The following is a 144,179-nucleotide window of genomic DNA, read 5'->3' as shown; positions in this document are numbered from 1 at the left end:
GACTATTATGAGGTTTGAACACAGCAAAAATACATAACAGCTTGTATCCCCCTTTCTACATGAACTCCACGTAATAATCTCATGGGTCTTATGTTTATTGGATTCTGTTGGAAAACAGTGTTAACCACATTATGAAAACGTTGCTTCCTTCCTGGCTGAGACGTCTAGGCAGCCTGCAGCCTGTCTTTCCTCTTGGGCAAGAACAGCAGCAGCCAGAGACTTTTCTGTCTTTGAGTGAAGTGTCAGGTGACAACCTTCAGTGTTTTCCCCCTTCAGGGTGCTCGAACCTGAGCTGCCATTGATGCCCTCATACTTGAGCCTTGGCATCTTGTCCTGCACTTGCATTGCATGCACTGTTCTCAGCACAGAACTTTAAATCCATCCAGCCTTTCCCACATGTATCAGGGCATCAGCTCTGCAAATCAGATGTAATTTCCCAGTTGGAGCAAGAAGAGTAGGTGTGGAGGGAAGAGGAGGGTTTCCCCAGGCTGGGGTGCAAGTCAGCTCCAGACACATGTGCTCAGTGTGGGGAGGGAGCAGGACACTTGGAATGTCAACTGGAGGTTTGCTCGACTAAAGGATATTTTTAGAAATGTATGTGAAGCCATTGAGTCAAATTATCCAGATTCTGTCATTACGCATCACACACCAATTTCTCTTCACGTTTTCCCCTCTACTTTTCACCTCAGAGAAGCAAAATTCCTGTCCTCGTGGGACTTAAAATTTCATGTTTTTGTCTTTGCCATGGTCTCTTTAATAATGTTTCCTCTCATATTCCCTGTAGCATCTGATTTTATTTTATTTTTCTTTTACTTAAATACTGAATATCTTATTAACATTTTTCTAAACCATGTTTCTATTCACTGCTGTATTCCTCAAATTCATGTTCTTTCCCCATGTAATGTACTTTTCAACAATTTAATCCCCTTAACATCACATGTGTCATTTCTTATTTATTTAATTTAATTATTATTTTTATTTTATTTCAAGCAAAACTTGTGACCATTAAAAGCAAGAAATGATATCCAGGCAAGTTTTCTTTTTCCTGGTGGACCAATGTAGCTGTAAGAAAATAGTAAATTTCTTCAGCTGTGAACCCTGGTCATCCACATGTGAAACCTAGGAATGAGGTAAGTTAGGAATTCAGCAGACTCATATAACTCAGTTACAGTGTAGTGTAAACAGCCCAGCATAAAGTGTTCACTTTATGGACTAAATTAGACTGAATTTTGATGATAGCTAGTAGAAATGCTACAAAGGGGGGATATCCATGCAGAAGATTTACATACTATGTGTATGTAACTCACATGGAGATAATTTTAACTGGAGACTATCATTGAATAGACTTACATACACATGAGTTTTCACAGCATAGAAAACACTTCTACTGTAATCAATGAAGGAAAGCCCTCAGGGATTTTTAATTCCTTAGTCAACTTTGAATTCTCACACTGGATCTATCAATGCTAAAATCACACTGAAAAGCCAGAGTTCATATCAAAATTCTCAGACATGGAAAAACTCTTATCAAGAATGTTTTACCACACATTTCAGCTATGAATTCATAATTTTGGCTAATAACCTATTATTTTATAAATAAGTAGAATAAAAATATAGATTTGTTAAGTAATCTTGGAATGATAAATACAAAATTTTGTAACAATAAGTACTTTTTTAATAGGTTAGTGTTAATAAATATATATAAACAAAGTTATATGTGACAATTATTATGATCCACTTAATTGTGATCGTCAGTAAGGTTATCAGTTGCTTTTTCTCATCAGAAATTTTGCAGGCCAGAAGAGAGTGAAACGATATGTTTAAAGTACTGGGGGAAACTACCTAACAACAATTCTATATCTTACAGTATTATTCTTCAAAAATGAGGAAAATGAAAGACAGTCTCAGACAAAAGCTGAAGGAGTTCAGTACCATAATACCTACCTTTCAAGAAATGCTAAAGGGAGTACTTCAAGTTCAAACGGAAGGACACCAGTAACTTGAGGCCATATGAAAATATAAATTTATCTGATAAAGGTAAATAAATGGACAAATAGAAAAAAAAAGGTATAATTTTGACTTGTAACTACACTTTTTATTATTCTAGGATATTTTCTAAAACCAAAATATTAAAATAATTATAAATGTATTGGTATTGTGTGATTGTTTCCTCTAAAATTCATGTTAAAAATATAACCTCCAAATGTGGTGATAGTGCGATGTAGGGCCTTTGGGGTGTGCTTAGGTTATGACGGCAGAGCCACCATGAATAGGATTTCTGTGCTTTTATTTATTTTAAAATATGTATTTATTTACTTACTTATTTGGCTGCATTGGCTCTTAGTTGTAGCACGTGGGATATTTGTTGTGATGCCCAGGCTTCATATCTAGCTGTGGCATGGGGACTCGGTAGTTGCAGCACACAGCCTCTCTAGTTGTGGCCGATAGGCTCAGTAGTTGCAGCACATGTGCTTAGTTGTCCCGTGGCATGTGGGATCTTAGTTCTCTGACCTGGGATTGAACCCGTGTCCCCTGCATTGGAAGGCGGATTCTTAACCACTGGCCTACTAGGGAAGTCTCTTCTGTGCTTTTAAAAGAGATCCCAGAGAGCTTTCTAAACACTTCCTCCTGGTGATGATATAATGAAAAGTCTATGACTCAGAAACAGACCTTTACCTAACCCCCTTGATCTCACACTTCAGCCTCCAGAACTATGAGAAAGAAACTTCTGTTTATAAGCTACCCAAGCTGTGACACTTTGTTATAGCATCCCCAAATAACTAATTCATACATCTACATTAACAGAAAACAATGTATAAATATGTGATTTGTGACATTAATAACATGTAATGAATGTGTAATGTAATAGGAGATGTAATAGAGATTTTGCATGTGATTAAAATTATGTTGATATCAGTTGAAGCTAGTTTGATAGGATTTTATATGTAACCTCCATGGTATCCACAAATTTAATATCTATAGAATATACACAGAAGGAAATTAAAAGTAAGTCAGTCAGGGGACTTCCCTGGTGGTCCAGTGGCGAAGACTCCATGCTCCCAATGCAGGGGGTCTGGGTTCAATCCCTGGTCAGGGAACTAGATCCCACATGCCACAACTAAGTGTTCGCATGCCACAAAGAAGATCAAAAGTCCCCCATGCCACAACTAAGACCTGGCACAGCCAAATAAATAAATTTTTAAAATGAGTACAAAAAGTAAGCACAAAGGACGTCAGTATGGGAGAAAATGTGGGACAGAAAAGCTATATGACATTACAGAAAAATTGGCAATTAAAAGTCATTGCATATCAGTAATTTATATATATATATATATATATATATATATATATATATATATATATATATATATATATATATATAGCTTAAACTCATCAGTTAAAAAACAAAGATGGACAAGCTAGACATGAAAAGGGTCCAACTTATGTTGTCTACAAGAGACTCACTTAGAAGTAAGGACACTCATATGCTGAAAGTGAAAATATGGGGAAAGATATTCCATGAGAACAGTAAGCAAAAGAGGAGAGGAGTGCCTCTGCTGCTGAGGCTGTGGCCCCTACTTTGCAGGGAGTAACTGAGGGCGGGTGCAGGGGCTGGGGCGCCCCTCCCACCCTCTGCACCGTGAGCCAGGGAAGTCAGAGGGACTTGGTCGCCCTCCCGAGTTCCATTCTTCCTCCAATGAGAATGGTGCTAATCAATAAAGACCAGGGTATAGCTGATTCACTTTGTTATAAAGCAGAAACTAACACACCAGTGTAAAGCAATTATACTCCAATAAAGATGTTAAAAATAAATAAGTAAATAAAGACCTGGGGAAAAGAGATGGCCCCCGTGGAGAATGCCTATGTCGTAAGTTTATTTGCTGTCAGGTTGGCTTGAGAGAGAGCAGGAGCTACATGGTGTGTTCTCTCCCTTCAAATCGATTACTTTTTCTTTCTTGATGTGCACACACACCCACAGACACAAAACCATTATAAAGCCCATACATATAGAATGCTAATGGGTTGGTCTATGAGCTTGAAAAGAGGGAAATAGAACACTTGAGGTCGGTGCAGCAATGTGTTTGTGTCTGTGCATGTGCATTACTAGGTGGAGGGGACACAGTATCCATCAGATACTTAAAGGAAAACATATCTCCCAAGTGTTCTGGATTTCATAGATAAATTACCATAGGACAACAGTCTTCAATAAAAATCAGGTAGCTCTCTCACACACCACTCATTAAAGTAACAAATATTCATTGAGAGTCTCCAGGATTCCAGCATGTGAAATTTTCTGCAGACTAAGAGGTGAAATGTATAACATTACCACCTTCACCAAGTTTATAGCTCAGTGGAGGCCATAAAATTTAATATCTCACATTTTTTCTATTTAAGTATGACTCTGGGTTTAAGGTAATTTTTCTGCATGTGTCCACAGTGTCCCAGGACTGACTCCCTCCTCAAGCTCAGCACCTAGAACACAGATCTGATTGAGCTAAACTGGTGATGCAGCTGCTTCCCAGCGAGGCTGTGGCCTCTAATGGCTGTCTCCTGCTCCTGTGTCTGTGGCGTGCTCAGCATATGGGAGACACTTAGGCTGCTTCCTCAGTGCGTTGTCTACCTTCCAAGGCCAAGAACTTGCTGAGCAAAACATAACTTCTTTACTTTTGTGAACACCTGGCCTCCAAAAGGCTGAAATATTTAGTGACAATGTACTGAGGACATAATTTCTTATTCATTCCCTGACCTACACTCTCAGTCACAGAGACATGTGGTAAAACAACAGGAATCAGGCTTATGGTCATGACTTGGCTGGGTCAAGAAGTTCTAGGCCATGTGGGGAGACTCCTGTCTCCTCTGAGATTTCTGCTTCAACCAACGGGGAGCAGCTGCCCTTAAGGTCTGAACTGGAACCCTATAAATTCATATGTTGAAGTCCAGACCCTTGTACCTCATAATGTGACTGTATTTGGGAATAGGGCCTTAGGAGAGGTGATTAAGTGAAAATGGGTCCTATGGGTGAGCCCTAATCCAGAGCTGTGCCCCTATAGGAAGAGAAGATTAGGACACAGCCTCGCACACTCAGCTCATAGAGGTAAGTCCATGTGAGGGCGAAGCAAGAATGCGGCCATCTGAAGCAAGGGAGAGAGGCCTCAAAAAAACTGAACCTGTGGACACCTTGATCTTGGACTCCCAGAGCTGTGAGAAAATTAAGTCTCCCAGTCTGCAGTATCTTGTTCTGGCAACCCTAGCAAAACCCAAATACAACTTTATTTATCCTATATTCCTCTTTCTTGCAAATAAAAATTATGAAAATAGCACCAAAAACACACAGTGTATAAAGTATTTGAAAGGACAAAAAAGCAGTGGAACCACCGGGGGTACTAACGAACTAACTACACAGCAGTGATTCCCCTGGTTTTCTTTGTCTCCTACCACAGTAACGGAAAATAGTCAAAATCACCATGGAAGGCTTGAGTAGACATTTTAGAGAAGGCAAATCTCCATGGTAAAACAAACTTGAAATGTACTCACAGTTGGTAGAAATAGTAAATGCATTTTAATCTTTGGAGGTTTAAGAAATTCAATTTCGTGAATTTCTAGAGAGGTTATAATACATATGTACAGGATTGAAGGTCCTGAAAATATAAATACTTTTGTATTACATTGTGCCCCCCACCACCTGCCCCCCTCTTTGCCCAGGAGCCCCTGCCCTCCACAGATAACCATGTATCTGGTTTCCCACGCATACTTCCAGAGTGTCTTTATGTGCATACAAGAAATATGAATATATATTTCTCCTTGGCACCCTAATTAAAATCACAAATAGAATACTAAGCACGGTGTTCTGTTATATCTTGCTTTTATTCATTTGACAATATCTTGCAAATTATCCTCTATCAAGACATAGTTTCCTGCACGACAGTGCACTGAATGGATGATGTACTATAATGCACTTTGCCAATCCACGTTGGGATGAACGCTGATATTCAATAATCTATATTACAAACAATGCAGCAATGCATAACCTTGGCGTGCATTATTCTGCTGCTAGCAAATGTGTAGGATATATGTTTCTAAAGGATTTATAACCTGGAGTGTTTTTAACTGAGAGAGCATTTGGTAAAATGTTAAAGGTACTCTGTTGCTGAATCCTTCTGCAGAGACTAGCAATGAGCCTTTCTTTCTTTAAACTGCAACCTATCAGATCTATCCCCCACATGTGTTTAAAAATGCTTTCCAACCTCTTCTACCTTCAGAAACCCTCCATAATCTTTCTTCTCAGCACTGCCCTTTATTCTCACACCCATCACAGCCTTACCTGGCACATACCTGCTGTCTCCACCTTGCTCTCTGCCCATTTAGGAGGATTTAGAAATACTGAAACCCCTCTTTGATCATCTTCAATTAATCAGCTACTGCGTGAATCAACTTCAGTTTTATTGCTAATTACAAACAGTGGTAATAATTACAATAATGTTGAGAAACGCCGACAGTAGTAATTTACAGTTCTGTAGGTCTCAGAACTTCTCATTTCACCAGTGTGTACACTACTTGATCTCAAAACAAATTCTCAAGTCACTGAAATTTTTTCTTGCCACGACACCGCTGTATGGCCATCTAGTCGGCCTTGTAGCAGCGGACGCCAGATAACAACCAAATGGAGGGAAAACCACCAGGATAGATCTGGATGGCACGACAGAGAAGGTGCGCCTCCACCCCTCTGCACTCATTCCCTCTGGGTCCACCACAGGTCCCATTTCTCTCTCCGGGTTGTCTCCCCGTCCACACTCGCGTTCAGAGGCCATTCCGGGACGAGATTCTCTCGTGGAAACTCTGACAACCGCGCCCGGCCTCGTGCCTCCTACGACCATCACCAGACGCCCCAGGCAGCTCCCCATTTCCCCATTTCTTAGGCTTCTCCGACCACCAAGCCCCAGGCGTGACCGTGGACGCGCCTGGAGCTCCCCCCCGCTCGCCCCTTTCTGTCCGTGTCAACTGCGGTGAGGAGACCTGTGTGTGGTCGACACACAAGCGCTTCGCCGACGAGGCCAACAGAAGAGGGCACGCCGGGCGCTCCCCCTTAGACGCACCTCGGCCTGAGGGGGAATACCGTCTGCGCAGCCCCTTGACCGCTTCACGCGGATCTCGGAGTAAGTGACCGCCGGGGAGGAGCTACGGCGACAGGAAAGAGACGCACCGGATCCCCAAGGCGTGCGGGACGCAGCACCGGGCGCCCTATTGGCCGGGGCGTCGCGGTCCCGTGGGAAGGAGGACGGGGAGGCCGGAGTCGCCCTCACTGTGCCTCCTCGTTTCGCCATCCGGCCGTACCCACTGCGGAGAGAATCAAATTTGGGAATTAGGGCGAACGGTATCCAGAGGGAAGGCCGGCGGAAACTTGGCGCCGTGCACGCCCGCAAGAGACTTTCAGTCATCCGCAGGCGGACTTGGAAAACGAAAGTACGACCACCTGGACACACGGAGGACGACGCCGGGCACAGATACCCTCTCCTGACCACGCGCAGCAACTTGGGCGTTCCCCGCGTGCAGAGGTCACCAGGGAGTGCCGGTCGAACCGTCCAGACCACCACTCAACGACTTCTAGGGAGAGCAGCGGGGGCCTCACAGTACACAGATCTGCCCGTCCAAAACGCTAGAGCAGGAAGCCCCCATGCACCGGAGACCGGGACCCAAGCGCGCCAGCCAAAAAGCACGTCGCGCCCTCCACCGGCCTCAATGCCCGGGCCCAGTCCGTTCCCCACCTCCGGAGTGGGGCGAAGGGGAACCGAGGTGGTAGAAAATGAACGCTCCTAAAGTGACTCAGAAGAACAGTCCATCAATCCTCAGGCGCTCCCGAGGGCTCGGAAGACCCTCTCCCTTCACAACGCGGCGGCGGGCCCATGTCGGATCGAGTCCGGTCGGTCCCCGCGGCTGGAGGGGCACGGGCGGATGCTGGTCGACCAAGCCAGGCAACCACCAAACTGCACTCGGAGCGCGGCAATGGTAACACCCTAAAGAACCTGCACGCCCAATCTCCAGCGACAACAGGAGGCGTCCACGCCTCGGAGCCACCGGGACAGTCGCCACCAGCGTCGACGGCCTCCCGGAACTCTGCCTCGCGCCCGGCGGCCGAATATCAGCCCTCGCGAAGATCGCCGAAGCTCCGGAGACAAGGGACGATATAAAAGCGACCGCCAGGTGGCGCCCGACAACCGGCTCGAACGTCCACGGGCCGGATCCCGATCGCCGACCGGCAAGGGTGCAGCGCGGGCCGCCCAAACGCCCGAGCTCGTCTCGGGGCGTCCGCCTCGGAGCTAGCTCGCGGCTCGGCACGACATGGCGCGACCCCGGCAGCAGACGGGGGACGAGGAGCTGGGAGGATGATGCCGGGAGGCTGCCGCGAGGGAGACGCGCTCTTTACGCTATTCCTGGGCCACAGGCCGCTGTAAACAAGGAAAATTCTGCAGGGGGATGGACTGCGTGAACTTTAAGCTGAAACCATGAAAGTACCAATAGCAAACACGGATGACATTTTATTCTGTAATTGCAGAGTGGAGATGTTACTAAAACATAAAAACCAGGGCCCAGAAGCCATAAAGGAAACGACTGATAACTTGACCACCTAATTGATCTTTACATATTCCACAAGCAAAGTCAAATGGCAAGAAGTGGGTGGGTGGGAACATTTGTGCAAATACATGTGTAAGAAGAATATTGATGTCAGTATTACTTAAGAACAGAACATTTAGAAAACAGCCATTAAGAGGGAGCAGGTAAGTAAATTTCAAGTACATTCAGACAATACAGTACTATCACTTTGTGCTTTGGTTTACTGATATATTTTTAAATGAGCTAGATCTATAGGTACTGACTTGGAAAAAATGTTGATGACAAACTGTTTAATGAAAATAGCAAGTTTATATATATCTTTTGAAAAAAGTAAATGGAAAAGTAAAGAATTGGAATAGGTAAAGCAACTTTGAAAAACAAGAATAAATTCCTCCTTATAGCCTGGGGTCACGAGCCAGAAAGATGAGTGTGTCAGAAACAAACATGAGCCACACTTCCTGCTTTTCTGACCCTTCCTTTTGCAGTCCTGGGACAGGCAGCTGGCATCTCAGCTCCTCAATGTCTCTCCTCCACCCACAACCAGAGCCACCTACAGGCAAGTAGAACTTTCACTCTGCAGGCCTGTGCTCCCTATGTCCTCAGCCTGTTTCCTCATATCAGGAGCCCATAGCAATTCACTTGGTTTGCCCAATCGTCCATGCCGAGGGTTGCTGGCCCAACCTACACCTGTGCAGCCTTTCTTTCCAAAAGCTTTGAGCTGATATCCCAAGGGAAGAACATTCCCCTTTTATAGCAGGTATGAGCCAAGGGGACAACTGGAAGTTCGCGTCTGGATCCATCCTACAAACTTTGTGTGCACTCAACTCCCAAAGACACAAGAGCGACAGAGGGTCCACTGTATTGTTAGTGCAACATGGCCATTGCTTTCTTAAAACACGCAGGCTCAATCAGCAAGTCCAGCTGTGGCATGAAGAAAAAAGAAACACACACACACACACATATCGGCAGGAAATCCGTACTCCTGCCAGGTCTGAGAGTGGTGGGAGCAGAAAAGAGATCATTGTTGCCACTTCTTGGGTCCCCTGTGCTGACAAATCTTGGCTGCTGTATTGATGTCACTGGCGGGGAGTGAGGGCTTGGAGCTCCCTAATCTGTCATTTGCTGTCCAGTGCCCTACATTTCATTCTGTCTATCATACACTTTCTCCTCAATACACAGTTACAATTAAGAAAATAATAATCTGCATATGTTACATTCAATTTTCAAGTTTGAACAAAGGTGAAGAACACATAGGGAGGGACTTCCCTGGTGGTGCAGTGGTTCAGAGTCCGCATGCCAATGCAGGAAACACGGGTTTGATCCCTGGTCTGGGAGAATCCCATGTGCCGTGGAGCGGCCAATCCCATGAGCCACAACTACTGAGCCTGCGCACCTGGAGCCCGTGCTCAGCAATAAGAGAAGACACCACAATGAGAAGTCCGCGCAACTCAACGAAGAGTAGCCCACGCTAGCCGCAAGTAGAGAAAGCCCGTGCTCAGCAGCAAAGACCCAACACAGCCAAAAATAAATAAATAATAAATAAATAAATTGGAAACTCTTTAAAAAGAAAAGTACACATAGGATAACTGAGTTATTGTGAAGAAGTTTAGTAAGGAAATTTTATTTATCTTCTTTTGTAGATATAACAATGTTCAAATATACTCTATAAAAAGTTTAATATTTTAAAAATTAGAAATAGTAAATAATTCCTCATTACTCTTTTTTGCCCAGCACCCACCTCCACCCCAGCACCTTTCACACTAGACTCACCTGATGTCACATCTGCTCCCCCCCGTCTGGAAAATTGTTTCTCTCATCACTATCACCTGTGTTCACCACACACCTAAGGCCGTTGTAGTCATTCACATGGTAGTTAGGGAATTTTTCTCTCCTGAGCCTAAGGGCTGTATTTATTGTTTTTAGTGAAAATCTCTCCCATCTGTTCTGTGAAGTCACAGCCTTAATGGAGTCTGGAACAATTGGGTGTGAATGACGGAAGGAGATTATTTCCACATCAGTCTCCCTAACAGGGTGGTGAACATAACTGGCATTAGTATTTCATGGGTGCACTTAGAAGATCCAGGCCAAAAGGAGAAACCTGACCATTTGGCAAAAGATGGACCAATTCAAGAATAAAAATAAGTCTCTTCTCACCTGTTGTTTCATTGTCAGGAACTCAGCCACCACTTCTCCTCTGCATCCTCATGCAGGGTCAGATGAGAAACTAAGCAGATAAAGATGAGGAAAGAGAAAGCAACCAAGAGAATCCAGGCATTTAAAGCATTGTCAGCTACGCCAGGCATGAATGCCCAACCACTCACCTGGGAATGAGCCCTACCACCTAACCCACAGGCATGTGTAGAGATGGTGAACCCCCCTCTCTCCAGGGTCAACAATAAGGCAGTGTAGGCTGCTGCACATAATCAAGACAGTAATATTTTCATTTACACGTAAAAAATGAAAATCCTTGGGTTTTGTACTTTTTTTAAAAAATAAATTTATTTCTTTATTTAATTTAGCTGTGTTGGGTCTTCGTTTCTGTGCGAGGGCTTTCGCTAGTTGCGGCGAGCGGGGACCACTCCTCACCGCGGTGCCCGGGCTTCTCACTATCGCGGCGTCTCTTGTTGCGGAGCACAAGCTCCAGACGCGCAGGCTCAGTAGTTGTGGCTCACGGACCCAGTTGCTCTGCGGCATGTAGGATCTTCCCAGATCACGCTCGAACCCGTGTCCCCTGCACGGGCAGGCAGATTCTCAACCACTGTGCCACCAGGGAAGCCCCCGGGTGTTGTACTTTTATTAGAGCTACTTTTTCAGAGTTATTTCATTAATGTTCAATTCCTAGAATTTACACCAGACTCAAGGAAACCCGCACACTGATCAGTTGGAGAATGTTGACTCCACAGAAAGAACACCACTCTGAAATGTTTCCTGAAATAATTCTTGAACAAATGCACCAGGAATTTTTCTCCAACACCCGCCCCAGTGCTTCAGAGCCCCCACCTTCCCTGCTGTGCCCTTCCCCCACCCCCGGATGCCCTTGCCCTCAGTCACCTTGGTTCCTCCCCATGTGGGAATCAGGCAACATGAGAGCCTCAACCCTACTGCTGACCTCCATGGTCTTGGACATGTGCCCAGGCCACTATGGATCTATTTAATGGTGGGGAAAACAATCCAGGGACTCATGTCTTGTTGGAAGGTCTTGTCACACAAATCAGGACTAAAAACCACTTGCACAGGAAAGCAGCAAGGGTACGTACATCATAAGCCCACTGTTGGGTACCACAATCCACACAGGGCAGACACACTCATCAAATATAGAGTGAAGTTTAATTTGGGGTGAAATTTAGTCGACACCTTCAGATTCATTAGTGAAATAGTAGGTGGAGTTTTGTCCTACTAAATGTCATGGGGAGAAACATTCTTCATTTCATAATTTTTCTATAGGAAAGTATGTGTAAACTGTCAAGTGCTACCTAAGTCAATGTTAATCATTAACTACTATGTAAACAAATACTGATAATGTGTCAGGAACAGGGGTGGATCACAACCCTTTGATCCTGAGAAGTTGAAAAGAGAAAACATTCCTTTTGAGACCCTGTGATTGAGATTTACCTACGTTTGCTCATTTATCTTTAGTACAACCCTGTTACTTATAGATTAGTTAGCTTTTAACAAGTAACATAAGCTAGGTTCCGAAATTTTGCTTATGTGAGAAAATCATGCAGCTAGAAAATGACAGAGCTAGAATTCAAACGTAGCTCAGGGTGTTTCTGAATCTCAAATTCCTAAATATGCTGGTGTTGAGGCGTGGATCCCAGATTCAAGTTTGGCCTGGATATGTCACCTACCAAATCAGTGGTTGGAATCCTCCCTGTTATCACAACACTTCCCCTCCAGTCTGTTCACACAATGACTACCATGCTTAGGTTCTCCCTACACAGGAATCCTCCAGTGCACTGACCCAGCCTCCCGATCAGTCCCATGTCTCCTGAGTTTTATGGAACAATTCTCAGATCCCTCTGACCTCTCAGCACCGCTGATGATCAAGACCCCAATCAGAGATGACAAAAAATCTCCCCTTCCTATGGCTGCATCTATCATACGTATCACCCAATGAGTTTTATAAATATCTGGCATCCTACCAGGACGTGATCATAAATCATTCTCCCATGCTTTGCACACACTTCGAATGTTCCCCTTGTTTTTTTGAATCCCTGAAATTCTAACCTTCCCTCACTTTCAACAGTGTGCTCACCTCCTCCCATGCAGATGAAGTAGATAATTTGAAGAAATGTTTCAGCTCACTGTCATGAAGTCAACACCTATTCCTGCATCTTCACCCATTGGCGATGCCGCTCCTGTTTAAACTGAAAGTCATTTCTACGCCTGGATAAGCCCATTTTTCTCAAATGTATCCCCTTCTCTCCTGCTCTCTGGAGAATGTTTTATTATTAATTGTAAACTGAAGCTCTTCTACCAACAAACACCCATCACTTCCCAGTCCATTCCCTTTCATCTTTTTCAGTTTCTTCATTCTTGAAACAAAATCTCTGAGCCAATTTTTCTCTAGTTCCTGCCCAGTGTATTTCCTCCTTCCAAAGTAAACTGAGAGAGCAGTGCAGGATTAGTGACAATCTATGGGCGCCCCTCCCACACTTACTAGGGGTGATCTCCCTGTTACTCTTGACCTACGTATACATAAACCTTTATAACATTATAGTTATCTCTCCATAATTAAATCCAATGAATGTTTCTCAGTATTTTACTTGGACCCAAGCAGAATTGGACTATGACCTCCATCAGGAATTTTATATTTCCAAGGTCCTCTGACATCGCAAACTCCCCACTGCCTTTAAACTAGTCAGTTCCTCCCAGTGTACTGTGTGCGGTTCTCCTCAAACAATACTATTTCAACATCTCAAGACTCCATTGTAACCCTCTTCTCTCTTTTTACTATATACACCATCTTCGAAAACTGTTATAATTATTCAGTCTTCGACTGTTACCACTATGATAATAATGCGTAAAAACGAATGGTAGATTTCATTTCTGAGGTGTCATCCATACTTGCATGGGAAGCAGGCACCTACAATGAAATGTATACCAGACCGAAGCCAGGAACTTCCTCCCCAAATAAAAACTACTTCTCCTCTCGTCTGCAGTCTCAGATAGCGGCTCCACTAATTATTTGGGGCTCAGTCGTTGACATAACGTCCCAGAACCACACAAACAGAACAAAGCATCGACTTTATTCCTACAATGAGCGCTCTCGTCTCTGTTCATCACCTCCCTGATATCCACATACATAGTTCCAGCTACACTTACACTGCTTCACTTTCAGGTTAAATGTCAGTGCCTCAGAGATTCCTTCTTTAAATTACTAGCTAAGTAACTCTTCTTTCCCTGTTGTCTTGAATAGAACCTACAGGCAACACATCTAACATTTCACGATATCTCTACTCGTCTGTTTTTTTTTCTTTTCTTTTTTTCCTGTTTTCCTTCTGGACTAATTGCAGAAAAGTCAACTGTAGAGTCATAAAGCAAGTTACTCTTGAATATTACTTATGAATTGTAAATCCACAGAAATTACATTTACACAGTAACCTAATCTACTCTCAGATGGCCTGTGACCAAAGGTCTTTAATCAAATTAAATAACCATCTGTAGATTAAAAATTCCTTGAATAATAAATGACTTTGTTTCCTCCTGGGGAAATTTTTCTTTAGTAATCACCAGAAACAAAATGTGTGGGAAAACTGTGTTTGTGTCTTTACTTAAGTATGCAGCTACCACACTCCTGAGTTCAAAGTTTTAGTCTCTTTCTATAGAATCAGGCATAGAATTGTCTGTGGGCTCCTGTTAATAGATCTGATAACCTCATATATTTTATAATCATGAAGAAAGAACTCCTTTAATCTGGATGCCAATCAGGATAAATCTAATGCAGGAATAACTTCCCTAACACAAGCTTTTCCTTCTCAACAGGTTAACCACTTAGATACATGTAAGGAAAGTATAAGTGATTCCTTTAATTTGTTAATATTCTAAAAGCCTCCAGAAGCAATCTTGATGCCTTGGGCCAGATGTCTCAGTGTTTTGTGAATTGTGGCCAGTTCTGGGAAGAGAATTTGCAGCAACAGGATCAGTCTTTATATAAATGGGTTTAACCTACAAACAGTCCATCAGGCTGTGGGTTTTGTGTGGCTTTACATAAAGACTGGTGTTTTTTGATGATATCAAACATTCAATGAAGATATTTTTAGTGTTTTAAAGCATTTGTATTTTAATACCAAGGTAAATAATACTTAAATTATAATCAATTACATGAAGTTTGCAAGGATGCAGGAGAGAAAAGAATACAATTGGAGAAATGGGGTTTGGCCAAGGAAGAGTTGATTCTTCAATTCTTCCTATGGGCTTGGGAGTCAACAATGAGGAATATTTGCAGATTTTGTGACAGTGAGCTGAAGAATTTCCTCATATTATCTGATTAATCTGTCTAGTAGAAGGTTATTCCCCTTGTGGAAAGTGAGGGAAGTACTGAGAATGATTAAAAATCAAAAGAAAAGGAGAAAGTCTGAAATATTTGTGAGGCATAGAATAACACTTAATTATCTAGATATAGTACAATGGCCAGAGATATTTGAAAGATGTTGGGCGATTTCTGAACCCCACCAGATTTAATATCCTAGTTAGATTCAGTCATGGAAGAAGCAGGTAGTTGGAGCCCTCCACGATTGGAATCTTGATCAGCAGATGTGATGAATTTGGAAGGAATATGAAAAGAGGAACATGGAAATTGTTGGTCTTCATAACTATATGTTGAAATTACTTAGATTAATTTGGAATAAACATGAAGACAGGTTGGCACAGATGTTAGGAGAGTGGGGTCAGTGCACTGGAGGTTCTCCTAGCGTTTGGGGTCAGGGCGGAAACTGAATAATAACTTGGAATATCATGGGTTAATTACCTTTAAAAACGCTTTGATTTTTATTTCCTAATAAGTAAATTTGGGATAATAATATTTCCCTTATGAGAAGCAGTAGCCAAAGCCTTCCTAGTTTGACCCTGGGAAACAAGATTACTCCCCTTTTCTCACTGACCACTTCACCTTTGCAGGTGGGGTGGTTGTTCACTCCCAGGTAAAGGTTTATGGATTCATGAGTGTACGTTTGAAAACTCTAGATAGGATTCAAGTGTCATGGCTTTCTTCTCTTTCCTTCGATTTGCCTGCTTAGAATAAACAGTGTCTCTGAGAGAGAATACTAGCAGCTGAGTTCTTGGCAACGTGTCCCCAAGTGAGTGGGGACTTGCTCTTTCTCCTGAAATGGTAACTGTTTCCAGTGGATAGAAAGGTGTCACCACTTGGACTGAGTGCTCTACGTGTATCCAGGAGGGAGTCAAGGCTCTGAGCACTAGTCCTGTCATCTGGCATCTCTGTGAGGATCGTGGAGTAGGGCAAGTGCTAATACAGCAACCGTCTCCTTTCCAACATTTACACCGACGTTTTCCAGACTCCATGAAGGCAGTGATGGTAAAGAGGGCACATGAGAGGTTATATTTCTCTCCCCTCAGTCATGGTCTTGACAGGGGTGTGACTCACTCCACAAACGAGTCTGCGATGCAGTGAGCTCTGTCATGTGATGGACACAAGTGGAGGGATGAGCAAGAGCAGAAGTTCAAGGCCTGGTAGGGGAGGAGGTGTGTGGACGGGTGAGTTCATTACGTCCAGGATCAGAGGTTCTGGCTAGAGGGCTGTGCAGGGCTGAGGGGGTAGGAGAAAGAGAAGCCCTTCAGCAGGACTGGTCCAGAGGGCAGAATGGAACCAATTTTGCTTTTTTTCCCAATTTTTAATCTGTTTTCTCAGAATACAATTGACTGTTTGGAAAACTCTAAAGAGTCAAAACTAAATACTCCCTTTCGTTCTTGTTCCAAACCAGCCATTTTCCCCCTGTTTAGGTATCCTTTGTTCAGAAACTGGAAGCACTTTACAGAAAGCGTTTTTTCCTTAATTGGTGCATTGTGGAGGATATAATAGGTAGAGGAAAACTTAGAAAACTGTGGCCATATTTCAAGCCCTGGAGAGGCCTGAACCATCGAGAGTCTCCTATTAGTGTGTGAGCAGGAAAGACAGGAAGAAGATACAGGAGAGTCAATGAGAGTCAAAGCGGTGAGGTCCCAGGAAACGAGGATTGAAAGAGGGACCTCAACCCACAGGAAAGTTCAGTGGGGGATCATCTTACAGTTTGGCAGCCTCGAGACCACTGGCTTGTGAAGTTGAGCCCGTCTGTCCTCATATCTAGTGATGAATGCATGGTATGTGTCGAGGTTAGGTAGACAGCAACTGCGGACCCCAAGTTGTATATACAGTCTGTTCACTCACACAAAATGGTGGACATTGCATCAAGGCTCTCTGACTTTTTAATGACTAATTCACCTGTAGCTTTTATTTATTGGGTTTTGTTATGTTCAGACATGTCATGTCAGCTCATTTAATCACTCAACTCTCTTGAGAGGTTATTAAAGTATTTTCCACATGAGAACAGTGAGGTTTTTATTGGGGAATACTTTGCCTGTAGTCACTGCTGATAAGTGGCAGAACATATATATTGCCTGCCTTGTGCTAAGTCTGTAGATTTAACTGAAAGTAGTGGGGAGCAGGGATATTTATGAATTCCCAAGTACACATTTTTTAATTGCCAGTCAGCTCAGAATTAACATTCTGTTGTGGACTGTGCAGGTTATTTCACACCACCCCACATGTGATGCTCCTTTACCATGAAAGTCACTCTGTATCCAGAGTGTGCCCATCTCTGTGATGCATCTGAAAGGCATAGGCCAAGTCAGTCCAGAGGAACGTTGGACTTGACGTCAAACAAGGTTTGAGCTTTCGATACACACAGCTGCCTTTTCTCAGCACTGTCACCCTCGACCATCACCTCTGGACATTTGGGGAGATGGGGCAGCCTGAACCAGAATGTCCAGCATGTTTTTAGGAATCAGTGACTTTCAAGACATGTGACTGTGAACTTCATCCAGAACTGGGGTAATGTCAATTGCAGGTTTCTTTGAGTGAAATATCTCTGGAATCTTGTCGAAGTCAATGTAGAAAAATCTCTCCTATAGTGTCACAATTCTGTGAACGTATCAATCTTATTAATCTAACCTTCTGCATATTCCTTGGCCTTAGAGGAAAGGATGGCTCTGTTGTTACTGGTGCTAAACTTCAACGCAGCGCCCATTGTTTCAGTCCCTCCCTTTCGGCGCTTTTCCTCATCTTGATCTCGCCAACATCCCACCCATTTTATTTTTCGTTTGTTTTACCCTTAAAGATATATTCTAATTGTCAATATCCTACAATATGTTTCCAATTACTGGTATATTCCTCCATTTCATACCTTTTCTCTGTGTTAAAGATCAATATTTTAAACATGTTCACAGACGGTAGCTTCAGGAAGAACCCATTTATCTGAAGGTCAATAGTAAGTTTATGGGGATGAACCCTGCTGTCCACATTAGAGACATGATCTTAGGGTAAGAGGAATTCAGCACAACCACCTGACTGAAAGTGGACTTAACCGCTGGCCCAGCAGAGGTTTTTGAATAGTTTGCATTTGGAACCATATTGCCCCAAAGACAAACTGTACCTTGAGTTTCAAAAGGGCAGTTGCTTAAATGTAGCTCATGTATATAGTGTTTGAAAAATAAAGAAGACCTAAAACTTAATCAGAAAACGATGACAGTGAGAGGCTACGAAATAGAAAAATCTATGTGAATTCAGCAAAGTGAGACTCTATGTGAATATAAATACCATGGTGGGGGGGTAGTTAGTGGAGACCATCACTGAGGGAGCAGCCTAGAATTCATGTGTAGAGAACTAAAGAAATGAATTTTATGTGAGCAAGCTTTTAACAGTCTTTCCTTTCCTTATCAATAGCAGAGACTTCACACTGGAGAAGAGCCCACTGAATGTATCAAATATGAGGAGATTTCACATAGAACTCAACTTTCACACCACATGAGTGGCCTCTCACAGGACAGAAACCCTATGCTGGCAATCAATTTGGAAGAGCCTTCAGCCTTTATTCATCATTGAATTAACATAAGCCAATTTATACTGGAGTGAAACCATGTAGGTCTCATCAATGTGGGAACGCTTTCAGGCAATGCTGTAACCTTAGATGACATGAGAAAACTCACCCTGAAGTGGACCCCTATATATGTTATAAATGTGGAAGATAGTTAACTGGAGCCTCACATTTAAATACACCAGAAACTCACACTGGAGAGAAACCTTAATGTGATAAATGTGGGACACACTTCAGCAGAGCCTTAACTTTTATTCACACTGATGAACTCACAAGGTCAGAAACCCTCTCTCTTGAAACACTGTAAAACCTGGTGCTTCAATTATTTTATTCCTTTTATGTTTTCACTTAATGTGCCCCTTATAACTTAAAATTGAATTACAAATAAATTTAATTTTTCACAAGAGTCCTAGTCCTGGAGAATTTGTGGACCCGGCCTTGAAAATCCAAAGAATTCAGTCAGGCAGGGATTTATTCCTATATCAGAATTTTTTATCCAAACGGTTTTTTTCCCCACCAAGAACAGATAGATATGTCAAAACCGAGAAGTTGGAAGATCATTCCAAAAACACAACAATGTAAAGCAACTATACCCCAATAAATAAAATAAGGTAAGATAAAATAAAATGAATCATTGCAGACATGGAGAGTTCCATTTTCAGATTTGGAGATGGTAAGGGTTGCATGAAGGTCTGGCTCCTGAAGGTCTGGCTCCTCTTCAGATAAATTGCTTTTACTTTGTTGGTCTAAAAACATTCATTATAACCCTAAAGTCCACTGACGTCTAATGGGTGAAAGCATGGTATTGTAGGGGTCTATAAAGCATGGGATGATGCCTGCAACCTTGTGTGTCTGTGCTCCTGTCTGTGTACATGCACACGCACACACACAAACATGCAAGCAAGGGAGAGAGCATATAACATCCATCTGATTCTAAAGAGAAAACGTGAGTCTGGAATCAATGGCATAAATGTGTCATCAGGAGAAAGAGCATCTAAGTTACCTTATTCATTAATGTATCAAATTTTCAATTATTAACAAATATTTACTGAAAGCTTCCAGGATTTCAGAACTTGGTTTGTTATGAGGACTAAATTGTAAATAATACAATGTTCCTATCTTCATAGAGCTCTACATTCTAGCGCAGTCAATTCAAATACACTGCAAAATAAAATTTCTGATATTAAAAATCAAACATACATAAGGGTTTACAATTCGTGTAAGTACAAAATGTTTGCTACTAATTTACAAGGAAACGTTGCCACTTTATAAAATAAAATTGAGATTTATAACAGTGTCATTATAGAACTTTGGAAGGCCAAAAATTGTCAAAAAGACTGGGTTATTAAAAAATGTTTTACAAAATTCTGAACCTTTCAAAAGATAGTCTGCAAGATTTGGGATGTATAAAGATAGATTTCCATTTCTAACAGCCAAGATAATTGTTCAAAATATTATGAAATAAGTATTTTTAAATTAATTGTTCAATTACAAAATACACTTTTGAAAATCAATAATGGTTTTTATTAGAATACAAAAACTGCTGAACATGCCCATTAAAATTCCATTTAGCATCCATTTTATTCGAGATTCAATGGAGCACCATTTTATTTATTCATTTATCTTCTTCCAGTTTTACTGAGCTATAACTGACATAGAGCACAGTGTAACTTTACAGTGTATAATGATTTAACTTACATATGTTATGAAATGATTATCACACTAAATTTAGTGAACATTCAGCATCTCATATAGACACAAGATTAGAGAAATAGAAAAATGTGTTTTTCTTGTGATGGGAACCCTTAGAATTTATTCTCTTAACCACTTTTATGTATAGGAGACAGCAGTGTTAATTATCTTTATCGTGTGCTACCTTGCATCCCTGGTACTTCATCTCTCTTATGGCTGGACGCTTGCAGTTTGGGCCACCTTCATTCAGTCCCACGCCCTGACTCTGGCGACCACAAATCAGACTCTTATTGGATGAGTTTGCTTGTTGGTTGGCTGTTGAAATATAACTGATCTACAACACTATGTTACTTCTTGTTACACAACAGAGTAACTTGGAATTTCTATACATTTCAAAATGAGCACCGGGTCCTCTGCTTGGGGTGGGGCCAGGGCACCGGCGCGTCTGAGGCCCTGGGCCCCGCCGCCAAGCTCAGGGACAGACCCCTGTCTGCGGAGGACGAGGCAGCCTCCAGGGGCCAGAGGAGATGCTGGGATCGCGCCCCTTCCTTCCGTCCTCCGACCCCAAGTTCCCGCGGCGGCGGCAGCGACCCCGGGCAGGGGTGTGCGCCGAGGGAGGGAAGCGGGTGCGGTTCCGGCCCCGCGGGGCTGAGCCCGGCCGGCGGGAAGCCCTCTGCCGGGCCGAGGAGCCGCTGTACCCCCCGTGGTGCTCCCATGACTGCCGCTTCCCCTGAGCGCGGACGAGCGGGACCGTCTCCTCGGCCTGTAGGCGGCCCCGCTCCTCTCCTCGCCACCTCCAGGGCTCCCGCCACGCATCCAGCACCTGCGACGTCAGCGAGGGGGACAGGAATTCGTGCCGGGATGGGCCCAGCCGCGGTCGCCGCCCCAGCCCGGAGCCCTGCCGTGTGCTCCGCCCGCCCTGCGGTCGCTCCTTCCTAGACCTGCCGGCCGAGCTGCAGGCGGAGCCGGGGAGACACGGAAGCCAGAGGCGCCGTCGGGGTTCTCCTGGCGGGTCCGGGGATACCGGGCCGCTTCCACTTCTGGCTCCAGCGGCTTCCCGGTCTGTAGCCTAAGAGCCGGAGGACGCAGCGCTGGGCCGCTTTGCTGTCTGCACGCTGCGCGCAGGGCCGGCACTGGAGCAACAACGCGGGGGTCAACTACACACTGCACCCCGCGTGCTACTTCTTTGATCCTTGTCTCTGGTGTGAAAGGGCCCAGATTTCCCATCCTGGGCGAAAGAAATGTTCTTTATAAATGTTTTGTAGAAGGTGTTCTGTCCCCTGCCAAAGTAAGATGTTTGGTGACTTGAATGGTCAGAGTCATCCGCTGGTGTTGGCCGTGAGGCTGAAGAACAGGTCACGGCCCCAACCTCCTTTGGGTGCACAGAAGCCACAACAGCTGCCAGACTCCGCTGGCCATTCGCCCTCAGAGAAGGTGGACCCTTAGCGGCTGGACCCCATGCCAGGGGTGGAGCTGGAAAGGCGGCTTTCTGTCCTTCCGGGAGCCACAGAACTTAGTGGTGAATTGATGGATGAGGAACTGTGCCCAGCAAGTAACTATTGCTCAGAACTCTTTGGGCCCCTGCACGTGGCCGGACAGGGAGCACAGGGGCAGGACAGTCTCACTCACTGCTGGTGGCTGGGGACGCCAACATGAAGGGACCATACATGAGCAGAGGCGGGCACCCTGGGGGAGGAATTTATCCCCTCACATCTTGGGCAGATTTTCGTAATTTGCTTTTTGTTTTGATTTTAGTTTTCATATTTTCTGGCGCAGGGCTAGTACAATCAATTCGTTTTGGAATGCTTGTCTCTAAGGAGGGATGTTTGCACTGTAACTCGAGAGAACAGGCCATTGCCTCCTACATCCCATCGGCCAAATTCCAAACCCAGCTTGTGCTGGTAGGAACTGCAAGCTAAGAATGGTTTTTATATTTTTAAATGGTTGAAAATCATTCATAAAAAGACTATTTGCAACACACGAAAATTATATAGCATTCAAATTTCCTTGTCTCTAAATAATGTTTTACTGAAACACAGTTATACTCCTTTATTTACATTTTACTGCAGCTGCTTTTTGGCTACAATGACTGAGCTGAGTAGAAACAACAGACATCATATGGCGAATCTAAAATATTTACTCTCTGGTCCTTTACACAAGTTTGCCAACCCCTGTTCTAGAAAAGCGGGAAAATAAAAATTTTTGAAACACGTATGCTGGGATTTATACTTTTAAAACAGTTAAACTTTTAGCGAATTTTGTCCCTGGAAACAAAATTTAGGTAGAAGTAAATATGTTGCATTACTCTCAGTAATCTCAGTTAGAATAAACACTAATTCACAATTATTCCTTCACTGAGGAAGGGAATCCACCTGCAGATTTTTTTTATTTTCATCTAAGAAAAAATCACAAATTAGTGTAACTAAAAGCTAGCACCCATCTGAATTAGCATCAACTGCAAAAACTGCTATATATTTCTGAGCCTCAAAATAGGACATTGTAAGCCATAAAAGTATTTACTGTAAATTTTGGTTTGGCGACATCTCTTGACTGTGGCAGTGTTGTTTACCAAAGTTAATTGATCATGGAGAATTTCATCAAGAATCATTTTCTGAGAGAAAACTATCAAGAGTTAATGTGCTATAATTCACACTAGAGTAAAATAAGCTAGAAAACAATCACATTGATGAAGCAATGAATATGTAATTTACATAAGAATATAAAAATATATAACAACAAAAAATCACTTATTACCTTATTTTCTGTTATTAAATATAAAAACATATTATGCAACTTCCAGATATTCTTGCATCTGGTAAGCCATTTCCTTCCTAAAAGGGCATTATTGCATAATGAAATACATAGGTTAATGCATTCTTAGATTTTTATTCTGTATTTAGGAATACATTTAAGTTCAAATTTACCAATAGTCTATATAATCGCATTGGGACTATATACACTACAGAACACACTGGGAAATTCTGGATTTTATGATAATAATGTGTTATTTTGGATTGTTTTGGATTATCAAAAAAAAATTAGAAAGAAATTGAGTCCAATATAAAGAGCAAGATAAAAATCCTCTTGTCTGTTATCCTTTAAAATGGTAACCGGTTGAATTTTGAATAAAATCTATGATGAAAGGAATGTTAAGAGGACTATACGGCAGAATTTTTATCCTTATAAAAATCGTTACTGATATTCAAACATATAGTTTTGAACTCTAACAATCTTAAAAGTACTTATTTTGGAATATAGAGAACAGCAAACCTGGATCTTAAGACAGGAAGTCTAGCTTTGCTCTCCCCAATTCATGCAGACTAGCTTTTCCAAAATTGAGAATTTTGTAAAATATTTTTACTAACCAGTCTTTCTAAAAATATATAACCTTTTAAAGTTCCAGAATGGAGACTGTTTTAAATGTCAATTTTATTTTATGAAGTGCCAAATTTTTATTGTAGACTAGTAGTGATATTTTGTAACTATACAATGTATGAGCATGTCTTTTTTTAAAGTCAGAAATTTTATTTTGCAATTTATTATTATTATTATCTGCCTTAGAATACAGAGTTCTATGAAGAGAAAGGCGTTGTGTTATTTACAGTTTAATCATCATAACAATCCAAGTTCTGAAATGTTGGAAGTTCTCATTAAATATTTAATAATTGAAAAGTTGATAAATGAATGAACAAGGTGATTTAGCTTATTTCTCTCCTGCATGAATCCTTTATGCCAATAATTCCTTAGTCACATTTTCCCTTTATGATCAGATAGTTGTTACAGTGTCCCTCCCTGGCATGGGTGTGTGTGTGTGCACTCAGATGCATGTACACACAGTAATGTTGCAGCTAACACCTTAGGCTTTTTTTAAAAAATTTTTTTAAAGATTTTTTTTTTGATGTGGACCATTTTTAAAGTCTTTTATTGAATTTGTTACAATATTGTTACTGTTTCATATTTTGGTTTTTTGGCTGCGAGCCATGTGAGATCTTATCTCCCCAAGCAGGGATCGAACCCACTCCCTGCATTGGAAGGTGAAGTCTTAACCTCTGGAATGCTAGGAAAGTCCCCGTGATGGGCTTTATAGGCCCTAGAATACCATTTCTCAACCCATTAGACTTCAATGGACCTCAGGGCTATAACGAATGTTTTGGCCAACAAAGAAAAAGAAATTGAACTGAAAAAGGGCCAGAACTCATCATGCAGCCTGTATGCTCTCCCTAGCTAGCCTTCTTGAAGGTTTAATTGACAAAATAGACATTGTCTCTATGCTGATCTTTCTCCTGGAACTTTTTTTAGTACCATTTTTTCTAGATCAAAGAGTAAAGCTTTAAAGGTAGACTTACCAATGGCTCTCTGAGGGATCTCCTTTGTGTTTACATGATTTAGTATGTGCACCCCTTATTGTTCTAATATATTCTTAAAGTAGAACTCTTTTTATGTCTGCAAAGATCGTTCACCTTCTCAGTCCTGAAGATATCTATCTGTTCTTCTTGGACAAAACAAACAAAGAAACCCTTGGCTACAAAATGCTAAGTAGGGATTAAACCACCGTCTCTGAATTCTTGAGTTCTTCCTGTCCATGTACCCACAATTATTCACCTTTCTTTAAATATAATTAGCATATAATTCTTTTTTAAAGTCATGTGGGAAATAGAAAATGAAAGTTAAGTAATAGAATTAATTGAAGCAGCAGAAGTTAATCACAAAGTATGTGTATATTTATCCTTGAAGCCATTCATCCTGAACGTGTATACACATATTTGGATGCTAATGTAAGAGTTAACACACATCATACTATGTTTTACATTTTCAGTTAACATTCAACGTTGTTTCCTGATTGATCCCAGTCTTTGTAATTATGATTATAATTTTATAAAGACAGAAAGTGTCTAACTGATCAACAGTGACAGAGTATTACCAGAAAACGGGCCCATTCTTACTCATCCCAAAATTTCATGATTTTGAATGACACATACCCACTCAGTAGTGCTTACATATTTGCAAATACTGATCTACTGAAGCAGGTTTGCTTCGTTTCTTCTTACTTGATACTGAATATTGCTTTCAGCGCTTCTCAAAAGCCTTCACCATCTACATCTTTATATTGTATATTTAATAAAAAGACAATTGCTGAAGGACTTAATTATTGTCTCAATTGCATGCTAACACATTCTTTATAGACTATTTCCCCAGTATGAGTTTTCTGATGTGAATAGCAAGTGAAAGATTTTCCACATTGTCTTTAGAATTGGCATCTCCTCAGTGTGAGCACTTTCTTGTTCACTCAGGAATAAGGAATCCCTGAAGAATGTCCTTCCTTCATTACACTGAGATTATTTTTTCAGTGTGAACTCTCTCATGTCCAATGACTCTCCATGACTAATGGAACTCTAGCATTCATTTCATTGGATTTCTTCTACAGCAGTGATTAGATGATGTACCCCAAGAGGGCTCTCCTCGTAGTCAACCTTGGGCTGTCTTCTCTACTGTGTCAGGGATGCAGCCCACTCTGAGTTCTCTGTGTATTCTGAGTCTGGAAGTCCAACTGAAGGCTCTTCCACCACGATTACAGGGTCAGGGTTTCTCTCCACATGACTTTCCTGGTGTTTTAAAAGGGATAATTTCTGGCTGAAGGCTCCATATCATTGATTACAGACACAGGGTTTCTATTCTGTATGAATTCTCTGGTGTTTATAAAAGTGGGAGCTCTGGGTAAAGGCTGCACCACATGGATTCCAGACATAGAGTGTCTCTCCTGTCAGTTTTCTAGTGCATATAAGCGTGAGAGCTGCGTTTAAAGGCTCTTCCACATTCATCGCATTTGTAGGGTTTCTCATTAGTGTGAATTCTCCCAGATGACTAAGGTTATGGCTTTGACTAAATGCTTTCTCACATAAACGATATTCATTGTGGTTTCTCTCCTGTGTGAATGTGCTCATGACATCGAAGTGTTGGATGGTCACTGAAAGCTCTTTCACAGTCATTCCAAACATAGGGCTTCTCTCCCGTGTGAGTTTATTGGTGTGAATAAAAGTCAGCTCTCTGGCTGCATTACCTTTATAAGGTTCGTCTTCTCCAAAGAAGACATACAGATGGCCAAGAGGCACATGAAAAGATGTTCAACATCACTAATTATTAGAGAAATGCAAATCAAATCTACAATGAGGTTTCACCTCATGCCAATCAGAATGGCCATTATCAAAAAACCTAGAAACAATAAATTCTGGAAAGGGTGTGGTGAAAAGGGAACCCTCCCTCACTGTTGGCGGGACTATAAATTGATACAACCACTATGGAAAACAGTATGAAGGTTCCTTAAAAAAATATAAAGAGAACTACCATATGTCCCAGCAATCCCACTACTGGGCATATACCCTGAGAAAACCATAATTCAAAAAGAGACATGCACCACAATGTTCATTGCAGCGCTATTTACAATAGCCAGGACATGGAAGCAACCTAAATGTCCATCGACAGATGAATGGATAAGGAAGATGTGGCACATATATACAATGGAATATTACTCAGCCATAAAAAGAAATGAAATTGAGTTATTTGTAGTGAGGTGGAAGGACATAGAGTCTGTCATACCGAGTGAAGTAAGTCAGAAAGAGAAAAAAAATACCATATACTAACGCATATATACGGAATCTAAAAAAACAAAAAAGGTACTGATGAACCTAGTTGCAGGGCAGGAATAAAGACGTAGACATAGAGAATGGACTTGATGACACGGGGTGGGAGGGCGAAGCTGGGGCGACGTGAGCGTAGCAACGACGTATTTACACTACCGAATGTAAAACAGTTGGCCGGTGGGAAGCAACAGCATAGCACACAGAGATCAGCTCGATGCTTTGTGTGAGGGGTGGGATAGGGAGGATGGGAGGGAGACTCAACAGGGAGTGGTAATGGGGACATGTGTATGCATATGGCTGATTTGCTTTGTTGTGCAACAGAAACTAACACAGTAATATGAAGCAAATATACTCTAATAAAGATGTATTTTAAAAAAAGATATGACTTTATGAGTGATCACAGATATAATTTTCCAGGTATACTGAGAAAAACCAGAGTAGTGAAATTGCACTAAGGATGACGATAGCAACCAACTTCATTTTTATTTATCTGCACATTGCACAAGAACTCTTATCCCTGTGCATCACTGCTTTTTAAAAGAGAAGTCTCTTTCATTATAGGATCCTTTTTTTTAAATAAATAAATTTATTTATTTTATTTATTTTAAAAACAAGAAAAATTTATTGATAGAAAACTGTCAGGAGTTAATGAGTTCTAATTTACACTTGCGAGTAATGCAAACTCTAAAACTGGTCACATTGATGAAATAATGAATACATAATTTAATATGCTTCTGAAAACTTAACAACAATAACCAACGTCTAAAACTACATAATTTTTGGTTATTAAATACAAAAGCATTTTCATGCAACTTCCAGAGATTCTTGCATCTGATATAACATTTCTTTCTTAAAAGTGCATTCTTGCATAATAATAACACAAACAAAATATGTTTTGTTTTTTTCTTATGTATGTATAAATACATTTCATTTCAAATTTATCAATAATGTATATAGCTTATAGCACATTTCAGGAAATGTCTATATGCAATATTGTTTTATTTGGGGTGTTTTGGATTATCTAAAATTAAGTTAAGAGAAAATTAGGAGCCCAAAATAATGATTAAAATAGAGATCCTCTTGTACAGTATTCTTGAAAATGGTGCCCCATGGATGTTCAAATAAAATGGCAGATAAATGTAATTTTAAGGGGCATGTGCAGCAGATTTTCTATTCTAATAAACACCATTATTGATTTTCAGAAGTTTATTTTTGAATGCAAACAATGAATTTTAAAAATACTTATTTCATGATACAGTAAACAGGAAACTTGGCTCTTAGGAAAAGAAATCTACTTTTACTCTTCCTAAATCTTGCAGAGCAACTTTACAAAAGTATGTAATTTTAGACAGTATTTTTAATAACCCAGGCTTTTTGAAAATATACAGCCTAATCAAGGATCCAGAATTGACAATGTTTGAAATGTCAACTTTATTTTATAAAGTGCCAACTTTTCTTTGTAAACTAGTAGCAAAATTTTGGAATTATACAATGTGTAAACCCTTATTTACATTTAATTTTTAATATCAGAAGTTTTATTTTGCAGGGTAATTTAATTTACTTATTAAGAAGTAGAAGTCTATGAAGGTAAGGACATAGTATTATTTACCTTTCAATCCTCATAACAGTTCAAATTCTGAAATATTGTAGATTCTCAGAAAATAGTTGTTAAAAAATGGAAATTTGATTAAGGAGTGAATAAGGTGATTTAGATGATCTTTTTCCTGAATGCCACGTTTATGTGGTTGATTCCAGAGTCACATTTTCCCGTAAGATCAGATGGATGCTATAGTCTCTCCTGTGTGTTTGTGTGTGTATGTTTTAATTTTTATTTTTAGCACCAGTCGAAGTCCTACAACTTGCTATTTCCATTGAACAGTCCATCATCAACAGCTTTCCAAGTCAACATCTTTCCACCTATAGATATACCTCATTTAAAAATATCAATAACTAAAACACAAATTGATAATATTGCATTGTGTAGACATACTAAACTTTCCTTACCTGGTCCCTCTTAACGGCTATGCTTTCTGAATGTTCTGTTTTCATATTTAGTAATTCAGATATCAGTAATCTTATTACACATGTATTTGCACAAATGTTCCTCACACACCGGTTTCTTATCATTGGACTTTGCTTGCGGAATATGTAAAGATGAATTTGTGGTCAAGTTTATCATTCATTTCTTTGATGGTTTCTGGATTTTTTTAAAAAATGCTTGACAAGGACTCCATTTTGAAAGCACAGAATAAAAATCATTCATACATGTTTTCTACGAGTACTTTCATGGTTTCAGTTTTACAGTCCACGCAGCCCAAGTCCCCGCAAAATCCCAAAGTGCTCCCAGGAGCAGGGACCCGCCCGAGCGCTCTGGGCCGCTAGTGCGCCCGCCCCTCCGTGAATCGCGTGGGGAGCGCTTCTCCGCGGCAGCCTCCCGGCGACCTCTTCCCAGTCCACCGCCCTCTTCTTCTGTTGCCGGGGTCGCTTCCCGCGGTGCCGATCTAGGAGCTAGCATTGAGGTGGGCGTCCCGTGACGAGCCTGGGCGTTTGGGCGGCCCGCGCTGCAACCTCGCCGGCGTGCAATTGGGATCCGTCCCTCGGACTTTCCCGCCGCTTGTCGGGGGCCAAGTGGCGGCCGCTTTGAGACCGTCCCTTCCATACGGAGCTTCAGTGACATTCGCGAGGGCTGAGACTCAGCCGCCGAGCACGAGGTAGAGTTCCGGGAAGCCGACGACGCTAGCGGCGACGGTCCCTGTGGAGCCGAGGCGTGGGCGCTTCATGCTGTCGCCGGAGATTGGCCGAGCAGGTCTATAGCTTCTGAGGCTAGAGCTGAGCACTGTAGGTGGTTGGGTATGCTGACCGGGTCGACCAGCACGCCGTGGTGCCCCTCTGGCCGCGGGGCCCGCTCGGGGTGCTGTGTGTGACCAGGAGAGGGTGTCCGTGCCCGCCGTCGTCCTCCGTGTATCCCGTTGGTCATACTTTCTGAAATTTTCCAACTCGCCTGGAGGTTGGGAACAACACGGATGTATGCAGACATCGCCGTTTTCAACGGCCTCCACCGTGGATCCCGATCGCCCTAACACCCAAATGTTTACATTTCTCCCTGTAGTGGGGATCGACCCGGGTGGCCGAAACGAGGAGGGCCTTGGAGGACGACCCCGGGCCTCCCCGTCCTCCTTTCACGGAGCCGCGACCCCACGGCCCAGAGGCCGCCCGGCGGTGCGTCCTCGCCGCCTTGAGGCCCGTGTCGGTCCTAGTGCCGTCGCGGCGGTGGGGCTGCTCCCCGGCGGCCACTTTCATTTCTTCAGGTTCCACGCGAAGCGGCCACGGGGCTCCGCACACCAGATCTCCCGCAGGTCTGGTTGTGCCTACTCGGGGAGCGCCCAGCGTCCCCTCTTCTATTTGCCCCGGGTCGAGAAATGGGACGGATGGTGAACTGGGTCGAGCCGGGGTGTCAAGGTGGCGGCGGATCGCTTTAGTTAGTGTGCGACACGGACCCGTCTGGGTGAGGTTCGCACTAGTGAATCTTCACCAGGTGGCTGATGAGGCGAGGTCGACCAGATGGCCCAATGGCGATATGGGAAGAAAAAAAAAAAACAGTAATGCTTTTTTTTCTTTTACAAGTTAGATTCACTATAATGTGGGCATTAGTTAAATGAGAAATCCTGAGATTTATATTAATGAATATTACCATTGTTGATGTTACTCAAAATTACAGTAATTATTACCATTGTTTGCAGTTAATTTTGAAAACAGTGATTCAAGTTTCTGTATGCACAGAGTACGTGATTGAAGATGATGAAAGAGGGGTTTTGGAATGCAGAATTTTCTAAATCTTCCTGGAAGTCGGGGATCCTCTCCCTCAAACCATAAGGCCCTGCACCACACCCTGCAGCAACCAACTTGGAAAACCAGACCTCAACCTCGGCAGCAATAGGCCTCAAGTGTCAGTGTTTGGTCAGTGACTCACAGCTTCCTCATTTTTCATCCTTTCCATTTAGAACCAAATGGGGGAAAGTTGTACCGATATCAATATGTTCCCCTAAGCAATCACGTGGGATGCCCATCCTCCTGTCAGCCCCTCTCCAGCTTCCCCACTTCACAAGCTGTGAGCAGGACATGGCTCCCTTGTTTTCCACCAGAAGGCTTCCCCACCCCTATGCCTGCCCTGAGTCTCAGCAGAATGTGAATGGTGGTGGCTGACTCCTGTGCTCTATAGACAAGTTCTGAGTAAATAGAGCTTGCTCTCATTTTGTGGGTGGGGGGTCTTTGTTTATGTCTACAGTGCTTAGAGTGGGAACCAAATCAAGCAATGAGGATAATATGTTTCCAATTATTTTTCAAAAACCTTTTATCTATTAATCACCTGTTTTTAAGTTGAGATAGAAATCGTATATCATAAAATTCTCTTTGAACACTCTACAGTTTAGTGATTTATTGTCTATTTACAAAGTTGTGCAACCATCATCACTATCTGATCCAGAATATTTTATCTCCCTACAAAGACACCTACTGCCCCTTAACCAGTCACTTCCTGTTCCCCTTCCCCATAGCTGTAGGCACCTAAATGTGTGCTTTTCATCCCTGTGGATTTGCTTTTTCTGTATATTTCAAGAACATGGATTTGTACAACTTTGGCCTTTATGTCTGGTTTCTTATACAGTGTCATGTTTTTGAGGCTCATCCATGTTTTATTATGCGATTAATTCGTCTCTTTGGCCTCAGAACTTTCCTTTGTAAGTCCTTAAGATACACACAAAGGGATTTCCCTGGTGGTCCAGTGGTTAGGATTCCACCACCTCTCTCTGTCAAGGGCCCGGGTTCGATCCCTGGTGGGGGAACTAAAATCCTACAAACTGTGCAATACGGCAAAAAGAAAAAAAATACACACACACACACACACACACACACGTGCTACCATTGTTTTCAATGTGGAAAATAGAGTACCAAAATTGCTATTATAACCATTTTATGCAGACATTTCCAGGGCCCCAAATTGCCCCACCAACCCAGAGCTGCCGGCAAGCACAGAGGACACCAGCCCAGCCATGCTGCCCTTTCTCAGAAGTCTCCACACCACCCACCCTTTCCAAGACTCCACCAATTTGTGCCACCACCCAGTGGCCAAAGAGGTGACCACCAGTGCAAAGGGAGGGTGGCAGCAGTGGCAAAGGGAGACAGGGATGAAAGGAGAGACAAGTGGCAAAGCCTACAGCACCGGGTATCCCAGTCGGTCTCACCACCAAGTACTAACCAGGCTCAACCCTTCTCAGTTTTTGAGCTCAGAAGCTGGCAGGTGACTTCATGGTGATGTGGACCAGGATGATGGCAGCCCAGACCAGGCACCCAATACCCCATGCTGTGTAGACCTGCCATGCCAGCTCCACTCCTCAGCTCATGTCAGAGCACTGGGGCCCCAGCCTCCTGTGGGCAAACTGCTCCTGACACACCCTCAGCCATCTGGGGGCCAGGCCACCAGGCTGTGACTCTGACTTCCCAGGAGATTGTTTTCAGACAGGGTATGTGGCCAGTGGCAGCAGGGCTGAGCAGCTGGAAGGGACTGGAGGAAAGCCGAGTCTTCTGTAGTTCAATGCTGCCCGGACACAGAGTGACACTGTCTCTCTGGTGCCTTCATGGCTCCATCTGGATATTCCACACACACAGCCGTGTTCCAGGCTGGGACTCCAGGGGCAGCACTAACAGGGCAGCAGCATCTCCCAGTGACCAACGCCAGGCACCCAGCCTCCACCACCTCTGGACGCTCATGTACGCAGCCTTGCTATCACATTCCTTAAGATTACAAACAGGGGATCCAAGGCACCGAAGACTTGTCCTAGGTCAGGCAGAGGTCTTCGAACTGAAGTCTAGTGACTTCTAATGCTATCCCCTAAGGCCACGCCATCTGCCAGGAGACACGTCCACCTGCAGGTAATCACAATCAGGATAGCTCAGTACAAAGAGGGACAGGTGTGTCACGGTGGGTACGGGGTGGAAACTTCCTCCCTCTGCTTCTGTTTCCCTACTTGCTGCTGCCCGGGGGGCCCAAGCCAATTCCTCCTCAATATCCTTTGTTCTTATATCGTCCTGTTTTGGCTCGGACACCACTAGAGGATGTCTGCCCTTCAAGGTATAATTTTCTCAATTTTGATTAGTACAGCCATGGAATGTTTTCAAAGTGTGAAAGTACACAAAAGGTAAAAATCATCCTGGTCGTTGAAGTTCTACATGAGGTGAGGGTGAAAGAAGAACCGTTGGGCTCCTAGTCCTGGAAGGAAGGAAGGAGGAGGAAGAAAGAATAAAACTTTGGTGAACTTACTCTACACATGTCCTGTGTTTAAACCTTTTATGTATTCAGTTATTTAGTCATCACAGTTTTTCAAGATCCTTTCTCTCTCTGGACCATTGTCTTCACAAAGCTCACAGGCAGGAGAGTTACTCAAAGCATGATCACACCACTGAGGGCGATGGTGTCCCAGATGAGGCCAGAGGCAGCCAGGAGAAGGGGTGTTGTTCAAGAAGGGCTTCGTGGAGAAGGTGATATATGAAGAGGCTCTTCAAGGATGAGTTATCATCTAGCCAAAGACTGTCACTGAGCAGGACCCAAGTACAAGATCAATGAATGAGTGGATAGATACACTAATGTATGCCATCCCCCTAACACAGACAAGGAGGCCTGGCCCACTGAGGGTTTGCAAACTTGGAAACAGGGCACAATGGGGGATCAGTGGGGAGGGGCTACAGCGTGATGCCTGCCTCACTCCCTTTATGGCTGTCTTGACACCACGATGCCCTGTGTTCTGCCTTCTCAGGGAGGCCTCGTCTGTCCTCTGCTCTGGGATACTGCCTGACATTCCCAGCAACACCTGCCTGTGTGGTCTCAGTGATCCCATGTGTAATTGTGCTCATCTCAAGGGGACCTATTGACGAGGGAGAGGGTGGTGGGCAGCTCAAGATAGAAAGGTGGAAGGAGAGAATGACAGGGAGTGCTGCAACAATGGGATCATGGGGTGGGATGCAAGGGGGGAGGATGGGGCAGAGGTCGTGTCTTAGAGCTTGAGGGTGGGGCCATCAAGGGGTTCCCTCACTGATAGGGATTCAACAAGAAGAGACAAGGGATGAACTCAGTTTGGGATCTAGGACTTTGAGAAACCTGGGAGAATTTCGGGCAGAGATGACAGATGAGCTACGCCCAGGAAATGAAGGTGTGACAGAGGGGCAGGATCAGAGCTTTGACCCAGATGAGATGGGGAGGAAGTGGAGCAGAGGGGGCCTGAGGACACTGAGGAAGTTTACTAACTACAGTCATCATGGGGGTTCAGTGAACAGCCTGCTAGTTGCTAACAGAGTGCTGCGCCCAAATTCACGTTTCCACTTTGAATCTCTGGAGTAGAATTTGCTGAAATAAGTCACTGGAATTGAATTTACCAGATTCTTTTGATCCACCTCAAGCTAATGAGCTAGGAAAATGAAATCAAGGCTTCGAAATAAAAGCAAAACAGACTGAGCACAAGACAACGATTCCAGCTAAAAACTAAGACTCTCAAACATGCAGTCCATGGTGACTTCAGGACCTCTGCACTTGCTATTCTCTCAGCCTAGAACACTTTGTCTTCTACATGTTAGCTCCCTAAACTTCTTCAGGAATTTTCAAAAGTTTACTTTACTTTTCTCTATGGTACATATCGCCTCCTGATATTGTGTATCTCTGTTTTTTAATCTGTTTTCTCCATAAGTCTGTCACCTGCATGTGAATTGGGATCTCCCTCCATCTGTTTCACCCACTGCTGTCCTCTGGTGTCTGGACCAGGTCAGACACACAGTAAGGCCTCAGTGAATGTGTGCCATGTGCTGGGTGAGTGAGCACTGAATGTATGGGGGGACAGGTGGGGGTCATAGAGCATTGCCCTAGATCGAGAAAGAAGGGGTCAGAAGGACAATCTCCTGAAGGTCTTTGTATCTTGCTCTTCTGGAAATTTCTCACTGTAATTATAAACATGCAAAATTAGACCCAAGGAAAGCAGCTGCTTTCCTGATTTGGGGACAACCGTAAATATGCTATGCTGCTACTTCCCAGAGCTGAGGTCACATGGGTGGGTGTCAGGTCCAAGTGTCTCAGGGGCATTTCACATCCTCCCAATCAATCTCTCCTCCCACTGATGTAAGGAACTCCATGTTCAGGACACCTCTGACAACTACCTTCCACTTGATGGAGGCTGGGCGGAAGTAGCAGCATTTGTAGCCCGGAAAGACCTCATTCCCATCTCTAGAACTTAAAAAACTCTTTCCTCCACCCTCAGTCTATCCAAGCCGCACCCATTCCTCACATCCTCCATCTCCAAGAGAGTTTCTGCATCTTCATTCAGCAAATGAGCGCACACTAGGTGTTCGGGGCTGGGGCTCATCCAGGGACCCAAACCTCATGTGACGAGTCCATGGTCCTCGTGTGTGGATAGAGACCCCTACTGTGGGCGTCTTCTGGGACCACTGGGAGCCGCCTATCTTTCTGTGGTCTCAGATTATGAACCCTGCAAAGCTGAGCCCTGTTTGTGCTAACTCCTACCCACCCGTCCCCTCACTCTGAACATCACAGAGTTGCTCTTGTGTATTAGACAAAGCTCAGATCCTGCGTAGACTTGCAAGGTCCTTAGGAACACAACGCCAAGGAAGCAGCAATATTGTCCCTGGATGGTCCCTACCAGCCCCATTCTCCTCTGCTTCCTATTGTCCAATGACCGTAAAAATTGTTTTAAATGTTTTGCCCAGTTTCTCAGTGTTTATAGTGAGGACAAGTCCCACAACATTTCCTCCTTCATGGAAGGTTCTGGAATTGTTTTTTTTCATGTGCTTCACCTGCTGGACTCCAAGAGCTCAAGTAGACTGTATTGGACCCTGGCATCTGTTGCCCAGTTGTAGCATTCATCACAGAATCTTCGTGGTGGTTTATCTGAAAAGGGCAGCCACCTTCAATTCCTTCCTTCCTTATACAAAACAAGGCACCCCACCCCGAGGAGACAAGTGGTCTGTTTCTCCAAACTCCACATCAGGCCTGGCCTGTGACTGCTTTGACCCGTAGAGAATTGTAGAGGAGACTTTGGGTCAGTCCCGAAACGGCCTTATAAGAGATCAGGTCACTGCCCCTTTCTTTACTCAGACTGCTGCTGATACACAGTGGTCCCTGGAAACACAGGCTCTGCTGTGAAGAAACCAAGCCACGTGCGGAGGTCACGTGCACACTCTGGCCCACAGCACAGGTGACCCCCAGCCAGCCCTGTGAGTGGCCTGCTGGAGCCTCTCGGTGACGGTGCCCCAGCTGCCTTCCAACTGCAGCAGCACCAGGAGTTCTAAGCAAGAAGCACGCAATTAAGCACAGACAGCCCACAGAACTAGCAGAAATAATAATAAATTATACGTCAAACCACAAAGTTTTGTAATAGTTTCTTACATAGCAGTAATAAACCCGACTGTTTCTAGGACAATCTCTTAAAGCAAAATATAACCTTAGAATAAACTATAAGCTTCATTAAAAGAAAAAAGGAAAATAAAATTCGACTGAGTAAAATTTTACAATCACTGGCTTTATTTGAAGATTTATGAATCACGCAGCATTCAATTTAGGAGATAGAAAGAGCTCTGAGGAGTTGCACAAAATGAAAGACGCTTATAGGCAGAAGGGAGCTGAAACAAGGAAGCTGTACTGGGCAAAGAATCCTGTGGGGTTTTGCAAGGTTTCTTTGCATTAGGGGATGGCAGGGGTCTCCCAGGCAGATGACTTAGCTAGTGCTGATGAGAGGATTCCTGATCCACTGGATTAAAATTCCGTTTCTGGAGGAGCCAAAAGTGCATTTAAGTCGCAGTTTGATGACATGGTTCTTACTAATCCACTCCTTTGGGGCTGTTGTCTTGATTTTAACTGTCCCCTGAGGGCAGCAACAAGGTTCATCATTGTTGGGTCCTTGTGTTAAGCACAGTGAGTGGCATATTCATTCCTCAAAATGCTTATCCAGCATCTGCTGTGTGCCAGGCCTGTGCTGGGGGAAGGGATTCCCAGTCCCGAGGAGACAGAGACTCACCCAACAAGGAAATCACAAAAAGGCGCGTTCCAGGCTGTGATAGGAGCTGCTCATTCAGTGTTTATGGAGTCTCTACCTCGGGCTCCACACTGACCTGGGCTGTAGCCAGCGCAGAGAATAAAACATACAAAAACAAGAACAATTTTGAAAGAAACACCCCTGCTGCTCCCATGGAGCTGACGCTGCGGAAGGTGACAGCGTGTAAGCCAAACAGCGTGTAGAAGGGTCGGCGCTGTGCAGGGAAGGGCAGGCCTCAGGGGAAGCAGGAGAGCAGGGCGGGGGAGGGGTTGGGGTGGCAGAGAGAGGGGACGGAGGTGGCAGAGGAGCTCGCAGTTCTGGACCCCGTGAAGACAGTTCCTCCGGGTGGGGCAGCCACACTGGGTGCTGACAGAGCCGGCCCTGGGTGCTGCGCAGGAATGAGGTGGGTGATGGTTGGGACACGTGGGTGGGAGTGGCTGTCACTGCAGATGCACAGGCAGGGGACGTGTCTCTGAGGAGGTGACGTTTAAGCTGCGCCCTCGTGTGGACCAAGTTCCTAGGTTCTGTAAACCTGACGCTTTAACATCTCCTCACTTGCACAGGCTGGGCTCGCCTTGTTCTACACAATCTTTTGCCAGGCCTGGGTCCCCTTGCCTCAGCCTCTGGGTCCCTCCTCTCCTGCCTCCCTGAATTCAGACTAATCCAAGGCCTGCTTTTCAAATGCAAAGCAATCCATCCAGAGTTCTCACCATCCACTTCCTCTGTGGCTCTCACACTCAGGGCCACTGTCTCCCTTCCCTCATCACCCAGACACCAGGGACAGCCCCTGACATCCTACAGGATAGTCAGTCCTGAATCTGCTCACCCTCCTCACTGTTCCTTCCTGGGGAATCACAGAAAAAGCACTTGTCCCAAATTCCCCTCGCTCCCTCTGCCTGCTGACCAATGTGTGGCCTGTCGCCTCCTCTTGGGAGCTGCAAGTAACCAACCATCTTTTCAGTGACAGTCGTCTAGTGATCCGTTAGCCTTACTTTACCTCATATTCCCTATTAATAAACTATATTTTAAACCAGTCCCGAAAGAAAAGACACTCTGTAGATAATTAAGCATGAACAAATAAAGAACAAATGAACTATGAAACATTTTATAATGTTCTCAATCACTTTAATATTTTATTATATATTAGGTTGTCTTTTCAACATAAAATTTTGGGGTCTGTAAGGCTGGAGAGTATATGAGAAGTTACATGGACAAGACCAGAGACCTGGGAAGTCCCATACACCTGCACTTGTATGGGGAGCTCAGGCCAAGGCTTGAGTTGAGTCCTACTTTGTTGATGGATAACGCAATTGGAATTTTTTGGTTTTCCAAATTAAGCTCTTAAATGTATTGGTTTAGCACAGGACTTAGTTCTAAACTCATCTTTCCAGCAACATTCAAGTTACAACAGACGTAAGATGGACTGTGCCCTGAGTTATTTATTTAGAATCTGCACGTATCAGCAGGGAAACAGCACAGCACGTTTCAAAACAAGCTATGTGTTTAGGAGAGCGCCAGGGTGCACGCTCTGGGGGAAAGAACAAGACCGTATCCCCGGAAAATATTAGCTCCAGATTCCTTGTGTTCAGAGCATCCATCTTCACCCAGTAGATTTCCGGAAAAGCACCTGGAGAGGATATTGCATTGTTGCTGAGCTTGGCTGACCCCCACCACCCATGAAAGGGAGAGCTGAAAGTATCACACAGCTGTGGTCCTTGGAGCAGCCTGACCCATGGGAAGTGCAGAGAGGACCCCCTTCCAGGATTCCTGTGTTGGTTAGAGTTCAGTTGCTGCAACACACAGCCCCATCCCCCCGCCCCCCACGTAATTATGCCAAACAGAAGTTTACATCTCTCTCACATTCTGTTCTGGATGCAGGCAGTCCGGGGCTGCTCTCGCAAGCCTACTTCAGGAAGCTTCTCTGTCATCCCTGATGCTCTGTCATCCTAGGGGAGTTGGCCTCCTCCGGGGTGGACATGGAGCAGGATGGAGCTACAGTTTCAGTGTTTACATTTGTGAAATAGGAGAGAGGGAGAAGGAGAAAGTAAGGCCTGCCTCTCCCATGTAGGAAATATCCTACAAGTTGCACAAATTTCTTTCCTTCCATCTTGGAGGGAGAGCTTAGTCACACAAGTAACCCAGCTGCACAGGAGGCCGGGAACGTCTGTAGTCTCGGGCAGCCCCGCGCTCAGTTAAATATCGAGTGTTCAGTTGCTCTAGGAGAGAAGTGGGCCAGGCTGTTGGGAGCCAAATGGATGTCTCTGCCCCCCACACACAGTTTTCACTGTTTTCTCTCATCACCCACCCACACCCTAACAGAGTTCATGTTTTATGAGAGTTTTTCCAGACAAATCACATTAATTCATATTTCAGGACCCAGATGAAAATCATCAGCCTGTGGGTGCTTTTCATTACACTCGCTGGCAAATTGCTGGTGGAACTCCGTTACTAACAGTGTCTCTGGCTAGGGGAGGCGACAGGGCAGGGTAGTGGGAGAACAATAGTAAAGTACAAAGTCGGAGCAACAGTGTGACAGGCAGAGGCTTCAATCCCCAGGAAGAAAATATAGAAAAGCACGCTCCTGTATTCAACCCCCAAAATAATTTTGTAGGGAAGAAACAGCTACAATTAACTAAAATCATATCTAAACACTTAAAATTATCCTCCTTAGAATTTCCCATTAGTCAGAATCTCCATAAGCAGTTCATCCAGATGTGAAAGTAACTTTATTTATTTATTTATTTATTTTTGAATATCTGACTAGCAAGGTGTCAGTAAAAAATGCAAAGGTAAAGGTGGTGAGGATGCAGTGAAACCAGCACTCTTAGATGTTGGATTGGAAAAATATATATGGTACCATTTTTTTCTGGAGCATCATTTGGTAATATGCGTTTAAAATTGTAAAATACTTACGGTATTTGAGCTAGTAATTCTACTTCTGAGAATACATATAAAGAGAGAGTGGCATAGACATATATACACTACCAAATGTAAAATAGATAGCTAGTGGGAAGCAACTGCATAGCACAGGGAGATCAGCTCGGTGCTTTGTGACCACCTAGAGGGGTGGGATAGGGAGGTTGGGAGGGAGGGAGATGCAAGAGGGAAGAGATATGGGAACATATGTATATGTATAACTGATTCATTTTGTTATAAAGCAGAAACTAACACACCATTGTAAAGCAATTATACTCCAATAAAGATGTTTAAAAAAAAGAAAAGAAAAGAAAATAATCAGAAATGCTGGCAAAGATTTAGGTACATGTGTTTACAAAATAAATGGAAAGATATTCCATGTTCATAGATTGGCAGAATTAATGTTGGCAACATTTCCCTTCTCCCCAAGGCAATCTGCATACAGATTTAATGTAATTAAAATAATTAATGTAATGTATCAAATTTCCAATGGTATTACTCACGAAAATAGAAAAAACAATCTTAAGATTTCTGTGGAACCACAGAAGACTCTGAATAGCTAAAGCAATCCCAAGAAAGAAGAACAAAGTTGGAGGAATCACACTTCTTGCTTTCAAATTACAATGCAAAGCTATAGTCAAGAAAACAGTATAATACTTGCATCAACATGGACACAAAGACCAATGGAACAGAATGGAGAAATCTAAAATAAACCCCTGCATGTACAGTCAACTAATGTCTGACAACAGGGTCAAGAATACTCAATGGAGAAAGGATAGTCTCTTCAATAAATTTTGCTTGAAAAACTGGCAGCCACATGTAAATGTATAAAACTGGATCTGTATTTTATACCCCTCATAAAAATCAACTGAAAGTGAAGTGAAGAAAAATGTAAGATCTGGAACCATAAAACTCCTACAAGAAAGTATAGGGGACTGGCTCCTTCACACCGGTCTTGGCAATGTTTTTTTTTTTTTTTTTTTTTTTTTTTTTGGATTTGACACCAGAAACAAAGACAGCAAAAGCCAAAAGAAACAGGTGGGAGTACATAAAATTAAAAGGTTTCTACACTGTAAAGGAAACCATCAACAAAGTGAAAAGGCACACTATGTAATGGGAGAAAGTATTTGCAAATATCTAATAAGGGGTTAATATGCCGATTGTATAAAAACCTACACAAGTCAATAGCAAAACAATAATAACAAAAAGAAAAAAAAATTTAGTTAAAAAATGAGCAGAAGAACTGGATAGATATTTTTCCAAAGAAGACATGCAAATGGGCAACAATACATGAAAAGATGTTCAACATCAGTAATCATCAGGGAAATAAAAATCAAAGGCACAGTGAGATATCACCTCACACCCATTAGGCTGGCTGCCCTCAAAAGCACAAAAGAATGAGTGTTAGTTAAGATGTGGAGAAAAGGAAATCCTTGTGCACTTGTAGGTGGGAATGTAAATTGGTGCAGCCACTATGGAAAACAGTATGAAGGTTTCATGATTATACCACAATAAAACTGAAAAAAAATCTATTTTAAAATGAAAAGCAGGAACAAAAAAACCAAAACCACAGGGCTTGTAGGGAAATGGGTTTAGGGCCCAATACTCAAAAACTGTCATTGGTACATTAAAAAATAAGACCCTGCTAGGGACTGAATGTTTCTGTCCACTGAAAATTAATATTTTGAAGACCAATTCCCAATGTGATGTTATTTGGAAGTTATGTGATGTTACTTCAGGAAGTAATTAAGTCAGGAGGGTGGAGCGCTCATCAATGGGATTAGTGCCCATATAAAAAGACAACCAAGAGCTTGCTTTGTCTGCTCTTCACCCAGAGAATACCTCTCCAGGAAACAGCTCTCACCAGACAAGTGCTGCCACCTTGATCTTGGACTCCCCAGCCTCCAGAACTGTGAGAAATAAATGTTTGTTGTCAAAACCACCCAGTCTATGGTATATTCGTTACAGCAGCCCAAACTAAGACAAACCCTATTAAAAATAGTAGTGTAATTATATGTGCTAAATTGTTAAATATTTACCCACAACAAATATGGCACTTTATCTTGAAAAGGGCCTGCAGTTTGCTGGTTAATCTGGGTGGCAGAAGGGTTGCAGCTTGTGGATGAATGTGAAGCAGTGAGAGAAGGATGATTTGAAATCCCATAAAAAGCTGTAACATCTGATGTGAGTGGGGTAGCTGTTTGAGGTGTGTGCAAGTGTGTGTTTTGTGTTTTTCCACCTGGCTAGGTTCCTCTGGGTGCAGCTGTGCATCCATTCACCAACTGTTTCTCTGGACAAAATTACATGTGAACACAAGTGAGATTCAGAATATGTTCAAATTGTTCCCTGTATGTCACACATGTTAGAGCAATACCTTATTGCAACTCTGACAATGTATTAATATCTTTCTACAAGATGGCTATGAAAGAGCATATATGGCCTTAAATCTGGAGATCCCTAAGGATCACGAACTGCAGTTGGAGGAATTGAAGCAAAGGGTCTTTAACAATTATTTGTAAATAATTAATATAACACATTATGGAAAAAAGGAGTACTAAGGTGTAAAGCCTACCTTGGCTTCCATGTTCCGTTGAGTCATTTTCTCTTAATGAATTCAGTTCTCAGATTATGCAATCAAAAAAACTGTAGGCTTTTGTATGGTTAAATATAGAATATTATAATATAATGCTAAGGTAGTATGAGCTTCAATAGGTGTGGAGAACAACATTTTGAAATATGAAAATCCATAAAGGAGGGTTAGTAGTTCCAGAGGCACTATAGTCCCTGCTCTCTAACTTTAGATTTTAAAAAGTAATGACCCTGACTATCTGAGATGGTTAAAGCCAGTGTTTGAACATTTCTTGTTCTGGAGCCCCACACTGTCTTAACAACATCTTCAACTTACTTTGATTAAACAACTCTAAAATAAATGCACTCCAAGAAATATCAATAAATTTTTACCTAATTAAAAATAATATCCCAGAAATTTTCATCTATATTTTGGATGCTTCATCGTTTTTAAATGGGTTTTTACCCTGATTATGTGAGTAATGTGTTGTCAAAATTTATAAAGTACCAAGAAAATAAGAATCATGCACATCTCTATCGCAAAGAAAGAGCTAGTAACATTTTTATATATTTACACTCCTAATAAACTCACATGTAAATATTGTTGATTTCTCTCTCTCTCCATGTATATATAATGTAATGTAATATATAATTTTGGGAGCAATGCATTGAAAGAATGCGGGTTTGGGCATCTGATTTGCAGATGACACAACCCACCTTCCAGGTCTGCTCTAAGGATTTAAATTAGATTCCCAAAGTTAAGGGTTCAACGTATGCAACATGTAATGTAAATAGTAGCTGCTATGATGCATTTATTGACCTGTATTTAATATCTTCATAGACATTATGATAATGCCTGAATAATGTTATGTCAGGAACATGTGCAATATAGTTTAACCATTTCCTTGCTATTTAGATTGTAGATTTAGGGCTCTTCACAATTTTTCCATCTTAAAAGTAAAGTATTTGAATACCTTGTCTATGGAAAAACACGTCCCCATATCATTTTCCCCCCTGTTAGTAGTAAAATTCTAAAGATGGAGTTACAAGAGGTTTATTAACACACCTTTAAAAACTGCTTTCTAGAAATGTACCAATTTATGTATGTGGCAGTTCACCATTTTGATTTAATTGTACCATGTTTTGAGAGTTTTCCTAAAGGTAGAAAGGATTGTATTATTTTTCACTTGTGAGATCAATGCTTTATGTTTGTATTTTTGTTGAATCAAAGGAATTTTCTGTGCACATCATTCGTGTGTGTGTTTCACATCTGTTTTATTCTTTGTGTTTAAATCAATTTGTGTTAATGTTTTAATGTTAAAAATATTAACTTATATAAATATTAACCTCTTGAAGTTTCCCATTTTTATGTAATTTTTCTTCTATCCTTTCTATGTATCAGATTTTCCCATCTAGAAATCTCATATATATATATATATATTTAAATAAAACCCTGTTTAAATTTATATCAAATTTATTTTTATGTATGGTTTTGAGTGAAGATGTAAATACTTTTTAAAGAAAACTAACTACCCAGTTTTTCATCACCACTTATTGTATGGTCCATAATGGCTTCTATTGATTGTAATACATTTATCATATAGGCTCTCATCCTAGAATCTACATTTAGGGTAATGCTAGTCTCAGCTACAAATTGGCACTTGTCATCTACCTCGACAAGGATTAAATCATGTGCTGGTGCAGCTGCTTCAGCCACTGACCTTCAACACCCCCTGAAAAGAGTTCAGGGTGGAGAGCAGAAATGAGGCCGTCTGTGCTCTGGGGAAACTGGCAGGAAAGCTCTTCAGAGAGTTAGATACTTTCAGGAGAAGATTTTAGGAGCCCAATTCTTGTATCCCCTCATATCTAGAAAAACACTAAGATCTTTCATGGTGAGGTCTGCTCCTCGAGACTAGCAGTAACCTTCACGAGACTAACAGAAACATTCTGCAAAACATATATGTGCTCGATTGCATGTACTCCCCCTTCACCGAAATCACATATATACGGACCTTCCCCCTGCGTCTTTGGAGCAGTTTCTCAGAGCTCTCTGAAATGCTGTCTCCTGGGCTATAGGCCTCATTTTGCCCCAAATAAAGCTTAACTTGCAGCTCTCACGTTGTGCATTTTTTTTAAGTCGACACTAGTTTATCTTTTTCTGTATTGGAACCACACTCTTAATTTAGCTTTATATATATAATTAGTAAGGCACGTTTCACTCATTGTTTTCAAAAAATTTTCTAGCTTGACTTTCAGCTAAATCTTTATCTCTTTCTTAACAACACACTAGGATTTTGATTGGAAGTTTATGAGAATTAAAATCGAGAAAGGTAGATATCTCTATAATATTTGGTGTTGTACAGAATCATGACATTTTCTCTCTTTTTTTTTTTTTTGGTCTTTTTAAATGGTATTTTGTAAATTTGATTTTTTTCTACTTATTCATTCTCTATATTCCTTTAAAATATATTTATTTTAAATTTTATTTGCTTTTTTATGGGTGAGATTTATACATATACTTTCTATATCTTAAAAGTAGAAAGTCAGTTGCTTTGTGCATTTTTTTTATGATTCTTGTCCTTTGAACTGTTATATTTTTAAGGATTTTCAGCGTCTTTTCATTAACTATTGAGAAATCTCATAATCTGAAATCGTCCGTTAGCATTCAACAATTCATATATTATTAATTAGTATTTTAATAAAATAGGATTTTTAAAATTGGGGTATAGTTGCTTTACAATGTTGTGTTAGTTTCTGCTGTACCGCGAAGTGAATCAGCTATATGTATGCATATATCCCCTCTTGTTTGGATTTCCTTTCCATTTAGGTCCCAAAGAGCATTGAGTAGACTTCCCTGTACTATACAGCAGGTTCTCATTAGTTATCTATTTAATACACAGTACTGTATGTATGTCAATCCCAATCTCCCAATACATCCCACCTCCCTTTTCCCCCCTTGGTGTCCATACATCTGTGCTCTATGTCTGTGTCTCTACTTCTGCTTTGGAAATAGGTTCATCTGTACCATTTTTCTAGATTCCACATATATGCGTTAATATACGATATTTGTTTTTCTCTTTCTGACTTACTTCACTCTGTATGACAGTCTCTAGGTACATCCACGTCTCTACAAATGACCCAATTTCATTCCTTTCACTGGCTGAGTAATATTCCATTTATATATGTACTACATATTTTTTATCCATTCATCTGTTGATGGAGACTTAGGTTGCATCCATGCCCTGGCTATTGTAAATAGTGCTGCGATGAACATTGGGGTGCATGTGTCGTTTTGAATTATGGTTTTCTCAGGGTATATGCCCAGTAGTGGGATTGCTGGGTCATATGGTAGTTCTATTTTTAGATTTTTAAGGAACGGCCATATTGTTCTCCATAGTGGCTGTATCAATGTCCAATCCCACCAACAGGTACAATTGGTGTGTGGTTTTGTTTCGTATCATTTATGTCTGATATCAGGGTTAAATTATTTTCATAAAACACAGATTTCCTCTATTCTTGATTCTCTGAAACTATTTGTTAATTTTGTAGTCAGCTGTTTTTTTTTTTTTTTTTACTTGCATAGCCCATACGTGATTTTCAGATGTAATTGTTGAAAATTTTTACTTTATATCCTTCCTTGATTATTTTTCTTTTGCTTTAGTTGTTTTAAATATTGGTCTTGAGAATTCATATTTTTCCAGAAAGTAGTCAATTTCTTGAATATTCTAATGTATATATAAAAATATATATCTATCTGACCTGGGGTCTCACACAAGGTCCCTAAATCTCTTGGAGTTTCCTGGGTTATAGAAGTGCGGTTTTTTCCTATGTTTTTTAAAGTGTTAATTTAAAAATTTTTTTTCTGGTAGGAAACGATTACTTGCATATCACTTAGACTCTTTCAAGTCTTATTTTTAACGTTTGTTAGTACAGTTCTAGAGTATCCTTTAGTACAGTCCTAGGGTATCCTTTATTCTAGGGCTTGTGATCAGTTCCACTTCTAATATGCACAATTTCTTGTGTCTTAATTGAATGCTCCATGTATTCAAGGAGGTTTCTTCACTCTGGCTGGTGAGGATTCTCAGCCATACATGAACTTTGGAAATTATTCAATGTACAGTTCTCCAGTAATTGTTCTTTCCACAGAAATTGTTCCTGCTCAGACTTGTGAAATTCCACCTGTGTGTGCTCAGATTGGTACTCGACAGAGACCCAGAGGCATCATCAGGAAGTTGTGGAGTTTTCTCTCCTGGTAGCTCCCTCCTTTTGGATGCCCTGCCCCACAAATTATCGCCCCCTGGACCTCCCAACTCACTGTGTTCTCTCCCTTGCTCTTCCCGTTGGAGTCCCTGCCTCTCAGTTCAGCTGTAACTTCTGGGCCATTGCAAGTACTTGCCTCCAATTCTGTCATCTCCTGTTCCTATGTAAAGGCTCAGTAGCATCTTCCCCTGAATGATGACCATGGATGAAACCTAAATCCTCTTCTCCTTCCCCAGCTACTTTAAACTTCCCTCTGGATGTCTCCTGTCATCCAGGCTCAGTGAGTCACAATCATCCTTGATCCATTTTTTCATACTCAACAAGATGTCTGGCCATGTTGACTCTATCTACAGTGGAGTGGGTTGAGCAATGATGGACAAAGAGAGACGGGCAGACAGCAGTTAGGGACCATGTCAGGCTGTCGTGGGCATGAAAATGAATGACACTGCTAAGAAGAAGAACAGATTATAGAGAAGTCACAAGGGTAGAAGAGGTTGGAAAATGTTTTTAAACACAGATTGAGGAGAAATCTGGTAGAGGAGAGGTTGAATTTATAATAAAGTAAAGAAAAATGACCATTTCTACGTTCCTCAGAAAAACTCAGTACCTGCTATCTTACTGGTAACATCTTATCAAATGCTATTTCAGTTACAAATACTTGAGGCTACAAATCCTTTAGAAACTATCCTATATATATTTTAGCAGTAGAATAACATAGGCCAAAGTTATGCATTGCAGCATTGTTTGTAATGTCAAAAGATGGTTGAATATTAGTGTTTATCCCAATGTTGACTGGCAACATGCATTATACTACATCATCGACTCAGTTGACTGCTTTGTAGGAAACAAGTCCTGATAGAAACTTTTTTCCCCAAATATTGTCAACTGAATATAAGGAAGATATAATGAAACATTATACACTATTTATGTATGAAAATGTGGAGTGAAGGAAAAATAGCTATTCACATTTGCTTGTATTCACATAAAAAGACACTCTGGAATGATACTTGGGAAATCAACCACAGTGGCTGACTTTGAAGACAGGGGGTCCTAGGCAAGGGCAGGGGACAGAATACAATATAAAGTATTTAATATTTTTAGGGTCTTGAACCTTGTACACGTATTATCAACTTCTCAGAAATGTGGACATTAAATTTTTTTAAACCTCTAAAGATTAAAAGTTATAGCACAATTTCTACCAACTGATGAAAGTCAAATTTGTTTTACCAGAAAGATTATCCAGCTTCTCTAAAATGTCTACTCATGAGAATTTTCTGCTTGCTTTTGTTCATTTTCTTTCACTTTGGAAGCAGTTTTCTGATTCATAATCCTTTGTGTTCTTCTTTTCAAAGAACATCTACCACTGCTAATTTTATGGGTTAAGCATGATCTAATTTTCTTACCTTTTGTCCCATTTTTCCCTATGAAAAGGCTCTGTACATTCATTATCAGTTGAGACAATACTTAGATAATTCATATGGCTGGAGGACAATTATATGCCTTAATACTTGAATTCTTTCTCTGCATCTGACATATTAATAATGCCAGTAAGATATTGTATAAAACCATTGACTTTATTATAATAAGAAATATTAGTCAGGAGACCATATCTTAAGACTGATTGTAACACCAGCAACCATGTTGACAGTGAAGAGATGTGACACGGGAAGGGATATTTCATGTGGGAGAGAGGAGAGCTCTCTTCAGAGGTTTAAAGTGTGTTTAAAAACATGTAGAACTAGGCCCAGTGGATGGACCCTTTGGGAGTCACTCCCCAGGGATACGTAGGACAGAGTCCTGAGCATCTCGAGTGCTGCGCAACGCGGTGGTCTGGAGTGGTGGCTGTGGACCCCTCTGTAGATCAACAAAAAAGATAGTTGCAGCCTTGTGTCTGTACAAGCCTGTGCAAGGCGATCTGGCCTTCAGAAAAAGAAATTTGACTAAATGGCATACGGTCTCAGCTCTAAGAATAAGATCTTTTCTTGAATCAATTTGTTTTTCCTCTTAACTTCTCAAACCCAGAGTAGTTATTCTTCATGAGACCATTCGCTTTTAATTCCATTTTCAGTCTCAAATTTTGTAGCTTTTCTTCAGTAAGTACCTGTCCATCTTTATTCTTTAGACAAGATAAGCAAGAGGGTCATTTTCTTATCAGACTTTAAAGGAAAACAAATACCTTTACAATTAGACTTTCTAAGGTTCTAAATTTATTTCATGTTCCCACAATAATATCTTCAATCCTGAGTTTGTGGCATTTTTACCTACTTCAGAGATGACTCTGGGGACTGAATTTGTGGAGGGACCTCACAGACCACTGGGATGTTGAACTCTTGGCAGTTAGATCTCCGTTTATAGAAGTGTTAACAACCAACGAAACAATCAGCATACAGTCCTGGGTTACAGAGGTGACAACCGGGAGAAGAGGATCTATGGATGACAAAAGAGATCGAGCTTCTGACAAGCAGTTGCATTTCATTGCGAGGCAAAGAGAAAGTGCCTGCAGATACAGAGATGCCATCAGCAGGGAGCAGGATGGCTTCACCCACATCTGTTGTCAACAAAACCGTCAGAAGTCAGTCATTCCCTGTGCCGATTTGTGCTTCCTGTTTCTCCACTCCCTTGTGCTTCGAGCCTGCTCTGCTGAGTTGATGTTCTCCTCTGTGTTTTTTCTAAATCTCCTTCTGGGCCAGCAGGATGTAGGAAGCAGAGGTGCAGTGCGGAGGATCTGCTTCGTATAACATGTCTGACCGCTGTGCAGCTGGGACAGTACGTGTGCTGAGTGTCCACCTGCCTTCCCATGGGTGTGGCTGAGATGGGACGAGAGGTCTGAATGGGGAGGGTGGTAGGGGTGCCTTTGTTTTCTTTCACCCCCAGGTCAGGAGCTCTTAATCTGAGGGGCTTAGGGAACCCAGGGAGCCTGTGGTCTCCCTGAAGTCATGTATAAAATGTGTTTGTGCACAGGTTTTTGTTCAAATAAAATTAAATGCCCTGGATTTACCCCTTCAGAATATTTTATCACTGTTCCTAGTCTGTAGAGGTCCTTGTGCATTGGAGCAGAACATAGCTGCAGTGATTTCAACACATTTCCATTGTGAACAGTACGTAGTAAAGTAAGCTTTCAGAATCAAGAGCGACTGGTGGCTGAAAAGGTTTAAAAACATTCTATGAAGTCTCTAGAATCAGGAATGTTTGACCTGCACTCTACTGGAACATTTTAAGGTCTAATACTTTGTTTTCCACTTGAGAGCAGCTAAGTCAATTTTTTTTTCTCCCAGACAAGAAAACCTAACTATATAAAGTCTCTGTGTCTGGCCATGGTCAAAGGAAAAACTAGTTTAAGGCTGGTCACAGGCAGACTTTTATCATTACCGGAAATTAAAGTGGCAAAGAGTATTTCAGCCACAAAACCCTAAACGCATTTCATTATTGGATAATCTCGATCTACAGAGAGGGAAAGTCTCTTCCTGTGGTTATTTGTAAATACTTCATACACATCTATTTAAATGGCTTTGTGCTCTTCTAAAATTACTCTCCCGTGACAATGGCCAGGACTTAATGCACTTATGCACCAAACAGATTAGGTTCCTGCCCAAGTGTGGTAAACTGGTTAAAAAACAACAACAAACCAAACCAGTGAACTGTTTTTTAAACTGGCTGAGGGTGCCACCTACTGTCCAGTCTGTAGAAATGAGACGGGAATGTAACCTGAGCCTTGTCTACTGAGAGCCACAGGAACTAGGATATGAAGGTGAATTAGACTCAAGTCTAATTATACTTTCCAATTATACTCTATTAATAATGAGTTATGTAAATAGTTATATTTATACTCTTTCCCCAACATCCCCAATCTCAGGTTACAGAAAATAAAACATTAGAAAATTATTTTAAATTGTGGCAGATGTAGGAAGCAGTATCAGGCTATCATGTGCTTTCTGTAGATCCAGATTATCCAGTAGCAAAATGTCTTTAGAGTTCTGCATCAAACATGCTCTTTGCCATTTCAACTCTAGTGATGACCAAAGCCCAGAGCCCCCTGAGTAGTGGCTCCTGCTGCAGATCGACTGTATTTACTTTACACTGTGTTGAACAGATGACAGAAAAAGAAAAAGCTCTAAGAAGGAGGAAGATTTCAGGTACGCAAAATTGGTATTTTTAAATATTGATCTGGGAGTTTTGTTTTTAATGGACCAATCCATGATAGAACAGGCCCAAACGGGTTTTCAGAATAAAATGTACATTTTCTTCCCCGGAGAGATACTGGCAGCCAAGTTAATTAAACATGTGTGTTCTAGGAACCTGGCATAAATTCTCACTTGTTTTAGACAAATAACTGATTTCCAGCCTGGCTTAAACCCAGCGAGTGCTCAAGGAATGTTCTAGTGACTACTGTGCAGCGAGGGTTTCATTATTTGTGCTTCGAGTGTGTTCTGTCTTTAATCCTTAAATAAAGACCCATTCTCTTCCATGTAACTTACTATTTGACTTGACTCTAGGCTGTATGACAAGACATTTCTATGTAATCACATGTAAAGTTGTGCATGTGTGCGCGTGTTTTTAAATACAAACAGTGTACACTCTTGTTCAAGTTCATCCTGAGTTCCAAGTACACACACACAAAAAAAACTGGATAATTCAGAGTAAAAGTACAATTTCTTGTTCACCCGTATCAAGGTATCCATGGTTCTTTTGTATATATTCTTCCAACTTAAAAAAAAAACATTTTCAAATATATTTTTATTTACTCACAGATAATATAGTTTCATTTTTACTTGTCTTAAATACTCTGTATTGCCTCGAAGCTTGCTTTTGTCATTTAACAGCATGACTTTGAGGTGTCACCATTTCCTGTTTTGGGGTTTTCCACTGCTATTTGAGAACACTGCAGAAAGCTTACCACAGAACCACATAATACTGCTATAAGCATATCCAGGTTCATATTTCATTTTGATCTCTCACCTTCATGCTAATAACAATATGCATAATTAAACGTTTCTAAGTTTTCAAAGATAATTTTCTTTAAAGTGAATATAAAGCCCATTCACCAAGCAGTTTCTGTGGTGTCTTGTCTTATTCTCGTCTCGTCTTGATTTCCTTAAAACTTTGAGGCGAAAACTTCGTTGTAAACTTTAGGTTAAACTGTAGGCTGTCTCTAGCGCAGCTAATTCCAATACTGATATCGGTGGTAATAACCGGTTTTCAGATTAATCCTACAAAAAATATCTAGCACATTAATGACAAAAACAAAGTTATTACAAGACAGTTCATAGCATGAAGCTTTGGAAGTCCGCAGGAGCTGGGAGCTGCCTGTCCATGTGTAGTGGCTGAGGCGTCTCCTCGTCTCTCTTCTCCCCTTTGAAGGGCTGAGAGGGGCTCTGACTCAGCCGGGATGCTGGGAGAGAAGCCCCCCAGCCAGTTCAGCGCCCCTACACCTGACTCTTCCCTGCTCGTTCATGTCCAGACGCTCACATGGGGGCACCTCAGCTGACACACTGAGAATTCAGTCCCATCTGTCTTCTCGCAGACCCACCAGCACACTGGCTGGGTCCTGAAGCTCTTTCGGGAGAGTTATAGCCTGATGGCCAGGAGAGGACACAGGGGCAGCTCGTCTGCACTGTTTCCAAGCAAGGCGGCAACACTTGTTTTTTTGTTTGGTTCTCTTTTCTGCATGTGTTGAATTTATTCAGCATAATCACAGGGGTGTTGTCGTCATGCTGTCACACACACACACAAACACAGATATTGCACCGCATCCATGTGGAGCCCAAGTGCATTCCTTCTGAGGCTTATTTAAATGCTTTTACGTGCCACAGCCAATCTTTTCAATAATACATGTTTCAATGCCAGTTGCTGTGTTGACTTTCTCAGCATCATCTGCAGACATCTTCACGACTGCAGCACCCAGAGCAAGCTGTTTTCCTTCTGCCTCAATTGCAACAATCCTATCTGCTGCAGCGGAGCAAAGCTTAGCTCCTGGAGAAGCTAAGCCTAGACACGTGATATCAACTCCTCTGAGTACAAATTTGATGGCTCCTTTATCCACCTGCTGGTGTGGAAAAAGGGTCTTTTTTATCTCTTTTTGTGTGGAATGACCTTGGGATTGGATAAAACGACTCTTCTCTTTTTCTAAATAGAGTAACTCTCCAGTCATTGTAAAGATTTCCATCTGTTCATGGCATCCCACTCTTTTAACTGGTTCCTTCTTAGGCATGACTGGATGAAGCCGTGGTTCAATGCCTGGGAAAGGTTCTACTTGTTCTTAGTACCCTTAATAGCACTGTTTCCACTGGATGTAGCTGAACACATTTTCTTTTTAATCAAATTTCTTGAACATGATTCAAGGTGAAGGGGTGATGATAGGGAAGGGCCGGGAAGGGGGAAAAATAGACTTAGCAAGGATCCGGCAGACCCCCTACACCTGGAAGGCCAAAGGGAGGGTGGCAGCTGGGGTCGTTACCCGCAAGTGACACATCTGGCCGCACTTTTCCGGCTCTAGGGAAATCTCATTCCGTCTGCTCCTTCAGCTACTTCCTCCAACTATTCATGTGAGCACTGTGGCAATTTGGGGGGGGGGTGTTTGGGGTTACCAATTTCTCCCCAGGGCTGGTAGTAGAAAGGGCGGAAGTTGTGCAGGAAGAAGAGACGAAGCACTCATTCTCATTGCAAGAACAGAATGGAGGGGCGGCACCTGGTCTCCAGAGGGACGGTTGGCCATTTCTGCAGGCTCACAGGGGTCAGAAGAGTGTGGTCATCAACACTCAGGGGCATCCTCCTGAATTCCACTACCAAGTTAGGGTCCCTCTCACGGCCCTAACCTCCCACGGGCTAGCAGACCTCTGGTGGGTGGCTGACTAACCTCGTCTGGGACTTGGAGCCTGGCTACTTTAACTAATAAATTGTTGATGAAAATAATCAATAAACAATCTATAATAGGAATAGAAAAGCATCTTATTTGAGCCAAACTGTGGACTATAGCCTGGAAGACAACCCCTCAGATAGCTCTGAGGAACTGTCCCAGGGAAGCATGGTTTTCAGTACAGTTTTATATATTGTCAGAAAAAAAGAACATTAAACAATTCAGGGATACATTCCTTTAAGGTTTCAGGGAAAAAAACAAAAACAAAACCAAAACAAACAAACAAAGAATAGATCATCCCATACACAGCAAGTCAGCATGGCCTTGGCACCTGGGAAGGGAGGCTTATTACTGAAGGAGCTTCAGCATTGGCGTCCCAGGAAGGGAGGTGTTTCATCTTTATTTTTAACATGGACATTCTTTACTTCTAGTCAATGCACTCTTTTCTTTAATAATTAAAGCAGAAGCACAATGAATGTTTGAATACGTCACACGCAGGCTGTGTTAGTATGCGTAACATTCAAGTTAACTCATATATAAGCCAGACGACTTCCCCATACCTCAATATGGGAAAATATCTTTTATCAAAATCCTGGGTCTGGCTAGGGGGTTCAGCTTTCTCTGCTTTCTTTCTACCCGGAAGCTCCTCTGCTGGTTTCGATGGTGACTAGCAATTACTACCCTGTCACCTGTGAGAGTTTGCACACCTGGACCATCACCTATTTCAGACACTATGGGTGCCCCACCTAGCCCGTGGAGGGGTCCTTTTTACTGCCAACTGCGGAGCTGTCTAGCTCCCAAATCCCTCACATCACTGCTTTCCCCCCGTCACAAGTCAGTTTCTCTGGAAGGGAATGTTAAGATGGATTTTGGCAAGCAGGGTGCAAATTAGGTGTCACCCTCTCTGACAGGGCAGAGAGGGAGCAGGATTGGCCAGATGGCATAGTTGAGCAGGTGTCAAGCCCTGAGGAAGCCTTGGCTCAGCCCATGGGGACTCTGAAGCATATGTGGCCATCACAGGTGTTGAAAGTGCCCCTCTGCACTTGACCATTGGGTGTGGCAGCCCTGAGAGGGACCCATGCATGGGTGAGGCTGCTGAGGGGATCTTGGCTGGAAGTTGCCTGTTGATGGCACTCCAGCAGCTGGGCAGTGTGTGTTTTCTGGGCCAGAGTGTGGGTGGCACATCCGTGTGCACCCTGAGTGGTGCCCCATATTTTAGAGATGAGTAAGTTGGGAACATGTTAGAGATATTTGGCTTGTCATCTTCCCCTTGCTGCACCACCTAACATGCTACACTACCTGATTCTGGTGGTAAACAGTCATGATGATTAAATTTCTTTAACTTCATTTGGAATTATTACTGTAAAATACATTGTTTCCTAATATTTACTACATATTCTGGTAACAAAGTCACACTATTATCAGTAAAATTAGTTTAGGTTCATTGTGAGTTGTTACCCTGAAGGCTATTGAAATAATGAGGATTCTGTTTTCTCACATTGTATAATCTAAGTAGATACACGCTGTTGATGCAGGCACACAGAGGAACAGATCTGGGGTAGTATATTAAACAAGCGTGACATTAAACACACTTTAGGTAAAAGCATCTTGGGGCCTTGGACCAAATACCACTAAGAGATGGAGGGCTTCGAGTCTTATCTGCACAGAAGAATCCAAAAATAGCCTGAAGCTACTACACAATGAAAGCCTATTCTTTAGTTTGTCATAATTCCATCACTTGGCAAGTCTTGGTGAGTCATTTGTTGTTGTTGTTTTTGTAGCTGTTGTTTTGGTTTTCCTTGCAATCTACTGGTGTCACTTGAGAAACAATTTTAAGCTGGGGCAATTTTTCCCCAATCCCCCATCCCCAGAGGACAAGTGGCTACATCCGGAGACATTTTGGGTTGCAACGCAGGAGGAGATGCTAGTGGGTAGAAGCCAGGGGTGCTGCTCAACATCCCAGAACTCACAGGACGGCTCCCACAGCAAAATATTATCCAGCTCAGAATGTCTTTCATCCCCAGGTTGAGAAATCTTGCCCTAGAGCAAGAGCAAAGGGCTTAAACCTCACACAATGTGCATTCTGCACTTTTTGAGCAGAGTATTGGACTAAAACTTTTACACAAAAAGTGAATAAGCTTGTTGAGGTCAGTGGCACTGTGACAACTCTTGTTGAAAGTCACCCCCACGTGATACTGTACCTCTCATGAGCTTTCAGTGTAGTTGAGCTTTAACAGCCTGACACAAGACTGGAACAACTTTGGTCCTTCCCACTTGGTCTATGCAAACCTCTAGGAGGAGAAGCTAAAAGGGTCATATTATCAGGGGGAAAAGAACAGGCAGATGAAACAAGCTGTGAGAGCTTTAGTGCCCACCACAGGCAGTGAGGTCTCTGGAGCTCAGCTGCAGTCACAAGCTGTGTGAATCAGCTTAGGAGTAGACGCTTGTGCAGTTTAGCCTCCTTGTCCCCAATAAATGTTCATGCACTGCCTGCTACATGCTAGACAAGGAAATGTCACAGCCCTGTCTCAAGCAGCACCGCTGTAAGCCTGGACACTCAGGACGTGGTATAGGTGCTGTGATAGACACCAGAAGAAGCCTCAGTTGAGGAGAGTACAGAGCACAGACTAGTGATGGCAGAGGCTCTCATTTGTAAACTTTGCAGCTACAAGGATACTGCTCACGTGTGAAACCAAAGAAGTACCTGATGAATGGCTGATATCCTTACACTGAGTTTACCAAGAAAAGCTGCCCGTCTGGGGGGCTGAGAGACCAGCCCCGTGGAGGACGTGGTAGAGCTGCCGCCACAGCTGCCTGCATAATGTCTCAAGTGCCTGGTCCCACAACCCACACTGGGCCAGCTTCCTCACCTCACCTCTCACTGTCATCTTTTTGGCTGAACGAAAACACATCTATATTTGACTTTTCTCTGGCATTTCTCATTTGTCTGGATGGTTAAACAATAACATTTTAGAAGTAGTCCGACAATTTTGACCATATTAGGTATTTTGCAGGTGTTTCTACCTTTAGTCCCTGTTTACTCTGCCATCTGGAATACAATGACAGCTAGTAAATTTCCCAGTGACCAATCTTTACAAATCTGAGTAGAAGTTAGAAACCTCTAAAGCTGTAGTAAATTGAGTGTATGAGAATAGGCTCAATGAAGTTCTGAATATAATTAGTCATGCCAATCTTATCAGGGGAGTTTTTTTCTTATTGTATTTTTGGGCTATATCTTAAACCAACGCACGACCTGTGCTTAGGTGGCAAGCCTTAGCAACCTCCAATCGGTGCTAGCATGCACACTCGGGGAAAATCAGAGACACATTTAGTTGTCCTTTCCATCCGACCACCTGGCAGGGGTAGACTAACAGCAGGGAAAGTCTCCAATGACAGCAGGTACCCAGTTATCCCAGCTCTGAAAGGAGGAAGATGGGGCAAGGACGGCTCGCTGGCTGCAGGGAAGGTGTTTATGACTGGCTGTGGGCCTCAGCCTGGCTGATAGCAGGCCTGAGAGCTTCAAGGAAGGGAAAGAAAAGAGAGACAGGAGGTAGGAAACAGTGGAGGAGGGGTAAATTCACCTCCAGGTGGCAAAACACAAGTGTCGCAGCAGAGACTGGGGAGGAGAGGGAGTCCGGTGGGAGGAGCCAGAGAAGAAATACCTGGAGGACGCTTCCTCCACCCCCAACTCCAGACAGGGCGCACGGCGCGGGTGACCGTGTTTGCATCCACTCCCCTCACTAAGACTGTGTGCTTCAAGATGGTCTCGAGAACACACCTCATTCTTCACTGAGATTGCAGGTTGGGTTTTCTCTGCCCGCCTCCCCCTCACATTTCACTTTGCCCTGAAGTCTTCATTTTTTCAGGCAAACAGTGTGGCTCTGTGGGCATAGTTGAGCACCCAGGAGGCAAATCCTGACTCGCAGGTGTAATATATATTCATATTAATAGCTTATTTATATTTATTAATTTCATTTATTATAATAAAAGAGTATTACATAAGTATATGTACATATAATGTAAATAAAATGTTAAATATGATATACTAATATTATTTTAATATAATATTTATTAATATATCAATAACATATGTTCATATTAATCATACATAGGCTAATTTAGTTAGTGACATCCTTGGCAAGAAGAAAAGCGAAGACTATAGAAATCAGAAGAACTGAGAACTTTGAAGATCTTTGAGAGAATTCCATGCCCTCGATGTAAATGGAGAGAATTACATGAAGAGCTCCTGGCCAAGGCTGCTCACAGAGCTTTTCTAGGCCCCCTGTTTACTGGGTCAAGAGTGAATCAGGGTGCCCCAGATGTCTGGATAAAAGCAGGAGCCTAGGGGCCAGGGCCCAGCCCCCCTGGACAATACCTGTCCTTCTTTCACCACATTGCAGTGGCCCAGCCCGCCCGCGCATCACCTCCTCACTTACACTCCTGTGAACAAATGTTACCACTTCTCCTACACAATGAAGTGTGCGTGTTGCAAAAGAATTGGCACCTACCAAATCATGACAAACATCTTAAAACTACAGAGAGAGAGAGAAGGATAGATAGATGGACAAATAGGTAAGCATGCCACAGTTTTAGACTATAATGTAAAATTAATGAAAATAGAAAGTAATGTTAAAAATGTTTAGCTCTCAGCTTTTATTTTTACCAATGCCTTCATTAAACAATTTATCAGTCATCTAAGTACAGTAGATTCTAAATCATAAAATAGGATTTTAATTTTGAAGTACCGTAGTTTTCTACATTACCAAAATGTACCTTCAAATCATCCAATGTCTTCTTAATCAAAGCAGACATTTGTTGCATATTCAAAGACCCTGTCAGAATGTTCCCAGGAGGTTAGGGAGGAGTTTCTGAGAACATACTCTGCCCTTTCCCTGTTACCAGAAGTAAGAGTGTTTATAAATGGATGTTAGTTTTGAGAGAGCTTGGTGAACTGGTTCAGCTCCTACACATGCAGAAACTGTTTGTTAACCAACGTTCTCCAGTAGGTTCAGCCTCCACTTGAATGTGCCCTAAATCCCGAGCCACTAAGCAGGCCAAGATCCTCGCTGTCCCATTATCCCCTCTGCTTCCACCCACCAGGGTCATGGGCCCACAGGATACAGAATGGACTGGACTCTCTAGGCCACTCGTCCCCTCCTACCCTTCCCCACCCACAGGCCCAGAGAAACCAAGCTCCTTGCCCTGATTTAAGGAGGAAGGAGATCCAGCAACAGTGCCAGAAGAGTCACATGGGAAGGGGCCCTGCACTCCCAGAGGACCGTGGACTCGTCATGTAGGTTTGGGTGGAACATGGTGGCTGGAAGAGACTCAGGGCCTGACACCTATGGGACCTCGCCTGCTGAACAGACTCAGAAACCGTCTGTGGGATGTGCAAGCTGAGCAACAGGGGGCGACTTGGATGGACTGGAGGTAGAGGGGAGGGTTTTCCCTGTTGCAAAGCACAGGCTGTGGTCTTTCTGGGCTGGAAATATTGACAGCTCAGCACCTAATGGAGGGTGATGGTTGGAGGTGTCCTGGTAGTAGAGTTTCTTAGGGAGGTGAGAGGAGATTCTGGGAGGATGCAAAACACCTCCGAGAGCCTTGGACCACACACCCAGCCTTTTGACCCCAGCGGTAGAAGGTAGCAATTTCTTATATTTAAAGCTGTCCCAGGTCAGGACAGCTGATTTCCCAGGGCTTGAACAGTGAGGAATACAGGTGGGTGTTGCTAACGATGAGCAGTGTCCCTGAGCAGAGGACAGACGAGGGCTCCTGAACAGCCAGGACACAGGCTATTGAGTCAGCAAGACAGTCATGAAGGGGGTGAGGCAGACATCATACTGGAACTCACAGCAATCTTTGCCCTTGAATAAGCCCCCACAGGGGACTGAAGTGTTGGAAGAGGGAAGGGAAGATGGAGGACTGTGCACGGCAGGTACACAAGTGAGCGTGCATGGAACACGTAGCACATCTTAGTTCCTTAGAGGGTTTTTATGGAGAAAATAAGGACAGGTCCATGAGGCAGCCCTGAAATATGGATGGTCTAGAAAGTCATTTAGTTTTTTCTTGTCAAGCTTTACCTCTTCCGGGTGGAAAGAGAAAAAGAGAAAGAAAGGAAGGAAGGGAGAAAAGAATGACAAGAGATGTCCCCAAGTGTTCACTGGTTCTCCTCCATAGGGGCCTGGCGGGGACCTCAGCAGAATACGCCCTCAGGAGACCAGCACTGTACCTCATGGGGCCCCTGGGTGACTGCAGGTCCCAGGGCACTGCTTCCTTGTCCCAAGCACAACAACTTGCCTGGGGGCAGCTGCCCTCTTCACTAGAGTCTCTCCGTGTCCGGAGTTCTCTTTGCTACAATGAGGGGCACTAATAGTGGGGTCATGGTCAGGTTGGATGACGTTGGGAGTTCCAAGGAAGGGCAGCATGGCTGGGCTTGTGTCCTCTGGGCCTACTGACAGCTCCAGGTGAGTGGGGTAAGTTGGGGTCAGGCAGGGAAGTGGTACTTAATGTTAGTCAACTCTAGACTTTAAATGGTTAAAATGGAAAATATATTTTTTACAAAAAAAACCCCAGGTGGCATGTGAATGTACGTAAAATCTTATGGCTTAAAAAGAAAAATTCTTAGGCCAAACGAAGGAGTACGTTACTGATACATTCTAAAACATGAGCCTCAAAAGCATGATATTAGGTATAAGAAGAAAGACATAAAGGGCACATGTTGTATGATTCCAGTCACAAGAAATATTGAGAATAGGCATATGCGTAGAGACAGAAAGCAGATTTGTGGTGGCCGCGGCCTGAGCATAGGTGGAATAGAAGAGACTAATGGGGATGGGGTTTCTTTTTGAGGTGATGAAATGTTCTGGTATTAGTGCCGATGGTTGCACAATTTTGTGAATAGGTTATATATCACTAAATTCTACACTTTTCAAAGGGTGAATTTTATGGTATGTGAATTATGTCTCAACTTAAAAAATGGTGATTAATAAATGTGATTTTTTAAATAACATGGGAAACAATATCATGAGTTTTATTTGCTTCCTGCCATACTAAGCTCTGTAGATATGAAAAAAGACACCCCCTCAAATGAGAAGAAGCACTATTCACTCAGAACTTGTCTATAGAGCATGGGAGTCAGCCACCACCACTCACATCAGGCTGAGACTCAGGGCACACATAAGAGTGGGGACACTTTCTGGTGGCAAAAAAGGAAGGCATGTCCTGCCCAGAGCTTGTCATGTGGGAGGCTGGAGACAAGCTGATAGGAAGAGGGGCGTCCTAAATGATTACTTAGGGGAATATATTTGGCTTTCCCTGCATTTGGTTCTACATGGAAAAGACTGAAAATGATGAAGCTGTGAGTCACTGACCAAGTCCTGACCCTTGGGGCCTATTGTTGCAGAGGTTGGAATCTGGTTTTCCAGATTGGTTGCTGCAAGGTGTGGGACAGGGCCTTGTGGCTGGAGGGAGACGTTGCCAGACTATCAGGAGGATTTAGAAAATTCTGCATCCCAAAACCGTCCTTCATCATCTTCAATCAATCAGATACTCTGTGGATAGATAAACTTGAATCAATGTTTTCAAAATTAACTGCAAACAGAATTGGAAATGACTAATGTACAATATAATGACATATTAAAAGGCAAATATCAATAGAAGAATCTAACAGAATTTTATAAATTCCTTCCAAGCAATGAATATGCTCAATTAAAATCATACGCTCATGAACTGCAGTATTTGGTAGTACATATCTGTGTGAAAAGAATTTTCAAATATGAAATATGTAAACTATGCAAAATCTCCTTATAAGTCAGGATTAACAACTGAAATTTTGATGACAGGAATCTGTAATAAGCTAAATGGCATCCCCCTTGCAAAAGAATTCCAGTTTTCTCATTAGCAGACTTGAATCACCAACAAATTGTACTAAATATATTTTAAATTTCATAAATCAACATTTTGTGAAAAAACTGCAAATATAGTAATTATTAGAGTAATGTCGATTTACTGTAAACATTAGGGTTTCTCATTTCACTAATGTTCACACTGTAGTGAATCTCACAACAAAAAAAATTTAATTCATTAAATTTTCTTCTTGCCCCAATACCGAAATCCGGCCATCTGGTCGACCTTTCCGCTGCAGATGCCAAGTGACGTGCAACTGGTGTGAACCTCAACAGGAAGGATCCAGATCTCACACCGGTGAAGGCGCACTGCCACGCCGCAGACACTCGGCCTTGACCCAGTCCAACATCGGTCCCATTTCTCGCCCTGGGGGGTCCTCCCGTCCGCCCGCGCGTCTGTAGGACATTCCCTGTCTGCAGAGCTTCTTCAGTGAAGCTACTGACAACCGCGCCAACCCAGGATCGCGGCCAGGCTCGTGTCTGCTCACGACCATCACCGGATGCCCCGGGCGGTCCCTGTTTCCCAAAGAGAAACGACTACGACCTACGACCACCGAAGCCTAGGAGGGACTGCCACATCTCCACTAGCGCCCTTCCCGCTTGCCCTCGACAGTCCGCGGTGAGGGGCCCTGCACAAACGCAAGCCCACGCTGACGAGGCGACCAAGGAATGGGGGCGGGAGCTCCCCGCGTAGACGCCGGTTCAATCTGCCGGGTGGATCACGTCTCTTGACACGCATCCCGTGCCCCTGCCTCGGGGCAAGATTCGCCCCCGTGACGGCCACACGTGGAACTCGGAGAAATTGAAGTGCCCCCCGGTGAGCAGTCCCACCGCCTCGACTGCACCGGGATGGACCCGGGTCCCCATGCCGGCGAGGACGCACCGAAGGATCCTGACACACGGAGGACGACGTCGGGCACGGACATCCTCTCCTGGTCACACGTAGTAGGACGGGAGGTCTCCGCGGGCCAAGGGGCACCAGGGAGTGCTGGTCGACCAGCGCAGACCTCCCCACAACCGTCCAAGGGAGCTCAGCGCCGGCCCCACAACACACGTTTCTCCACATTCAATCTCCGGTGAGAGCAGGATGCGCCCACCACTCCGCATCAGCGGGATGGTCGCCGCCAACGTCAGCGGCCTCCCGGAACTCTGCCCCTTGCCTAGCGGGCGAGTCACATCCCTCGCGAAGGTCGTCAAAGATCAGGAGGGAAGGGACAATATAAAAGCGGCCGCCAGGTGGCTCCCGACAACGGGCTCGAACGTCAGCGGGATGGATTCTGATCGCTGGCGGGCGAGGGATCAGCTCCGACTGCTCAAACGCTCGAGTTCGTCTCGGGGCGTCCGCCTCGGAGCTACCTGCCGGTTCGGCTCGGCACGGCACGACGCGACCCCAGCAGCGGACAGGGCTGGGAAGATTTGAGCAGGAGGCTGCCGCGAAGGAGACGCGCTCCTCACGCTAATGTGGAGAATTCTGCAGTCGGAACCCTGACTCTGCAGACCTGGGTTCCTTTGGTGCCCAGCCTCTTACCTCCTTATCAGGAGACCTTAGCAATTCACTTGGTTACTCCAGTTATCTCTGCCCACCCTACACCTGTGCAGCTCTTCTCTCCATGAGCCTAGAGCTGCTTTCCCAAGGAAAAGACATCCCATGCCATTGCAGGTAGGAGCCAAGGAGACAACTGAACATTTGCATCTGGACCTATTAGAGAAATTTTATGTATCCAACGCAGGAAGATACAAGACTAAAAGGGTCTTATAACTTTAGCACCACATGGCCATGGCTTTCATGAAACACTGATGTACACTCGGCAAGTCCAGGGGTGCCAGGAAGAAGAAAGACACACACACACGCACACAGACAAGCACACACACACACACACATCCCTGGGTTTAATAGGAACACTTACCAAGGATGGCGATGGTGGGATCATAAAGCCCATTGTTGTCACTTCTGGGGTTCCCTGGGCTAGAACCCCAGCTCATTCAGGCAGATCCTGGTTGTTTTATTGATGTCACTGTGGCGAAGTGAGGTCTTGGAGCTCCCCAAACTGTCGTTTGCTGTCTGGTGCTCTACATTTTGTTCTGTGTACTATGCCCCTTCTCCTCCATACACAGTCATAATTAAGAAAATAAGAATCTGCAGACATTGCATTCAACTTTCTAATTTGAATGAAGGTTAAGAACACAAAGGAAAAGAGTTATGTGAACAACTTTGTTAAGGAACTTACGTTTATCTTTTTGAAGCTATCAAAATGTTTATGAGTAGTCTGTAAAAAGTTAATCTTTTTAAAATTAGGAAAAATAAATGATTCTTTATTGCTATCTCACCAAACCCCCACTCACCCCAGCACCTATGACACAGGACTCACCTGACGAAACGCCTGCTCCCCACTGGCCTAGAGATTTCTGCTCTGAGTCCTTCTCTATCCCCTGTGTTCACCGCATTCCTAAGTCCACTGCAGCCAGTAACATGATGAAGGAGGCCACTGAGCTCAAGGGATGACCTTTAAAAAAAGAGAAGGAAAAAACCTCTCCCGTCTTCTGTGAGGTCACAGCTTAATGGAGGCTGGAGCAAGTGAAAGTAAATGTTGGGAAAGAGAGTATTTCTACATTGGTCCCTGACCTGCCATATCCCTAACAGGGTGGTGAACATAACTGGCATTAATATTTCCTGGGTGCACTTAGAAAATCCGGACCCAAAGTAGAAACCTGACCATTTGGCAAAAGATGGATCAATTCAGGAATCAAAGTAAGATTTTTTTCTCAACTGTTGTTTCATTATCAGGAACTCTGCCACCACCTGCCCTCCTCTGCATCCTTAGGCAGGGACAATCCGAAAATGAAGCAGATAAATCTGAGGAAAGAGAAAGCAGCCATGAGAACCCAGCCTTTCAAAGTATTGTTAGATACACCAGGCATGAATCCCCACCCACTCAGCTAGGAGTGACCCCTCCCACCTAACCCACAGGCATGCGCAGACAGAAGGAACGCTTTTTCCTCCCATGGTCAAAAACAAGGCTGCATTGGCTACTCGGCATGTAAGGGAGATATAATAACCCCATTTTGCAGAAAACAATGCAAATTATGGGGTGTTATACTTTGATTCGACTTACTGTTCAGAGTTATTATTTTATTAATATTCAGTTCCTAGGATTAACACTAATTCCCAGGTAACCCTTACCATGGTCTCCTGGAGAGTCTTGTCTCCACAGCAAGGACACCTCTCACAAAATTCTCACTTAATAATTCTTGGTGAAAGGCACCAACATTTGTTCTCCAACACCCATTCCAGGCCTTTAGCACCCCCACCTTCCCTGTTGCGCCCCCCACCCCAACAGATGCCCTTGCCCTCAGTCACCTTGGTTCCTCCCCATGTGGGAACCAGCAACATCAGAGCCTCAACCCTAGCTCTGCCCTCCATGGCCTTGGACATGTGGCCAGGAGATTTTCTCTCAATTTAATGGAGGATGGAACAATCTGAGGACCCATGTCATTTGATATTACATGTCAAACTCTAACCTGGGCTTCAATGAAAAGGTAATTGATTAAACATAGCCCATGGATATAGTGTTTGAAACATAAAGAAGACCTAAAACTTACTCAGAAAGCTATGACCAGTGAGGGTTTACCAGATAGGAAATCTGTTTAAATTCAGCAAAGTAACACTACCTGTGAATGTAACTAACATGGGGAGATTTTCAATGAAGACCATCACTGAGGGAGCCACCTAGAATTCACATGTAGAGAAATGACTGAATGAATATTATGTGAGTAATTTTTAACAGGCTCTCTTTCCTTGTCAATAGCAGGGATTTCATGCTGGAGAAGAGCCCACTGAATGCAATGAATATGAGGACATTTCACATACAACAACTTTAACTCCACGTGTGTTATACTTTCAGCCCAAATGGGAGAGACTTCAGCCGTGATTCATCACTGAATTAACATAAGTTAATTATACTAGAGAGAAATCATGCAGATCTCAGAATGTGGAAGATTTTTAGTCACCCTCCAACCTTAGACAACATGAGAGAGTGTACCCTGGAGTGACTCTTGCAAATGTCCTGAACGTGGGAAATAATTCAGCTGAAGCCTCGCATTTATACACCAACAGCTCACACTGGAGAAGACGAACCTTATAAAGGTAATGCAGCCAGAGAGCTGATTTCTATTCACACCAATAAACTCACACGGGAGAGAAGCCCTATGTTTGGAATGACTGTGGAAGAGCTTTCAGTGACCATCCAACCCTTCGATGTCATGAGCACATTCACACAGGAGAGGAACCACAATGAATATCATTTATGTGAGAAAGCATTTAGTCAAAGTCATGACCTTATTCATGGGGGAGAATTCACACTGATGAGAAACCCTACAAATGCGATGAATGTGGAAAAGCCTTTAAACGCAGCTCCCATGCTTATACGCACTAGAAAACTGACAGGAGAGACACCCTATGTCTGGAATCCATGTGGTGCAGCCTTTACCCAGAGCTCGCACTTTTATAAACACCAGAGTAGAAACCCTGTGTCTGTAATCAATGATATGGAGCCTTCAGCCAGAAATTATCCCTTCTAAACCACCAGGAAAGTCATATGGAGAGAAACCCTGACCCAGTAATCGTGGAAGTCTTCAGTTGGAACTCCAGCTTCAGAATACACAGAGAACTCAGAGTGGGCTGCATCCCTGACACAGTAGAGAAGACAGCCCAAGGTTGACTACAAGGAGAGCCCTCTTGGGGTACACCATCTAATCACTGCTGTAGAAGAAATCTGATGAAATGAATGCTAGAGTACCATTAGTCATGGAGTCACTGGACATGAGAGAGTTCACACTGAAAAAATAGTCTCAGTGTAATGAAGGAAGGACATTCTTCAGGGATTCCTTATTCCTGAGTGAACAAGAAAGTGCTCACACTGAGGAGATGCCAATTCTAAAGACAATGTGGAAAATCTTTCACTTGCTATTCACATCAGAAAACTCATACTGGGGAAATAGTCTATACAGAATGTGTTAGCATGCAACTGAGACAATAATTAAGTCCTTCAGCAATTGTCTTTTTATTAAGTATACAATATAAAGATGTAGGTGGTGAAGGGTTTTGAGAAGTGCTGAAAGCAATATTCAGTATCAAGTAAGAAGAAACGAAGCAAACCTGCTTCAGTAGGTCAGTATTTGCAAATATGTAAGCACTACTGAGTGGGTATGTGTCATTCTAAATCATGAAATATTGAGATGAGTAAGAATGGGCCCATTTTTTGTTAATATTCTGTCACTGTTGATCAGTTAGACACTTTCTGTCTTTATAAAATTATAATCGTAATAACAAAGACTGGGATCAATCAGGAAACAATGATGAATGTTAACTGAAAATGTAAAACATAGTATGATGTGTGTTAACGCTTACATTAGTGTCCAAATATGTGTATACACGTTCAGGATGAATGCCTTCAAGGATAAATACACACATACTTTGTGATTAACCTCTGCTGCTTCAATTAATTCTATTACTTAACTTTCATTTTCTATTTCCCATATGATTTTAAAAAAGAATTGTACATTAATTATATTTAAAGAAAGGTGAATAATTGTGGGTACATGGACAGGAAGAACTCAAGAATTCAGAGTCAGACGGTGGTTTAATCCTTACTTAGCATTTTGTAGCCAAGGGTTTCTTTGTTTGTTTTGTCCAAGAAGAACAGATAGATATCTTCAGCACTGAGAAGGTGAAAGATCTTTGCAGACATAAAAACAGTTCTACTTTAAGAATGTATTAGAACAATAACGGGTGCATATACTAAATCATATAAACACAAAGGAGATCCCTCAGAGAGACATTGGTAAGTCTACCCTTAAAGCTTTACTCTTTGATCTAGAAAAATGGTACTAGCAAAAGTTCCGGGAGGGACTCCCCTGGTGGCGAAGTGGTTAAGAATCCGCCTGCTAATGCAGGGGACATGGGTTCAATCCCTGGTCCGGGAAGATCCCACATGCCGCAGAGCAGCTAAGCCCATGCACCATAGCTACTGAGCCTGTGCTCTAGATCCTGCGAGCTACAACTACTAAGCCCATGTGCTGCAACTACTGAAGCCCACGCGCCTAGAGCCCGTGCTCGGCAACAAGAGAAGCCACTGCAATGAGAAGCCTGCGCACTGCAACGAAGAGTAGCCCCCACTCGCCGCAACTAGAGAAAGCCCGTGCACAGCAACGTAGACCCAATGCAGACAAAAATAAATACATAAAATAAATAAATTTATATTAAAAAAAATGTTCCGGGAGAAAGATCAGCATAAAGACAATGTCTATTTTGTCAATTAAACCTTCAAGAAGGCTAGCTAGGGAGAGCATACAGGCTGCATGATGAGTTCTGGTCCTTTTTCAGTTCAATTTCTTTTTCTTTGTTGGCCAAAACATTCGTTATAGCACTGAGGTCCATTGAAGTCTAATGGGTTGAGAAATGGTATTCTAGGGCCTATAAAGCCCATCATGGGGACTTTCTTAGCGTTCCAGAGGTTAAGACTTCACCTTCCAATGCAGGGAGTTCGGGTTCGATCCCTGGTTGGGGAGCTAAGATCTCACATGGTTCGCAGCCAAAAAACCAAAATATAAAACAGTAACAATATTGTAACAAATTCAATAAAAGACGTTAATAATGGTCCACATCACATCAAAAAAAAAAATCTTTAAAAAAAAAAATTAAAAAAAACCCTAGATGTTAGCTGCAACATTACTGTGTGTACGTGCATCTGAGTGCACACACACACACACACATGCAAGGGAGGGACACTGTAACAACTATCTGATCATAAAGGGAAAATGCGACTCAGGAATTATTGGCATAAAGGATTCATGAAGGAGAGAAATAAGCTAAATCACCTTGTTCATTCATTTATCAACTTTTCAATTATTAAATATTTAATGAGAACTTCCAACATTTCAGAACTTGGATTGTTATGATGATTAAACTGTAAATAACACAACGCCTTTCTCTTCCTAGAACTCTGTATTCTAATGCAGGTAATAAGAATAAATTGCAAAATAAAATTTCTGACATTAAAAAAAAGACGTGTTCATACATTGTATAGTTACAAAATATCACTACTAGTCTACAATAAAAAGTTGGCACTTCATAAAATAAAATTGACATTTAAAACAGTCTCAATTCTGGAACTTTGAAAAGTTATATGTTTTTAGAAAGACTGGTTAGTAAAAATATTTTATAAAAATTCTCAATTTTGGAAAAGCTAGCTTGCATGAATTGGGGAGAGCAAAGTTGATTTCCTGTCTTAAGATCCAGGTTTGCTGTTCTCTACATTCCAAAATGAGTACTTTTAAAATTGTTAGAATTCAAAATTATATGTTTGAAAATCAGTAACGATTTTTATAAGGTTCAAAATTCTGCTGTACGTGCCTCTTAAAATTCCTTTCATCATCGATTTTATTCAAAATTCAACCGGTTACCATTTTAAAGGATAACAGACAAGAGGATTGCTATCTTGCTCTTTATATTGGACTCTTACTTTCTTTCTAATTTTTTTGATAATCCAAAACAATCCAAAATAACACATTATTTTCATAAAATCCAGAATTTCCCAGTGTGTTCTGTAGTGTATATAGGCCCAATGCGATTATATACACTATTGGTAAAGTTGAACTTAAATGTGTTCCTAAATACAAAATAAAAATCTAAAAATGCATTTACCTATATGTTTCATTATGCAATAATGCCCTTTTAAGAAAGAAATGGCTTACCAGATGCAAGAATATCTGGAAGTTGCATAATATGTTTTTATATTTAATAACAGAAAATAAGGTAATAAGTGATTTTTTTGTTGTTATATATTTTTATATTCTTATTAAATTACATATTCATGGCTTCATCAATGTGATTGTTTTCTAGTTTATTTTACTCTAGTGTGAATTATAGTGCATTAACTCTTGAGAGTTTTCTATTAGAAAATGATTCTTGATGAAATTCTCAATGATCAATTAACTTTGGTAAACACTGCCACCGTCAAGATATGTCGCCAAACCAAAATTTAAAGTAAATATTTTTATGGCTTACAATGTCCTATTCTGAGGCTCAGAAATATCTATCAGTTTTGGCAGTTGATGCTAATTCAGGTGGGTGCTAGGTTTTAGTTACACTACTTTGTGATTATTTCTTAGATGAAAATAAAAAAATCTGCAGGTGGATTCCCTTCCTTAGTGCAGAAATAATTGTGAATTAGTGTTTATTCTAACTGAGATTACTGAGAGTAATGTAACATATTTACTTCTACCTAAAGTTTGTTTCCAAGGACAAAATTCTCTAAAAGTTTAACTCTTTTAAAAGTATAAATCCCAGCATATGTGTTTCAAAAAAAATTTTTTCCCCGCTTTTCTAGAGCAGGGATTGGCAAACTTGTGTAAAGGACCGGAGAGTAAATATTTTAAATTCGCCATATGATGTCTGTTCTTTCCACTCAGCTCAGTCATTGTAGCCAAAAAGCAGCTGCAGTAAAATGTAAATAAAGGAGTATAACTGTGTTTCAGTAAAACATTATTTATAGACAAGGAAATTTGAATGCTATATAATTTTCGTGTGTTGCAAATAGTCTATTCATGAATGATTTTCAACCATTTAAAAATATAAAAACCATTCTTCGTTTGCAGTTCCTATCAGCACAAGCTGGGTGTGGAATTAGTCCGATGGGATGTAGGAGGCAATGGCCTGTTCTCTCGAGTTACAGTGCAAACATCCCTCCTTAGATACCAGCATTCCAAAACGAATTGATTGTACTAGCCCTGCGCCAGAAAATATGAAAACTAAAATCAAAACAAAAAACAAATTACCAAAATCTTCCCAAGGTGTGAGGGGATAAATTCCTCCCCCAGGGTGCCAGCCTCTGCTCATGTATGGTCCCCTCGTGTTGGCGTACCCAGCCACCAGCAGTGAGTGAGACTGTCCTGCCCCTGTGCTCCCTGTCCGGCAGCGAGCACGGGCCCAAAGAGTTCTGAGCAATAGTTACTTGCTGGGCACAGTTCCTCATCCATCAATTCACCATTAACTTCTGTGGCTCCCAGAAGGACAGAAAGCCGCCTTTCCAGCCCCACCCGTGGCTTGGAGTCCAGCCGCTAAGAGTCCAGCTTCTCTGAGGGCTAATGGCCAGCGGAGTCTGGCAGCTGTTGTGGCTTCTGTGCACCCAAAGGGGGTTCGGGCCGTGACCTGTTCTTCAGCCTCACGGCCAGCACCAGCGGATGACTCTGACCGTTCAAGTCACCAAACATCTTATTTTGGGAGGGGACAGAACACCTTCTACAAAACATTTATAAAGAACATTACTTTCGCGCAGGATGGGCAATCTGGGCCCTTTCACACCAGAGACAAGGATCAAACAGGTAGCACGCGGGGTGCAGTGTGTAGTTGACCCCCGCGTTGTTGTTCCAGTGCCGGCCCTGCGCGCAGCGTGCAGACAGCAAAGCGGCCCAGCGCTGCGTCCTCCGGCTCTTAGGCTACACACCGGGAAGCCGGTGGAGCCAGAAGTGAAAGCGGCCTGGTGTCCCCGGACCGGCCAGGAGATCCCCGACGGCGCCTCTGGCTTCCGTGTCTCCCCGGCTCCGCCTGCAGCTCGGCCGGCAGGTCTGGGAAGGAGCGACCGCGGGGCGGGCGGAGCACAGGGCAGGGCTCCGGGCTGGGGCGGCGATAGCGGCTGGGCCCATCCCCGCACGACCTCCTTCCCCACTCGCTGAGGTCGCAGGTGCTGGATGCGTGGCGGGAGCCCTGGAGGCGGCGAGGAGAGGAGCGGGGCGGCCTACAGGCCCAAGAGACGGTCCCGCTCCTCCGCGCTCAGGGGAAGCGGCAGTCATGGGAGCACCACGGGCGGTACAGCGGCTCCTCGGCCCGGCAGAGGGCTTCCCGCCGGCCGGGCTCAGCCCCGCGGGGCCGGAACCGCACCCGCTGCCCTCCCTCGGCGCACACCCCGGCCCGGGGTCTCTGCCGCCGCCACCGCGGGAACTTGGGGTCGGAGGTCAGAGAGAAGGGGCGCGATCCCAGCATCTCCTCTGGCCCCTGGAGGCTGCCTCGTCCTCCGCAGACAGGGGCCTGTCCCTGAGCTTGGCGGCGGGGCCCAGGGCCTCAGACTCGCCAGTGCCCTGGCCCCTCCCCATGCAGAGGACCCGGTGCTCCTTTTGAAATGTATAGAAATTCCAAATTACTCTGTTGTGTAACAAGAAGTAATATAGTGTTGTAGATCAGTTATATTTCAACAGCCAACCAACAAGCAAACAAACTCATCCAATAACAGTCTGATTTGTGGTCGCCAGAGTCAGGGCGTGGGAAGGGGTGGGACTGGATGAAGGTGGCCCAAACTGCAAGCGTCCAGCCATAAGAGAGATGAAGTACCAGGGATGCAACGTAGCACATGATAAAGATGATTAACACTGCTGTCTCCTATACATAAAAGTGGTTAAGAGAATAAAGTCTAAGGGTTCCCTCACAAGAAAAACACATTTTTCTATTTCTCTAATTTTGTGTCTATATGAGATGCTGAATGTTCACTAAATTTAGTGTGATAATCATTTCATAACATATGTAAGTCAAATCATTATACACTGTAAAGTTACACTGTGCTCTATGTCAGTTATATCTCAGTAAAACTGGAAGAAGATAAATGAATAAATAAAATGGTGTTCCACTGAATCTCGAATAAAATGGATGCTAAATGTATTTTAATAGGCCTGTGCAGTTTTTGTATTCTAATAAAAAACATTATTGATTTTCAAAAGTGTATTTTGTAATTGAACAATTAATTTAAAAATACTCATTTCATAACATTTTGAACAATTATCTTGGCTGTTAGAAATGGAAATCTATCTTTATTCTTCCCAAATCTTGCAGAATAGCTTTTCAAAGGTTCAGAATTTTGTAAAATATTTTTTAATAACCCAGTCTTTTTGAGAATTTTTGGCCTTCCAAAGTTCTATAATGACACTGTTATAAATCTCAATATTATTTTATGAAGTGGAAACTTTTCTTTGTAAATTAGTAGCAAACATATTGTAGTTACGTGATTTGTAAACCCTTATGTATGTTTGATTTTTAATATCAGAAATTTTATTTTACAGTGTATTTGAATTGACTTCCTTATTATGTAGAATTCTATGAAGATAGGAACATTGTATTATTTACAATTTAGTTCTCATAAGAAGCCAAGTTCTGAAATCCTGGAAGCTTTCAGTAAATATTTGTTAGTAATTGAAAATTTGATACATTAATGAATAAGGTAACTTAGATGCTCTTTCTCTTGATGACACATTTATGCCATTGATTCCAGACTCACATTTTCTCTTTAGGATCAGATGGATGCTATATGCTCTCTCCCTTGCTTGCATGTCTGTGTGTGTGCGTGTGCGTGTGCATGTACACAGACAGGAGCACAGACACACAAAGGTTGCAGGCAACATCCCATGCTTTATAGACCCCTACAATACCATGCTTTCACCCATTAGACGTCAGTGGACTTTAGGGTTATAATGAATGTTTTTAGGCCAACAAAGTAAAAGCAATTTATCTGAAGAGGAGCCAGACCTTATCATGCAGCCCCTACCCTTTCCAAATCTGAAAAAGAAACTCTCCATGTCTGCAATGATTTATTTTATTTTATCTTACCTTATTTTATTTATTGTGGTATAGTTGCTTTACATTGTTGTGTTTCTGGAATGATCTTCCAACTTCTCGGTCCTGACATATCTATCTGTTCTTGGTGGGGAAAAAAAGCTTTTGGCTAAAAAATTCTGATGTACAAATAAACCCCTGCCTGACTGAATTCTTGGGATTTTCATGGGCGGGTCCACAAATTCTCCAGGACTAGGACTCTTGTGAAAAGTTAAATTTACTTGTAATTCAATTTTAAGTTATGAGGGGCACATTAAGTGAAAATATAAAAGGAATCAAATCATTGAAACACCAGATTTTACAGTGTTTCGAGAGAGAGGGCTTCTCACCTTGTGAGTTCATCAGTGTGAATAAAAGTTAAGGTTCAGCAGAAGTGTGTCCCACATTTATCACATTAAGGTTTCTCTCCAGTGTGAGCTTCTGGTGTATTTAAATGTGAGGCTCCAGCTCAACTATCTTCCACATTTATAACATATATAGGGGTTCACTTCAGGGTGAGTTTTCTCATGTCATCTAAGGTTACAGCATTGCCTGAACGCCTTCCCACATTGATGAGAGCTTCATGGTTTCACTCCAGTATAAATTAGCTTATGTTAATTAAATGATGAATAAAGGCTGAAGGCTCTTCCAAATTGATTGCAAGCATAGGGTTTCTGTCCTGTAAGAGGTCACTCATGTGGCGAGAAAATTGAGTTCTGTGTGAAATCTCCTCATATTTGTTTCATTCAGTGGGCTCTTCTCCAGTGTGAAGTCTCTGCTATTGATAAGGAAAGGAAAGACTGTTAAAAGTTTGCTCACATAAAATTCATTTCTTTAGTTCTCTACACATGAATTCTAGGCTGCTCCCTCAGTGATGGTCTCCACTAACTACCCCCCCACCATGGTACTTATATTCACATAGAGTCTCACTTTGCTGAATTCACATAGATTTTTCTATTTCGTAGCCTCTCACTGCCATCGTTTTCTGATTAAGTTTTAGGTCTTCTTTATTTTTCAAACACTATATACATGAGCTACATTTAAGCAACTGCCCTTTTGAAACTCAAGGTACAGTTTGTCTTTGAGACAATATGGTTCCAAATGCAAACTATTCAAAAACCTCTGCTGAGCCAGGGTTTAAGTCCACTTTCAGTCAGGTGGTTGTGCTGAATTCCTCTTACCCTAAGATCATGTCTCTATGTGGACAGCGGGGTTCATCCCCATAAACTTACTGTTGACCTTCAGATAAATGGGTTCTTCCTGAAGCCAGCGTCTGTGAACATGTTTAAAATATTGGTCTTTAACACAGAGAAAAGATATGAAATGGAGGAATATACCAGTAATTGGAAACATATTATAGGATATTGACAATTAGAATATATCTTTAAGGGTAAAACAAACGAAAAATAAAATGGGTGGGATGTTGGCGAGATCAAGATGAGGAAAAGCGCCGAAAGGCAGGGACTGAAACAATGGGCGCTGCGTTGAAATTTAGCACCTGTAACAACAGAGCTATCCTTTCCTCTAAGGCCAAGGAATATGCAGAAGGTTAGATTAATTAGATTGATACGTTCACAGAATTGTGGCACTATTGGAGGCATTTTTCTACATTGACTTCAACAAGATTCCAGAGACATTTCACTCAAAGAAACCTGCAATTGACATTACCCCAGTTCTGGACGAAGTTCACAGTCACATGTCTTGAAAGTCACTGATTCCTAAAAACATGCTGGACATTCTGGTTCAGGCTGCCTCATCTCCCCAAATGTCCGGAGGTGATGGTCGAGGGTGACAGTACTGAGAAAAGGCAGCTGTGTGTATCGAAAGCTCAAACCCTGTTTGACGTCAAGTCCAATGTTCCTCTGGGCTGACTTGGCGTATGCCTTTCAGATGCATCACAGAAATGGGCACACTCTGAATACAGAGTGACTTTCATGATAAAGGAGCATCACATGTGGGGTGGTGTGAAATAACCTGCACAGTCCACAACAGAATGTTAATTCTGAGCTGTCTATTTAAAAATATGTACTTGGGAATTCATAAATATCCCTGCTCCCCACAACTTTCAGTTAAATCTACAGACTTAGCACATGCAGGCAATATACATGTTCTGCCACTTATCAGCAGTGACTACAGGCAAAGCATTCCCCAATAAAAAACTCCCTGTTCTCATGTGGAAATTACTTTAATAACCTCTCAAGAGAGTTCAGTGATTAAATGAGCTGACATGACATGTTTGAACATAACAAAACCCAATAAATAAAAGCTACAGATGAATTAGTCATTCAAAAGTCAGAGAGCCTTGATGCAATGTCCACCATTTTGTGTGAGTGAATAGACTGTATATACAACTTGGGGTCCGCAGGTGCTGCCTACCTAACCTCGACACATACCATGCATTCATCACCAGATATGAGGACAGACGGGTTCAACTTCACAAGCCAGTGGTCCCGGGGCTGCCAAACTGTAAGATGATCCCCGACTGAACTTTCCTGTGGGTTGAGGTTCCTCTTTCCCTCCTCATTTCCTGGGACCTCACCGCTATGACTATCATTGTGTCTCCTGCAGCTTCCTCCTGTCTTCCTTGTTCACAGACTAATAGGAGACTCTCGATGGTTCAGGCCTCTCCAGGGTTTCAACTATGGCCACAGTTTTCTAAGTCTTCCTCTACCTACTATATCCTCTTCAATGCACCAATTAAGGAGAAAATGCTTTCTGTAAAGTGGTTCCAGTTTCTGAACAAAGGTTACCTAAACAGGGGGAAAATGGCTGGCTTGGAACAAGAATGAAAGGGAGTATTTTGTTTTGACTTTTTAGAGTTTTCAAAATAGTCAATTGTATTCTGAGAAAAGAGATTAAAAATTGGAAAAAAAAAAAAAAAAGCAAAATTGACTCCACTCTGCCCTCTGGGCCGGTCCTGCTGAAAGGCTTCTTCTTCTTCTCCTACCCCTTCAGCCCTGCACAGACCTCTAGCCAGCACCTCTGACCCTGGACGTATTGAACTTACCCGTCCCCACACCTCCTCCCCTACCAGGCCTTGAACATCTGCTCTTGCTCATCCTTCCACTTGTGTCCATCACATGACAGAGCTCACGGCATCGCAGACTCGCTTATGGAGTGAGTCACACTCTCCTCAAGACCATGGCTGAGGGGAGAGAAATACAACCTCTCATGTGCCCTCTTTACCATCACAGCTTTCATGGAGTCTGGAAAACGTCGGTGTAAATGTTGGAAAGGAAACGGTTGCTGTATTAGTGCTTGCCCTATGCCACGATCCTCACAGAGATGCCAGATGACAGGACTAGTGCTCGGAGCCTTGACTCCCTCCTGGATACACTTAGAACACTCAGTCCAAGTCTTGGAAACAGAGTTACCATTTGAGGAGAAAGAGCAAGTCCCCACTCACTTGGGGACACATTGCCAAGAACTCAGCTGCTAGTATTCTCTCTCAGAGACACTTTACTCTAAGCAGGCAAATCGAAGGAAAGAGAAGAAAGCCATGAGACTTGAATCTTATCTAGAGTTTTCAGACGTAACAGTCATGAATCCATAAATCTTTATCTGGGAGTGAACAACCACCCCACCTGCAAATGTGAAGTGGTCTATGAGAAATGAGGAGTAATCTTGTTTCCCAAGGCCAAACTAGGAAGGCTTTGGCTACTGCTTCTCATAAGGGAAATATCAGTATCCCAAATTTACTTATTAGGAACAAAAAGCAAAGAGTTTTTAAAGGTAATTAACGCATGATATTCCAAGTTATTATTCAGTTTCCTCCCTGACACCAAATGCTAAGAGAACCTCCAGTACACTGACCCCACTCTCCTAACATCTGTGCCAACTTGTCTTCATGTTTATTCCAAATTAATGAAATTACTTAATTTCAACATATAGTTATGAAGACCAACAATTTCCATATTCCTCTTTTCATATTCCTTCCAAATTCATTACATCTGCTTATCAATATTCCAATCGTGGAGGGCTCCAACTACCTGCTTCTTCCATGACTGAATCTAACTAGGATATTAAATCTGGTGGGGTTCAGAAATCGCCCAACATCTTTCAAATATCTCTGGCCATTGTACTATATCTAGATAATTAAGTCTTATTCTATGCCTCACAAATATTTCAGACTTTCTCCATATCTTTTGATTTTTAATCATTCTCAGTACTTTCCTCACTTTCCACAAGGGGAATAACCTTCTACTAGACAGATTAATCAGATAATATGAGGAAATTCTTCAGCTCACTGTCACAAAATCTGCAAATATTCCTCATTGTTGACTCCCAAGCCCATAGGAAGAATTGAAGAACCATCTCTTCCTTGGCCAAGCCCAATTTCTCCAATTGTATTCTTTTCTCCCTTACATCCTTGGAAACTTCATGTAATTGATTATAATTTAAGTATTATTTACCATGGTATTAAAATACAAATGCTTTAAAACACTAAAAATATCTTCCCTGAATGTTTGATATCATCAAAAAACACCAGTCTTTATGTAAAACCACACAAAACTCAGCCTGAGGGACTGTTTGTAGGTTAAACCCATTTATATAAAGACTGATCCTCTTGCTGCAAATTCTCTTCCCAGAATTGGCCACAATTCACAAAACAGTGAGACATCTGGCCCAAGGCATCAAGATTGCTTTTGGAGGCTATTAGAATATTAGCAAATTAAAGGAATCACTTATACTTTCCTTACATGTATCTAAGTGGTTAACCTGTTGAGAAGGAAAAGCTTGTGTTAGGGAAGTTATTCCTGGATTAGATTTATCCTGATTGGCATCCAGATTAAAGGAGTTCTTTCTTTATGATTATAAAATATATGAGGTTATCAGATGTATTAACAGGAGTCCACAGACAATTCTATGCCTGATTCTATAGAAAGAGACTAAAACTTTGAACTCAGGAGTGTGGTAGCTGCATACTTAAGTAAAGACACAAACACAGTTTTCCCCCTCATTTTGTTTCTGGTGATTACTAAAGAAAAATTTCCCCAGGAGGAATCAAAGTCATTTATTATTCAAGGAATTTTTAATCTAAAGATGGTTATTTAATTTGATTAAAGACCTTTGGTCACAGGCCATCTGAGAGTAGATTAGGTTACTGTGTACATGGAGTTTCTGTGGATTTATAATTCATATGTAATAGTCAAGAGAAACTTGCTTTATGACTCTACAGTTGACTTTTCTGCAATTAGTCCAGATAGGAAAATAGGAAAAAAGAAAAAAAAAAAAAGATGAGTAGAGATATCGTGAAATATTAGATGTGTTGCCTGTAGGTTCTATTCAAGACAACAGGATGAAGAGAGTTACTTAGCTACTAATTTAAATAAGGAATATCTGAGGCACTGACATTTAACCAGAAAGTGAAGCAGTATAAGTGTAGCTGGAACTATGTATGTGGATATCAGGGAGGAGATGAACAGAGACAAGAGCGCACATTGTAGAGATAAAATCGATGCTTGGTTCTGTTTGTGTGGTTCTGGGACGTTATGTCAATGACTGAGCCCCAAATAATTAATGGAGCCGCTATCTGAGACTGCAGACGAGAGGAGAAGTAGTTTTTATTGGGGGAGGAAGTTCCTGGCTTCTGTCTGATATACATTTCATTGTAGGTGCCTGCTTCTCATGCAAGTATGAATGACACCTCAGAAATGAAACCTAGCATTCGTTTTTATGCATTATTATCATAGTGGTAACAGTCAAAGACTGAATAATTATCACAGTTTTTGAAGATAGTGTATATAGTAAAAAGAGAGAAGAGGGCTACAATGGAGTCTTGAGATGTTGAAATAGTGTTGTTTGAGGAGAACTGCGCACAGTACACTAGGAGGAACTGACTAGTTTAAAGGCAGTGGGGAGTTTGCGATATCAGAGGCCCTTGGAAATATAAAGTTCCTGACGGAGGTCATAGTCCAATTCTGCTTGGGTCCAGGTAAAATACTGAGAAACATTCATTGGATTTAATTACGGAGAGGTAACTATAATGTTATAAAGGTTTATGTATACGCAGGTCAATAGTAACAGGGAGATCACCCCTAGTAAATCAAACTGTGGGGGGGGGGCGCCCAGAGATTGTCACTATTCCTGCACTGCTCTTTCAGTTTACTTTGGAAGGAGGAAATATATTGGGCAGGAACTAGAGAAAAAGAGGTTCAGAGATTTTGTTTCAAGAATGAAGAAACTGGAAAACATGAAAGGGAATGGACTGGGAAGAGATGGGTGTTTGTTGGTAGAAGAGCTTCAGTTTACAATTAATAATAAAACATTCTCCAGAGAGCAGGAGAGAAGGGGATATATTTGAGAAAAATGGGCTTATCCAGGCGTAGAAACGACTTTCAGTTTAAACAGGAGCGGCACCGCCAATGGGTGAAGATGCAGGAATAGGTGTTGACTTCATGACAGTGAGCTGAAACATTTCTTCAAATTATCTACTTCATCTGCATGGTAGGAGGTGAGCACACTGTTGAAAGTGAGAGAAGGTGAGATTTTCAGGGATTCAAAAAAAAGGGGAACATTCGAAGGGTGCGCAAAGCATGGGAGAATGATTTATGATCACGTCCTGGTTGGATGCCAGATATTTATAGAACTCATTGGGTGATACGTATGATAGATGCAGGCATAGGAAGGGCAGTTTTTTTTGTCATCTCTGATTGGGGTCTTGATCATCAGCTGTGCTGAGAGGTCAGAGAGACCTAAGAATTGTTCCATAAAACTCAGGAGACATGGGACTGATCGGGAGGCTGGGACAGTGCACTGGAGGATTCCTGTGTTGGGAGAACCTAAGCACGGTAGTCATTGTGTGAACAGAATGGAGGGGAAGTGTTGTGATAACAGGGAGGATTCCAACCACTGATTTGGTAGGTGACATATCCAGGTCAAACTTGAATCTGGGATCCACACCTCAACACCAGCATATTTAGGAATTTGAGACTCAGAAACAGCCTGAGCTACGTTTGAATTCTAGCTCTGTCATTTTGTAGCTGTATGATTTTCTCAAATAAGCAAAATTTCAGAACCTAACTTATGTTACTTGTTAAAAGGTAACTAATCTATAAGTAACAGGGTTGTACTAAAGATAAATGAGCAAACGTAGGTAAATCTCAATCACAGGGACTCAAAAGGAATATTTTCTCTTTTCAGGATCTCAGGATCAAAGGGTTGTGATCCACCCCTGTTCCTGACACGTTATCACTATTTGTCTATGTAGTAGTTAATGATTAACATTGACTTAGGTAGCACTTGACAGTTTACACATACTTTCCTATACAAAAATTATGAAATGAAGAATATTTCTCCCCATGACATTTAGTAGGACAGAACTCCACCTACTATTTCACTAATGTATCTGAAGGTGTCGACTAAATTTCACCCCCAATTAAACTTCACTCTATATTTGTTGAGCACGTCTTCCCTGTGTGGATTGTGCTACCCAACATTGGGCTTAAGATTTACGTACTCTTGCTGCTTTCCTGTGCAAGGGGTTTTTAGTCCTGATTTGTGTGACAAGACCTTCCAACAAGACATGAGTCCCTGGATTGTTTTCCCCACCATTAAGTAGATCCAAAGTGGCCTGGCCACATGTCAAAGGCCATGGAGGGCAGCAATAAGGTTGAGGCTCTCATGTTGCCTGATTCCCACATGGGGAGGAACCAAGGTGGCTGAGGGCAAGGGCATCCGGGGGGTGGGGGCAGGGCACAGCAGGGAGGGTGGGGGCTCTGAAGCAGTGGGGTGGGTGTTGGAGAAAAACTCCTGGTGCATTTGATCAAGAATTATTTCAGGAAACATTTGAGAGTGGTGTTCTTTCTGTGGAGTCAACATTCCCCAACTGATCATTGTGTGGGTTTCCTTGAGTCTGGTGTAAATCCTAGGAACGGAACATTAATGAAATAACTCTGAAAAAGTAGCTCTAATAAAAGTACAACATCCAAGGGTTTTCATTTTTTATGTATAAATGAAAATATTACTCTCTTGATTATGTGCAATAGCCTACACTGCCTTATTGTTGACCCTGGACAGAGGGGGGTTCACCATATCTGCACATGCTTGTGGGTTAGGTGATAGGGCTCATTCCCAGGTGAGTGGTTGGGGATTCATGCCTGGCGTACCTAACAATGCTTTAAATGCCTGGATTCTCTTGGTTGCTTTCTCTTTCCTCATCTTTACCTGCTCAGTTTTTCATCTGACCCTGCATGAGGATGCAGAAGAGGATAAGTGGTGGCTGAGTTCTTGACAATGAAACAACAGGTGAGAAGAGACTTATTTTTATTCTTGAATTGGTCCATCTTTTGCCAAATGGTCAGGTTTCTCCTTTTGGCCTGGATCTTCTAAGTGCACCCATGAAATACTAATGCCATTTATGTTCACCTCCCTGTTAGGGAGACTGATGTGGAAATAATCTCCTTCCATCATTCACACCCAATTGTTCCAGACTCCATTAAGGCTGTGACTTCACAGAACAGATGGGAGAGATTTTCACTAAAAACAATAAATACAGCCCTTAGGCTCAGTAAAGAAAAATTCCCTAATTACCATGTGAATGACTACAAGGGCCTTAGGTGTGTGGTGAACACAGGTGATAGTGATGAGAGAAACAAGTTTCCAGACCGGGGGGAGCAGATGTGTCATCAGGTGAGTCCAGTGTGAAAGGTGCTGGGGTGTAGGTGGGTGCTGGGCAATAAAGAGTCATGAGGAATTATTTACTATTTCTAATTTTTTAAATATTAAACTTTTTATAGAGTATATTTGAACATTTTTATATCTACAAAAGAAGATAAATAAAATTTTCTTCCTAAACTTCTTCACAATAACTCAGTTATCCTATGTGTACTTTTCTTTTTAAAGAGTTTCCAATATATTTATTTATTTATTATTTATTTTTGGCTGTGTTGGGTCTTTGTTGCTGAGCACGGGCTTTCTCTACTTGCGGCGAGCGGGGGCTAGTCTTCGTTGAAGGATGCGGATTTCTCATTGTGGTGTCTTCTTTTATTGCTGAGCACGGGCTCCAGGCGCGCAGGCTCAGTAGTTGTGGCTCACGGGCATGGCCGCTCCGCGGCACGTGGGATCCTCCCAGACCAGGGATCAAACCCGTGTTTCCTGCATTGGCATGCGGACTCAACCACTGTGACACCAGAGAAGTCCCTCCCTATGTGTTCTTAACCTTTGTTCAATCTTGAAAATTGAATGTAACATATGCAGATTATTATTTTCTTAATTGTAACTGTGTATTGAGGAGAAAGTGTATGATAAACAGAATGAAATGTAGGGGACTGGACAGCAAATGACAGATTAGGGAGCTCCAAACCCTCACTCCCCGCCAGTGACATCAATACAGCAACCAGGATTTGTCAGAGCAGGGGACCGAAGAAGTGTCAACAATGATTCTTTTCTGCTCCCACCACTCTCAGACCTGGCAGGAGTACGGATTACCTGCCAATATGTGTGTGTGTGTGTGTGTGTGTGTGTGTGTGTGTGTTTCTTTTTTCTTTGTGCCACATCTGGAGTTGCTGATTGAGCCTGTGTGTTTTAAGAAAGCAATGGCCATGTTGCGCTAACAATACAGTGGACCCTCTGTCGCTCTTGTGTCTTTGGGAGTTGAGTGCACACAAAGTTTGTAGGATGGATCCAGACGCGAACTTCCAGTTGTCCCCTTGGCTCATACCTGCTATACAAGGGGAATATTCTTCCCTTGGGATATCGGCTCAAAGCTTTTGGAGAGAAAGGCTGCACAGGTGTAGGTTGGGACCAGCAACCCTCAGCATGGATGACTGGGCAAACCAAGTGAATTGCTAGGGGCTCCTGATATGAGGAAACAGGCTGAGGCCATAGGGAGCCCAGGCCTGCAGAGTGAAAGTTCTACTTGCCTGTAGGTGGCTCTGGGTGTGGGTGGAAGAGAGACATTGAGGGGCTGAGATGCCAGCTGCCTGTCCCAGGACTGCACAAGGAGGGGGCAGAAAAGCAGGAAGTGTGGCTCATGTTTGTTTCTGACACACTCATCTTTCTGGCTCTTGACCACAGGCTATAAGGAGGAATTTATTCTTGTTTTTCAAAGTTGCTTTACCTATTCCAATCCTTTACTTTTCCATTTGCTTTTTTCAAAAGATATATATAAACTTGCTATTTTCATTAAACAGTTTGTCATCAACATTTTTTCCAAGTCAATACCTATAGATCTAGCTCATTTAAAAATATATCAATAAACCAAAGCACAAAGTGATAGTACTGTATTGTCTGAATGTACTTGAAATTTACTTACCTGCTCCCTCTTAATGGCTGTTTTCTAAATGTTCTGTTCTTAAGTAATACTGATATCAATATTCTTATTACACATGTATTTGCACAAATGTTCCCACCTACCTACTTCTTGTCATTTGACTTTGCCTGTGGAATATGTGAAGATCAATTAGGTGGTCAAGTTATCAATCGTTTCTTTTATGGCTTCTGGGCCCTGGTTTTTATGTTTTAGTAACATCTCCACTCTGCAATTACAGAATAAAATGTCATCCGTGTTTGCTATTGGTACGTTCATGGCTTCAGCTTACAGTTCACGCAGTCCATCCCTGCAGAATTTTCCTTGTTTACCGCGGCCGGCGGCCCAGGAATAGCGTGAAGAGCGCGTCTCCCTCGCGGCAACCTCCCGGCAACATCCTCCCAGCTCCTCGTCTCCCGTCTGCTGCTGGGGTCGCGCCGTGTCGTGCCGAGCAGCGAGCTAGCTCCGAGGCGGAGGCCCCGAGACGAGCTCGGCCGTTTGGGCGGCCCGCGCTGCACCCTCGCCCTTCGGCCTTCGGGATCCGTCCCGGGGACGTTCGAGCCGGTTGTCGGGCGCCACCTGGCGGCCGCTTTTATATCGTCCCTTGTCTCCGGAGCTTCGACGATCTTCGCGAGGGCTGATACTCGGCCGCCGGGGCCGAGGCAGAGTTCCGAGAGGCCGCCGACGCTGGTGGCGACTGTCCCGGTGGCTCCGAGGCGTGGGAGTCTCCTGCTGTCGCTGGAGATTGGGCTTGCAGGTTTATTAGGGTGTGACCGTTGCCGCGCTCCCGAGTGAAGTTTGGTGGTTGCCTGGCTTGGTCGACCAGCATCTACCCGTGCCCCTCCAGCCACGGGGACCGACCGGACTCGACCCGACCTGGGCCGCCCGCCGCGTTGTGAAGGGAGAGGGTCTTCCGAGCCCTCCGGAGCGCCTGAAGCTTGATGGTCCGTCCTTCTGAGTCACTTTAGGAGCGTTCATTTTCTACCACCTCGGTTCCCCAGCGTCCCACTCCGGAGGTGGGGAACGGCCCGGGCCCGTGCGTTGGGGCCGGTGGAGGGCGCGACGTGCTTGTGGGCTGGGGCGCTTCGGTCCCGGTCTCCGGGGCATGGGCGCTTCCTGCTCTCGCGGGATTTGGACGGGCAGACCTGTGTAGTGTGAGACCGTTGCTGCGCTCCCTAGAAGTCGTTGAGTGGTGGTCTGGGAGGTTCGACCGGCACGCCCTGGTGCCCTCTGCCCGCGGGAACGCCCAGGTTGCTGCACGTGGTCAGGAGAGGGTATCCGTGCCCGGCGTCGTCCTCCGTGTGTCCCGGTGGTCGTACTTTCGTTTTCCAAGTCTCGCCTGGGGGTGTCTGTAAGTCTCCTACGGACGTGGACGGCGCCAAGTTCCCGCCGGCCTTCCCTCTGGATCCCGTTCGCCCTAATTCCCAAATATGTTTCTCTCCGCAGTGCGTACGGCCCGAATGGCGAAACGAGGAGGCACTGGGAGGGCGACCCCGGCCTCCCCGTCCTCCTTCCCACGGGACGGCGACGCCCCGGCCAGTAGGGCGCCCGGTGCTGCGTCCAGGCCGCCTTGGGCATCCGGTGCGTCCCGTTCCCTTCGCCGTAGTTCCTCCCCGGCGGCCACTTACTCCGAGATCCGCGAGAAGCGATCACGGGGCTGGGCAGACGGGATTCCCCTGCAGGCCTAAGTGCGTCTACGGGGGAGCGCCCGGCGTCCCCTCTTCTGTTGGCCTAGTCGGCGAAGCGCTTGTGTCAAACACACACAGGTGCCCTCACCGCAGGTGACGACACGGACAGTCGCGGGCGAGAGGGGGGGCGCTCCAGGCGTGGCCACGGTCCCGCCTGGGGCTTGGTGGTCGGAGAAGCCTAACAAATGGGGAAATGGGGAGCTGCCTGTGGCGTCTGGTGATGGTCGTCGGAGGCCCGAGGCCGGGCGCGGTCCTTGGTGGGCGCGGTTGTCAGAGGCTCCACGAGAGAATCTCGTCCCGGAATGGCCTCTGAACGCGCGTGTGGACGGGGAGACAACCCGGAGAGAGAAATGGGACCTGTGGTGGACTCAGAGGGGACGAGTGCAGAGGGATGGAGGCGCACCTTCTCTGGCGTGCCATCCATATCTATCCCGGTGGTTTTCCCTCCATTTGGTTGTGACCTGGCGTCCACTGCTGCAAGGCCGACTAGATGGCCACACAGAGGTGTCGTGGCAAGAAAAAATTTCAGTGACTTGAGAATTTCAGAGCCATTAGTGTAGACATTGGTGAAATGAGAAGTACTGAGACCCACAGAACTGAAAAGTACTACTATTGTCGTTACTCAACATTATTGTAATTATTACCAGTTTGTAATTAACGATAAAACTGAGTAAAGTTGATCCACACAGTAGCTGATTGAAGATGATCAAAGAGGGGTTTCAGTATTTCTAAATCCTCTTAAATGGGCAGAGAGCAAGGTGGAGACAACAGGTTATCTGCCAGGTAAGGCTGTGATGGGTGTGAGAATAAAGGGCAGTGCTAAGAAGAAAGATTATGGAGGGTTTCTGAAGGTAGAAGAGGTTGGAAAGAATTTTTAAACACATGTGGGGGGATAGATCTGATAGGTTGCAGTTTAAAGAAAGAGAAAGGCTCATTGCTAGTCTCCGCAGAAGGATTCAGCAACAGAGCATCTTTAACATCTTATCAAATGCTCGCTCAGTTAAAAACACTCCACGTTATAAATCCTTTAGAAACATACCCTACACATTTGCTAGCAGCAGAATAATGCATGTCGAGGTTATGCATTGCTGCTTGTTTGTAATATAGATTATTGAATATGAGCTTTTCAAGCTCATAGACCAACCCATTAGCATTCTATATATATGGGCTTTACAATGGTTTTGTGTGTGTGGGTGTGTGCGTGCATCAAGAAAGAAAAAATAATCGACTTGAAGGGAGAGAACACATCATGTAGCTCCTGCTCTCTCTCAAGCCCACCTGACAGCAGATAACCTTACGACATAGGCATTCTCCACGGGGGCCATCTCTTTTCCCCAGGTCTTTATTTACGTATTTATTTTTAACATCTTTATTGGAGTATAATTGCTTTACACTGGTGTGTTAGTTTCTGCTTTATAACAAAGTGAATCAGCTATACCCTGGTCTTTATTGATTAGCACCATTCTCATAGGAGGAAGAATGGAACTCGGGAGGGGGGGACCAAGTCCCTCTGACTTCCCTGGCTCACGGTGCAGAGGGTGGGAGGGGCACCCCAGCCCCTGCACCCGCCCCTGGTTACTCCCTGCAAAGTAGGGGCCACAGCCTCAGCAGCAGAGCCACTCCTCTCCTCTTTTGCTTACTGTTCTCATGGAATATCTTTCCCCATATTTTCACTTTCAGCATATGAGTGTCCTTCTGAGTCTCTTGTAGACAACATAAGTTGGACCCTTTTTATGTCTAGCTTGTCCATCTTTGTTTTTTAACTGATGAGTTTAAGCTATATATATATATATATAAACTGATATGGAATGACTTTTAATTGCCAATTTTTCTGTAATGTCATATACCTTTTCTGTCCCACATTTTCTCCCATACTGACGTCCTTTGTGCTTACTTTTTGTACTCACTTTTAAAATTTATTTATTTGGCTGTTCCAGGTCTTAGTTGTGGCATGGGGGACTTTTGATCTTCTTTGTGCCACGTGAACTCTTAGTTGTGGCATGTGGGATCTAGTTCCCTGACCAGGGATTGAACCCAGGCCCCCTGTATTGGGAGTGTGGAGTCTTCGCCACTGGACCACCAGGGAAGTCCCCTGACTGACTTTTAATTTCCTTCTGTGTATATTCTATAGATATTAAATTTGTGGATACCATTGAGATTACATATAAAATCCTATCAAACTAGCTTAAACCGATATCAACATAATTTTAATCACATGCAAAATCTCTATTACAGCTCCTATTACATTACACATTAATTACATGTTATTAATGTCACAAATCACATATTTATACATTGTTTTCTGTTAATGTAGATGTACGAATTAGTTATTTGGGGATGCTATGACAAAATGCCACAGCTTGGTTAGCTTATAAACAGAAGATTATTTCTCATGGTCTGGAGGCTGAAGTGTGAGATCAAGGGGATTAGGTAAAGGTCTTTTTCTGAGTCATAGACTTTTCATTATATCATCACCTGGAGGAAGGGGTTAGAGAGCGCTCTAGGATCTCTTTTAAAAGCACAGAAGAGACTTCCCTAGTAGGCCAGTGGTTAAGAATCCGCCTTCCAATGCAGGGGACACGGGTTCAATCCCAGGTCAGAGAACTAAGATCCCACATGCCACGGGACAACTAAGCCCATGTGCTGCAACTACTGAGCCTGTCTGCCACAACTAGAGAGCCTCTGTGCTGCAACTACCGAGTCCCTGTGCCACAGCTAGATATGAAGCCTGGGCGTCAAAACAAATATCCCACGTGCTGCAACTAAGAGCCAATGCAGCCAAATAAGTAAGTAAATAAATACATATTTAAAAATAAAAGCACACAAATCCTATTCATGGTGGCTCTGCCGTCATAACCTAAGCACCTCCTAAAGGCCCTACATCCTAATATCACCAAATTTGGGGGTTATATTTTTAAACATATGAATATTAGGGGAAACAATCACACAATACCAATACATTTATAATTATTTTAATATTTTGGTTTTAGAAAATATCCTAGAATAATAAAAAGTGTAGTTACAAGTCAAAATTATAGCTTTTTTTTCTATTTGTCCATTTATTTACCTTTATCAGATAAATTTGTTTTCATATGGCCTCAAGTTACTGGTGTCTTGCCATTTAAACTTGAAGTACTCCCTTTAGCATTTCTTAAAGGGTAGGAATTATGGTACTGAACGCCTTCAGCTTTTGTCTGAGACTTTCATTTTCGTCATTTTTGAAGAATAATATTGTAAGATATAGAATAGTTAGGTAGTTTTCCCCAGTACTTTAAACATATCATTTCACTCTCTTCTGGCCTGCAAAATTTCTGATGAGAAAAAGCAACTGATGATCTTACTGATGATCACAATTAAGTGGATCATAATAATTGTCACATATAACTTTGTTTATATATATTTCTTAACACTAACCTATTTAAAAAAGTACTTATTTTTACAAAATTTTGTATTTATCATTCCAAGATTACTTAACAAACCTATATTTTTATTCTACTTATTTTAAAAATAATAGATTATTAGCCAAAATTATGAATTCATAGCTGAAATGTGTGCTAAAACATTCTTGATAAGAGGTTTCCCATGTCTCAGAATTTTGAAATGAACTCTGGCTTTTCAGTTTGATTTTAGCATTGATAGATCCAGTGTGAGAATTCAACGTTGACTAAGGAATTAAAAATCCCTGAGGGCTTTCCTTCATTCATTACAGTAAAAGTGTGTTCTATGCTGTGAAAACTCATGTGTATGTAAGTCTATTCAATGATAGTCTCCAGTTAAAATTATCTCCATGTCAGTTACATACACATAGTATGGAAATCTTCTGCAGGGACATCCCCCCTTTGTAGCATTTCTACTAGCTATCATCAAAATTCAGTTTAATTTAGTCCATAAAGTGAACACTTTATGCTGGACTAGTGTTTACACTACACTGTAACTGAGTTATATGAGTCTGCTGAATTCCTAACTTACTTCATTCCCAGGTTTAACATGTGGATGACCGGGGTTCATACCTGAAGAAATTTACTGTTTTCTTACAGATACATTAGTCCACCAGGAAAATAACTTGCCTGGATATCATTTATTGCTTTTAATGGTCACAACTTTTGCTTGAAATAAGACAAAAATAAAAATTAAGTTAAATAAATAAATGACACATGTGACTTTAGGGGGATTAAATTGTTGAAAAGTACATTACATGGGGAAAGAACATGAATTTGAGGAATACACCAGTGATAGAAACATGGTTTAGAAAAATGTTAATAAAATGTTCAGTGTTTAGGTAAAAGAAAAATAAAATAAATTCAGACGCTACAGGGTATATGAAAGGAAAAATTATTAAAGAGACCATGGCAAAGACAAAAACATGAAATTTTAACTCCCACGACAGGAATTTTGCTTCTCTGAAGTGAAAAGTACAGGGGTAAACGTGAAGAGAAATTGATGTGTGATGCGTAATGACAGAATCTGGATAATTTGACTCAATGGCTTCACATACATTTCTAAAAATATCCTTTAGTCGAGCAAGCCTCCAGTTGACATTCCAAGTGTCCTGCTCCCTCCCCACACTGAGCACATGTGTCTGGAGCTGACTTGGACCCCAGCCTGGGGAAACCCTCCTCTTCCCTCCACACCTACTCTTCTTGCTCCAACTGGGAAATTACATCTGGTTTGTAGAGCTGATGCCCTGATACATGTGGGAAATGCTAGATGGATTTAAAGTTCTGTGCTGAGAACAGTGCATTCAATGCAAGTGCAGGAAAAGACACCAAGTCTCAAGTGTGAGGGCATCAATGGCAGGCCAGGTCCGAGCACCCTGAAGGGGGAAAACACTGAAGGTTGTCACCCGACATTTCACTCAAAGACAGTAAAAGTCTCTGGCTGCTGCTGTTCTTTCCCAAGAGGAAAGACAGACTGCAGGTTGCCTAGACGTCTCAGCCAGGAAGGAAGCAACATTTTCATAATGTGGTTAACATTGTTTTCTAACAGAATTCAATAAACATAAGACCCATGAGATTATTACCTGAAGTTCATGTAGAAAGGAGGATACAAGCTGTTATGTATTTTTGCTGTGTTCAAACCTCATAATAGTCCCCGGAGCAGAAGAATTACTTAGCAACACAAAGTCCCTTGTTTGTTAGATAAAATAGCCCTTATCTGTGTTCAGCATTATTCTGCGTGTTGGTGGCAGACTAGTAAGGAATACGTGCGATTGTGGTAATGGAGATTAGCCCTGATCTGCCACTTTGTCAATTGCCAGGCAGTGTGGGTAGAGATAGAGCTGAAGCTCCATGTACATTTTACGTGTTTTTCTCACGTATTGAAGGTGTATCTGGAGTCCTGCTTTTCTTTCCCGGGTTAGAGCCACAGACACCAGTCATCAGAACTCATGAGATTTGCTGGCTCCATGTGTCAGGAAAGCCCTGGATCACCTTTTCTCTTCTACATAGTTCTCTCCTCTGGGGTTGGAATATGAGACTTAAGTCAGCCCATGCCCTCCCATGGATTTCTCTTACCTGCTGCTGTTTATTTTTGCTCTATTTATACCTTCACTATGCAAACCTACGACTGTGGCTCCAAAGCCTGTGCTGACCTAGGACTCTGATTCCAAAATACCCCAAGAAACTTGTCATTCAATTAGGAAAGTCTGACATCACTCAGCCCTTAAGTTTATTAGTATTATTGGTAGTAGTACAATTAATACCTTTATGATTGTAATCACTATTGATATTATTACTTGTCACTATTGTTGTTATTGCATTTCTTATTAAGTTTCTCTGCTCATGAATGTATCCAATGTAATGAAGTGTATTGTGGAGGGTTTTCAACAGACTTACATACACATGGTGATTCCTGGTTCCTGCTGTACTTATGGGTACTCGTTGGTCAGAGAGCCTCCTGAGATATTCAGACTTAACCACTGGAGGAAGGGACAGTTGCTACTGGTAAGTGAGCACCAGGGAGGACACTCTTGACTCTCTTGAGCCTCTAGAACAATGTTTAAGTCCTCTTAAGGGACCAGAAAGTGGTGCCAGTGCAAGAGCCCTGGAAGACACCCTTGTCCTGCCAGACTCAGCACAGGATTTTCCACCTCAACTCTGGGCCAGGAACCACTGTCACATCTCCTGGGAAGGCTGGAGAGGGTGTCCCTCCTAGAGTCCAGTCTCTGAATTTTAAAACTCAGCCCAGGAACTGACATTGTGACACGTGAGGAGTAAGGAGAGTATCCTTGGCATGCCTGAACCTGGGGACACGTTCTAAATTCACTCAGGTGTCCAGGAAAAGCTGGTGCGGCACTGGCAGACATAGAGATGGTGACGTGCCTGCTCAAGTAACCACTTATTTTTCTAAGTCCCCCCTGGAGCCCCTGCACTGTTTGAGCCAACATATCATCCTCCTTGCTCACCCAGGATCACCTAGGATGACATCTTCCAATAGCCTTGGTGTGACATATGCAAACCGAAGTGTCTGGACATTATGAGACTGGGTAGGTACAAATGGCAGGAGCACAGGCAAGGTGTTGATGCTGAGACAGTGCTGGGGGTAAGCATGTATCACAGATGAGGCCTCTGCATGTAGGGTGTGCAGAAAGCTCCTGACTTCCCTGCCTGGAGCCTAGGCCTCCTAGCCAACTGGCCAGTGTTCTGAAATCTGGTTGTAGTTATGAGGTAGGCAGGACAAGGTCTACTTACTATGGACCAGGGTACTTATTCTATGTCCCTTAGGACTCCCCTTCCCTGGTTTGCATATAAGTTCCCAAGTTCACCCACACCCTCGTCCTCTTTGGTATTCTACTCCCTCCTGCTTGTTTTCTCCTCTCAGAACAAATATCTTTGTGCAAAACTTGGATTCTGACTCTAAAATACCCCAGAGAAGTCTGATATAGGTACCCTGAAATTTACTTAGAGGAGTCTGTATGCAAATCTGCCATCTTTCTAAGTTTATTTTTCTCTTTATCAGTAGCAATGATAATATCATCATAATTCTCACTATTATTGTTTTTAGTCCATTTTATTACCTTTATTAATATGCATTATCTTTGTGGTTGTTTTTACATAACACTGAGTAGATCTGCTCTATGCTAAATATTGTCTCATTTACTGAAGATCATTATGGAGAGTTTCCCAACATACAAAATACATACACCTAGTTACTCCTGAGCTCCCACGGTACTTAGCTGGGTGCCCTCGACTCAAGGTCTCTATGAAGCTGGGGCTGAGGTCTCAGCTGTCGCTCCACAGAGGAGGATTTGCTCCCAGACTCACTGAGATGGGTACTGGCAGGATGCAGTCTGAGCTGAGAGCCTAGTGCCTCTGTCTGGAGGCCTGGTACCTCCCTGTGTTCTCTCCTATGTGGGCCTCTCCATGTGGCAGCTACTAACACCCTTGCAGGCTTCCCAAGGTCCAGGGATAGGAGAGACAGACAGAAACAAAGAGAGAACACAGGATGCAGCAAGTGAGAGAGAAGTGACAGAGGTTCTGTCAATGAATCTTAACACTGACCTCCCATGACTTGTTTTATTCTGTTGGTCAGAAGCCAGTCACTAGCTACTTAGTAGTTGCACAAAGAGTGGAGTTTTCTCGCTGGATGTGGATCACAGTCTGTGGCTGGGAACACCCAGGAAGGCATGTGCACTGGTCTCCCCCAGACCTGGGAAAAGTGGCTGCATTCTAGAAATAACTGAAAGTGATGAAAGTCCAACCTCAATCATCAGAAGAGAAGTGAAAAGAAGACAATGTGTTACGTGTCATTTCTCATCCACTAAAGCAGCAAAACAAAAGCTCCCCAAACTCCTGAAACTGGAACCCTTCATGGGAATGAGGAACAGGGCCACTCATTCCTCAGTGGTTGGAGGGGCACTGACTCTTCCTGGAGGGTGATGGCTGCCGCATCCACAGATGCCACCCACTTGATTAAAGATGTTACTTCTAGAAAGCAAAGGCAGTGGTCAGAGGTGTCTGTGAAGAGTCCACGTGGGTGGTGTTGTCTGTCTTATTTCTAACAGCCCTGCATGGACACCTGCTTCCAGAGGGGAGCTGGTTCCACTGACAGTAAGAACAGGCTGCAGCTATTTAAAATGACAGTGTCCATACTACCCAAAGCAGTCTACAGGATTAATGTGATCACTATCAAATTACACATGACATTTTTCCCACAGAACTAGAATAACCCTAAAATGTATATGGAACCATAAAAGAACCAGAATTGCCAAAGCAATCCTGCGGAAAAAGAACAAAGCAGGAGGCATAACCCTCCCAGACGTCAGACAATGCTACAATGCTAATCAAAACAGCCTCGTATTGGAACAAAAACAGACATATGGATCAAGGTAACAGAATACAGAGCCCAGAAATAAACTAACAGACCCATGGTCAATTCATCTCTGATGAAGGAGGCAAGAATAGACAATGGGGGAAAAGATAATCTCTTAAGCAAGAGGTGTTGTAAAAGTTGGTTCATGCAAATCAATAAAGTTAGAAAACACTCTCACACCATACACAAAAATAAACTCAAAATGGCTTAAAGACTTAAATATAACACATAACACCATAAAACTCCTAAAAGGAAACATAGGCAAAACGTTCTCTGACATAAATTGTACCAATATTTTCTTAGGTCAGTCTCCCAAGGCAATAGAAATAAAAGCAAAAATAAACAAACGGGACCCACTCAAACTTATAAGTTTTCTCACAGCAAAAGAAACCATAAACAAAATGAAAAGAGAACATACAGACTAGGAGAAAATATTTCCAAATGATGTGACCAACAAGGGCTTAATTTCCAAAATATACAAACAGCTCATACAAGCCAATAACAAAAAACCAAACAAAGCACTCAAAAAATGGGCAGAAGACTTAAACAGACATTTTTCCAAAGAAGACATACAGATGGCCAAGAGGCACATGAAACGATGCCCATCATCCCTAATTATTAGAGAAATGCAAATTAAAACTACAATGAGGTATCACCTCACACCAGTCAGAATGGCCATCATCAAAAAACCAGAAAATAACAAACGCAGGAGGGAGTGTGGAGAAAAGGGAACCCTCCTACACTTCTTGTGGGAATGTAAATTGACACAGCCACTATGGAGAACAGTATGGAGGTTCCTCAAAAAAACTAAAAATAGAGTTGCCATATGATCCTGCAATCCCACTCCTGGGCATATATCCAGAGAAAACCATAATTCGAAAACATATATGCACCCCAATATTCATAGAAGCACTATTTACAATAGCTAAGACATGGAAGCAACTTAAATGTCCATCAACAGATGAATGGATACAGAAGATGTGGTACATATACACAATGGAATATTACTCATCCATAAAAAGAATGAAATAATGCCATTTGCAGCAACATGGATGCAACTAGAGATTAATATACTAAGTGAAGTAAGCGATAAAGAGAAAGACAAATACTATATGATATTACTTATATGTGAAATCTAAAATATGGCACAAATGAACCTATCTACGAAACAAAACAGACTCACAGACATAGAGAACAGACTTGTGGTTACCAAGGGGGAGGGGGTTGGGAAAGGATGGACTGAGAGTTTGGGGTTAGTAGTTGCAAACTATTACATATAGAATGGATAAAAAACAAGGTCCTACTGTATAGCACAGGGAACAGGATATTCAATATCCTGAGATAAACCATAATGGAAAGGAATATAAAACAGATGTATATGTGTGTATAACTGAGACACTTTGCTATACGGCAAAAATTAATACAACATTGTAACTCAACTATATTTCAATTAAAAAAAAAGGAATCAGTTGATGTGAACAACACTAAAGGCCAAATGATCCTAAGAGTCATATACAGAACATTCTATCCAATATACACTGAATACACAGTCTTCTCAAGTGCAGAAAAAATATTTTCTAGAAAAGACCACACGATAGACCACATATCAAATCTTAGTAAACTCAGGAAGACTTAAATTATACCAAGTATATTGTCTGACCATATTATTAACCTAGAAATCAATAACAGGAGGAAAACTGGAGCACTAATGAATACAAAAAAGTTGATCAACTCTCTCCTGACCAACTAATTTATCAAAGAATAAATTTAAGAAATAAGACAGTATTTTGAGACAAACTGAAATGGAAACACAGTATACTAAAAGCTATGGGATGCAGCAAAAAGAGTGTTGAGAGGGAGGTTTATTGTAACAAATGCCTACCTTACAAATTAAGAAAGATCTCAAATAAAAAACGTAACTCTTCTCTTCAAGGACCTGGTAAAAGACCAAACTGAGCCCAAAATTAGCAGAAGGAAGAAAATTATAAAGATTACAGCAGAAATCAATGTGAAAGAGAAGAGGAAAACAACAGAAAAGATTAGCAATACTAAGAGTTGGTTCATTAAAAGACAAAATTTCAAACCTTTAGCTAGGAAAATGATAGAAGACCCAAATCAACAAAATTATAATTAAAAGAGAAGACATTACAACTCTACTACAGAGATAAGAAGGATAACATGCTACTTTGAACAACTACATGCTATCAAACTGGGCAACCTAGATAAATGGAAAAATTCTTAGAAACATACAACCTACCAAAAGTGAATTAGGAAGAAAGAGAAACTCTAAATGAACCAATTAGTAGTATGGAAATTAAATCAGTAATCAAAACTCTTCAAATGAATAAAAACTCAAGATCAAGTGGCTTCACTGGTAAATTTTACCAAATATTTAATGCATTAATGCCAATCCTCAAAGTCTTCAAAAAGAAAGAGAAAAAATGGATGAGGAGGGAAATCTCCCATACTCATTCTACAAGGTCAGCATTACTTTGATATTATAATCTGAAATGGACACTGCCAATTACAGGCCAATAACACTGACGAATATAGGTTTAAAAATTCTGAATAAATACTAGCAAATCAAATAAATGTGATGCATCATATTAATAGAACAAAAGAAAAATATAATATCAATAGGCACAGAAAAATCATTTAATAAGTTAGGTATAAAATGAATGTAACTCAACATAATAAAGGCCAAATATTGGGGTTTCCCTGGTGACACAGTGGTTTAAGAATCCACCAGCCAATACAGGGACATGGGTTCAAGCTCTGGTACAGGAAGATTCCACATGCCAAGGAGCAACTAAGCCCGTCTGCCACAACTACTGAGCCTGTGTGCCACAACTACTGAAACCCACATGCCTAGTGCCCATGCCCCACAACAAGAGAAGCCACTGCAATGAGAAGCCCATGCACCACAACAAAGAGTAGCCCCCGCTCACCGCAACTAGAGAAAGCCCACGTGCAGCAACAAAGACCCAATGCCGCCAAAAATAAGTAAATTTTTTTTAAAAAGGCCAAATATGACAAGATCACAGTTCAAAGCACACTCAAGAGTGAAAGTCTGAAACTTTTTCTCTAATATCAGAAACAAGACAAGGGAGTCCACTCTCACCACTCATTCAGCATAGTAATGAAGTCCTAGCCAGGGCAATCAGTCAAGGAAGAGAAATAAAAGGCATCAAAATTGGAAATTAAGAAATAAAAATGTGTCTATTTTAAGATAACATGATTTTATACATAGAAACTCTGAAAAACTTCACCAAAAACCTGTTAAAACTAATCAACATACTCAGTAAAGCTGCAGAATAAAAACTTAAAATGCAAAAATCAGTCATATTTCTATGTACTAACAATGATCTGAAAAAAGAAAACCATTCTATTTATAACAGCATGAAAACTAATAAAATAATAAGAAATAAATTTATCTGAGGAGATGAAAGATAGCTACAATACAAGCTACAATACACTGATGAAAAAAATTGGAAAAGACAGAAATAAATGTAAAGTTATCCGTTGTTCATGATTGGAAGAATTAATATTTTTAAAAAATGTCCATACTACCCAAAGCCATCTATGGATTTAATGCAATTCCTATCAAAATCCAATGGCATTTTTTAAAGTAGATAAAAACAACACAGAAATGTATGAGGAACCACAAAAGAACTTGTATATGCAATGCGATCATGAGAAAGAACAACAAACCTGGAGGTATCACATTCCATGATATCAAACTGTATTATAAAGCTATAGTAATGTAAATAGTATGGTACTGTCATGTAAAAAGGCATACACAACAATGGAAAAGAACTGAGAATCAAGATATAAACCCATGCATATTAGGTCAGCTAATATTTGATAAGGCAGTCAGGATCACTCGGTGGAGAGACAGTCTCTTCATTAAACAGTGCTTGGAAAACTGCATAGTTCCATGCAAAAGAATAAAACTAGACTCCTGTCTAACACCACTCATGACAATTAAAGAGAAATAAGATAAGGTAAAGACAACTGTAAGACAGGAGGCCATAAAACTCCTAGAAGAAAACAGTAAAAATCTTTTTAACACAGGTCTTAAATATTATTTTTGATGATACCTTAAGCACAAGCAGCAATTTAATAAATTAACAAGTGGAACTATATCAAACTAAAAATCAGCTACACAGCAAAATAAATAATCAACAAGATGAAAAGAGCCTATGCAATCAAAAATACTATTTGCAAACCTTATAACTAATAAGGGGTTGATATCCAAAATACATCATAGAACTCAATAGCACAAAAAAGTTAAGCCAATTAAAAACTGTGCCAAAGACCCCAATAGACATATTTCCAAAGAAGATATGTGAATGTACAACAAACACATGAAAATGTGTTCAACGTAACTACACATCAGGGAAATTAAATCAAAACCACAATGAGAGATCACCTCAGGACTGTTAGAACGGAACTCATCAAAGAGACAGGAGATTTGCTAGCAAATGCTAGCAAAGATGTGGAGAAAAGGGATGATTTGTGTGCTTTTGGTTGTCTTATAAATTGGTTCAACATCTGTGGAAAATGCTAGAGAAGGCCCTCAAAATTTAATAGAGCTACCATATGGTCCAGCAGTTTCATCTATGGGAATATATTGAAAGAATTAAAAACACTATGTTGAAGAGATAGCTGCACCTCCATGTTCATAGCAACAGTATTTACAATAGCCAAGACATGGAAAAAACGTGTGTCTATCAACAGATGATTGGATATAAACCTTGTGGTATATCTAGAAAATGGAGTATTATTCAGCCATAAGAAAGAAGGAAATCCTGCCATTGGTGACAATATGGATGGACCTTGAGGGTGTTATGCTAAGTGAGAGAAGTCAGACCAAGCTTATATGTCAAAAAAAAAAAAAAAAAACCTCACAAAAAACTCATAGAAAAGGATCAGATTTTTGTTTAACAGAGGAGGGAGGTGGGAAAAGGGAGAATTTGATGAAGTCCAAAAGTACCAACTTGCAGTTCTAGGATAAATAAGTATTCAGAATGTTATGCACAACATGATGAATAGAGTTAACACAGCCATATGGTATATTTGAAAGCTGTTAAGCAAGTAGATCTTAAGAGTTCTCATCACAGGAAACTATACTTTCTTTTTCTTTTTTTTTCTTTTCTTGTATCTATATAAGATGATGTATATTAACTAGTCTTACTGCAATAACACTTTCACAGTATACGGAAGTCAAATCATTATAATGTGCATTTTAAACTTAAATAGTACTGTGTTGAATTATATCTCATTAAAACTGGGGGGAAAATTACAACAGCTTTACAATAATGTCTTTGAAATTTAAAAAAATCTTAAAAGGAAATGGAAACACAACTTGCTAAAACTTATGGGCTACAAGAAAAACAGTTATAAGAGAGTTTATTGCAACAAATGCCTACCATAAGAAAAAAAAAATCACAGATAGTCACCCTTACTTCTCAAGGGACTAGCAAACAAACGAACAAACCACTAAGCTCACAAGTAGCAAAGCAATGAAAAAAGAAATATGAGAACAGAAATAAAACAGAGACCATGCAAACAATAGAAAACATCAATGCAAGAGGTGGTTTTCGAAATGAAAACAAAATTAACCTTTTAGCTATACTAATGAAGAATAAAAGAGAATACTCAAATAAAATCAGAAATGAAAAAGGAAACATTACAACTGATACAACAAAAATACAACAGCTCATGAGAGGTGACCATCAACAAATGTATACCATAAAATTTGATACCCTAGAAGAAATGAATTCCTAGCAACATAAAAACTACCAAAACTGAATCATGAGGAAATACACAAACCGAACAGACCAACGATGAGTGAAAAGATTGTATCAGTAATAAAAAATTTACAAAAAAAAAGAAAGAAAAATGGCTAGGACCAGATAGTTTCACTGGGAAATTCAACCAAACATTTAAATCGAATTAAAACAAATCCATGTCAAACTTTTCTAAAAAACTTTGAGGTACATTCCCAAACTCATTTGATGAGTCCAGCATTATCCTGATACCAAAGCTAGATAAGAACACTACAAGAAAAAACAATTGTCAAGTATTACTGATATAGATGCAAAAATGCTCAGTGAAATACTAGCAAACAAAATTCAACAGTATATTGAAAGGATCATACACCATGATCAAGTGGAATTTATTCCTAGAATGCAAGGGTAATTCAACTTATGTAAATCAAACATGTGGTGCACCACATTAAGAGAATGAAATATGAAAATCATATGGTTATCTCAATAGATACAGAAAGAGCATGTGAAATAATTGAAGAACCTTCCATGATAAATATACTAGAAAAATTGCTATACGTAGAATGTACCTCAACACAGTAAAGGTCATATTGAACAAATTCACAGCAGACATCATACTCAGTGGTGAAAGTTTGAAAGTTTTTCTGCTAAAAATATAAACAAAATAAGTTTGTGCACTCTCACCACTCCTTTTCAGCATAATACTGGAAGTCATAGCCAGAGCAATTAGGCAAGAAAAATAAATAGAAGAAATCCAAATTGAAAAGGATGACGTAAAGCTATTTCTGTTTGCATTTAATATAATCTTATATAGAGAAAATCCCAAAGATTCCACAAAAAAATGTGTTACAAGTTATGGACAAATTCAGTCAAGTTGCAAGATACAAAATCAACATGTGAAGAGCAATTGTACTTCTATATACTAACAATTTGAAAAATAAATGTAAAAAGCAATCATATTTAAAATGGCATAAGAAATAAATAAAACATTTAGGAATAAATTAAACCAAGCAGGTAAAATATCCACACACTGAAAATGACAAAACACTGATGAAAAAACTGAAGATACAAATAAATGAAAAAAGTTTCCATGGTTATGAACCAGAAGAATATTGTAAAAATATCTATACTACCCAAAGCTGTCTGTAAATTCAGTGCAATCCCTATCAATATTCCAATGATTTTTACACAGAAAGAGAAAACAACCCTAAAATTTGTATGGAACCACAAAACACCACTAATAGCCAAATCCACCTGGTCAAAGAAGAACAAATCTAGGAACATCACAATTCCTAACTTCAAACTTTATTACAAAGCTATAGTATTCAAAACACTAGATTCTGTCAAAAAATAGAGACCTAGTCCAATGAAACAGAATCAAGAGCACAGAAATAAAACCAGTCATTTACTGTTAACAAATATTTGACAAGGCAGCCAAGGAGATGCAGTAGGGGAAATACAGTCTCTTCAATAAATGGTGCTGGAAAAAAACTGGATCACAAACTACAGAAGAATACAATTGGACCCCTTTCTTGTACCACTCACCAAAATTAACTCAAAGTGGACTGAAGGCTTAAATATAAGACCTAAAGCTGTAAAACTACTTGAAGAAAGCATAAAGAACAAGTTCCTCAATATAGTTTTGGTAAATATTTTTCAGATATAACACCAAATGTGGAAGCCACAAAAGCAAACAAAACAAAACAAAACAAAAGAAAAAAAGTGGAACTACAGCAAACAAACAAAGAAAGAACTTTGCATAGTAAAATGAACAATCAGCAAACTAAAAAGCAACTATAGAAAAGGAGAACATATGTGCAAACTTTTTTTTTTGATAAGGGTTTAATATTCAAAATATATAAGTAACATAAAATAATAGCAGTCAAAAATTAAATAAAAAATGGGCTAAAGGACTTGAAAAGACATTTTCCCCCCAAAAGACATACAGATGGCCAACAGGTACATAAACAGATGCTCAACATCACTAATCATCACAGAAATGCAAATCAAAACCACAATGATACATCAGCTCACACCTGTTAGAATGGCTATTATAAAAATGACAAGAAAAAACAAATGTTTGTGAGAATGTGAAGAAAAGGCAACTCGTGTGCATTTTTGGTGGAAATGTAAACTGGTAGAGTCTAATGAATGTAAAAGAATTAAATTGGACCCCTATCTCACACTACTCACAAAAATTAACTCTAAAGAGATTAAAGACACAAATGTATGAATTGAAACCATAAAACTCCTTAAAAACTCTTGGGGGAAAATCTTCTTGACCTTGGTCTTGGGAATAGTGATTTTTTGGTTATGACCCCAAAGGACAGGCAACAAAGCAAAAGTGAAAATAAACAAGTGGGACTAAGTCAACCTAAAAAACCTTCCGCACAGAAAAAAACCACACACACACACAAAAAAAACCCAAAAAACAACTAATTAAAATGGATAAAGGATCTGAATAGATATTTTTTCCAAAGAAGACATACAAATGTCCAACAGATATATGAAAAAAATGTTCAACGTCTTTAATCATCAGGGAAATGAAAATCAAAACCACGAGATCATGTCATTCCTGTTAGAATGGCTACAGCCAAAAGACAAAAGATTACAAGTGTTTGAAAGAACATGGAGAAAAGAAAATCCTTGTGCATTGTTGGTAAAGATGTAAATTACTACAAGCACTATGAAAAACAGTATGGAGGTTCCCCCCAAAATTATAAGTAGCATCCAGTTGTCCCAGTACCATTTGTTGAAGAGACTATCCTGCCCACTGAGTGTGCTTTACTCCCATCTGAAATATTTGTTGCTTATACACAGGGGTTTACTTCTGGGCTCTCTATTCTGTTCCTTTAGTCTACGTGTGTATTTTAGTGCCAGTATCAGAATGTCGCATAACTCCAGCATTGTAATATAGTTATTTTGTTGTTTAAAATAAATTTATTTATTTATTTACTTATTTTTGGCTGTGCTCGGTCTTCGTTGTTGCTCGCGGGCTTTCTCTAGTTTCTTCGTGCGGGGGCTACTCTTCGTTGCAGTGTACAGGCTTCTCATTGCGGTGGATTCTCTTGTTGCAGAGCACGGGCTCTAGGCACGCGGGCTTCAGTAGTTGTGACACGTGGGTTCAGTAGTTGTGGTTCACGGTGTCTAGAGCACAGTCTCAGTAGTTGTGGTGCACTGACTTAGTTGCTCTGTGGCAAGTGGGATCCTCCCAGACCAGGGCTTGAACTCATGTCCCCTGCATTGGCAGGCAGATTCTTAACCATTGCACCACCAGGGAAGCCCCTGTTATATAGTTTTAAATCAGGAAGTGTGATGACTCCCAATTTGTTCTTTCTCAGGATTGCTTTGGCTATTTGGGGTCTCCTGTGGTCACGTACAACATTTTAAAATTGATTTCCCTATATTTGTAAAAGATGCTGTTGGAATTTTGATAGAGAATGCATTGAACCTATAGATGCATTTGGGTAGCATGGACATTTTAACAACAATAATTCTTCTGATCCATGAACACAGTAATGTATATCTTTCCACTTGTTTTGTCTTCTTCAATTTTTTTGATCAAAGTCTTGTAGTTCTCAAAGTACAAATTTTTCACTTCCTTCATTAAGTTTATTCCTAAATATTCATTGGTTTTAATGCAATTTTGAATGGGGAAAGGATAGTGTCTTCAACAAATGTTGTTGGGAAAACTGGAAAACCACATGCAGAAAAATGAAACTGGACACCTATCTTATACCACTCACAAATATTAATTTGAAGTGGATTGAAGACTGAAACATAAGACCAGATACTATAAAACTCCTAGAAGAAAACAGAAAGAAGAATCTACTTAACACTGGTTTGGGCAATAATTTGTGGATATGATCCCAAATGCATAAGCCAGAAAAGTAAAAACGAACAGATGGGATTATGTCAAACTAAAAAGCTATTTATATATATAAAAAATATAAAGTCTACATACAGAGTAGGAGAGAATATCTGCAAATCATATGTTGCATCAAAGAGTATAAACTTTCAGTTTTAAGATGAGTAAGTTCTGGGAACTTTAATGTACAGCATGGTGACTATAGCTAACAATGCTGTATTATATGTTTGAAAGTTGCTAAGAGAGCAGATCTCAAAAATTTTACCACAAAAAAAAGTTAATCATGTGAGTTTATGGAAGAATCCTTATTGTGGTAATCATTTCACACTATATATCTGTATCAAATCACCACGCTGTACATCTTAAACTTACACAATGCTGTATATCAATTGTGTCTCAATAAGTCTGGAGGAAAAAAAAAAAGAATGCATTTAATTTACAAAAAGGAGCCCCTGTCTTACCTTTTAAGTATTCTGTTGAAGTTTTAAGTTTTAATATATTTCATCTTAAATGGTCTTATGAAGTATGCAATGGTTGGTATTTTAAAAATCGTCACTGTGCCTGGAACTTCTAAAAGTGATTCACAATTTTTTAAGTTACATTCTTATAAAAATTTTGGTATTGACCTGAATATTATGATTTTTAATAACACTAGTCACATTGGAATATTGCAGGAGATTTTTCAATGAGCTTATGTGTATAAATATTTAAGACTGTCACTGTATTATGAGAAAATTTCAAACACAGCAATATTTTGACTTGAAAATGAGAAAAATCTAAGAAGTACATTTTAAATATTGCTGACTGTGGGGCTTCCCTGGTGGTGCAGTGGTTAAGAATCCACCCGCCAATGCAGAGGACACGGGTTCGAGCCCTGGTCCGGGAAGATCCCAGATGCCGCGGGACAACTAAGCCCATGAGCCACAACTACTGAGCCTGATCTCTAGAGCCTGCGACCCACAACTACTGAAGCCCAGGCACCTACAGCCCGTGCTCTGCAACAAGAGAAGCCACCGCAATGAGAAGCCCGCGCACCATAACAAAGAGTAGCCTCCGCTCGCCACAACTAGAGAAAGCCCATGCAACAACGAAGACACAAGGCAGCCAAAAATAAAATAAATTTAAAAAAGAATGATTTGTAAAAATAAATAAATAATAAATAGTGCTGAGGTAAAAAAAAAAAGCACAACATGAGAGTTGTGAGTTAAGTTTTATTTGGGGCAAAATAAAGACTGTATCCTGGGAGACAGAATCTGAGATAGCTCCAAGAAAGTGCTCCAAAGAGGCAGGGGGACGGTCAGTATATATGTGATTTTGGTGAAGGGGGAGTACACGCAATGGAGCACATATATTTTTTGCAGAAGGTTTCTGCTCCTCTCATGCAGGCTACGGCTAGTCACGAGGTGCAGACGTCACAATGAAAGATTTCAGTGCTTGTCTAGACACGAGGAGATACAAGAACTGGGCTCATAAAATCAGCTCCTGCAAGTATCTAACTCTCTGAAGAGCTGTCCTGCCAGCTTCCCCGGAGCACAGAGCGCCTCATTTCTGCTCTCCACCCTGAACTCCTTTCAGGGGGTGTTGAAGGTCAGCGGCTGCAGCAGCTGCGCCAGCACCTGAGTTATTCCATGTCGAGCTAGATGGCAAGTGCCCATCCATAGCTGACAATACGCTCCAAATAATTTTATTCCCTTAAGACAGGAAAGTAAAAGTACAATAAATTCTGATTCTGACATGTTTAAACTATAAATCTTAACATAGTGTGTTTTACTACACATTTTTTTTACTTTTTCAATATTTTTTCAACTACACCCACGTTACCTGCACATCATCCGTGTATAGTCTGTTAGTTAAGGTCTTTGAACAAAGGAGTAAGTGGATAATTCCGTGCGGTTGAGGACAAGGAGCGGAAACATTTCTCTTGGCCACTAAGGAAAAGGGACATTTTTACAACCTTCAGGGGGCGTCTGAGGAAACGCAGCAGAGTCTGTCCGCGACGGTGAACTCTCCCCGTCGCCCGCGAGGACACGCGCTTCCCGCGCTCCGCCCCGGGCGGGGCTCCTCCCGCCAACCGCCCCGCGTCCGGAACAGACGCCCCGCCGGGAACAGCCTCCACGCCCCCGGCCCCTCGGACACCGGATACGAGGGACAACAAGCGACATCGAAAGTTACCTGAGAAGGTGGAGATACACCACGCGGGGCGGCGGGAAAGGAAGGCGCGGAGCCGCGAGGAGGGGGCACAGCCCCTTTTCAGCGGCCGGGGCGCGGGCGGGGAACGTCTTCCTCCCGCAGACCAGCCAGCCCCACGCGCGGGCCCGCAGCCGCCATGGCGCCTCTCCTCCGTCCTCAGGGAAGACCACCCATCAAGTCCGGGAGCAGTTGCGCATGCGCCGCATCTCCTGTGACATAGTGGCTTCGTGCCCCCCTGCAGGCCCTTGGGGGCAGTGCAGGATGCTCAGAACTCACTGGAGAACATGTGCCCCCTCCCAGCCAGGATGCTAAGTTACTCAAAATCGCAGTGCCCCAGCCTCTCTGCTGATGGCACTGGTGATGCTCTGATCCAGCCATGCCTGCTCTCTTGCCTGGGATGTGCCCCACTCTTTGAAGCCATGTCATCTGGTTTTTAGGTCATCCAAAATAAATGATAATAACCTCTATTCTATGCCACAATGACAGTATCCATTTCAGGTCCCTAGAAAAGAGCAACCAATTTCCACCATCAGATTCTCCACTGGATCTTCAACCTGTTAGACACAGAGGACAGCTGCTCTGCTTGGAATAAAATTCTCTAAAGTAATATACAGACTTGATCACAATCACAAGTAACTGAAACAGAAGATGAGAGTGGAAAATCTATGGACTTTTCCTCATTTGAGGATAGGAGTCCACAGTTAATTCCAAGAAATCATTAGCTATCTGAAGCAGTGGAATACAGCTGGCATACCTTGGAGCTTGTCAGGGAGGGAATCAAACTGTGTTTTCCCTCATTTAGCAAATCCTCTCAAAAAATAAGGAAACAAGAAAAAACATTCTGCTTATGACCATCTTTATTCAATTATATTTTTATGCACAAGAAAGTAATGTAAAATACGTTAAATATAAAATATCAGAAAACAAAATGATAATGTACTTAAGATACACATTTCTAATATCCAAAATTATTTACAAAATTCAAACTCAGTTTCTTAAATAAACAAACTCATGAATTACGTTTTAAAACTTAACCTTTCAGAACTTCACGTGGGATTTGCTGTTTTCAGACTTTGGAATGTAATTTTTCTTGAAAAAATTTCTTCAGAACATACTTTTGTTACAGCCTTTTAAAGTTAGCTGCTTAACAGATATACATGAAAATATCAGTTGTTTGAACCTTTCATAAACTTACACTCACATCATATAACAGCTTAACAAAGGCTTTGAAATAGCAAATGATTCTGCTTGTTGATTTTCTTCCAATAAGAGATTCAGGGACCCAGCAACCTTCGATTTGTGGATTTTCCATCATCAACATGTGCTTTCAACTACGGGTATGTTCCTTCGGTTTATTCCACTCAGTTGTAAAGGGGAACTGTATGGCACATCATGGAGCGTGTTTTCAGGGCCTGAGCCTATACACAGCAAATATCACTTCCACCCCCAATTTACTTGCTGGGAACCACTTCACTGTGAATGATCTTCACCCTTAGGGCTCCAGAGGATGTGAGCCTTTTAGAGGCTGCATGTGGGGTCATCAGAAAGAGCTCACCTTTGAGCAGAACCCTTCTTCCTGTGTTCATGCTGGTGCAGGGAGGTGGGGTACAGGTGCCCTAACTGTCTCTTGCTTGTGCTAGGACATCGACAGGTGTCCTGGCCACTCCTGCTACATGTCCGCCTGCATCTGCCCATGTTAGAAGGCCTGTGCACCTGTGCCTGCCTGAGCTCACTCACGCCAACAACCCATCTACTGTTCCTGGAGCCTGAGAACCAGTCTGGCTGTGCATGTGCCTATGCATCTCTGCATCGAAGCCCTCTTTATATAATTTGAAAATTGAAGCCCAGAAAGAGGTAGGGACTTGTCTAGGACACCATATGTGAGCAGAGGTCAGAAGAAAAGTCAGGAATCCAGCTCCCTAAGCCAGTGCTCAGTCCCTCCCATCATGTTTGGTTTTGAAATAAGAGCCCCTAAGAGCCTGGTGAACTCCTGCCAACCCGGCGCAGTTTGGGCCATTACTCTCTCCGCATCTCCATGCAGACACAAGTATGTACAATAGAAATAGGATTCACAGCTGGGGATGATGTGAGGGTGTTTAAGGAAGAGAAAACACAATGTAAGTGCTGAGGATAGCAGGAAAAGGTTGGAGACAGCTCTGCCATGGAGCAGGGGCGTCCACCACCCTGGCAGTGTGTCCAGAGGTCCAAAGCATGAGGGGGATTCTCCAAGTTCCCAGAGTCCTGCCTGGGCGTGGGCCATCTCCCTAGTGTTCTCCAGGGGACAGGGCCTGGGATCTTACAATCCACCATTCTGAATTTCTAGTACCCGGCTGAGCACACACCCCATTTTCCAGTGTAGACAGTACTGCAGGGGAGAAAGGCTTTCCTTCTCTACAAATTGTGTGCTTGCCGTGGCAGATTGCAAGTGTTCTGAATGCTTGGAAAGTCTGTTGAGAACCTTGGTTCTCCACCACTGACCACTGTGTTCTGAGAGTTTGGCAAAATGCTTTCCACTTCACGGAGGTCCCTCAGAGGAGGGATGAGCTGGGGAAACGAGGCCTTGTGAGCACAAGGGGGCAGAGCCTCAGCCCCAGAGCCAGGGTTCTAGAAAGAAGACCAGTCCTAGTTGGGGCCTCGTGGTCCTCATTTGAATGTGGGGATATCATTGTTCTGGCTGAGTCATCCCTCACGAGTAAAGAGACACCACAGTGATGGACAAAAAGGTGGGGAAAAGGAAGCTTCTGAGGCCCCTTTCACTGCACTGCCCTGGAGCCTGTATGTTCTACTCTATGCCCCTGTGACTCTGAAGAGCCTCTGTGTTGAGGACACCCAAATAAAGGTACCAGTTTTTGGGGGGTGTGCAGGCCCGGGGCCACAGTTGTAGTGCTGGTCACCTAGGAGCAGACAGGCTTTTGCATCACTGATGCCCACTGAAGGTCACACAGAGGACTTTGTGGTCCCCCCTGCTTCACATACAACTTTAAACTCTTGTTAGTAGCTTTCACCTCCACAGTCCAGCTGGTTAAAAGGGAGGAGGGCGCCAAGATAGTCACATATATCCCTTCAGCAACTATGCACCACGCACTCCCTCTCTGCCAGGTGCCCATGTGTGGGGCCCAAAATGACCTAGAGTTCCCTAGTTTCCAGGAGCTCACAGCCTGGAGCAGAGATGGCCAAAAGTACAAGAGCAAGACATATGAAAGAAAAGAGCAAGTGCTAGACTGGAAATAAAGACTGTGCTCTGAGGGAGGTCTGGGGAGTCCCTGGGTAGGAGGGTCTCAGAGGCCTCACTGGAGTGACAGTTACTGGGACCAGAATGACAACAGCGAACCAGCCCTACACACATCTGGGAGCAGCATGTCAGGGAGAAGTCACCACTGCTGCAGACACCTGTGGGCAGAAGTGAGTGGGCCAGAGAAGCTGGAAAGTGATGAGTAGGACTGGAAAAATACCTGCGGGGGTTAGGGGGAATCACGATGTCCGGGCCGTATCCTGGGGTCTGGTAGACTGTTAGGTGTCTGTTTCTTTCTAACAACATTTACCCCTAACCTTGCATCTTAAAATTACTTACATTTAATAGCTCGCAATTTTTGTGGGTAAGAAATACGGGCACAGCTTAATGGATTCCTCTGCATCAAGGTGTCTCACAGGCTGGGGCTGCAGCCTCAACTGAGACTCAAGTGACAGAGGATTTGGTCCCAACTTTACTCACAGGGTTCAGGATGCACTTTGGATTTGTGGTTTGAGTTCCTTTCTGTGTGTTGACTTGGGCAATACCTGCAGTCTCTCCTTTGTGGGGCTCTTTATATGAGAGCTCAAAATATCTGTGCTTGATTCCTCAACTCAAGGATAAGGGAGAGAGAAGTGGAAATTTAGAGAGGGAATAAGAGGTAGGTGAGAGATTTTTGAAATTAAAGCGTACACATGACATTCCATCACTTTGGCTAAAATCTACTGATTGGGGTGTTTGCTAACCCCTTAGTAATTACACAGAGATATGTATAGCAAAGGTGGGGTCACTGGGTAGCATGTGGAAGCTGCCCACCACACAGGCCAATTTGAGTCACTTGGGTCTCATTCAAATGATAACAGGAAACAATTGAACAGTTTTACTCCAAAGGGTGACAATGTGTGAATTTCCATTAATTTCAACCGCCTCATGCTGCTGACCTAAAAATGAGGCCAAGAGGGGAAGTGATAGTTCCAATATCATCTTACTGAAGCTCAGACCTCTTTTGAGTTATTTTATGCTGTGTCCCACCCCTTGTAATTTTTCAGTCTCTCCTTTGTGCCTTAGACACACGTGACACCAGCCACAGCTGTTATAGATATTATCTCAGTGCACATGGTGATGCTCCCAGAAAGGACATTCTAGCCCAGTCTCCCTTGTGCAGGTGGAAAGACTGAGGAACAGCTGAGAGGAGCAGGGTGTTTTCCAGGACACAGAACTGGTGAGAAAAGGGACTGATTTCAGCTCTGTCTCCTGAAAGTTAGGACCCTAGTTACATTTCCAGACAGCTGTGGCCAGGGCTGTGTCACCTCATCGTGTACAAAAAAGAGGATTACATGGGGTGGGGGAGAGAGGAGCAGTTAACAGCCTAGAAGCGGATTTGGGTAGATTTGATTGAAGGGAGGATCCCAGGTAATAAGATCTTGAATAAGTGACCTCACTTCTTTGGTGAGAGGCCCCAACAGAACTTAAACAGTGGTAACGAGGCACCCACATTATAGGGAGAGCCCCCCAACAGCTCACTCGACTGGAGACTCTCAAGAGAACAATCTATTCTCCTGTTGTGCCTGAGCCCTAGAGCTTTCATCTGCTTTCCCCCCTGGCTGGGGGACTTGACGGATGCCTCTCTGTACCTGAACTGAGGAACAGAAGTTCTCATGGGGACTCTCCCTGTGGCAATGTTCAGGCAGGCTCCTGATCACTCGTGACCCAGGTACCAGACACTGTCTTTGCAGAGCTCCACCCGGAGGTCTTTGAGGAGCTCGTCAATGGGTTCAACTCTTCCACCTTTCTAGGCAAGGGGCAGGCCGCCAACAACATCAAATTCTGGTCTGGAGTGAGAACAGGTGCAAAGGAGCCTCAAATCCCAAGACTCACAGGTGATCAGGGTTGGCCTAGAACACAAACATGAATCTGGCAAGTCCCTGGGGTCCTCTGAGGAATGTGGTTTTCCCGGGCCTCTGCTCCACATCAGGAGCAGACCAAGCCTCAGGCAGCTTAGAGGGAATGTCATGCAGCCCATGCTTTGGGCAGTTCCCGGTTTGACCTGCATGATCTTGGTACTTGTTTGTAATTCCTAACCGTCTATTTTCTCATGTCTATAGTGATGCTTACTGATGACTAACTGGGATAATGCACTTAAAACAGGGAGGTGCTAGTGTTCCTCAGATAACAGAATGCCTTGAAGGGGTCAACTGTTTATCACCCCCCTTCCATTTAAATTGTACTTTTAAACCTAGAACCATTTTCGGGGTTGGCACTCAGGTCCTCCTCTTGCACCAGTTCCTGAGATGCTAGGAGTTTCTGGTCTGAGCTATAGATACTGATCCTACTGGTGATTTATGGTGATGCCATTTTGTATATGTCCTTCCTTGTCCACACGGTGTGAAAAGAGACAACCCTGTCCCCGGATGACGCCTGAATAATGTTACCCCTCAAAACAGGCACAAGGAAGAATCAGGGAGAGTCCCTGGTACCAGCTTTCCCAGGTAGAAACATCGCCTACACCACGCCGTTCCTGTGCTCCTATCACGCCTTCACTACTGCCCAGCAGGTCCTGCATGAGCAGTTTCATAGGCGAGGGCTGCCCCAGCCACAGCATGGTGGGCAGTGTCCCACCTTTATCTGTGTGTCTTTGGAATGTCACCGCACCTCTCTGAGCTTCACTTTGCTCTTGTCACAGGTACGGGCATAAAAGTATGAACCTCGTAGGGTTACTGTAGCAAGTCACGGTAGATGCTTGCCTGGTGGCTGGCTCTGCAGAGAAGGCTGCTGGCCATGCTGTGTGTCTTCACATTTATATTTCTCTCTCCCCAGTGAAGAAGCTCTCTGCCTCATCCTGCACCAGCCTGTGGTCTTTCTGAGTTTGGAAAAGCACATGAAAATCACCCTGATTTCCTATTTGCAAAGAAGCTTTGTGGTTGCATCCATCTGGTTCTGGACCTAGTCCTTGGCGTGGCCAGATTAGGAATTTCTGAGAGCAGGCAGAGGAGCGCCAAGCCCACTCAGATAACTGGGATGGTTCTGGTTGGCATTCACTCATTCAACAATATAGATTAAGTACCCAATACATGCAGGCATTTTCCTAGACAGTAAATTTAAAGAATAAAACAGACACAATCCCTGGGGCTCAATTATAAACTGAGTTTCAGATCATCTCTCTAGACGTCTTAAGTAGTCATGTCCACAGTGCACTAGAAGTGATGCCTTCATGGCTGCCTCTGGATGTGGGTGCTCCTCCCATATTAGAACACAAATATGAACCACAGGACCAACTAAAACTCTGAGTGGTCTTGGGTCCACAGCCTCCTCTGTCGACCCAAATACCACTGTGCTAGGCCTCAGCACAGACTGGGAGTGTGGAGGCTGCGCTGGGCAAGGACAGGCAGAACCCTGGAGCTCACGCACCTTTCAGTTCCCAAGGGAACTGTCGCGGACAGACTCTGCTGCGTTTCCTCAGACGCCCCCGGAAGGTTGTAAAAATGTCCCTTTTCCTTAGTGGCCAAGAGAACTGTTTCCGCCGCTTGTCCTCAACCGCACGGAATTATCCACTTATTCCTTTGTTCAAAGACCTTAACTAACAGACTATACACGGATGATGTGCAGGTAACGTGGATGTAGTTGAAAAAATATTGAAAAAGTAAAAAAAAAGTGTAGTAAAGCACACTATGTTAAGTTTTATAGTTTAAACATGTCAGAATCAGAATTTATTGTACTTTTACTTTCTTGTCTTAAAGGAATAAAATTATTTGGAGCGTATTGTCAGCTATGGATCAGCACTTGCCATCTACCTCGACAAGGATTAAATCAGGTGCTGGCGCAGCTGCTGCAGCCGCTGACCTTCAACACCCCCTGAAAGGAGTTCATGGTGGAGAGCAGAAATGAGGCGCTCTGTGCTCCGGGGAAGCTGGCAGGACAGCTCTTCAGAGAGTTAGATACTTGCAGGAGCTGATTTTATGAGCCCAGTTGTTGTATCTCCTCGTGTCTAGAGAAGCACTGCAATCCTTCATGGTGACGTCTGCGCCTCGTGACTAGCCGTAGCCTGCATGAGAGGAGCAGAAACCTTCTGCAAAAAGTATATGTGCTCGATTGCGTGTACTCCCCCTTCACCAAAATCACATATATACTGACCGTCCCCCTGCCTCTTTGGAGCACTTTCTTGGAGCTATCTCAGATTCTGTCTCCCAGGATATAGTCTTTATTTTGCCCCAAATAAAACTTAACTCACAACTCTCATGTTGTGCATATTTTTTACGTCAGCAATATTATTTTTTTTTACAAATCATTCTTTTTTTAATTAATTAATTTTATTTATTTTATTTTTGGCTGCCTTGTGTCTTCGTTGTTGCATGGGCTTTCTCTAGTTGTGGCGAGCGGAGGCTACTCTTTGTTGTGGTGCGCGGGCTTCTCATTGCGGTGGCTTCTCTTGTTGCAGAGCACGGGCTCTAGGTGCCTGGGGTTCAGTAGTTGTGGCTCGCAGGCGCTAGAGCTCAGCCTCAGTAGTTGTGGCTCACGGGCTTAGTTGTTCCGCGGCATCTGGGATCTTCCTGGACCAGGGCTCGAACCCGTGTCCTCTGCATTGGCGGGTGGATTCTTAACCACTGCACCACCAGGGAAGCCCCACAGTCAGCAATATTTAAAATGTGCTTCTTAGATTTTTCTCATTTTCAAGTCAAAATATTGCTGTGTTTGAAATTTTCTCATAATACAGTGACAGTCTTAAATGTTTATGCACATAAGCTCATTGAAAAATCTTCTGCAATATTCCAAAGTGACTAGTATTATTAAAAATCATAATATTCAGGTCAATACCAAATTGTTATAAGAATGTAATTTTAAAAATTGTGAATCACTTTTAGAAGTTCCAGGCACAGTGACGATTTTTAAAATACCAACCATTGCATACTTCATAAGACCATTTAAGATGAAATATATTAAAACTTAAAACTTCAACAGAATACTTAAAAGGTAAGACAGGGGCTGCTTTTTGTAAATTAAATACATTCATAGCAAGTAAATTTTCTCCTAATACAGAATATGAAGGTTTTTAGCTTAATTTTGTATATCTCCATTCAAAAGGTGAAATTAGGATATCTATAATCTACTTATTATTTATTTTAAGCCTCTTTCCCATAAGAATTGATATTTCTATCTGTAGAATCTTCATAGTTTATTTATTTACTTTTTCCTTTGATTTATTTTCTACAGCAGAGAGAGTATTCCTATGTCTTGTTAAAATTTTTATTCTCCTAACCTAGTTCAAGGTTACTTTCTGACATTGGTTGTAAACAAGGGGAGAGGCCTTGTAATAAGCATGCGTTTTTTCCTATAGTCAAGATTTTTTTCTTGGACAACTTTCTTTACAATTTCCACTTTGGTCACAATATTATCCCATTGTGTCAACTGCATAAAAATTTGTAATCTATTTATACCTAGATGCTTCTGATTTCACCACAGTGCATTTGCTAATATGATTTTACATTAAATATTAATATAATAGAGTTGATTTTATTCATATATGCTAACATGTTTTATATAGGTGCACATATATATGAATATTTGCTATATGCCATTAATTTGCATGGAATGATAGCTGATTGCATGTGATCTTTCTGACTGACAATTGGATAGTCTTATGTGTGTTTAAAGTAGTACTTAGAACAGACATTAAAATATCACATCCTCTCATTATACAGTGTTTTAAAGGTCATATTTTAAATTGTGGGAGCAGAAATTTTGTCCATGAAGGTGAAGAAATGAATCAGGTCACAAATTTGGCATCGTCATGTTCAGTGGAGGAACATGGCTTCTACGTCTTCGTACATCTGCCACAGTTGCACCTGTATAATATCTGTGACCATGAGCATTTTTATGTCAACATTATCTTTTTCCAATATACTCATAATTACCTGAGGTATATCATATCTATTTTTTCCTTTTACTTCAGTACAATCACTAAAGCTTTCTTTTGCAGTGATGGCATTGTTTTTAACATGAAGGTACCTTGTCATCTGACATATTTCTACATGATGGGCTACTGCTCTTGTACAAAGCAAGGAAAAGTACTTTCATTTCATATTTTCATCTGTATTCCAGATCTAACCTGATTTCTTAGGAGCATTATATACTTTTTTAAACTGTATTAAACACAGAAGAACAGATCACTTTTTATCTTTACCTACCTCACTAGCTAAATGGATATAGACATTATAATAACATGTAAGTCTGACAAAATTGGGAAGCATTCCAGGGTTTGAGCTTCAAGTAATTTTTATTTATTTATTTATTTTGGCTGTGTTGGGTTTTCCTTTCTGTGCGAGGGCTTTCTCTAGTTGTGGTGAGCGGGGGCCACTCTTCATCGCGGTGCGCCGACCTCTCACTATGGCTGCCTCTCCTGTTGCGGAGCACAGGCTCCAGACGCGCAGGCTCAGTAATTGTGACTCACGGGCCTATTTGCGCCACGGCATGTGGGATCTTCCCAGACCAGGGCTCGAACCCGTGCCCCCTGCATTGGCAGGCAGATTCTCAACCACTGCGCCACCAGGGAAGCCCTCAAGTAATTTTATGTACTCTTCTAAGAGGTAATTTATTTCTGGCACATTATATGGCAACATCTAAAATCACTTGCAAGTTTGTCTGCCATTTGGGGTTTCTGATTTTGTCACTTCCAGCTATCCCTTAGGAACTGAGTTTGAATATTTTTAAGAACACTTCTGATTAGAAAATATCAGGATGAAACATTGAATTTTTGTGGTCACAACTGTATTCTCATTATTCTAATGTGATATTTGAGTTGGCAGATAATTTGATTTTGTTCCATTAGTATGAAATGTAAACATGGAAACAAAAATTTTAAAAAGCATTCTTGGAATAAATGAGCCAGTCACAATGAACTATTAGTTATTTTATTTTTATTTTATAAATGGGCTGTTTGAATATGTTCAGCCATGAAGTGACATGTAGACTGACTTCTGAGTCCTAACAGACATCTCTGGTGAGTGACTTCTTAGAAAGTGACCCAGGACACAGCCATACCTGTAAAATGACAACAGCCAAAAGAAAGAAAGAAAAAAAAGTCCAAAATAACATAACATATAATAAATAATTGTACACATGTGCATTAATAATTTAACATAAAATATGTAAAATTGGTGTTATTGGAAATTTTCTACCAGCATGGGTTATTTACTTCTCTCTGTTATAAATCCTATTTAACAAAATGAAACAGTACAACTAGGTGACAGGGGAAATAAATAGTAATTACTGGTAGGACAATTTAAGAATAATATGTGTTAGAAAAAAAATTAAAATTTTGTTTAATGCATTTTCATTTTAAAATTGTTTTAGATTTATAGAAAATTTGCAAGAATAGTGCAGAATCTCACAAGTAGCCCAGACTCAGTTTCCTATCTTATTACAGTTTCATGTCATTAGGGTACATTTTTACAGTTAATGAACTAGTGTTGACACCTGATTCTTAACTACCACCCACTCTGTTTTCAAATTTTCTTAGACTTCCCTTTTTCTCTTCTAGGATTGCATTCAGGATATCTCACCCTCATTCCATTTAGCTGCCATTTCTCTTTAGGACACTGTTAGTTGTTAGAGTTTCTGAGACATTTCTTGTTTTTGATGACCTTGACAGTCTCCAATTGGGATTTACCTGTTGTTTCCCTCGTGATTAGCCTGGGGTTATGTGTTTCTGGAGAAGGACAAATGGACTTCACATTTCATATCAAGGGCACATGCTCTGCAGGTGACTTATTACTGTTGATGTTGCCCTTGATCACCTTGCTGAGGTGGGGTTTGTCAAGTTCCTCACTGTAACATCCATCTTTTCCCCCGTCCATTCAGTGTGTACCTTGTGGAAGGATGTCACTGTGTGCAGGACACAATTAAGGAGTTGGGAAGTTATATTCCACCTTTCTGAGAGTTAAACATCTGTATCTATTATTTGGGATTATGCCTGAGCGATTCCTAAACTCCCATATTTATGTATCTGTTTTTTCCAGAAAAAATAGGCAGTAAGTTTATGAAATGAGGCTCCACCTCAGTAAGATCAGAGAGATGCTGGGTCCAAACATCTGTGCCTTGAATAGTGTCTGGCACATAGTCTTGCTCAGTAAATACCTGTGAATAAGACTTAAAAGATATGAGGGAAGGCATACAGAGTGTGCATAGGTGGCAAAAACAGATTCCAGGCAGAGGGGAGAGCAAGGTAAAATGCTGTAAAGAAGGAACATGGCTGGCTTGTTTGAGGAAAGTTGGGAATGCTGGGTGGTTGAAGTTAAGTGAGCAAGGGATAGAGCCCTTGGGGGTGTCAACAGATTGTCGGCCATTTAAAGGACATTGGCTTTTACTCTGGGTGAATGGTTTTAAGCAGAGGAGGGCTATCATCTGACTTCCTCTGGCTGCTGTCCTACCAACTGACTGAGGGGGCAAAAGCAGAATTGGGGCACCAATTAGGAGACTGCTGCAGTAACCAAGGTGGGCTCTCAGGCAGGTTGTTAGCCCTGGTGATGGGGACCAGTGGTCAGATTTTCGTTGTGGTTTTGCAGGTAGAACTGGGGATATGACTACATGGATATGACACAAGGTTCTTCACTCAGAAATGCCCATGTTTGGTTTCATGCTCTTGTATCCATCTTGAAATTCATTTTTTTTTCTCCTCCAGACGTCTTGAGACACAACTGATTACAGCATTGTGTAAGTTTAAGATGTACAGTGTGGTGGTTTGATACAGATATATAATGTGAAATGATTACCACAATAAGGATTCTTCCATAAACTCACATCATTAACTTTTTTTTGTGGTAAAATTTTTGAGATCTGCTCTCTTAGCAACTTTCAAATATATAATACAGCATTGTTAGCTATAGTCACCATGCTGTACATTAAAGTTCCCAGAACTTACTCATCTTAAAACTGAAAGTTTATACTCTTTGATGCAACATATGATTTGCAGATATTCTCTCCTACTCTGTATGTAGACTTTATATTTATTATATATATAAAAAGCTTTTTAGTTTGATGTAATCCCATCTGTTGGTTTTTACTTTTCTGGCTTATGCTTTTGGGATCATATCCACAAATTATTGCCCAAACCAGTGTTAAGTAGATTCTTCTTTATGTTTTCTTCTAAGAGTTTTATAGTATCTGGTCTTATGTTTCAGTCTTCAATCCACTTCAAATTAATATTTGTGAGTGGTATAACATAGGTGTCCAGTTTCATTTTTCTGCATGTGGTTTTCCAATTTTCCCAACAACATTTGTTGAAGACACTATCCTTTCCCCATTCAAAATTGCATTAAAACCAATAAATATTTAGGAATAAACTTAACGAAGGAAGTGAAAAATTTGTACTTTGAAAACTACAAGACTTTGATCAAAAAAATTGAAGAAGACAAAACAAGTGCAAAGATATACAGTACTGTGTTCATGGATCAGAAGAATTATTGTTGTTAAAATGTCCATACTACCCAAAGGCATCTATAGGTTCAATGCAATCTCTATCAAAATTCCAACAGCATCTTTTACAGATATAGAGAAATCAATTTAAAAATTTTGTACGTGACCACAGGAGACCCCCAATAGCAAAAGCAATCCTGAGAAAGAACAAATTGGGAGTCATCACACTTCCTGATTTAAAGCTATATTACAGGAGCTTCCCTGGTGGTGCAGTGGTTAGGAATCCGCCTTCCAATGCAGGGGACACGAGTTCAAGCTCTTGTCTGGGAGGATCCCACATGCCACAGAGCAACTAAGCCAGTGCACCACAACTACTGAGACTGTGCTCTAGACACCGTGAACCAAAACTACTGAACCCACGTGCCACAACTACTGAAGCCCGCGTGCCTAGAGCCCATGCTCTACAACAAGAGAAGCCACCACAATGAGAAGCCCGTACACCACAACAAAGAGTAGCCTCCGCTCGCCGAAACTAGAGAAAGCCCGCGAGCAACAACGAAGACCGAGCACAGCCAAAAATATGTAAATAAATAAATAAATTTATTTTAAACAACAAAATAACTATATTACAATGCTGTAGTTATGTGACACTCTGATACTGGCACTAAAATACACACATAGACTAAAGGAACAGAATAGAGAGCCCAGAAGTAAACCCCTGTGTATAAGCAACTAATATTTGAGATGGGAGTAAAGCACACTCAGTGGGCAGGATAGTCTCTTCAACAAATGGTACTGGGACAACTGGATACTACGTATAATTTTGGGGGGAACCTCCATACTGTTTTTCATAGTGCTTGTAGTAATTTACATCTTTACCAACAATGCACAAGGATTTTCTTTTCTCCATGTTCTTTCAAACACTTGTAATCTCTTGTCATTTGGCTGTAGCCATTCTAACAGGAGTGACATGATCTCGTGGTTTTGATTTTCATTTCCCTGATGATTAAAGACGTTGAACATTTTTTTCATATATCTGTTGGACATTTGTATGTCTTCTTTGGAAAAAATATCTATTCAGATCCTTTATCCATTTTTAATTAGTTGTTTTTTGTTTTGTTTTGCTTCTGTGTGTGGTTTTTTTGTGTGTGGTTTTTTTCTGTGCAGAAGGTTTTTTGGTTGACTTAGTCCCACTTGTTTATTTTTGCTTTTGCTTTGTTGCCTGTTCTTTGGGGTCATAACCAAAAAATCACTATTCCCAAGACCAAGGTCAAGGAGATTTTCCCCCAGGATTTTTTTAGGAGTTTTATGGTTTCAAGCCATACATTAGTGTCTTTAATCTCTTTTGAGTTAATTTTTGTGAGTAGTGTGAGATAGGGGTCCAATTTAATTCTTTTACATTCATTAGGCTGTACCAGTTTACATTTCCACCAAAAATACACGAGTTGCCTTTTCTTCACATTCTCACAAACATTTGTTTTTTCTTCTCATTTTTATAATAGCTATTCTAACCAGTGTGAGCTGATGTATTATTGTGGTTTTGATTTGCATTTCTCTGATGATTAGTGATGTTGAGCATCTGTTTATGTACCTGTTGGCCATCTGTATGTCTTTTGGGGGGGAAAATGTCTTTTCAAGTCCTTTAGCCCATTTTTTATTTAATTTTTGACTGCTATTATTTTGTTACTTATATATTTTGAATATTAAACCCTTATCAAAAAAAAACAATGGTTTGCACATATGTTCTCCTGTTCTATAGTTGCTTTTTAGTTTGCTGATTGTTCATTTTGTATGCAAAGTTTTTCCTTTGTTTGTTTGCTGTAGTTCCACTTTTTCTTTTGTTTTGTTTTGTTTGCTTTTGTGGCTTCCACCTTTGGTGTTATATCTGAAAAATAGTTGCCAAAACTATATTGAGGAACTTGTTCTTTATGCTTTCTTCAAGTAGTTTTACAGCTTTAGGTCTTATATTTAAGCCTTCAGTCCACTTTGAGTTAATTTTTGTGAGTGGTACAAGAAAGGGGTCCAATTGTATTCTTCTGTAGGTTGTCATCCAGTTTTTTTTCCAGCACCATTTATTGAAGAGACTGTATTTCCCCGACTGCATCTCCTTGGCTCCCTTGTCAAATATTTGTTAACAGTAAATGACTAGTTTTATTTCTGTGCTCTTGATTCTGTTTCATTGGACTAGGTCTCTATTTTTTGCCAGAATCTAGTGTTTTGAATACTATAGCTTTGTAATAAAGTTTGAATTTAGGAATTGTGATGCCCCTGGATTTGTTCTTCTTTGACCAGGTTGATTTGGCTATTAGTGGTTTTTTGGGGTTCCATACAAATTTTAGGGTTGTTTTCTCTTTCTGTGTAAAAATCATTGGAATATTGATAGGGATTGCACTGAATTTATAGACAGCTTCGGGTAGTATAGATATTTTTACAATATTTTTCTGGTTCATAACCATGGAAACTTTTTTCATTTATTTGTATCTTCAGTTTTTTCATCAGTGTTTTGTCATTTTCAGTGTGTGGATATTTTACCTGCTTGGTTTAATTTATTTCTAAATGTTTTATTTATTTCTGATGCCATTTTAAATATGGTTGCTTTTTACTTTTCTTTTTCAAATTGTTAGTATATAGAAGTACAATTGCTCTTCACATGTTGATTTTGTATCTTGCAACTTGACTGAATTTGTCTATAACTTGTAATACATTTTTTGCGGAATCTTTGGGACTTTCTCTATATAAGATTATATTAAATGCAAACAGAAATAGCTTTACATCTTCCTTTTCAATTTGGATTTCTTCTATTTATTTTTCTTGCCTAATTGCTCTGGCTATGACTTCCAGTATTATTCTGAAAAGGAGTGGTGAGAGTGCACAAATATTTTTTGTTTATATTTTTAGCAGAAAAACTTTCAAACTTTCACCATTGAGTATGATGTCTGCTGTGAATTTGTTCAATATGACCTTTCCTGTGTTGAGGTATATTCTATGTATAGCAATTTTTTTAGTATATTTATCATGGAAGGTTCTTTAATTATTTCACATGCTCTTTCTGTATCTATTGAGATAACCATATGATTTTCATATTTCATTCTCTTAATGTGGTGCACCACATGTTTGATTTACATAAGTTGAATTACCCTTGCATTCTAGGGATAAATTCCACTTGATCATGGTGTATGATCCTTTCAATATACTGTTGAGTTTTTTGGCTAGTATTTCACTGAGAATTTTTGCAACTATATCAGTAATACTTGACAATTTTTTTTTTCTTGTAGTGTTCTTATCTAGCTTTGGTATCAGGATAATGCTGGACTCATCAAATGAGTTTGGGAATGTACCTCAAAGTTTTTTAGAAAAGTTTGACATGGATTTGTTTTAATTTGATTTAAATGTTTGGTTGAATTTCCCAGTGAAACTATCTGGTCCTAGTCTTTTTTTTTTTTTTTTTTGTAAATTTTTTATTACTGATACAATCTTTTCACTCATCGTTGGTCTGTACGGTTTGTGTATTTCCTCATGATTCAGTTTTGGTAGTTTTTATGTTGCTAGGAATTCATTTCTTCTAGAGTATCAAATTTGATGGTATATATTTGTTGATGGTCACCTCTCATGAGATGTTGTATTTCTGTTGCATCAGTTGTAATGTCTCTGTTTTCATTTCTGATTTTATTTGAGTATTCTCTTTTATTCTTCATTAGTATAGCTAAAAGGTTAATTTTGTTTTCATTTCAAAATCCACCTCTTGCATTGATGTTTTCTATTGTTTGCATGGTCACTGTTTTTTTTCTGTTCTCATATTTCTTATTTCATTGCTTTGTTACTTGTGAGCTTTGTGGTTTGTTCGTTTTTTTTCTAGTCCCTTGAGAAGTAAGGTTGTTTATTTGTGATCTTTCTTTTTTCTTATTGTAGGCATTTGTTGCAATAAACTCTTATAACTGTTTTCTTGCAGCCCATAAGTTTTAGCATGTTGTGTTTCCATATCCTTTTAAGATTTTTTTAAATTTCAAAGACATTATTGCAAAGCTGTTGTAATTTTCCCCCCAGTTTTATTGAGATATAATTGAACACAGTACTATTTAAGTTTAAAATGCACATTATAATGGTTTGACTTCCATTTATTGTGAAAGTGTTATTGCAGTAAGATTAGTTAACATACATCATCATCTTATATAGATGCAAGAAAAGAAAAAAAAAGAAAAAGAAAATATAGTTTCCTGTGATGAGAACTCTTAAGACCTACTTGCTTAACAGCTTTCAAATATACCATATGGCCGTGTTAACTCTATTCATCATGTTGTGCATAACATTCTCAAAACTTATTTATCCTAGAACTGCAAGTTGTTACTTTTGGACTTCATCAAATTCTCCCTTTTCCCACCTCCCTCCTCTGGTAACCAAAAATCTGATTTTTTCTATGGGTTTTTTGTGAGTTGTTTTTTTCACATATAAGTTTGGTCTAACTTCTCTCACTTAGCATAACGCCCTCAATGTCCATCCATATTGTCACCAATGGCAGGATTTCTTCTTTCTTATGGCTGAATAATACTCCATTTTCTAAATATACCACAAGGTTTATATCCAATCATTTGTTGATAGGCACACGTTTTTTCCATGTCTTGGCTATTGTCAATACTGCTGCTATGAACATGGAGGTGCAGATATCTCTTCAACATAGTGTTTTTAATTCTTTCAATATATTCCCATAGATGAAAATGCTGGACCATATGGTAGCCCTATTAAATTTTGTGGGCCTTCTCTAGCGTTTTCCATAGACGTTGAACCAATTTATAAGACAACCAAAAGCACACAAATCATCCCTTTTCTCCACATCTTTGCTAGCATTTGCTAGCAAATCTCTTGTCTCTTTCATGAGTTCCATTCTAACAGTCCTGAGGTGAACTCTCATTGTGGTTTTGATTTAATTTCCCTGATGTGTAGTGATGTTGACCACATTTTCATGTATTTGTTGTACATTCACATATCTTCTTTGGAAAAATGTCTATTGGGGTCTTTGGCACAGTTTTTAACTGGCTTAACTTTTTTGTGCTATTGAGTTCTATGATGTATTTTGGATATCAACCCCTTATTAGTTATAAGGTTTGCAAATATTATTTTTGATTACATAGGCTCTTTTCATCTTGTTGATTATTTATTTTGCTTTGTAGTAGATTTTCAGTTTTATATAGTTCCACTTGCTTTTAAAATTGTTGCTTGTGCTTAAGGTATCATCAAAAATAATATTTAAGACCTGTGTTAAAAAGATTTTTACTGTTTTCTTCTAGGAGTTTTATTGCCTCCCATCTTACAGTTGTCTTTACCTTATCTTATTTCTATTTAATTGTCATGAGTGGTGTTAGACATGAGTCTAGTTTTATTCTTTTGCATGGAACTATGCAGTTTTCCAAGCACTGTTTAATGAAGAGACTGTCTCTCCACCGAGTGTTCCTGACTGACTTATCAAATATTAGTTGACCTTATATGCATGCGTTTATATCTTGACTCTCAGTTCTATTCCATTGTTGTGTATGCCTTTTTACATGACAGTACCATACTATTTACATCACTATAGCTTTATAATACAGTTTGATATCATGGAATGTGATACCTCCATGTTTGTTGTTCTTTCTCATGATCGCATTGCATATACAGGTTCTTTTGTGGTTCCTCATACATTTCTGTGTTGTTTTTTTCTACTTTAAAAAATGCCATTGGATTTTGATAGGAATTGCATTCAATCCATAGATGGCTTTGTGTAGTATGGACATTTTAAAAATATTAATTCTTCCAATCGTGAACAAGGGATAACTTTACGTTTATTTCTGTCTTTTCCAATTTTGTTCATCAGTGTATTGTAGCTTGTATTGTAGCTATCTTTCATCTCCTTAGATAAATTTATTCCTTATTATTTTATTAGTTTTGATGCTGTTATAAATAGAATGGTTTTCTTTTTTCAGATCATTGTTAGTATATAGAACTATGACTGATTTTTGCATTTTAAGTTTTTATTCTGCAACTTTACTGAGTATGTTGATTAGTTTTAACAGGTTTTTGGTGCAGTTTTTTGGAGTTTCTATATATAAAATCATGTTATCTTAAAATAGACACATTTTTACTTCTTAATTTCCAATTTTGATGCCTTTTATTTCTCTTCCTTGACTGATTGCCCTGGCTAGGACTTCCATTACTATGCTGAATGAGTGGTGAGAGTGGACTCCCTTGTCTTGTTTCTGATATTAGAGAAAAAGTTTCAGACTTTCACTCTTGAGTGTGCTGTGAACTGTGACCTTGTCATATTTGGCCTTTTTTAAAAAAATTTATTTATTTTTGGCGGCATTGGGTCTTGTTGCTGCATGTAGGCTTTCTCTAGTTGTGGTGAGTGGGGTCTACTCTTCGTTGTGGTGCTTGGGCTTCTCATTGCAGTGGCTTCTCTTGTTGCGGAGCATGGGCTCTAGGCATGTGGGCTTCAGTAGTTGTGGCTCACGGGCTCTAGAACACAGGCTCAGTAGCTGTGGTGCACGGGCTTAGTTGCTCCTTGGCATGTGGGATCTTCCCGGACCAGGGCTTGAACCCATGTCCCCTGCATTGGCTGGTGGATTCTTAACCACTGCGCCACCAGGGAAGCCCCGATATTTGGCCTTTATTATGTTGAGTTACATTCATTTTATACCTAACTTATTAAATGCTTTTTCTGTGCCTATTGATATTATATTTTTCCTTTGTTCTGTTGATATGATGCATCACATTTATTTGATTTGCTAGTATTTATTAAGAATTTTAAAACCTATATTCACCAGTGTTATTGGCCTGTAATTGGCAGTGTCCATTTCAGATCATAATATCAAAGTAATGCTGACCTTGTAAAATGAGTTTGGGAGTTTTCCCTCCTCATCCATTTTTCCTCTTTCTTTTTTGAAGACTTTGAGTATTGGCATTAATGCATTAAATATTTGGGAAAATTTACCAATGAAGCCATTTGATCTTGAGTTTTTCTTCATTTGAAGAGTTTTGATTACTGATTTAATTTCCATACTACTAATTGCTTCATTTAGATTTTCTCTTTCTTCCTAATTCACTTTTGGTAGGTTGTATGTTTCTAAGAATGTTTCCATTTATCTAGGTTGCCCAGTTTGTTAGCATGTAGTTGTTCAAAGTAACATGTTATCCTTCTTAGCTCTGTAGTAGAGTTGTAATGTCTTCTCTTTTAATTATAATTTTGTTGATTTGGGTCTTCTCTCTTTTTCCTTGGTTAGTCTACCTAAAGGTTTTACAATTTTATCTTTTAATGAACCAACTCTTAGTATTGCTAATCTTTTCTGTAGTTTTCCTCTTCTCTATCACATTGATTTCTGCTGTAATCTTTATAATTCTCTTCCTTCTGCTAATTTGGGGCTCAGTTTGGTCTTGTTCCAGGTCCTTGAAGAGAAGAGTTAAGTTTTTTATTTGAGATCATTCTTAATTCATAAGGTAGGCATTTGTTGCAATAAACCTCCCTCCTAACACTCCTTTTGCTGCATCCCATAGCTTTTAGTATACTGTGTTTCCATTTCAGTTTGTCTCAAAATACTGTCTTATTTCTTCTTAAATTTATTCTTTGATAAATTAGTTGGTCAGGAGAGTGTTGATCAATATTTTTGTAGTCATTAGTGCTCCAGTTTTCCTCCTGTTATTAATTTCTAGGTTAATAATATGGTCAGACAATATACTTGGTATAATTTAAGTCTTCGTAAGTTTACTAAGATTTGATATGTGGTGTATCATGTGGTCTTTTCTAGAAAATATTTTTTCTGCACTTGAGAAGACTGTGTATTCAGCGTATGTTGGATAAAATGTTCTGTATATGACTCTTAGGATCATTTGGCCTTTAGTGTTGTTCACATCAACTGATTCTTTTTTTTTTTAATTGACATATAGTTGAGTTACAATGTTGTAATAATTTTTGCCGTATAGCAACGTGTCTCAGTTATACACATATATACATCTGTTTTATATTCTTTTCCATTATGGTTTATCTCAGGATATTGAATATCCTGTTCCCTGTGCTATACAGTAGGATATTGTTTTTTATCCATTCTATATGTAATAGTTTGCAACTACTAACCCCAAACTCTCAGTCCATCCTTCCCAACACCCTCTCCCTTCATAACCACAAGTCTGTTCTCTATGTCTGTGAGTCTGTTTTGTTTCATAGATAGGTTCATTTGTGCCATATTTTAGATTTCACATATAAGTAATACCATATAGTATTTGTCTTTCTCTTTATTGCTTACTTCATTAGTATATTAATCTCTAGTTGCATCCATGTTGCTGCAAATGGCATTATTTCATTCTTTTTATGGCTGAGTAATATTCCATTCTATATATGTACCACATCTTCTGTATCCATTCATCTGTTGATGGACATTTAAGTTGCTTCCATGTCTTAGCTATTGTAAATAGTGCTTCTATGAACATTGGGGTGCATATATCTTTTTGAATTATGGTTTTCTCCAGATATATGCCCAGGAGTGGGATTGCAGGATCATATGGCAACTCTATTTTTAGTTTTTTTGAGGAACTTCCATACTGTTCTCCATAGTGGCTGTGTCAATTTACATTCCCACCAACAGTGTAGGAGGGTTCCCTTTTCTCCACACCCCCTCCTGCGTTTGTTATTTGCAGACTTTTTGATGATGGCCATGCTGACTGGTGTGAGGTGGTACCTCATTGTAGTTTTAATTTGTATCTCTCTAATAATTAGTGATGAAGTGCATCCTTTCATGTGCCTATTGGCCATCTGTATGTCTTCTTTGGAGAAATGTCTGTTTAAGTCTTCTGTCCATTTTTTGATTGGTTTGTTTGGGTTTTTGTTATTGACTTGTATGAGCTGTTTGTATATTTTGGAAATTAAGCCCTTGTTGGTCGCATCATTTGGAAATATTTTCTCCTAGTCTGTATGTTGTCTTTTCATTTTGTTTATGGTTTCTTTTGCTGTGAGAAAACTTATAAGTTTGAGTGGCTCCCATTTGTTTATTTTTGCCTTTTATTTCTATTGCCTTGGGAGACTGACCTAAGAAAACACTGGTACAATTTATGTCAGAGAACGTTTTGCCTATGTTCCCTTTTAGGAGTTTTATAGTGTTATGTGTTATATTTAAGTCATTAAGCCATTTTGAGTTTATTTTTGTGTATGGTGGGAGAGTGTGTTCTAACTTTATTGATTTGCATGAATCAACTTTTACAACACCTCTTGCTGAAGAGATTGTCTTTTCCCCCATTGTCTATTCTTGCCTCCTTCATCAGAGATGAATTGACCATGGGTCTGTGGGTTTATTTCTGGGCTTTCTATTCTGTTACCTTGATCCATATATCTGCTTTTGTTCCAATACCAGGCTGTTTTGATTAGCATTGTAGCATTGTCTGACATCTGGGAGGGTTATGCCTACTGCTTTGTTCTTCTTCCTCAGGTTTGCTTTGGGAATTCTGGGTCTTTTATGGTTCCATATACATTTTAGGGTTATTTGTTCTAGTTCTGTGAAAAAATGTCATGTGTAATTTGATAGTAATCACATTAAACCTGTAGACTGCTTTGGGTAGTATGGACACTGTCATTTTAAACAACTGCAGCCTGTTCTCACTGTCAGTGGAATCAGCTTCCCTCTGGAAGCAGGTGTCCATGCAGGACTCTTAGAAATAAGACAGACAACACCACCCACGTGGACTCTTCGTACACACCTCTGACCACTGCCTTTGCTTTCTAGAAGTAACCTGCTTAATCAAGTGGGTGGCATCTGGGGATGCGGCAGCCATCACCCTCCAGGAAGAGTCAGTGCCCCTCCTACCACTAAGGAATGAGTGGCCCTGTGCCTCATTGCCACCAAGGGTTCCAGGTTCAGGAGTTTGAGGAACTTTTGTTTTGCTGCTTTAGTGGATGAGAAATGACACGTAACCCATTATCTTCTTTTCACTTCTCTTCTGATGATTGAGGTTGGACTTTCATCACTTTCAGTTATTTCCAGAATGCAGCCACTTTTCCCAGTTCTGGGGGAGAGCACTGAACATGCCTTCGTGGGTGTTCCCAGCCCCAGACTGTGATCCACATCCAGCGAGGAAACTCCACTCTTTGTGCAACTACTAAGTAGCTAGTGACTGGCTTCTGACCAACAGAATATAGCAAGTCAGGGGAGGTCACTGTTAAGATTCATTGACAAAACATCTGTCACTTCTCTCTCACTTGTTGCATCCTGTGTTCTCTCTCTGTTTCTGTCTGTCTCTCTCTCCTAACCCTGGACCTGTGGAAACCTAGAAGGGTGTTAGTAGCTGCCATATGGAGAGGCCCACATAGGAGAGAATACAGGGAGGTCCCAGGCCTCCAGACAGAGGCACTAGGCTCTCAGTTCAGACTGCATCCTGCTAGTACCCATCTCAGGGTGTCTGGGAGCAAATCCACCCCTGTGGAGCGACAGCTGAGACCTCAGCCCCAACTTCATAGAGACCATGAGTCGAGGGCACCCAGCTAAGTGCCGTGGGAGCTCAGGAGTAACTAGGTGTATGTATTTTGTATGTTGGTAAACACTCCATAGTGATCTTCAGTAAATCAGACAATATTTAGCATAGAGCAGATCTACTCAATGTTATGTAAAAACAACCACAAAGATAATGCATGTTAATAAAGGTAATAAAATGGACTAAAAACAATAATAGTGAGAATTATGATGATATTACCATTACTACTGTTAAAGAGAAAAATAAACTTAGAAATATGGCAGATTCGCGTACAGACTCCCCTAAGTGAATTTCAGGGTACCTATATCAGACGTTCTCTGAGGTATTTTAGAGTCAGAATCCTAGGTTTGCACAAAGAAATTTGTTCTGAGAGGAGAAAACAAGCAGGAGAGAATAGAATACCAAAGAGGACGAGGGTGTGGGCGAACTTGGGAACTTATATACAAACCAGGGAAGGGGCGTCCTAAGGGACATAGAATAAGTACCCCAGTCCATAGTAAATGGACCTTGTCCTGCCTACCTCATAACCACTACCAGATTTCAGAAGACTGGACAGTTGGCTAGGGGACCTGGGCTCCAGGCAGGGAAGTCAGGAGCTTTCTGCACACCCTACATGCAGAGACCTTGTCTGTGATACATGCTTAACCCCAGCACTGTCTCAGCATCAGCACCTTGCCTGTGCTCCTGCCATTTGTACCTACCCGGTCCCATAAAGTCCAGACACTTCGGTTTGCATATGTCACACCACGGCTTTTGGAAGATGTCATCCTAGGTGATCCTGGGTCAGCAGGGAAGATGATATGTTGGCATAAACAGTGCAGGGGCTCCCTGGGGGACTTAGAAAAATAAGTGGTTACTTGAGCAGGCACGTCACCATCTCTATGTCTGCCAGTGCTGCACTAGCTTTTCCTGGACACCTGAGTGAATTTAGAACATGTCCCCAGGTTCAGGCATGCCAAGGATACTCTCCTTACTCCTCACGTGTCACAATGTCAGTTGCTGGGCTGACTTCTAAAATTCGGAAGACTGGACTTCAGGAGGGACACCCTCTCCAGCCTTCCCAGGAGATGTGAGAGTGGTTCCTGGCCCAGAGTTGAGGTGGAAAATCCTGTGCTGAGTCTGGCAGGACAAGGGTGTTTTCCAGGGCTCTTGCACTGGCACCACTTTCTAGTCCCTTAAGAGGACTTAAACATTGTTCTAGAGGCTCAAGAAAGTCAAGAATGTCCTCTCTGGGGCTCACTTACCAGTAACAACTGTCCCTTCCTCCAGTGGTTAAGTCTGAATATCTCAGGAGACTCTCTGACCAACGAGTACCCATAAGTACAGCAGGAACCAGGAAACACCATGTGTATGTAAGTCTGTTGTAAACCCTGCACAACACTCTTCAGTAAATTGGATACATTCATGAGCAGAGAAACTTAATAAGAAATGCAATAACAACAATAGTGATAAATAATAATATCAATAGTGATTACAATCGTAAAGATATTAATTGTACTACTACCAATAATAATACTAATAAACTAAAGGACTGAGGAATTACAGACTTCCGTAATTGAATGACAAGTTTCTTGGGGTATTTTGGAATCAGAGTCCTACGTCAGCACAGGCTTTGGAGCCACAGTCGTAGGTTTGCATGATGAAGGTATAAATAGAGCAAAAATAAACAGCAGCAGGTAAGAGAAATCCATGGGAGGGCATGGGCTGACTTAAGTCTCATATTCCAACCCCAGAGGAGAGAACTATGTAGAAGAGAAAAGTCGATCCAGGGCTTTCCTGACACATGGAGCCAGCAAATCTCATGAGTTCTGACGACTGGTGTCTGCGGCTCTAACCTGGGAAAGAAAGGCAGGACTCCAGATACACCTTCAATATGTGAAAAAAACACGTAAAATGTACATGGAGCTTCAGCTCTATCTCTACCCCCACTGCCTGGCAATTGACAAAGTGGCAGATCAGGGCTAATCTCCATTACCACAATCGCACGTATTCCTTACTAGTCTGCCACCAACACGCAGAATAATGCTGAACACAGATAAGGGCTATTTTATCTAACAAACAAGGGACTTTGTGTTGCTAAGTAATTCTTCTGCTCGGGGGACTATTATGAGGTTTGAACACAGCAAAAATACATAACAGCTTGTATCCCCCTTTCTACATGAACACCACATAATAATCTCATGGGTCTTATGTTTATTGAATTTTGTTAGAAAACAGTGTTAACTACATTATGCAAACGTTGCTTCCTTCCTGGCTGAGACGTCTAGGCAGCCTGCAGCCTGTCTTTCCTCTTGGGCAAGAACAGCAGCAGCCAGAGACTTTTACTGTCTTTGAGTGAAATGTCGGGTGACAACCTTCAGTGTTTTCCCCCTTCAGGGTGCTCGAACCTGGACTGCCATTGAAGTCCTCACACTTGAGCTTTGGCATCTTTTCCTGCGTTTGCATTGCATGCACTGTTCTCAGCACAGAACTTTAAATCCATCCAGCATTTCCCACATGTATCAGGGCATCAGCTCTGCAAACCAGATGTAATTCCCCGGTTGGAGCAAGAAGAGTAGGTGTGGAGGGAAGAGGAGGGTTTCCCCAGGCTGGGGTCCAAGTCAGCTCCAGACACATGTGCTCAGTGTAGGGAGGGAGCAGGACACTTGGAATGTCTACTGGAGGTTCGCTCGACTAAAGGATTTTTTAAGAAATGTATGTGAAGCCATTGAGTCAAATTATCCAGATTCTGTCATTACGCATCACACATCAATTTCTCTTCACGTTTCCCCCTGTACTTTTCACCTCAGAGAAGCAAAATTCCTGTCCTCGTGGGAGTTACAATTTCATGTTTTTGTCTTTGCCATGGTCTCTTTAATAATTTTCCCTCTCATATTCCCTGTAGCATCTGAATTTATTTTATTTTTCTTTTACTTAAATACTGAATATCTTATTAACATTTCTCTAAACCATGTTACTATTCACTGGTGTATTCCTCAAATTCATGTTGTTTCCCTATGTAATGTACTTTTCAACAATTTAATCCCCCTAATGTCACATGTGTCATTTCTTATTTATTTAATTTAATTTTTATTTTTGTCTTATTTCAAGCAAAAATTGTGACCATTAAAAGCAAGAAATGATATGCAGGCAATTATTTTCCTGGTGGACTAATGTAGCTGTAAGAAAATAGTAAATTTCTTCAGGTGTGAACCCCGGTCATCCACATGTAAAACCTGGGAATGAAGTAAGTTAGGAATTCAGCAGACTCATATAACTCAGTTACAGTGTAGTGTAAACACTAGCCCAGCATAAAGTGTTTACTTTATGGACTAAATTAGACTGAATTTTGATGATAGCTAGTAGAAATGTTACAAAAGGGGCATGTCCCTGCAGAAGATTTCCATACTATGTGTATGTAACTGACATGGAGATAATTTTAACTGGAGACTATCATTGAATAGACTTACATACACATGAGTTTTCACAGCATAGGAAAGACTTTTACTGTAATGAATGAAGGAAAGCCCTCAGAGATATTTAATTCCTTAGTCAACGTTGAATTCTCACACTGGATCTATCAATGTTAAAATCAAACTGAAAAGCCAGAGTTCATATCAAAATTCCCAGACATGGAAAAGCTCTTATCAAGAATGTTTTACCATACATTTCAGCTATGAATTCATAATTTTGGCTAATAACCTATTATTTTATAAATAAGTAGAATAAAAATGTAGATTTGTTAAGTAATCTTTGAATGATAAACACAAAATTTTGTAAAAATAAGTACTTTTTTTAATAGGTTAGTGTTGAGAAATATATATAAACAAAGTTATATGTGACAACTATTAAGATCCACTTAATTGTGATCGTCAGTAAGATTATCAGTTGCTTTTTCTCGTCAGAAAGTTTGCAGGCCAGAAGAGAGTGAAATGATATGTTTAAAGTACTGGGGAAAACTACCTAACAATAATTCTATATCTTACAATATTATTCTTCAAAAATGAGGAAAATGAAAGACAGTCTCAGACAAAAGCTGAAGTTCAGAACCATAATACCTACCCTTCAAGAAATGCTAAAGGGAGTACTTCAAGTTCAAATGGAAGAACACCAGTAAGTTGAGGCTATATGAAAATATAAATTTATCTGATAAAGGTAAATAAATGGACAAATAGAAAAAAAAGCTATAATTTTGACTTGTAACTACACTTTTTATTATTCAAGATATTTTTTAAAACCAAAATATTAAAATAATTATAAATGTATTGGTATTGTGTGATTGTTTCCCCTAAAATTCATATGTTAAAAATATAACCTCCAAATGTGGTGATATTAGGATGTAGGGCCTTTGGGGGGTGCTTAGGTTATGACGGCAGAGCCACCATGAATAGGATTTGTGTGCTTTTATTTATTTTTAAATATGTATTTATTTACTTACTTATTTGGCTGCATTGGCTCTTAGTTGCAGCATGTGGGATATTTGTTGTGACACACAGGCTTCATATCTAGCTGTGGCACGGGGACTCGGTAGTTGCAGCACACAGGCTCTCTAGTTGTGGCAGACACGCTAAGTAGTTGCAGCACATGGGCTTAGTTGCCCTGTGGCATGTGGGATCTTAGTTCTCTGAACTGGGATTGAACCTGTGTCCCCTGCATTGGAAGGCGGATTCTTAACCACTGGCCTACTAGGGAAGTCTCTTCTGTGCTTTTAAAAGAGACCCCAGAGATCTCTCTAGCCCCTTCCTCCAGGTGATGATATAATGAAAAGTCTATGACTCAGAAAAAGACCTTTACCTAACCACCTTGATCTCACACTTCAGCCTCCAGAACCATGAGAAAGAAACTTCTGTTTATAAGCTACCCAAGCTGTAGCATTTTGTTATAGCATCCCCAAATAACTAATTCGTACCTCTACATTAACAGAAAACAATGTATAAATATGTGATTTGTGACATTAATAACATGTAATTAATGTGTAATGTTATAGGAGATGTAATAGAGATTTTACATATGATTAAAATTATGTTGATATCAGTTTAAGCTAGTTTGATAGGATTTTATATGTAATCTCCATGGTATCCACAAATTTAATATCTATAGAATATACACAGAAGGAAATTAAAAGTAAGTCAGTCAGGGGACTTCCCTGGTGGTCCAGTGGCGAAGACTCCACACTCCCAATTCAGGGGGCCTGGGTTCAATCCTTGGTCAGGGAACTAGATCCCACATGTCACAACTAAGAGTTCGCATGCAACAAAGAAGATCAAAGGTCCCCCATGCCACAACTAAGACCTGGCACAGCCAAATAAATAAATTTGAAAAATGAGTACAAAAAGTAAGCACAAAGGACGTCAGTATGGGAGAAAATGTGGGACAGAAAAGCTATATGACATTAGAGAAAAATTGGCAATTAAAAGTCATTCCATAGCAGTAATTTATATATATATATATATATAGCTTAAACTCATCAGTTAAAAAACAAAGACAAGCTAGACATAAAAAGGGTCCAACTTTTGATGTCTACAAGAGACTCACTGAGAAGTAAGGACACTCATATGCTGAAAGTGAAAATATGGGAAAAGATATTCCATGAGAACAGTAAGCAAAAGAGGAGAGGAGTGGCTCTGCTGCTTCTGCTGCTGAGGCTGTGACCCCTACTTTGCAGGAAGTAACCAGGGGCAGAGTCTGGGGTGCTCCACCCACCCTCTGCACTGAGAGCCAGGGAAGTCAGAGGGACTTGGTCCCCCTTCCGAGTTCCATTCTTCCTCCAATGAGAATGGTGCTAATCAATAAAGACCAGGGTATAGCTGATTCACTTTATTATAAAGCAGAAACTAACACACCAGTGTAAAGCAATTATACTCCAATAAAGGTGTTAAAAAAATAAATAAAAATAAATAAAGACCTGGGGAAAAGAGATGGCCCCCGTGGAGAATGCCTATGTCATACGTTTATCTGCTGTCAGGTTGGCTTGAGAAAGAGCAGGAGCTACATGATGTGTTCTCTCCCTTCAAATCGATTACTTTTTCTTTCTTGATGCACGCACACACACACACACAAAATCATTATAAAGACCATACATATAGAATGCTAATGGGTTGGTCTATGAGCTTGACAAGAGGGAAATAGAACACTTGAGGTCGGTGCAGTGATGTGTTTGTGTCTGTGCATGTGCATTACTAGGTGGAGGGTCCACAGTATCCATCAGATAATTAAAGGAAAACATATCTCCCAAGTGTTCTGGATTTCGTAGATAAATTATCATAGGACAACAGTCTCGAATAAAAATCAGGTAGCTCTCTCACACACCACTCATTAAAGTAACAAATATTTATTGAGGGTCTCCAGGATTCCAGCATGTGAAATTTTCTGGAGACTAAGAGGTCACATGTATAACATTACCACCTTCACCAAGTTTATAGCTCAGTGGAGGCAATAAAATTTAATATCTCACATTTTTTCTATTTAAGTATGACTCTGGGTTTAAGGTAATTTTTCTGCATCGTGTCCACAGTGTCCCAGGACTGAAGCCCTCCTCAAGCTCAGCACCTAGAACACAGATCTGATTGAGCTAAACTGGTGACGCAGCTGCTTCCCAGCGAGGCTGTGGCCTCTAATGGCTTTCTCCTGCTCCTGTGTCTGTGGAGTGCTCAGCATATGGGTGACACTTAGGTTGCTTCCTCAGTGCGTTGTGTACCTTCCAAGGCCAAGAACTTGCTGAGCAAAAAATAACTTCTTTACTTTTGTGAACACCTGGCCTCCAAAAGGCTGAAATATTTAGTGACAATGTACTGAGGACATAATTTCTTATTCATTCCCTGACCTACACTCTCAGTCACAGAGACATGTGGTAAAATAACAGGGAATCAGGCTTATGGTCATGACTTGGCTGGGTCAAGTTCTAGGTCATGTGGGAAGACTCCTCTCTCCTCTGAGATTTCTGCTTCAACCAACGGGGAACAGCTGCCCTTAAGGTCTGAACTGGAACCCTATAAATTCATATGTTGAAGTCCAGACCCTTGTACCTCATAATGTGACTGTATTTGGGAATAGGGCCTTAGGAGAGGTGATTAAGTGAAAATGGGTCATATGGGTGAGCCCTAATCCAGAGCTGTGCCCCTATAAGAGGAGAAGATTAGGACACAGCCATGCACACTCAGCTCATAGACGTAAGTCATGTGAGGACGCAGCAAGAATGTGGCCATCTGCAAACAAGGGAGAGAGACCTCAGAAGAAATTGAACCTGTGGACACCTTGATTTGGACTCAAAGCCTCCAGAGCTGTGAGAAAATTAAGCCTCCACGTCTGCAGTATCTTGTTCTGGCAACCCTAGCAAAACCCTAATACAGCTTTATTTATCCTATATTCCTCTTTCTTGCAAATAAAAATTATGAAAATAGCACCAACAAACACACAGTGTATAAAGTATTTGAAAGGACAAAAAAGCAGGGGAACCACCAGGGGGACTGATGAACTACACAGCAGTGATTGCCCTGGTTTTCTTTGTCTCCTACCAAAGTAAAGGAAAATAGTCAAAATCACCATGGAAGCCTAGAGTAGACATTTTAGAGAAAGCAAATCTCCATGGTAAAACAAACTTGAAATGTACTCACAATTGGTAGAAATAGTAAATGCATTTTAATATTTGGAGGTTTAAGAAATTCAATTTATTGAATTTCTAGAGAGGTTATAATACATATGTACATGGTTGAAGGTCCTGAAAATATAAAATACTTTGCATTACATTGTGCTCCCCACCACCTCCCCCCCTCTTTGCCCAGGAGCCCCTGCCCTCCACAGGTAACCATGTATCTGGTTTCCCACGCATGCTTCCAGGGTGTCTTTATGTGCATACAAGCAAATATGAATATATATTTCTCCTTGGCACCCTAATTAAAATCACAAATAGAATACTAAGCTTGGTGTTTTGTTATACCTTTCTTTTATTCATTTGACAATATCTTGCAAATTATCCTCTATCAAGACATAGTTTCCTGCACGACAGTGCACTGAATGGATGATGTACTATAATGCACTTTGCCAATCCACGTTGGCATGAACGCTGATATTCAATAATCTATATTACAAACAATGCAGCAATGCATAACCTTGGCGTGCATTATTCTGCTGCTAGCAAATGTGTAGGATATGTTTCTAAATGATTTATAACCTGGAGTGTTTTTAATTGAGAGAGCATTTGATAAGATGTTAAAGATACTCTGTTGCTGAATCCTTCTGCGGAGACTAGCAATGACCCTTTCTCTTTCTTTAAACTGCAACCTATCAGATCTATCCCCCACATGTGTTTAAAAATGCTTTCCAACCTCTTCTACATTCAGAAACCCTCCATAATCTTCACAGCACTTCCCTTTATTCTCACACCCATCACAGCCTTACCTGGCACATACCTGTTGTCTCCACCTTGCTCTCTGCCCATTTAGGAGGATTTAGAAATACTGAAACCTCTCTTTGATCATCTTCAATTAATCACCTACTGTGTGAATCAACTTTACTCAGATTTATCGCTCATTACAAACAATGGTAATTACAATAATGTTGAGTAACGACGACAGTAGTAATTTTCAGTTCTGTAGGTCTCAGAACTTCTCATTTCACCAGTGTCTACACTAATGGATCTCAGAACAAATTCTCGTCACTGAAATGTTTTCTTGCCACGACACCGCTGTATGGCCGTCTTATCGGCCTTGCAGCAGCAGACGCCAAATAACCAAATGGAGGGAAAATCACCGGGATAGATCTGGATGGCACGCCAGAGAAGGTGCGCCTCCATCCCTCTGCACTCGTCCCCTCTGAGTCCACCACAGGTCCCATTTCTCTCTCCGTGTTGTCTCCCCGTCCACACGCGCGTTCAGAGGCCATTCCGGGACGAGATTCTCTCGAGGAGCCTCTGTCAACCGCGCCCACCAAGGACCGCGCCCGGCCTCGGGCCTCCTCCGATCATCACCAGAAGCCCCAGGCAGCTCCCCATTTCCCCATTTGTTAGGCTTCTCCGACCAGCAAGACGCAGGCGGAACCGTGGCCGCGGCTGGAGCGCCCTCCCCGCTCGCCCGCGACTGTCCGTGTCGTCACCTGCGGTGAGGGAACCTGTGTGTGGTCGACACACAAGCGCTTCGCCGACGTGGACAACAGAAGAGGGGACGTCGGGCGCTCCCACGTAAACGCACCTCGGCCTGCGGGGGAATCCCGTCTGCGCAGCACCATGACCGCTTCTCGCGGATCTCGGAGTAAGTGGCCGCCGGGGAGGAGCTACAGCGACGGGAACGGGACGCACCGGATCCCCAGGGCCGCCGGGACGCAACACCGGGCGACCTACCGGACGGGGCGTCGTGGTCCCAATACAAGGAGCACGGCGAGGCCGGGATCGCCCTCCAAGTGCATCCTCGTTTCGCCATCCGGGCCGAACCCACTGCGGAGAGAAATTTGGGAATTAGGGCAAACGGGATCCAGAGGGAAGGCCGGCGGAAACTTGGCGCCGTCCATGTCCGTAGGAGACTTTCAGCCACCCCCAGTCGAGACTTAGAAAACGAAAGTACGACCACCGGGACACACAGAGGACGACGCCGGGCACGGATACACTCTCTTGACCACGCGCAGCAACCTGGGCGTTCCCGTGGCCAGAGGGCACCAGGGAGTGCTGGTCGAACCGCCAAGACCACCACTCAACGACTTCTAGGAGCGCAGCGCCGTCCTCACACTACACAGGTCTGCACGTCCAAATCCCTCGAGAGCAGGAAGCGCCCATGTCCCAGAGACCGGGATCGACGCGCCCCAGCCCACAAGCACGTCGCCCCCTCCAACGGCCTCAATGCACGTGCCCGGGCCGTTCCCCACCTCCGGAGTGGGACGCTGGGGAACCGAGGTGGTAGAAAACGAGCGCTCCTAAAGTGACTCAGAAGGACGGACCATCAAGCTTCAGGCGCTACGGAGGGTTCGGAAGACCCTCTCCCTTCACAACGCGGAGGACGACCCAGGTCGGTCGAGTCCGGTCGGTCCCCGCGGCTGGAGGGGCACGGGCGGATGCTGGTCGACCAAGCAAAGCAACCCCCAAAAGTCCCTCGGGAGCACGGCAACGGTCACTCCGTCAAAAGCCTGCAGGCCCAATCTCCAGCGAGAACAGGAGACGCCCACGCCTCGGAGCCACCGGGACAGTCGCCACCAGAGTCGCCGGTCTCCCGGAACTCTGCCCCGGGCGCGGCGGCCGAGTCTCAGCCCTCGCGAAGATCGCTGAAGCTCCAGAGACAAGGGGCGATATAAAAGCGACCGCAAGGTGGCGCCCGACAACCGGCTCGAACGTTCCCGGGACGGATCACGAAGACCGAAAGGCGAGGGTGCAGCGCGTGCCGCCCAAACGGCCGAGCTCGTCTCGGGGCGTCCGCCTCGGAGCTAGCTCGCGGCTCGGCACGACACGGCGCGACCCCGGCAGCAGACGGGGGACGAGGAGCTGGGAGGATGTTGCCGGGAGGCTGCCGCGAGGGAGACGCGCTCTTCACGCTATTCCTGGGCCGCCGGCCGCGGTAAACAAGGAAAATTCTGCAGGGGGATGGACTGCGTGAACTGTAAGCTGAAACCATGAAAGTACCAATAGCAAACACGGATGACATTTTATTCTGTAATTGCAGAGTGGAGATGTTACTAAAACATAAAAACCAGGGCCCAGAAGCCATAAAGGAAACGATTGATAACTTGACCACCTAATTGATCTTTACATATTCCACAAGCAAAGTCAAATGGCAAGAAGTGGGTGGGTGGGAACATTTGTGCAAATACATGTGTAATAAAATATTGATGTCAGTATTACTTAAGAACAGAACATTTAGAAAACAGCCATTAAGAGGGAGCAGGTAAGTAAATTTCAAGTACATTCAGACAATGCAGTACTATCACTTTGTGCTTTGGTTTATTGAATTTTTTTAAATGAGCTAGATCCATAGGTATTGACTTGGGAAAAATGTTGATGACAAACTGTTTAATGAAAAGAGCAAGTTTATATATATCTTTTGAAAAAAGCAAATGGAAAAGTAAAGGATTGGAATAGGAAAGCAACTTTGAAAAACAAGAATAAATTCCTCCTTATAGCCTATGGTCAAGAGCCAGAAAGATGAGTGTGTCAGAAACAAACATGAGCCACACTTCCTGCTTTTCTGCCCCCTCCTTCTGCAGTCCTGGGACAGGCAGCTGGCATTTCAGCCACTCAATGTCTCTCCTCCACCGACACCCAGAGCCACCTACAGGCAAGTAGAACTTTCACTCTGCAGGCCTGGGCTCCCTATGGCCTCAGCCTGTTTCCTCATATCAGGAGCCCCTAGCAATTCACTTGGTTTGCCCAGTCGTCCATGCCGAGGGTTGCTGGCCCCAACCTACACCAGTGTAGCCTTTCTCTCCAAAAGCTTTGAGCTGATATCCCAAGGGAAGAACTTTCCACTTGTAGAGCAGGTATGAGCCAAGGGGACAACTGGAATTTCGCGCCTGGATCCATCATAAAAACTCTGTGTGCACTCAACTCCCAAAGACAAAAGAGCGACAGAGGGTCCACTGTATTGTTAGCGCAACATGGCCATTGCTTTCTTAAAACACGTAGGCTCAATTAGCAAGTACAGCTGTGGCACGAAGAAAAAAGAAACACACACACACACACACACACACACACACACACATATTGGCAGGTAATCCGTACTCCTGCCAGGTCTGAGAGTGGTGGGAGCAGAAAAGGGATCATTGTTGCCACTTCTTGGGTCCCCTGTGCTGACAAATCCTGGTTGCTGTATTGATGTCACTGGCGGGGAGTGAGGGCTTGGAACTCCCTAATCTGTCATTTGCTGTCCAGTGTCCTACATTTCATTCTGTCTATCATAACTTTCTCCTCAATACACAGTTACAATTAGGAAAATAATAATCTGCATATGTTACATTCAATTTTCAAGTTTGAACAAAGGTGAAGAACACATAGGGAGGGACTTCCCTGGTGGCGCAGTGGTTGAGAGTCCGCATGCCAGTGCAGGAAACACTGGTTTGATTCCTGGTCTGGGAGGATCCCACGTGCCACGGAGCGGCCAAGCCCGTGAGCCACAACTACTGAGCCTGTGCGACTGGAGCCCGTGCTCAGCAATAAGAGAAGACACCGAAATGAGAAGTCCGCGCACCTCAACGAAGAATAGCCCCCGCTCGCCGCAAGTAGAGAAAGCCCGTGCTCAGCAACAAAGACCCAACACAGCCAAAAATAAATAAATAAATAAATAAATTGGAAACTCTTTAAAAAGAAAAGTACACATAGGATAACTGAGTTATTGTGAAGAAGTTTAGGAAGGAAATTTTCTTTATCTTCTTTTGTAGATATAAAAATGTTCAACTATACTCTATAAAAAGTTTAATATTTTAAAAATTAGAAATAATAAATAATTCCTCATGACTCTTTATTGCCCAGCACCCACCTCCACCCCAGCACCTTTCACACTGGACTCACCTGATGACACATCTGCTCCCCCTAGTCTGGAAACTTGTTTGTCTCATCACTATCACCTGTGTTCACCACACACCTAAGGCCCTTGTAGTCATTCACATGGTAATTAGGGAATTTTTCTTTACTGAGCCTAAGGGCTGTATTTGTTTTTAGTGAAAATCTCTCCCATCTGTTCTGTGAAGTCACAGCCTTAATGGAGTCTGGAACAATTGGGTGTGAATGACGGAAGGAGATTATTTCCACATCAGTCTCCCTAACAAGGTGTTGAACATAACTGGCATTAGTATTTCATGGATGCACTTAGAAGATCCAGGCCAAAAGGAGAAACCTGACCATTTGGCAAAAGATGGACCAATTCAAGAATAAAAATAAGTCTCTTCTCACCTGTTGTTTCATTGTCAAGAACTCAACCACCACTTATCCTCTTCTGCATCCTCATGCAGGGTCAGATGAAAAACTGAGCAGGTAAAGATGAGGAAAGAGAAAGCAACCAAGAGAATCCAGGCATTTAAAGCATTGTTAGGTACGCCAGGCATGAATGCCCAACCACTCACCTGGGAATGAGCCCTACCACCTAACCGACAGGCATGTGCAGATATGGTGAACCCTCCTCTCTCCAGGGTCAACAATAAGGCAGTGTAGGCTATTGCACATAATCAAGAGAGTAATATTTTCATTTATACATAAAAAATGAAAATCCTTGGGTGTTGTACTTTTATTAGAGCTACTTTTTCAGAGTTATGTGAGAAAATCATGCAGTTAGAAAATGACAGAGCTAGAATTTAATTGTAGCTCAGGCTGTTTCTGAATCTCAAATTCCTACATATGCTGGTGTTGAGGTGTGGATCCCAGATTCAAGTTTGACCTGGATATGTTACCTACCAAATCAGTGGTTGGAATCCTCCCTGTTATCACAACAATTCCCCTCCAGTCTGTTCACACAATGAGTACCGTGCTTAGGTTCGCCCAACAGAGGAATCCTCCAGTGCACTGACCCAGCCTCCCTATCAGTCCCATGTCTCCTGAGTTTTATGGAACAATTCTCAGGTCCCTCTGACCTCTCAGCACAGCTGATGATCAAGACCCCAATCAGAGATGACAAAAAATTCACCCCTTCCTATGGCTGCATCTATCATACGTATCTCCCAATGATTTTTATAAATATCTGGCATCCTACCAGGACGTGATCAAAAATCATTCTCCCATGCTTTGCACACACTTCGAATGTTCCCCTTGTATTTTTGAAACCCTGAAATTCTCACCTTCCCTCACTTTCAACAGTGTGCTCACCTCCTACCATGCAGATGAAGTAGATAATTTGAAGAAATGTTTCAGCTCACTGTCATGAAGTCAACACCTATTCCTGCATCTTCACCCATTGGCGATGCTGCTCCTGTTTAAACTGAAAATCAGTTCTACAGCTGGATAAGCCCATTTTTTCTCAAATGTATCCCCTTCTCTCCTGCTCTCTGGAGAATGTTTTATTATTAATTGTAAACTGAAGCTCTTCTACCAACAAACACCCATCTCTTCCCAGTCCATTCCCTTTCATCTTTTTCAGTTTCTTCATTCTTGAAAGAAAATCTCTGAGCCAATTTTTCTCTAGTTCCTGCCCAATGTATTTCCTCCTTCCAAAGTAAACTGAAAGAGCAGTGCAGGATTAGTGACAATCTCTGGGCGCCCCTCCCACAGTTTGATTTACTAGAGGTGATCTCCCTGTTACTAGTGACCTGCATATACATAAACCTTTATAACATTATAGTTATCTCTCCATAATTAAATCCAATGAATGTTTCTCAGTATTTTTCTTGGACCCAAACAGAATTGGACTATGACCTCCATCACGAACTTTATATTTCCAAGGTCCTCTGACATCGCAAACTCCCCACTGACTTTAAAGTAGTCAGTTCCTCCCAGTGTACTGTGCGCGGTTCTCCTCAAACAATAGTATTTCAACATCTGAAGACTCCATTGTAGCCCTCTTCTCTATTTTTACTATATATACCATCTTCGAAAACTGTTATAATTATTCAGTCTTTGACTGTTACCACTATGATAATAATGCGTAAAAACGAATGCTAGATTTCATTTCTGAGGTGTCATCCATACTTGCATGGGAAGCAGGCACCTACAATGAAATGTATATCAGACAGAAGCCAGGAACTTCCTCCCCAAATTAAAACTACTTCTCCTCTCGTCTGCAGTCTCAGATAGCGGCTCCACTAATTATTTGGGACTCAGTCGTTGACATAACGTCCCAGAACCACACAAACAGAACCAAGCATCGATTTTATCTCTACAATGAGCGCTCTCATCTCTGTTCATCTCCTCCCTGATATTCATATACATAGTTCCAGCTACACTTATACTGCTTCACTTTCTGGTTAAATGTCAGTGCCTCAGAGATTCCTTCTTTAAATTACTAGCTAAGTAACTCTCCCTGTTGTCTTGAATAGAACCTACAGGCAACACATCTAATATTTCACGATATCTCTACTCATCTTTTTTTCTTTTCTTTTCTTTTTTTCCTGTTTTCCTATCTGGACTAATTGCAGAAAAGTCAACTGTAGAGTCATAAAGCAAGTTTCTCTTGACTATTACATATGAATTGTAAATCCACAGAATTTCCATGTACACAGTAACCTAATCTAGTCTCAGATGGCCTGTGACTAAAGGTCTTTAATCAAATTAAATAACCATCTTTAGATTAAAAATTCCTTGAATAATAAATTACTTTGTTTCCTCCTGGGGAAATTTTTCTTTAGTAATCACCAGAAACAAAATGTGTGGGAAAACTGTGTTTGTGTCTTTACTTAAGTATGCAGCTACCACACTCCTGAGTTCAAAGTTTTAGTCTCTTTCTATAGAATCAGGCATAGAATTGTCTGTGGGCTCCTGGTAATAGATCTGATAACCTCATATATTTTATAATCATGAAGAAAGAACTCCTTTAATCTGGATGCCAATCAGGATAAATCTAATCCAGGAATAACTTCCCTAACACAAGCTTTTCCTTCTCAACAGGTTAACCACTTAGATACATGTAAGGAAAGTATAAGTGATTCCTTTAATTTGTTAATATTCTAAAAGCCACCAAAAGCAATCTTAATGCCTTGGGCCAGATGTCTCACTATTTTGTGAATTGTGGCCAGTTCTGGGAAGAGAATTTACAGCAAGAGGATCAGTCTTTATATAAATGGGTTTAACCTACAAACAGTCCATCAGGCTGTGGGGTTTGTGTGGCTCATGTTTAA

General features: G+C 41.8%; 1 long non-coding RNA gene and 1 pseudogene across 3 annotated transcripts; both read right to left on the bottom strand.

Annotated features, from left to right (window-relative positions):
- Positions 1 to 52,643: 52,643 nt before the first annotated feature.
- On the bottom strand, positions 52,644 to 53,191 carry LOC133083682 (malignant T-cell-amplified sequence 1-like; annotated as a pseudogene).
- Positions 53,192 to 58,406: 5,215 nt separating this feature from the next.
- On the bottom strand, positions 58,407 to 105,519 carry LOC133083669 (uncharacterized). Of its 3 annotated transcripts, XR_009699219.1 has the most exons (7): positions 105,332 to 105,519; positions 104,981 to 105,087; positions 73,603 to 74,027; positions 64,386 to 64,471; positions 63,987 to 64,121; positions 63,525 to 63,777; positions 58,407 to 61,263 (listed from the first exon to the last, which is right to left on the bottom strand). It is a non-coding gene; the product is annotated as an uncharacterized LOC133083669 (long non-coding RNA). The 3 variants fall into 3 exon arrangements; XR_009699220.1 differs by lacking the exon at positions 73,603 to 74,027; XR_009699221.1 differs by lacking the exons at positions 73,603 to 74,027; positions 104,981 to 105,087.
- Between the last annotated feature and the right edge of the window lie 38,660 nt (positions 105,520 to 144,179).

This window comes from Eubalaena glacialis, unplaced genomic scaffold, assembly GCF_028564815.1.
Source record: "Eubalaena glacialis isolate mEubGla1 unplaced genomic scaffold, mEubGla1.1.hap2.+ XY scaffold_56, whole genome shotgun sequence".
Taxonomy (NCBI): Eukaryota; Metazoa; Chordata; class Mammalia; order Artiodactyla; family Balaenidae; genus Eubalaena; species Eubalaena glacialis.
Note: the sequence above shows the minus strand (reverse complement) of the source record. Positions and strands in the feature narration are given on the sequence as shown.